The sequence below is a fragment of the Amblyomma mixtum genome, chromosome 2 (genome assembly GCF_055824585.1).
Source record: "Amblyomma mixtum isolate Tamu chromosome 2, ASM5582458v1, whole genome shotgun sequence".
In the NCBI taxonomy this organism is placed as follows: domain Eukaryota; kingdom Metazoa; phylum Arthropoda; class Arachnida; order Ixodida; family Ixodidae; genus Amblyomma; species Amblyomma mixtum.
This window is the reverse complement of record NC_143013.1, coordinates 185,756,985-185,901,163: the sequence shown is the minus strand read 5'-3', so window position 1 is coordinate 185,901,163 and position 144,179 is coordinate 185,756,985. Positions and strand designations below refer to the sequence as shown.

At 47.0% G+C, this 144,179-nt stretch overlaps 1 protein-coding gene across 1 annotated transcript; it reads right to left on the bottom strand.

Moving 5' to 3' along the window:
- Positions 1-56,403: 56,403 nt before the first annotated feature.
- Positions 56,404-129,793, bottom strand: LOC149361824 (uncharacterized). Its single transcript, XM_089568163.1, has 5 exons — positions 129,605-129,793; positions 68,731-68,888; positions 66,464-66,537; positions 65,548-65,631; positions 56,404-56,537 (listed from the first exon to the last, which is right to left on the bottom strand). The coding sequence occupies exons 1-5, from the start codon at positions 129,791-129,793 to the stop codon at positions 56,404-56,406; spliced, it is 639 nt and encodes a 212-aa protein (XP_089424289.1).
- Positions 129,794-144,179: the final 14,386 nt, after the last annotated feature.

Here is a 144,179-nt window from a genome sequence, read left to right as displayed (position 1 = left end):
AGCTTGCGCTTTCATACATTGCATCTGTGTATGGTGACTCCCAGCATGTTTTTGTGGACGGATCCGCCACCAACCACCTCCTCAGCTGCAGCGGTGATAGTGCTAGGAAATGCCTTATGCCACCGTTTCAGGCTAATGCATAAAACGTCATCTACGGCAACCGAATTGGCAGCCAAATGGGGTGGAGGCCGTCCGTTATACTGGTCACGAGTCAGCGCACCAATGGACTATATTCTGCGACTCGAGATCGGCATTGCAGGTCATACAAGCTTGTTAAATCAAGGACATGCGAGCAGCTGGTTCAACAGATTTTGTTTTTTTTTTTTTACACGAGGGTTTCCACCGAGGCCATACCATAAAGCTTCAGTGGATACCGAGCCATTGCGGCATAGCGGGAAACGGTCGTGCTGATGCCGAGGCTCGGTTGGCACATGATGATGGGGCTTTCATTGAAATAGCTTTTTTGCAGGTCTGACATTGGAGCCCTTCTCGCCCTGTTAATGCAAGCCGCAATGCAGTTGCACTCCAACGATTCCAGTCATCGACAGTACCGCGTCTCTAAGCTTGACTCCGGCTCGCGATTTCATCTGCCATCCGGGGAAATGCGACCTCATGGGACTTTATTCCATCGGTTACGGCTTAGCGTTGCAGGCAGTCTAGCGCATCATGGCTACGTGGCAGGGGATATACGTCCTTGCGCGTGATCTTGTTAAGGCGGCGGTAGTCTACACAGAAACGGATGGAGCCGTCTTTCTTTTTGACAAGCCCAACTGGCGAAGCCCAAGGACTGCTTGAGGGCTGGATGACGCCGCTCTTGAGCATTTGGTCGACTTGATCTTCAATGACTTGGCGCTCGGTTGTCGACACACGATAGGGGCGCTGCCGTAGAGGAGCGTGGGCACCTGTGTCGATGCGATGTGTGACAGTCGAGGTTTGGCCAAGGGAGCTTTGATGGCAGTCGAAGGAGGCGCCGAACTGGTGGAGCAAGTGGAGAAGCTGCGTGCGCTGCGGAGGAGGAAGATCTGCGTCGATGGAGCGGAGAAACAGTTTTGTAGAGGAAGGAGTGGGCGTAGAAGATGGTGGGCTGAGCGCAGTGAGATTGATGTACGATGCGTCGTCAGTGTCCTCACGGGTTATAATAGACGCGATGGGTTGGACACTGCCGACACATTCGCCACGGCGCAAAGCACTAGGGCAGGAGAACGGGTTACAGACCCACAGTACGGATAGGCCAGCAGAAATAGTCAGTACGGCGTAAGGCAGGGGAAGACACTTCCGGTGGAGAAAAGTATGAGCGGGCGTGAAACGTACAGTGTCATCACGGAGAGAGTCAAAACAGAGGCGCACAAGAACGGAAGAGCACGGGGGCAGGTCGATGTCTTCGGCGACGAGTGCTTTAATACATGGCGACGAGAGAGCAGCGTCCGGCAGCGATTGGGGCAAGGCAGAGAATCCGACTTCAGCGCGAGCGCAATCTATGACCGCAGCATGACGAGACAGGAAATCCCAGCCCAAAATAACACCGTGGGAACAAAACGGCAGGACGACGCACTCGAACGTATATAAGACGTCCTGAATCAAAACTCGTGCTGTGCAAGCTGCTCACGGCTTGATGTACTGAGCGCTGGCCGTGCGCAGCGAGAGACCGGCAATTGGCGTCTTAACTTTCTTCAAGCGGCTACAAAGTTGTGCGTCTATTACTGAAATTGCGGCGCCAGTGTCGACAGGGGCCATGACAGAAATTCCTTCGACCGAAACGTCAATAAGGTTCGCAGGTGACAGCTGAGGTCTTTGGTAGTTCAACGGGGACGCAGTTCTTGCCTCAGGAACTGCGGCATCTAGTTTTCCTCTTGAGAATTATAAGGGCGACGACGCATCGGAGAGATGGAGCGGCGTCGCGGCGAAGGGGAACGGCGATCGGTAAGTGGTGTGCGGTCGGGGGAGAACGGACTAGTCGACGGACGGGGCTTAGCAGACGCAGAGTACTGACGCGCTGGAGGCCAGTACCCGACCGGCGATGCCGAGACTGCGAGACGGCGACGACCATAGCGGGCTACATGCTCAGGCAATCCGCAGGTGTAGCAAATAGGCCGGCTATCCGTCGTGCGCCAGGGATCTCGGCCTCGTGGAGAGGGTCGCATATAAGGTTCCGGCGCTGGTACGGGCACTGACACTGTAGGGTACGTAGGCGGCTGAGTTTGAGCAACGACCTCGGCGTAAGTTAGTGGACGGGCGACAGGCTTTGGGACGAAGTTGGCATAACTCAGAGGGGTGGCGACAGGTGTGGGAACGGAGTCAGCGTACGTCGGCGGAGCAGCGACATGTGATGGTGAATGGGCGGACGGAAGCGCCTCAGCAACCTGGTCTCGAATAGCACATTGTAGAGCCGGGGCCGAATATGGTGGCGACCGCTGAGGGCTAGGCAAAAGAGAAAGCTGACGGGCCACCTCCTCACGCACAAAGTCTTTGACTTGCTGCTGCAGAGAGGAGTTATCAGCTGTGGGTGTCAGTCCAGCAAGTGACTCTACATGAGCTGAGTGCTGACGAGTCAGGACCCGCTGCTTCTGCAGCTCCTCGAAGCTCTGGAACAGCGTGATGACTTCTGAAACGGTGCGCAAGTCCCGCGCTAGCAGCATTTGAAAGGCGTCATCATCAATACCTTTCAGGATCTGCTTTATCTTGTCAGCTTCCGGCATGCTGACGTTCACTCGGTTGCAGAGGGCGATCACATCTTCTATGTAGCTAGTGAAGCTTTCGCCGACCTGCTGCGACCGTTCACGCAAGCGCTGTTCGGCGCGGAGTTGTCTGACGGCTGGGCGACCAAACACTTCAGGAAACTTCGTCTTCAAGGCCGACCAAGTTCCAACGTCCCCTTCATGGTTGCGGTGCCATAAATTGGCGACACCGGTAAGATAAAAAATGACATTGTTGAGCTTAGTCTCGTCGTTCCATTTGTTATAGAGGCTCACACGTTCGTAAGACGCGATTCAATCTTCCACGTCGTGTTCATCTGTTCCGCTGAAGACAGCCAGGGTCTTGAATACAGGGTCTTGAATATTTGGGGGCCGGGTTTTAGAAAATTCCTATGTAAGATCTACCGCCCCATTCCAGCTGAAATAACGTTCACAAAGTAGAAAAATATGGTCTACGTTATCTGAAAAGTGATTCAACATCGGTACTTGCCTACATTTTCCGGAATGCACGGAAAACTGCTCTCGGCGGCGTGCACAATTTTCGCAGAAGCGAGTCGAGAAGCTACGTTGACATGGTGCGCAATCTGTCGAGCGGCGAGGCAACCGCCCTCTCCGGCAAGGTCGTTGGCGCGCTTGTTTCGAAGGTGCAGATCGTCTGCTCGTTGAAAATAATGCCACAAGGAAGCGTCACCGCTTCTCTTACTAAAAATCTTAGTGGAAATGCTACATCACCAGCATTAGAAACAATAATAAATGTTAACTCGTCGCTTGCTCTTCCGCTATGATTCCGGTGCCGTCTGCTTGCGACTGTTGGTCTGTTCTGACGACTCTTGTTCTGCTCTCATCCCGAGGGAAGATCGAGCGTTTTTGTGTGTTCCGCCTATAACGCATTGTGTGCTGCAAAGATATGCGTTCTTTTTCAGCGATAGAAAAGGCGGCAGCTGTGGCGTGGCTTCTTGAATCCTGGTAAGTTCGCTGCGTGCGCACGAAATTCAAGGTAAAATTTCGCCGTCGTCCTCCCTCTGAAAGGTCACTGCTAAAATGGAAGAAAATGTTCGAAGAAAGAGGCTGTCTCAGAAAGAAAGAAAGAAGTGATAAAGGGGGAACACATCGCATCATTGCAGATGCTCTTGAGGGCGCATTTTGGTCGGACCCGCAGATGTCCTTTACGCGCGCTGCGCTGTTGTTCGGAGTGAGCCTGTCAGCGGTAAGTCGCGCGATGAAACGCAAGGGCTTCTATCCGTACAAAATGCAAACTGTGCAAGCGCTCTCAGATGACAACAGAGACCGTCGGCTTGGATTCTGCCACTCGGAACAGCAATGAATAACTCAAGACCGGGGTCATCTCAACTTTTTATTATTCACTGATGACGCCATTTTTCACATGGATGGAAATATCAACAAACAGAAGACACGGTTTGGGCAAAAAACAATCCTCGTTTCTTTTCCACGAATGAGAAGACCCCCCATATAATGCTTTTGTGTGTATTCTGGCGCGAGGGGCTCGTTTGGCCTTTTTATATTGAGGACACCGTCACTGCCGAATCATATTTAGAAATGCTGCAGCAGAAGATTCTGCCACAGCTGGTAGAAATACATATTCAGAAGGAGATCTGCATATTTCAGCAGGACGGAGCTCCTGCTCATTACGCCAGAAGTGTCCGCAGCTGGCTGGATGCAACATTCCCTAACATGAGGATGGGTCGAGGCTCGTCCAACATGCCATGGTCGCCACGTTCGCCTGACCTAACTCCATGGGATCTTTTTAATGGGGCTATCTAAAAAGCCGCGTGTACAGCCGAGGCCGACTTCACCGTTGTTCTGAGCTTAAGCAGCGAATTGAGGCTGCTCGTGCAGAAATCATGGAGCGCATGACGGCATCTGTCTTCAAAGAATATGAAAAAAGATTGCAAAGGTGTATAAACACCGCCGGAGGACACTTTGATGTATAAATCACAGCAAGCACTTCGACATCAACGCCTGTGTACTGTTCGATGTAAGTGCGTGTTACAGTCTCGGGTGTTTCCTCTACGATCTCTTTCAAAGCCCATGAGCAGCTTGCGGACGTTAAACCACAGAAAATGATCAACCAGATTGTACCAGAAATTGACGGCACCAGAATCATAGATATATATATATATATATATATATATATATATATATATATATATATATATATATATATAAGTGAAGGGGTATGAGGGGCTCGTTATAAATATGAGAGAAGCCAACAGCCGCACAAACCAAGGGACACAGAGCATTTTTTAAATTTATTTATTTGTTTTGTTCTGTTGTTCGATTTAGAATATTACTGAATATGTTCAACATATTCAGTAATATTCTAAAGTGAACAACAGCACAAAACAAATAAATAAATTAAAAAAATCCCCTGTGTCCCTTGGTTTCGGAGGCTGTTGGCTTCTCTCATATATATATATATATATATAGTAGATGCAGCAGGTCTTATCGTTCAATGGGCCAGGAAGACTTGTAGAAGAAGGGGTCACAACTTTCCGATTCTCTTCATTTAATACCGACAGTTTCGAACGGAGGACCGTCCTTCATCAGCCTGATGAAGGGCGGTCCTCCGTTCTTAACTGTTGGTATTAAAGGAAGATAATCGCATAGTTGTGACCCCTTCTTCTACATATGTGTGTGTGCATATATATATATATATATATATATATATATATATATATATATATATATATATATATATATATATATATATATATATAGCGAAGTATACGCTTCGTTAAAGGAAACATATTTATATATTTATTCAACTCGACGTTTCGATCGAAGACCGATCTTCTTCAGGAGTGATTTTACATTGTTAATGGATCCCCTTTTATATATATATATATATATATATATATATATATATATATATATATATATATATATATATATATATATATATATATCTGTGTGTGTGTGTGTGTGTGTGTGTGGCGCGGATGAACACTGTTAAGGTTAGGTTATTTGTAAACATAAATACCCCCGAAAGCAGAAGGTTTGACAGCCGTCGCCGTAGCTCAGAGGTAGAGCACCGGACGCGTAATTCGGAGGTCGTGGGTTCGGATCCCACTGGCGCATGCGGTTGTTCTTTCTTGAGCTTTTCTAATCAATTAGCTTTAAGCGATAACATATTCAGTAATATTGTAAATTGATCAACACCACAAAATAAATAAAATAAATTAAAAATCCACCGTGTACCTTGATTTCTGTGGCTGTTGGCTTCTCTTAATACATATATATATATATATATATATATATATATATATGTTGCGAAAGCGTGAAGTACTAGACTGCTTATAAGAATATATAGCGAAGTATACGCTTCGTTAAAGGAAACATATTTATTCAACTCGACGTTTCGATCGGAAGACCGACCTTCTTCAGGAGTGATTTTACATTGTGAAGGCATCCCCTTTTATAGGGCTGGGCACAGAACAGGAAAGTGGGAAACACAAAGCACATATCAGAAAAATACACATAAAAATTATTAGAGGCAGTGCGACCCACACACACATACACCAAAAAAAAAAGAGTGCGAGGAACAGGTACTCAGTCAGAAAATACAACATCCAGATGCGGCCTCTGCTTTGTTAAGCCCAACAGGCTTGCTTATTGACAGTCGTGTCCAGCTGGGAGGTGCTCGACAGGTGCGTGGCCGTGCAACAACATTCGTAGAAAAATGCGAAAACTTGTTCCTTCTCCTGGCCGCGAGAGCAAAAAAATAAAATATGACCCTCCAACAGAGAGAGCAGACAACAGAAAAAAAAGAAGAAAAAAAAAGAAGAAAAAAAAGGAAAATGAACAGAGCAAGGAAGAAACCACGAAAAAAAAAAGTGAAATAGGTAAAAGAAAACCTTTAAAGTAGTGCTTTTTCTTCGCACCCAGCTATAGTGCACCCACCCCTGGTTGAGGGGAAGTATTCGAAGGAATGTAAAAAAAGAAAAAAAATATAAGAAAAAAATATATAAAAAAATGTGAGCTTACATAGTAAAATTAAAAAGAGAAAAAAAAAGAGAAATTGTGCGGCATTCGCGTGACCACAAGGTGAGCACACCCGGGGGGGGAAACGGCACAGGTGTGGCACAGGTGTGGCATGCAGAAAGGGGTATGACCTCAGACGACTTAGTCAGTGTTGCTTTGTTTAATTTCGTAGGCCCCTGACCTCGGAAGAGAGGTGAGGGTGCCGTAAGTTTCATTAATGCCATTTTGCACTGTGTTAAATTTAAAAATAAAATATGATTCTCGTTGCTCGCGCTCACGGGTGTTTTTGAAGCCACTCTGTAGTATTGTTACTTTAAGTTTGTCAAACTCGTGACCTTTCTCGCGGAGGTGTTTCGAAAGAGGGAGGTTGGGGAGGGATTGGGTATGTGAGCTGTGGTTATTAAATCTGAAACGGAAGGAATTGTCTGTTTGGCCTATGTATTGCATTCGACAGTCGCCACACTCGAGCATGTAAACCACGTTGCTGGAATCGCAATTCAGGTCTTCCCGGATAGAATGCTTGAAATTTGAATGGGTGCTTTTAGCCAGTGCCGTGGTTTCCATGTGTTTGCAGACTTGACATCGGCTTTTTTTGCATGGTGTGCAACCTACAGCTCTCGGTTTATTGACTGTCGAATGGACAACATGATTTTGCAGATTTTTTGGTCTCCTATATGTTACTTGGGGGACCGTTGTGAAAATATTTGAAAGACGGTCACTCTGTTCGATGATATTAAAGTGTTTTTTTAGGATGTAAGCTCACATTTTTTTATATATTTTTTTCTTATATTTTTTCTTTTTTTTTACATTCCTTCGAATACTTCCCCTCAACCAGGGGTGGGTGCACTATAGCTGGGTGCGAAGAAAAAGCACTACTTTAAAGGTTTTCTTTTACCTATTTCACTTTTTTTTTCGTGGTTTCTTCCTTGCTCTGTTCATTTTCCTTTTTTCTCTTCTTTTTTTTCTTCTTTTTTTTCTGTTGTCTGCTCTCTCTGTTGGAGGGTCAAATTTTATTTTTTTGCTCTCGCGGCCAGGAGAAGGAACAAGTTTTCGCATTTTTCTACGAATGTTGTTGCACGGCCACGCACCTGTCGAGCACCTCCCAGCTGGACACGACTGTCAATAAGCAAGCCTGTGGTGCTTAACAAAGCAGAGGCCGCATCTGGACGTTGTATTTTCTGACTGAGTACCTGTTCCTCGCACTCTTTTTTTTTTGGTGTATGTGTGTGTGGGTCGCACTGCCTCTAATAATTTTTATGTGTATTTTTCTGCTATGTGCTTTGTGTTTCCCACTTTCCTGCTCTGCGCGAACTTGATTACTTTTGTATTTTGTAAATAGTGTACAAAGCTCTACCCTGTCCTTTCTCGCTGTCGCTCCCCTCTATACTTCTCCTCACTATCCTCTCCCTTTCCCTTTCGTTTCCGCCGGCTGCAGCTCGGGTGCTTAAGATATTAGATAGCAATTGCCGCGGCCGGCAACACTCTTTTGCTTCACTTTTTATTTTTTAAATAAACCACTACCACCACTACCACCCCGCCCCTATAAAAGGGGATGCCTTCACAATGTAAAATCACTCCTGAAGAAGGTCGGTCTTCCGATCGAAACGTCGAGTTGAATAAATATGTTTCCTTTAACGAAGCGTATACTTCGCTATATATATATATATATATATATATATATATATATATATATATATATATATATATATATATATATATATATATATATATATATATATATATATATATATATATATATATGACAGCGCATGGGCAAATTATGTTCAGACGTAGGAGTGTATAATTAGGTCGAGAAGAAAAGAACGAGCTCAAGCACTATTGTAATTTGTGGACGTACGCACCTGGCTGGCTTCTTCTCGTGAAAGGCAACACCTCAGCACTCTGCTGTAGGCGAAGTACATTTTGGGCGCTTGATTTTTGTCCTTAAATAAAGTTGATTAGTACACCTGCTATACTACTACTATACTAGAAGACTATATAGTGTTGGTCAACTACTACACTATACAATTACTATACTACACTAAACTGTATCTTTACTACAAGGGTACTACAGCAGCTACTAGAACCTACCGCACGCTGAAAAAACCGAATCGATTATTGGCTCGAAGTTATGTGGTTTTCGATGTGTGTGTGGCAAGTAACGAAAATACTGGAATTAGTTCTAGTCCAGTATAGGTGCAGAATTGTAGTCCCTGCATATTGGTCGACACTTGTCCGAGTGACCATGAGCGCTCACGTAAGAAGATGTCTCTAAGCATAGCCACTAATCAGAGAATCTACGCCGAGTAATCAACGATAGAGCAATGCCTTGCTCAGGATTAAGGCTTTGTTTTGCCAAAATTTCCGACTGATATATTTTGCAACCTTCTGACTGAACAATTCTTCCTCTTTCAAAAAAGATGATACACTTTGCTATTTGTGCCTCAAAGGTGCATTCTTAATCATATTTTTTTGGTGAAGTCGAGCGGAAGGGTCGTAGTTTTCAAAGGTATTGTTTAAACTTCCTTGTTCTGTAAACAGAAATCAATTTTCAGATCTTACAACCTTGCAGTACAGCATTTTTTTATCTTCTAGAAAATATATCACACTTTGGTATTCGCAACAAAAAGTGATTTCTTTTACGGTTTTTTCGTGGTTATTATCGTAATGGTGCAAAGAATCAACAGCAGGCACAGAAACACACGTTGATCCAAAATAACAACATCGCTGCGGAAATGATGCGCCTCCAATCTGGCTTCATTTAAAACACTCTAATACAAATAGTTCCACATCTCTCTTTCTCTCGAAGGAAGGATGAGTTAATCCCTGAATCTTGTAGGTCGGGTTATTCGGTGGCCACTTCTGGTTTGCAGGCGTGTCTGCTCTTTTTCGCGCTCATCGGCCCTGATCGTAGATTTTTGGTACAGTACTTGTTTCTTGATCCTCAGGGCCGCCCGCTCGTTAGTTGTAGACTGTTCCGCATCCCTGCAAGTCAACTGGGGACACCCTCTTGTTTGCTGGGGAACCAAGTGATAAGTGTTTCTGACGAGCTGCCTCGACATTGTCTCTGCCACAAACGACCTTGGATTTTCTGTTCCGTCCAAAAATAATCAATCCAGTTATGCCGTAATCCATGGCCCAAAAAGTGGCACCAGTGAACTGCTCCTTGCGGCTACTCACTCGGTGTCGCTGGTTGTATCCCTGTACCTGTTTTTGCTTCTCTTCTTTTTCTCTTCTTCGAAGGTCACTGTAGTTCGGCATGTTGAGGACCAGCTGGCAAGACAACGTGCGTAATGTATTGCGTAGCTGCGGTCTCATTTGCAGTGTAGCTGGACTGAATCAGCAGAGGCCTGCGGATCAGGGTCTTTGCGAGGTCAGGGTCTTCGAGGTCAGTGTCTTCAGCCTTCTGTAAGATGTCCTTTACAACTTGCGCCATTCGTTCGACCTCCATTACTTTTCAGGTACTGCGGAGTTTTTATGATGTGAAGAATCCCCTATTTCGTTTTGAATTTTTCGGAACCCTGCGATATGAATTGCAATCCGTTGTCCGAACTGAAGAGCTGTGGTATTCTGCGGCGGAAAAACTGAAACTTAAGGGGTCACAATCACTTCTGATGTTGTTTGCTGCAGCAGATACAGACGTTGACGTACCTTCCGTAGCAGTCTACTACCGTAAGGTGGTGCCTCCCGTTCAACTGGAACAGATGAGCTGCCAATTGTTGCCACGGGTAATCTAGCAGCTCCGACACCATTAAGAGTTTCACTTTCGGGTGAGCCCCTGGGTGCACTTTGCGCAGCTGGCAAGCACTTATATCAAGCTGCTCAGTCCCAGCCAGAAGGAACATTTTGACTTGTTGTCTACACATCGACTGCGCTAGGTGCTCCGCATGGCAGCACCGGTTCAGTGCGAAAAACAGAGCGGGGAGACGGGGCACACGAAAACAAAGACGCAAGACAAGGGCTGATTGTCTACTGCTTGTCCTTCTAAGCTTTTATTTCCAGAAAAAAAAACACAACAAATACTAAATGTAAAAAGAAGAAACCCGTTGCTACTGATCATACCCGGCGGTGAACAACGCCACATCACTATGGCTGAGGAGTGCTTGATAGATGTATTTTTCTAATACAAGGGTGATTTCTTTATCACTTAGTAAAAATGCATGGTTCACTAACGCAACCGCCTGTGTTATGATGAACATAGAAAGTTTCTCAAATTTCACGCGAGCACTAGATATTTGTTTGCCGAGGATGATGGTGTTAGAAAAAAGAGGAGTGCATGCGCCTTTCCTCTAATGAGGGGCATGGTTGGATGAAGAATCATTAGAGTGCAATTACAGTTCTGCCTTAGATGTCGGCAAGACGGGACGACGCATAGATGTCCCTCTGAATTACACTCAAATATAAGTAAATGACCTATTGATTAGGAAAAAACGCCTAACTGTCCTGTGCGCTTGCACCACGGTGATGTGTTGTGTTGCTCGCCTCCATGTATTAAGCACTGCTTTTCTTCGTTATACATTTGGTGTTTGTTGTGTTTTGTGTGGAGAGGAAAGCTTAAGGACCGCTTATTCCAATAAAAATCACTTGCGAGTAGCCCTTGTGTTGAGCCTTTGTTTCCGTGTGTCCCGTCTTCTTGGGCTTGCTGTTTTTCTTAATATTCATTACTGGCTGTCCCTTGAATGCCTTTCCTTGCTGTATGTCCCAGTTCCATTCCGCGTACTTGCGCAGCAGTTCGCTGGGAGGCATCAGCTTCTCTGAAAGTTTGGATATAAACCATCCAACTGTAATTATAACGCCTTTATTACAGTCACATAAGGTATATGACACCGAAGACCGGAAGTAAAAGCTGTCATAAATGATGGCTTGAAAGGCCCGCAGGCCCCCAAGCACCAGACAGCGGGGCAGTGGCACTGTTTATTTAAAAATAAAAATACGATACAATACACAACACACACTGATCAATGAAATTCCACTCGGAGATCCGACATGGAATTAGTATGTTAAAGGCAGGACACACTGACGAAGCAAGTTCACTGAAACGATTAAATTTACAACAATGCATAGTCAGTTATAATTAACTCACCCAAGATAAAAGAAACTGATTTTGTAGTGTTTATAGAGCATGTGTTGTGCGGTATGTTTTTACATTTTAACGTTTATTGTAACGGGTTACATGGCTGGGGGCGTTGTTTCGTAGGTTCGCTAACTGTCTCGTAAATGTACCGCCATTCTTTTGTATCCTGCTCATAAAGCTTACGTAATTGATAGCCACATAACGTCATGATAATCGTCACGCTGTATTTAAAAAACAATTTACACAAGTGGAAACGGCAACGTACATTTTCTAATGCGCGCAAAAGCTCTTTTTGCAGCATGTGGACCTTTTCTACATTTTCCTATCTTGCAGACGCCCAGATTAGCAGACATTAGCTTAACTTGGAGAACAACAGGCGTTATAAATTACCAGCAAAAGCATTCGTGGGACAACATTGCAAATGCGATATGTGAGGCCCATAACTTCAGGGAGGTTTGCGACGAGATGGTAGATATAGTGAACCCAGGTTAGTTTCATAAAAATAACTCCTAAAATTTTAGTACTAATGTAAGGTGCGGTTTATTTGGGGAAGCTTCGGAACGAACGCAGGGCCAACAGCAGTCCGAGATCAGCCACTCCAGCTAGGAACGTGCACTAGGCGGTGGCCATTCAGCTGGCGCGTATGGCCAGCTTCTTACAATGGCCCCCGGGCAGAAGAGGAGCCACCCTGGCAGCTTAAAAGACGCGCAAGAGAGCGGGTCGTAGCACGTCTTGAGGCGCCGAGTATGGACTGTCTTGCGGCCGCGGCGTCTGAGATGAGGAGGCGACGTGAGTTGCTATAAATGTAGTTGACAGGAGCTCTTTGCTTAAAGTTACAATGGCGGCCTGATATTTAGTGAGACATTTCTGGAAGAGGCCCGGAGTATGCGGAGGTATCCACAGCCAAACAAGAGAGCCGGGCGGAAAATGGTAGGCAAGTTGATCTTCATCCTGAGAGGTTTTTTAAGGGACTGGGTAGCTGTCATGAGCAACCGGGCGATTTGGCGGTGATTTTCGGCGTACTACGCGGCTGGGGAAACAACTGTGCACTCAGACGTGTCAGGGTGGTAGGGGAGAACGGTATCTATGGGAAAGCAGTGATGCCGGCAAAAAAGAACCAAAGAAGGAGAAACCCTGCTGTGGACTGCGTAGCAGTATTGTATGCAAACGTAATATTGGTGAGAGCAGGTCCCAGTTCGTGTAGTTTGAACCGACGTACATAGCCAGCATGTCACCCAGAGAGTGGTTAAAGCGTTCAGTGAGGCTTTTCTCTGAGGGTGGTAAGCAGTGCAAGTCTTATGGATGATGTTGCGCAAGCAGAACACCGCTCTGATGACGTCAGGTAAGAAGATGCGGCCTCTGGCATTAGGGGGTTCATGAGGGGCACCGTGTCTAAGGATTAACTGACGCCGAAGAAAGGATGCCACATACTGGACTGTCGAAACAAGGAGCAGGCGCTGTCAGCGTATTACCTCGTAAGGTGATCAACGCCAACAATAGCCGTTACATCGTTTGCCAAAGGCATTATATGGGAGGAGCCCCTAGAAATCACTGCCAAAACGGTCGAAAAGGCGAGGCTGACAAGATAGCGGTTGTAACTCAGTAGCAGTACGGTTATTGGGTGTCTTGCAGTGTCGGCAGTCTAGGCACGAACGTACGTACTTCAGAACAAAGGTGGACATGTCATGCCAATATTATCAGTGGCGGAGGCGCGTGTATCTTGAACAGGCTCGCGTGACCGCATTGTAAGTCAGCGTGACAACATGAGGAGATGTAGGACAGCACGTGTTGATGATTGACAAGGAGTCATTTTCGTCCATCGGAAAGGTATACATAGTCGCATCGATGAGGTTATCTCACATCGCAAAATGTGAATCTTGACGGCGCAGGGCGCGGGATGGTGTAAACGGCGAGGGGCTGGAGAAAAAAGTCGAGAAGAGACCTAATCAAAAGAATCTTGAGCTGTTGAGCAGTTCAGAAGGCAAGCCACTCATGGTGGGAGACGGTGCTGGGACCTCGATTTTAGGGAGGCTGGCAATTTCAAGGGATAGCGGGGAGCGAAACACGGCTTCGGCGTCCTGATGCTTCCGGCCCAACCGGTAGACGATGCAGATGTGATATTCTTGGAGACGCAGCGCCCATCGTACCAGGCGGCTGGTAGGAGTTTTCTGTGAAGAAAGCCAACAAAGTGCATGATGATCCGTAGCTGCTTCGAAAGGACGGCCATCACATAAGGGCGACCTTGGCATATGCATACACAATGCCAGGGCATTCTTTTTAAGCCACAGAGCAGTGGTCTCAGCCTTGCTAAGTGTGCGGCCGGTATATGCTACTACATATTCATATAATAAGGATTTGCTCTAGGTGAGCACTGCACCGATAGCAATACCACTGACATTCGTCGGAGTTTAGTCGGGGCTGCTGGGTTGAAATGCCGCAAAATGGGTGGTGCCGTGAGGAGGTCACGAAAGGTATTGTAGGCGTTGTCTCATGCGTATGACCAAGCCATAAAATTATTGATGCCGAACAGATCAGTCAAAGAGGCAGCAACTGAAGAAAACTTGAGGATGAAACGCCTAAATTAAGAGCAGAACCCTGGGCAGCTGTGGAGACCTTTGTCATGAAATGCTTGGGAAATGCAGGCACACCACGAAGTTTATTAGGGTCGATGCGTTCACAATGCTTCCACACAACGTGACCTAAAGTTGCAAGTTCACTGGTAGCAAAAGTGCATTTTTTAAATTCAGCTGCAGGCTGTCGTTTGTGACCAATGAAAAAGCGTGTTTCAGGCGAAATAGATACATCTCAAAGTAGAGCGAAAAGATTACTGTATCGTCAGCGTAGCACACGCATTTGTTTCACTCGAGGTCACACATAGCTGTACCCATCATTCGCTCGAAAGTAGCAGAAGGCCGAAAGATATGACGGTTAATTCGTACAGGCCGTCGGGCGTCACAAACGCAGTTTTCGCACGATCTGCAGCCGCCATTGGGACCTGCCAATAACCAGAGCGCAAATCAAGCGCAGAAAATGCAGAAAATGCCCTGCCTTGTAGGCGGTCGAGATTCATCAATACGAGGCAAGAGGCAGACGTCTTTTCGCGTGATCTTATTAGAGTGATATACCACAGCGCGATCCACGCTCCGCTACTGTGAACCAGAACGCCCTGAAGCTGCCAGATGGCGCCATGTGCCAGTCACCTGCGTGCACGCCTGCCGCGTCAAGACCAATCAACGAGCACTCAGTGGTCACGTGTCACTGTGTCAGTGGTACACGCGGAAGCGGCTCACGGTTGCGGATCGCGGAAAGGCGAACGCAGCCATCCTTCTTTATGATGAGGACAACCGGGGAGTACCATGGTCTGTTGGAAGACTAAATAACTCCGCTTTCACGCATGATGTCCACTTGTTCTTCAATAACTCGTCGTTCAGTGGTGGGAACACAATATGGACGTTGTCGCAGAGGTGTATATGCACCGGTTTCCATGTTGTGCTCGACAATAGAAGTGCGCCCCAAAACGCGTTGATGGCAATCTAAGGAGGAGAAAAACTCCGCAAGGAGCGCAAGAAGCTCGGTTCCATGACTTGGTGGAAAAGTGGTGTGAACAGAGCGAAGGAATAGGTGGGTCGACATAGGGGCGGGTGCAGGAGAAGGAGAGCTGAGGGCGTCCATGTCATCCGGCGGCGATTCTGCAACAGAGTGGTGGTTGAGAACAGAATGAAAGAGCTGCAGTGTGCCGGCGTATTCGTCACGGTGCCGCGCGAGGGGGCTTGAAAACGGTTAGAGGCCCACAGTCCGGTGAGGCCGGCCGATACGGTGAGTAAGTCATAAGGCAGCGACAGACAGTGGCGGCACAGCAAAATATGAGACGACGTCAAGACAACACTTGCATCGCGAACAGAATCGCATGACCCGGCGACTGCGCCAGAGGCCGCAGAAACTTTGTTAGTGTCGTCTTTCATTGCAGCAGCTTTTTTAACGTCCGTCAGCCGCCGTCTGTAGCGACGCGTCGATGGAGACAAATCAAATTCTTGGATTTCGTGATGACATTGTTTCGCTCCTTCCATACCAAGGGATCGCCATTGATAATGCGCCTTGTACAACACGCACGCACCATAACACGCACCATAAGGGAAGAGATACTATACGCCCTATAGGGAAGAGATACTAAGCACAAATCGCCCGGCACCTTTTTATCGACCAACGAGAACAGGCTAACTCGATAGAGCCGGCAACTTTTGGGTGTTCCCTACAAGGTGACGCTTCGGTCTAGCAAAAAATATGGCACCCGAGAGAAGAAAACAAAAACAAACAAGCGTCTCAGAAAGGTCATAGGAGCAGCACGTTTTTGCGCAAATTGTTTTTCATGCTTTTGCTTCTGCCTCATCACCACCTCCCCTACTTTCCCTGGGCCCGTTAATAACAAAAAAAAACTGCCTATTCTTCGTTTTTCTGTCGACCTTTGTTCCTTGCCCGAAGGCACCCCTGTGTCTCCTCTCCTTTCCAGCGCCCTTCCCCAAAATGGCGAGAAGCTGCTCACTCTACAACCCCTACCAAACATTTTAAGCCACCCTTCCCCCCAGCCTCCCACTCGGCGCTTCCATAAAATGGCTATGAGTATCTGAATCTACTACTTTACTGTGTCCGGTCATTCCGCGTGGACGTCATGCAGATGTACTTGGGACAGGTGTTCCTGGGACAGGGATTTGGGACAGGGCTTTAGGACAGGTGTTTCTTCTCTCTGCGGTTGGGTTCATACAGCGTGAGGCGACGAGGAGAGCTGCGAGAACACGCGCTGACATTGGCTCGTCCTCGTTGATTTCGTGTAGTACAGTGTTTGCCAAATTTCCTCGTGTTTCCTTGATCAATCCACGATCGAAGATGACGTCATCCTAAGCGTGCAAGGATGATGGATCCCTATCGTCCCTGTCTCGGTGACATCCCGCACAAATCCCGGGCCGACCTCCATGGGCAGCCCGTGCAGTGGCCGCAATTCAAAGCCCCATTTGTGCTACTGGGGTCACTGCCCAATTGTTTCAGCCGGAAACCCACTTAGTCTAACGGTGATCTGACCACAGGTTATTTGGTCCTGATTTCCATAGAATATCTCCAAAGCGCTGCCCACCCGAAAGCCCCTGTTCCCAGTGACGCGGCTGTCCATCTAGTACATCAACCTATAATTAACAACGAAACACGAATATTAAAACCCGTAGCGAGTTCATCCACCGCCCTGCATTGCAAGAAATAGAACCAAGTGGCCATCGCGACATCAGCGCTAGCTGCATTGCTAATAGTGACTCTATCAATGTCAGCAATTTTACATAATATAAACATGAATTGATGTGCTACATAGCCACAGGTAGGAACACAAATAAACGTAAGACTGTTCCTGCGCTTCTAGATGTACCGCAAGTTGCGTGAAGTCATGTCCAATTACCTGGACATTTATGTTCCTACTAACAGGGGGAATTTCATGAGCTTTGCCGCATTCAGTACATAAGTCGGCTCAACATAACGAACATTAAAGGTTTAGAATCTTATTGCCGCCTTTCATTTAGCTGCGAGAGCGAAGGCGCTAATTCAATAGCAATCCTGAAAAAGACGGTGTCTGGCTGGAGCCTGTCTAATGAAAGTGGAAATCAAAACAAATATTTCCGTGACTGGGTTCCGAAGTTGCGGAAGCACGAAGAGATCAGCTTCGCTGGCTACTACACGAGATCACTATGATATCGCGGCAGCAGATCACTCCTCGTGTTAAACTGCAACACTCTCCCACTGTGCGTTGTATATCGTCGTCTTCATCAACTTCCATCTGCTCACAAAAGTGACGAGAGCAAAGGAAAGGTGCATAGGCTTCCATGGTCAGTGGACTCAATCGCGCTTAGAATTCCGTGGTGGTAGTGACTAAGAGGTGTGCGGTGTTTGCGTTTGCTTAGAGAATGTCTTGGCAGGAACGCGGCATTGGAGCAGTAAGCCGCATTTGTATTAACATAACGTTCATTAGCATTACCATTAAAAACGTTGTAGAAAATTGAAAATTGGTTTTCAGGAAAGGAAATTGCCGCAGTAACTGTCTCACGTATCTCGGTGAACAGCAGAACTGCGCAGTAAGAAAGTGATAAACAATGGAGTCAAAGAAGAAAGGATCAAAGAGGGGCCGTAGTGGAGGGCTGCGGAATAATTTTCACCACCTGAGGATCTTTAACGTGCACTGACATACTAGAACTTTGGTGTGCCCGACAGCTCTCAAACACTTGGACCCTTCTTTCTCGGGCAGCTGTCCGCACTGTGCGGAGAAGTCTTCGGACATCCACCGCATGGTATGGGCCTGCCCCTCCTCACCCCCCCCCCCCCCCTTCACCGCAACCCCACCCTTGAGGACTGGGTGACGACCATTCTCGGCTGCTGCAACCTACAGGCCCAAAAGGCCCTGGTTCAGCGCGCCTGGGCAGCTGCCGACGGCACTAGGGTCCCGTACTAGGGATCTCACGTAGTCTTTTTGAGGGCCGGCCGCTTAAGAGCCGGTCGAAACAAACTACTATACCAAACAAAATATTTCATCATCATCACCATCATCACTGACACGCACTGATGATCGCAGAGCACACGGGCGCCTTTTATCGTTTCGACTCCATCGAAACGCCGCCGCCCCTGTCGAGTTCGGACCTGGGTACTCGGGCTCAGCAGCAAAGTGCCCTAACCACTATGCCACCGCGGCGGGTCCGACAAATTTATATTCTTCTTTGATTTGATGAAATGAAATGCGCATGACTGGCTCCCTTGGTCAGTGGCCACCTCAATCGCGCTTGCAGGTACGTGGCGGCGGGGACCACCGGCAGAAAAACTGCTTTCGCACAATATTTTGTGCTTATCAGTGCTAAACCACGCTACCAGTTTTTTTCTTACCTTCTTTCTTGTCACTGTTGCGAACATTGGATGAAGATGCGCAGACTAGCAGTATGAATACTTTTTTGCGCTCCATATCAGTGGCTACTGAGGGAGCACGCCCACGTCTCTCTGTTGGCCCAACTCGTCAGACTGAAGAGCGCTACGGAAGTCAGCTCCTACTTTACCAGAGTCCTTGTATACGCAGTGATTGCGACCTTCATAGCTCATATACGAACAGCTGTCAATGACATGTCGGAGCAAACAAGGAGCTGGTGCACATATTAAGCTACCAGTTCCAATCTGTTCCATCTAGACAGCTGCGCTTCCTTAGCCGACAGTTCCCCTCCATTAATAGGTGAAAATTCCCCTCAGCAGTCGTAGCTGTCGAAAATGCAAAACCCGAATATTGCACCTGCACGCCAGCTGAATGCAAGGAATACAGTATGGAAGTAAAGCGAGTTTACCAAGCAAAAATAGCTTTTGCTCGTTTGTGTTCGATGGAACATCCGCTTCGAATGAAGAAGATTTTGAAATCAAAACCGGTATTCTCGTTAACTTTTGCTGAAAAAAAAAAGGCCACGAGGACATGCATACCGTTCGTAAAGAAATACATGCCACTGGTGTGAGGCGCCGGGCGCTTTTTATTATTTGATAATAATTACTGCTCGTTTTACTAAAGAGCAAGTCCTAGGATATCCTTTTCAAAAGCACCATTGTACGCCTGGCACCACCTGGGAGTACTTCACACCACTTCTTTTGATATTTTAAATTGGTTTCAAAAAGTAAATTGCACAAAGTCGAGACTCTAAAGAGGTGCAGGTTGATTGTCGCTTATCTTTCGGTCTCTGCAGACAAACTTATATATCACGAGATGCGGTATACAAAATAGCAAAAGTAATAATTGTGCAGCGCTTCTCAGTTGTATATAACAAGAATAAGAACAATCATCACTGGCACCTAGAAACAATACGACATAGCGAATGAATCACGAGTAACAAACTTTAAAAATATCGTGATAGTGAGTCAAACTGCAAGATAAGGGATGGTTACACAAGATGAATAAAAAGGTAAAATTAAAATGCCAATACCAAATAAACTTCCCGCAATTAAAGTACTTATCATTTTGTGATAACTGTACAATGAATGCTTGAAGCCACGAGTCAATACGGGAGGATATTTTAGTCGTTGACCACAAATGCTGCAGGCAAGGAACTATTATGCCAACTGTTTTATTAACAACTAACAAGCTTGAGAACAGCCCGCCGTTGGTGGCTCAGTGGTTTGGCGCTCGATGCTGACCTGAAAGACGCGGGTTCGATGCCGGCCGCGTCGGTCGAATTTCAATGGAGGCGAAATTCTAGAGACCCGTGTACTGTGCGATGTCAGTGCACGTTAAGGAATCCCAGGTAGTCGAAATTTCCGGAGCCCTTAACTACGGCGTCTCTCATAGCCTGAGTCGCTTTGGGACGTTAAACCCCAATAAACCAATAAGCCAATCAAGCTTGAGAACAAAGTGCTAATTAGGAAAGCTTCAAGGGGACAAGCTGTTCATCGAATAAACGAATTTTAAGGTCCATTCGGAAGTTTTGAAATTGTGGGCAGATATTGTGAGCAGTCATTCCTGAACATTTAAATGTTATATGGGTACTGTGAACGATATTAGGGAAATTCATGTTTTTGTTCACAAGATTGTCGTTCATTGAAGCACACCCCGTATTCTGGGTCATTTTTTTTTCATTCTTCTCTTTTAGGTGTCGCCTTAACGGGGAAGGCCTTCTAAAAGTCTGCCAATAGCTCGTTGTAATTTTCTTCCGCACGCTAATTTTAGTTCGCATTATTGCAGCTATATTTTTCATGGAGGCGTTCTTGATCCACCAGTTATTCTTGAAGATCTTTTCAAAGGCAGAATAAAATGTCCTATTGCTTTCTCAGAGCTCTCCTTTAATATCGCTCATTTCTTTTCAAAATAATACCCCTGCTACTCGGCCTTTTCAAATGTCTTCCAACAGAAATTCATTCGCCTCGACTGCCGAAAGAACGATGCTAGACGAATTTTTTGTAAAGACATCAGGTTGAGATCACATTCTAATCGCCAGAGCTCCGTGGAGACATTCGAGATTTTGGAATGCCTTCGAAATGCGAGCACAGCTTGTAACTACTAATCGCCATCGTCATCGCTCAGTACCGCCCACGCACGCGTCGCGCGACTGCTTCGGCTGCGTTTCTACTGATTTGGATATCGTCTGCTCTCTTTGTTGGGCTATGTGTTTAGCAAATTGCTCATGTACTCGCTAAATAAGTGCTTGAATATAATAGTACCTCCCAGAACACTTACCGTGTGAGTGCGAAATTTCCCCAGGAGTGCTCCGAGGTGGGCGACTGTACTCCAATACCCCTGTTTACGTCGTCAGTACTAACAGCTGGTGCTTGCTTGCATGACTTAAAATTCAATCTCCACTTTAGCCATATTAAACAATCTCTTGTCTTTTGTACCGGTTGTCTCCGAGCCTGTTTACGCAATGCGACAACCTGAACGAAGCGCCGATCCTGTCGAGCGCATAGGAAGCACGTGATAACCGGGATGTTGACATCGCGTAGAACCAGCGCTCCTCACAAATTGTCCTTACATTCTGCGACCTGACCACTATTGATTTTAAATAACTTCATTCAGAAGTATGCTTGGTAAGCACTTGCATTAAATGAAACGGCACAATTTTTTATTCAGAAGCGACGATGAGAACTGCTCGCGTTCTTCTCAGCGCCCACAAAGACACAGCAAAGACCTGGACGGACCAACTAGCCCCGAAACGCATATTGCGTAACAACTGCAGCTGGTCTTCCAAAGCTTTGCTCGGTAATCTGGGTCACACCGGCGCTTGCCGTTTATTGTGTGCGCGTCCACTTATATAAGCAGTCTGAAAAACAAACCCAGTCGTGGAGGGGCCCCTAAGAAGCTGCTGACCCCGTGTTAGGTTTTCCTGTCTCCGGTGGTCGGAGCCCGTTGCTTTTGCTGGGTGGTCGGGCATCCCGTGAGTAGGGCCGCACCATTGGGCAATCTCGATGCTCTCCCTGCCCTGGCCAGGCAGGCCAGAAATGGAATCGAGACAATCGAAGGATCTGAACAAAAAGACTCGCTGTCCCCATTCCCCTCCTATGTCCCAACTTCCCTTCAGCTACTTCCCAGGGGAGATCAGGGGAGTCTCCCCGGACCTGCTCCCCCGGCTGTGGGTCGCTATAGTAGCATTCCCTTACTGATTTCTTTCCACCTGTGGGTGGTAAAATTACAGTTGCCTACGGGCCCATTCGTTTATTTTGATTGGCTTAAACCCGCGATGCAGTAGTGGTGCGGGAGAGACCCATTTTCATATTCATATATTATGCCTCGATCTACTCTGTGTAAGCAGTAGTTGATTTCAGGTCACTGTTGTCAGAACTACTCTCTATGGTTATTCGTATTGGCTAAAACTTGGGGTCTCACTCTCAACAACCGCCGAAATCGCACACACGAACACAACGGATTCGCTAGGCCTACTCGTTGCGGAAGGTGGTTCCCGATCGTCGATTCAAATTATCAGTTTGACAAGCATTTATCGTTGGCGAGAGTTGAAGTGCGCAAACATGAAATGTAGCCGCTCATTTCATTTAATCTTAATACTTATATGGCAGAAAGGGAAAATATATTCCCACTTTCGCATCATCAACGCGGAGTTTTCAGCCGAAACACTCCCCATTGAAAATGAAGCTTTTATAGCATAGAAACGACCGAAAACAAATAAGCGCACCAAATTTTGAGTAATGAATTGCACAATGGCTTTTTCGTGCTTTTAGATTCACGCATAAAAATATTCGTCCAGTCAGTGAAAACAACTTGTTTATCAAAGATACACTTTATTCATACGGGCTTTTCGGACTGAAAATTTTGCAGGGATTTTATTAGCGCTGTGGCGTCTGCACTATTTAAGTAGTCAACCAACTTTTCTAAGTAGTTTTAAGGATGGGAATTTCTTGCTGCTGCTAGCTGCATGAATAACTTCGGCACGTATTGAATACATGCAGTCTAATATTTTTATGGCGCTTGTTCATTACAGCAGGGAAATAATATACAGCACTGGTTGTCAAAACCCACCTAACATCTCGTGCTAAGAGTAACGGCAACCGGTGGAAGTATCATGTCTAAATGAGAAAAAATCTTTGTCGATATACATCAGACATATTTATTGATGCTTGTGAAGTTACAGCACGTTTCGGAGTATGGTGCAAACACGGCAGAGGACACTTCAGGCATTATCTCCGCAGTTTTGGTAGATGTGATACTTGGGAGATGTGCCGCAAAGGATGGCGTATACGAATTCACAGCAAGTGTTGTTCGCTCCAAGCTTGCTGTCAGGCATCCAATAGCTGCAACCTCGTCCTGCGTACAATATGATATGGAGTAGAATTCCCGCCAGCACTGTTGCATCAAAAATTTAGCAAACAAATATAATAACAAGCAACAACTTTACATCTTCCTAAAATGTTTTCGGTAATTCATTTTTAGTCGCTCTATTGCTGCTGGGTCAAAGACTGTGGTCAGCCTGTATTTTCGTTCAAGCGAAGCGTGGCGAACACTAAATTATCTGACCATTTCATTTCGAAGGAGCCGATATGGTATTCTCTCTAAATCCAGTGGATAGCCGACCGAAGTGCGAATAAAACTTTGCTCCTTCCTTACACCAGACACTTTTTCCAACATCTACGGCAACGCTACGGTAACTTCGAGTGATTTTTTTTTTGCGCAATGGTATCACTAGAAAATCTTTTTGCCTGTAATCTACACACATAAAATCTGTGTTTAAGCATCACATACCATGACAGATATCACCCTCTAGCTTTATTCGGAAACTCGGGACGAAAACCTCGATTATGAGCAGAAAAATCCTGGTCTGTTACCCCTAAACTGCTTCCCCACTTCTAAAAATCTGTGCGCAAAGTTCCGTCCATATGTGCAGAGTAGAACACGAAACATTTTAGTACATGAAAGCGCTACTAGCGCCCGTCTAAAAACTTCCTGCAGACACTCTTTTCGTAGGGGGACCATGAAGTTCTAGAATAACTGATTTAGAGATGATGGAGGGACTAGGAAGTACTGCGGTTTCTTACTGGAAGTGCCGCTTTTCGTACTTACAGGTATATATTGGCAATGGTGCAGAGATCAAAGGGTTGAATTTTATTCAGCACCCAAGGAGTAAAACAGAATAACTATCTTTGAAGACATTCAAACAGGTATGCAATTAATATTGACAAAACTGGTTGAACAAGGCGAACAACTACACACATTACCTAATCTCAAAAGCACTACTCCCTAGCTAATGCAACATTTTTACTGCAAAAAAAAACGTATACCTTTGGGGCTTGTGCAAAAACCGAATTTCGGCCGCAGAAATCTCGAAAGTTAAAAAGCCTTAAAAGAAAAAATAATGTCAGGAATAACTTCGAAAACTGTGTTAAATATATTTTAGTTCGAAAATCATACGGCGGACTCGCGAAATATTCGTTCAATATTTCCCAATTTCCGTCCATTTGCCCCCGTTCAATTGCACTTTCACTCTATGCTCGAGTCCGAAACGCAGAGCAGAAATCAAGCAAGTCTCGCAAGGCCTGGTAAAAAATGATTATCGAGCCCAGATACTGCGCTTACAAAAGCAGCGCACCTATGCCCCGTCAGACCGAGAGGCGACACGCGCAAAAAAGCTAGCGCCTAAAACCTACGCCATGGTTGTGAGGGAAAAGCTTTCTCGATGTTTTTGTGACTATGACGCCCACGTCGTCCACGAACCTTCATACAAATATACAACGCCTCTTAAGGGTCAAGAAACCTATCGACACACCTGTCTACCCAGCGGATATCTGCAAGATACCCGGCCGTGATTATGACCCTGCCTACATAGTCCAAAGAGGAAAATTCATAGCAAGGATCAAGCAACACGAAAATGACATCCCCCAAGATAAAACTCACTCAAATGCTCTAGCTGAAGCTCATAAAGACACTGGCGATGCCATCGACTAGGACGCGGCACTTGTCATTCCCACAGCAAATTCATTGCCAAAACGCTTGCTCATGGAATCCATTACATTTAGTCAACACCAAATAAGATTAACCGGACACGAGGCAATCTCTGTTAAAACAAGCGAAACGTTAAAACAGTTTAAAAACTGCGAGCTGCAAAAGATGACTGCAAATTCTCATAAAACTAAGTGCAAAATTCAAGATAATCTACAGAACCTTCCTGAGGAAAAACGGCGAGGCTTGGAAATAGCTATGACTCTGCAGTTCCTGCTTTTAGCTGATTGGAACGCTCAGTAGCATCAAAGCTATTTCTTGCAACATTTCTCGTACTTGACGAGATGATTGCAAGCGTGAGTGATCAGCTAAGTTAATTAGACATGAAACTGATTGGCAAGGCGAACATAGCAGGACACACACCTTCATACTAAGTCAAAGGCAGTGAAAAAGCGTTCGTTTGTTATCGACTCCTTCTGTTTTCCTTGGGCTGCTCCTGAGCCATTATTAGCAAAATTGGCGATTCAGAGCACGATTCTCCTTAGAAATTCTAGTGCCATACTAGATGAAATCCAGGGTTTGATGGGCACAAGATTGGTCGCGAATGTTCATGGCGGGAATATATTGAGCAATCTTGTTAAAATATAAGGCGTGCAAAAGCAAACCAGTGATGTCAACAAGAGTGCGTGACAGCAAATGTACTGGTTGAACATATCTCCTCGGGTCACGGCACCGACTGGAATAGTGCGAATATAATAGGAAAACAAAAGAAAAAGACGGCAAGACTACTTGGAATCCCTTCCTCTTCAGACAACGGAACACGCTCTGTTGAAACGAAGGCAGTCAACCTTCGTTATAAAACTGCTGCTTATTCCACATCATGAAGCGCATATAATGAACCAACCCTTCCATCACTTCACTCTGAACAAGGCGGCCGTAGCGCAGTGGAGACGTCTTCTATTTTAATAACATTGTTCGGCGCACGAGACAACCACCGCTGAGCCGACACCACCACTGCGGCTACACCTGAGTATCCGTACCAGTTCAGCAATGGACAAAACATCTAGCTTGGAAAAGTTACACACCTCATTTGATTTTATTTGCTGGCGTCTGCCATAGCTGGCTTTGATTCATACATTTGGAATTTATTCACTTTTTATAACCTACCGCGCCTTAGACATAAGCATGTGTCCCAGTAAATTATATATGCCGGCAGTTTTAATGCGCCTTTTTTGCCCCGAAGCTCCAGAAAGTAATACTGCGCACCGCGGATATTGCGAAAAATGCAGCTGCAGGATACGCATTAACGTAGCATTTTTATTACTGCAAGATTTTACAATTACTCACTTAATCTATGCTTATTTTTGCTAATTACACATTTTCAATACTAACAATTTAGTGAAATCAACGACAAGCGCTATTCCGAACAGAAAACGCTGGATAAATTTTGATTACTTTCTTCCGTCTGCGATGAAAGACCTTGCTGCAGTATAATTTGTTAAAATTGCCTTGTATTTAGGAGGCAGCAGTGAACATTATGAAAGTGAATTAGACCTCTTATTATTCTGAGCGGCAGATGCTAGCGGTAAGTGATGCGTTTTATCAAAAGAACACCAGCATTCTCTTGCTGCAGTGACTTATTAAACAATATTTCTTTTAGGTAGTAACGAATAGAATTATTGCTTACCTGAGTTAATGTAGCTGTGACGGAAAATGTTGCAGTTCTCGCAATCAACGTATCCAGCAGTCAAGTTGAATTCGGTGCTGGTACCTTTGGGAAATATGAGAGTATTTATTTCCGTACAAAATCATTTGTATATTAAAACGTCTGTGTTAGTGCTCTCCACAATATTCCCAACAAATAGATATTCATGTCCAAGTCAGTGAGGCCTTTCAAAGCCAAACACAGGTATGCCTAAAGTTTTTCAGTGAAAATGGCCTCTGACTTTCATGCACTGAAGGACTTAATTCATCTCCAGAAGCCGTCGCAGTGGCTTAGTGATTTCGTGCTCAGTTGCTGACCCCAAAGACGCGGGTTCGATCTGGCCGCGGCGGTCGCATTTCGATGGAGGCGATATGCTGGAGGCCCGTGTACTATGTGATTTCAGTGCACTTAGAAGATCCGCATATGGTCAAATTTTTCCGGAGCATTCCACTGCGGTGTCCTCATAAGCTGAGCCCCTTTGGGGCGTTAAAGCCCACACAACTTAAACCAATCATCTTAAGTAAAATATGCATTCCTTTCTTCGGACAGTCACGCTGCGGTGGCAGAGGTATGTTGAGTTAAATCCCCCATACTCTACGTGCGCAATGAGGAGCGCCATGCCGGAGTGCTCCGTAATAATTTAGATAAACTAAGCTTCTTTATCGTGCACTGACCCTTCACAGCACACGGGCTTGTGTACAGTACACCTCCATCAACAGCCGAACACAAATCCATTGTGTCAGCAAGGCCGATGACTTTGATTCTTTGAGCACAGCCTTGGAGTTGTTTTGTTTGGGAATAGCATGCGATTCTGGACCTTTATTCCTTCTAAGATAGTACATTAATCCCTTTTTTGCGTTCTATTTGCAGAGGACACATTCTTAAATCAAGATCTCTTAATTCAATGTCCCGTATCTTTTCCAAACCAGCGCTATAATAATGTCGAGATGAACTATACTAAAAAGATTATCACTGTTTGAAACGTCTAGTAATGTGAACAAATGTGGAAACCCCTCCGATTGATTGAGTGCTTGGATTCTTAAATGACGTTTTAAAATCTCTTGTGGCTTCAAGTACATTGCTGTGCTCTGCAAGAAAGCAACGTGGAAGAATTGGCCGACCTGGCTGATAATCAGGTAACAGCGCAAGAAGTCAACACCAAAGGGCACTCAGAAAAGGGCACTACAAGTGCTGGCCTGGGTCTGAAATGTTTACATACAAATGCGCAACTGAGTGCAATGCCCAACATATAACCTTCAGCTACAGAGAAGGTTGGGCATGTTTGTTCCATTTTGTGGCTGCAATCTAAACTTGAATACGCCTATTTTGGAGTAAAAAGAAAGTGAGCTCTCTTCTAGCGCACGTTCGTTTGTAAAAGAGACTGCGCCAGAGGACAGCTTACGGCCTTATTTCTGTTTCATGGTTAGAGTGTCACATGAGTGTTTGGTTTGGTTTGGTTTGGTTTATTGGGGTTTAACGTCCCAAAGCAACTCAGGATATAAGGGACGCCGTAGTGGAGGGCTCCAGAAATTTCGACCACCTGGGGTTCTTTCACGTGCACTGACATCGCACAGTACACGAGCCTCTAGAATTTCTCCTTCATCGAAATTCAGCCGCCGCGGCCGGGATCGAACCCGCGTCTTTCGGGACAGCAGCCGAGTGCCGAAACCACTGAGCCACCGCGGCGGGCGGTCACATGAGTGTGATTAAGAAGCTAGAAGAAAAAGCCGGTTCATGGCAACACCCTTTCAGCAGCCCCATTCAAGCCGATGGGTCTCTTTATGCACATATTAAGCGAAATTTCTCGCAGGTTTTGGAACTCCTTCCCAGAAATTGCCGACGAACGCATATTTTTGAGCGGCAAGTTGTTCACGAATGCTAATTTTCCGCATGTCGTAATACTGCGCCGCAACAATCATCATTTCCTTAGATCCCTCGTCAGAACACTTGTACATTTCTGCTGTTTATTTTGAAAAACACACTGCCCTAGTTTTTAAGACAGTTTTAGCTAGTTCATGTGAGCGCAGAACAAACTTTATACGAAAAATTGTGCTAAGCGCTGAAAATATACACCATTCGTGTAATATGTTCAAACAGTATTTCCAATACTCAGCAGTAGTCTCCAAATTCACTGAGAAGTGCAAGAAAGCTGGCTTTGTTTTGTTTGCTTTTTCAATCGCACACTTACCACTAATAGTCTGGATGTTGACTACGTTGCTTACGTTGTAGCCAGGTGAAGACATCACTGTCATCTTGGCTTCTCTGGAGAAGAAAGTATCACACAGATTGCAAGCAAAGCTTGTATAATTTTTTTTTCACAACTAAATAGTTTACATCGCCTGTCTTACTAATTCCTGAGAGGTTATCTGACTAATATACAAGCTTAATTAATCTGCTTCTCACGTGCTACTGCAAGCAGTATTATTTACGGCAGTACGCTATCCCCATTGAATGTGGATTGGTTGACGCGTACATTACTGACGGAAATTGATATAACTGCTGAGAAAAGATATATACACATCCAACCGCGATGCGTGCTGTTCACGGATGGCTGACTAAGAAACGCTACAAAAATGACTTTTTCCTTCGTTGATGCTAATCGAGTGTAGACGTTAAACAGAAAGAAATAGTTTTTTAAATTAGAGTAGAAACGAAATAATATCAAAGCAAATAAGGCTAATCGCTGCTTTATTCATATTTGTGACCGATGCTAGATTTGTTTGATATGCGACCGCTCCGCAAACTGATTTCAACTTATTTACATTGTTTAGAATGTGCGGAGGACAGGTACCTTGCAGGCTTTTTCGCCGTTTGTCTCTGCAACATTCCTTTCAATTTCTAGTGGGCAAGAATCAACAAAAGCAGGAACTGCACGTTCTGCACGCAATACCTCCCGCTTAAAGGATGTTGCCCTATCTTTGGTTTTCTGCCCATCCGTTGCGCTACCATTGCCTAATTATGAGTTTTAAGGTCTCGAAATCCAACCACACCTGATGCAATAACGTTAACTGAAAAATTGCGCAATATTTTTTGATGTATGCTGTTCGCTCTTGGAAAGAGCATCTGACTCGCATGATGAGTGCACTTTAGGCACTGAGTGCATGAATTTGCTTTCATAAAAAACCAAGTTGGCACAGCAAATATTGAGACGCTGGAAAAGTCTATAGACCACACTGAAAGAGAATCGAACGCAGCGGCTTACACATTAACGTTGGGTGAATACCGGATTATTGCGCTGGTACCTCCATCCGTAAAAGGCCCTGTCTCCGTTGCCCGGATGCAGAGTCCGTCATCGCCGTAGTAGGGATCTGTGGGAAAGCTCCGGTAGAGCATGTACCATGTCTCGTTGAGTGGAAAACACTGCAGTAGATGTGGTGACCGTGTCATCTTAGGTACTGAGTATTTTTGATTGGTAGTCATTTCTGGGATTCCCGGAGTGCGCAAGCACCCATATCAGCTCCGCTTGGCGGCAGCCAACCTTTTAGCCCCAGGTTCTTTAAACCAGGCTCAGGTGGCCTCGGATCGGGGATTCACGAAGGAGCGCATGCACTCATTCAGCAAGCTGACGCAGGCCTACATAGCCTCGCGCCAGCTCCGCCCCCCGCCATACCCCTTCTTAGATAAAAAACACGCAACACTCAGGCGCAGACTACCGACATAGACTCTCCCTCACCCCTTACGCTAATCCACTGTCACCCATAGACAGATCATGGTCATCTCTCTTCTCTCAACCGTGTTTGCGCCCTGGTCCAGAATCCTTCGCTCTTCCCTCCACATCCTCTCCCTCTGCCGGCGAACCCTTCCCCGCGGGAACAAAAAAGCCTCAATACATTGCGAAGACTGGGAGACCCTGCTCCGCTCGGTGGACCCGGCCGTACAGACCATCGCCACCGGCCGGGCTGCCAGGATCTTAGCATAACCACTTCAGTGCAGTGCTATTGTGCAGGGACCCAGGGGCATGCCTTCAATTCATTTTATGATGAATTTTTGTTTCTCTCCCTGTCCGAAAAGGCTGACGTCGCAACAGGTGCCGCCAAACCCGTCTCGCCACCGCAGCGACGAGTGCGACGATGGCATCCATTATAGCGAGCAGGAAGAATTCCTGCCCCCCACGACTCTCCGTTTCCTCGTACAGCGTAATAGGCGTACCTGCATCTGGCACCACTTATGCGGTGACATTCGACCAAAATTGTGAAGCAACTGTTTCTCGTCCAGCAATCCGGGTGGTGTGGTACGATTACTCGTTGCGTATGGCATACATCGCTCTCTCAGATTGAAGACTAGCTCGCTACAGAGATTCGATCCGCCGACATATGTACCCGAACTTATACGCCTTTCCCCGTTTTTCGTTTCTCAGCTGTGACGCAATCGTTCGCCGTACCGCGTTCCGGCTTGTGTCATACAATTCCACGTAGCAGGTTGGAGGCTAGCTCGCGACAGTAATTCCAATTGTCGACATATAAACTTACGATGAGACAGACATTCATGCTTTCGCCTTCGCAGAACGTAAACAGTCCTCAGCGCCCTCCGTATTTTTTTTCATTCATTTAACCGTCAGTTTCTTTTAGTCACCATTACATACCCTTTTATGCCTGTAGAGAATAAATGTCGCATTAAAAAATTCGGCGCAGAAAAACCACTTCTGGCACCCGATTAACCACCGCCGCCGTTCGAAATGTAACAAATTGCGTAATGGCTGCATGTACTATGTCAGGATGAAAAGAGTCATTGCACTGGCAGTGGTGCATGCAACAGTTTAAAGATAACGCATGCGTTATTTGCTGATGAGAATGATTCCATATTTTATGGAGCGAAATGAGCTCGGTAAAGAGCAGCATGTCTACGGCGTCTGGTCTAAACAGCTTTAGGTGAATGATCTTTTTAGTCGGGAGGCTTAGGTGAAAGGCGAAAGATATTACACAGCCGGAACGTCCGCTAAAAGTGCACTCACACTGCTTACCAATAACAAAGCAAATCAACAGGCTGTAGTCACTCTGGGTTCAAGAACCGGCAGTGTGCTCCATCTGACGGAAGTGTCGAGGGACAGTAGAGACTCTGCATTGTTATTTGATAGCATTGTCAATGCAATAGGAAGTGAGGCACTTCAGAAGGCATATTGTGTGGGCAGTGGTGCAAGAGAAAGGTCTGTACGAATACTTCCTCATGAGGGACCGCAGCGCAGTTTCGCGGAAAAGGAGAGATTAGGAGCCAGGGTCAGTCAGTCAGTGGAGGTAATCTGCGAGTTTTCATAAGAAAAAATACCTACCTTTTCTTGCTTCTGGTACTTTTCGAGCGCAGGATCGTCGTCCAGTAAATGTTGGCCTGCAAAGCCTGGGCCGACAGTTGCGCACATGGAGATCGAAAGGACCACAAGAATACCATAATAATGGATTTAAGCTCTTCTTCAGAAAAATAGCTTATCGAATGGAAACTTTTGTGCCACAGATCTTGGCTTTTATACGTTGAGACAAGCTACGTTGAGACAAGCTTTTATACGTTGAGAGACAGGATACGTTGTATCGTGATTGTGGTAGCAACAAAATCTGAAAAATATTTTCGTCCACCTTTCGTTGTGTCTATCTGCAGCTGCACCGAGCCGGGAATTGACGTCATCTACATGTCCTTCTCCAAAGCCTGTAGTTTAAAAACTATCCTGCAATGCAGAAAACCAGGTGCTGCTGCTGTTTGGAACATTGTTTTTTTATCGCATTCTTTCTCATGCCACTGACGTTGTGGTACAACAAACGCGGTCTTGTTGCGCAGTTGCGAATACCCCTGAAGTGTCGGGATATTGAGCGAATGTTGCAAACTGCCTTACATGGCTACCGCTTTGTTGTCAATATGCGACTCGCACATTACTTAGCATTTTCTGAGCTCTACGCCTCGACTTGCTACATTCGCCAACATAATTTAGCGCGCTTTTACAAACTTGTTCTATTATCAAGCGCGGATTCCCTGTTGGTGCAAATGTTCAGGCCCAGGATAGAAAAATTATGCTCGGAAAACTTATGCTCCGAGTTTCTCAGTGAAGATTCGAAATGAAAATTACTTATGTCACTTGATAACATTCTTTGGGCGAGCGCTCTTATGAATTTTGAACTCTTTCTGTGTTGTCGTGTTGAAAAGACATGCAGATAAGCGCTACAGAAATTGTGACTTCAAAGATCGAAAGAAAACAACTCTTATCCCTTGAAATTTCTGAATATGATTTTTAAGAAAGTGACTGCAGCTACATTTAAAACGTGTGTCAGAAGAAGGAAGAATGTAGCGCTGTCCAGGTGCAACACATGGGCCCATGCGCATCGCACTCTTTTTTCATACAGCTCTATTCTTGAAGAAATTTCAACCACTTCGAAATGCAAGTTTAGCAACTAGAGAAAACTTTCCACAACGTGCCATTTGCCTCCTGAGACGAGACTTCAATTCATTGCTCCGAAGCTTTGATATCTTTCTTTTGTTTTCCCATTATCTTAGCTTTCCGCCACAATTATGAAGCCTTATCATTTTTCTTACAGCCACGACCATATTGCTCTGAAACAATGCTGCCCTAGCGCGATACCTTCTAGGGTTGGCGGTATTCTTCTGAAATCTCCAAACTACTTTTCTCGAAAGCCAGCATTCATTTTCAATTCCGAGCGCTTAGTGCGTTTACTCTTATTGCAACCACAGTGCTGCGTGTTTTTTGTGGGCACATTTCACCCAATGATTAGCCGTTGAATTATACGCCAGCTTGCATTTAACTCGTGTATGGTGCTGACCAAAAATGTTGGGACAATTGACCGAGGACAGAAGGGACGGAACGAAAACGCAATACTAAGAGATGGTTAAGCAGACAGTCTTGGCCTGCAAAAAAATTCACTCTTCTTTTCTGTGTCCGGACATTTCGTCCTTTTTAACGGCCACTGTACGGCTGCGTTATGCCTGCCCTCTCAGAAATTTGACACCCGGTGGAAGCGTGGACGTCTGGAGGGAATGAGACCTCAAAGCTCGCGCACAATTCCACCAGCAGACCAATTCACTACGATACAACGGGCTCTGACGTGACATGGAAAACAAGCCCTGTGATGGTGCATAGGAGTGGACTCAAGCTGTCCGTCGAGGCTAAAAACCTAATGCTCCCTTACTTCGAACCTAGTAAGACATTGCAACAACTCGAAGAACTCAGGTACGAAATCATTTCCGACGCAGCAACAACTCAATCGCTATGACGTGCCATGCCAGATGTCGAGCACATTGCCTGCCTAAAATGAAGTACACTCGACACCGAAGTTTTCTTTGCCTTTTGTTTCGTGTGTACTTAGTTTCACTTTCCGATATAAATGCAGAAATGAATTCCAATGCTTCCCATTGCTTTCCTTGTATGCATTTTTTCCCTGTTGCTTTATAGTTCTTCTAGTCGGTAACACAACTGCTTCAGACTCAACCTTTTCGACAGGTGGCAAAGATATTTGAGACAAGGAAGTTTTTTCAAAACTCTCGTTTTCAGCAGGAGTGTTGCCTTGCTAATGCAGAAATACATTTTTCTGCCTTCGTCTCATATTTATGATGGTTTATGGTTTATGGGGTTTAACGTCCCAAAGCGACTAAGGCTATGAGAGACGCCGTAGTGGAGGGCTCCGGAAATTTCGGCAATCTGGGGTTCTTTCACGTGCACTGACATCGCACAGTACACGCGCCTCTAGAATTTCTCCTCCAAAGAAATTCGACCGCCGCAGCCGGGATCGAACCCGCGTCTTTCGGGTCAGCAGCTGAGCACCATAACCACTGAGCCACCGCGAGTTCGAACAAAGTTACCTGTTTCTGTGGCCAGAGAAATAGTTGCCATCACATGAGACGCGCGTTAATAAGACGCCGCCAGATGATTCAAAACACCTGTGTAACACACAGTGCGCATCTGTGTAGAGCTTATAAGTAGTTAAAATGAAATAGGCAAAAGCAGTGCATCATAAAGTGAGTGCACGGCATATTTTCGCGACTTACACAACGAAGAGTAAGGATGATGATGAAATAACTTTATTTATTTGCACTCTTGAAGAAATCCGAGGGCGATGAAGACTTGACTATTGACCGCCGTCATCTTCCTTCCCTTTCAACAGGCTGGCATTCCTTGGAATTGAGCGGTGTCCAGTGCCAGATGGGTGACTTTTTTTTGGTCTTCCTCTTTTTGGCTGACCATCAGAGCCTCCCGGGACTCTATATAACTCTCTGGTTCGTTTTAGCTAGGCCATGTCCACACCATGTGGATAATGTCTGCAGTTTCATTGGAATATTTACACCTCGGGTCATGGATCGCTGGATGCCACGTGCTTAGTGCTAGTGGATTGGGGAAAACCCTCACCGCTAACGTTCACCATATGCCCTCTTCCTTTTTCCTGAAGCCTTTGCCTGCTCGAAATAGTGTCTGTCTTCGTAACATGTAATGACTAAGAATGTCTTGGTACTTGTTCAGCTCCTTGTCCGTCTGAAGGAGCTCTCTGTTCGACGAGATCGCACGGGGATCCCCGCGTGTTAGTCTTCGGGCCAATGCTTGCGCGGTCTCGTTTCCTCGCAGGCCCTCGTGGGCCGAAGTCCACAACAGGTTGACTAGCTCGGCCATTGTCGGGCCGGCAGCCAGAATTTTGACTCCTAAGGCAGATACCCTGCCTGCGTTGTAGTTTCGGATAGCCGATTTGGAATTGATTGTAATCACCGTGATATTCTGTTGCGTTAGGGCCAGCGCAATGGCTACCACCTAAGCCGCTGTAGCGTTCCTCTGTCGGATGCTGCAGCACGAGACTCGGCCCCAGGGCTCATGGCTGCTAGGGCTACAAAACCCGTTCTGCGTCCGTATTTCCCCGCGTGCATATAAACCACGTTTTGTCTGTTGGCTATTTTTTCTGTAAATCTTTCGCTCTGGCCTTTCGTCTGCCATCATGGTGTACCGGGCGCATGTTCCTTGCGAGTGATGGGGTTCTGATGTTGTCCTTTATGTCTGTTGGGATACTCTCTATGTGTCTGAGCCTGGCTCGAGGTGCGAAGCCTAACATTTCTAGTATTTCTAGCCCCGATCGGCTGCGTAGGAGTCGTTGTTGTTGCTCTCTTCTGGTAGCCTCAATGAGCTGTCTAGTGTGTTTGAAATCTCTATGTTCAGAATCTTCTGGGTGGATCTGTACAGGGTGGTTTTGACGCCAGGAAATCAAGGATGCGTCGCTGGCGTGAAAGAAGGCCTCTTCCAACACTCCAGAAAGTAGAATCCAGGCCGCCGACTGCAAAAATAAATGCGCATGAGTATTCAGCGTCCGCACGCCATCACCGTCAGCGCCAAAGTGATATGGAATTTGCTTGTTCCTCACCGTGCCTTTTTCATTTTATAAAGTTGATGAATTGATGCGCGATAAAAAGTTCTTTTCGGTTTTTAATTGCAACGTACGCAGTGTTACCCAAAATGTCCCTACCCATTACCGAAAGTGTCCTGAATAATATTTGGGACCCCCTCCCCTCTTCTAACACGAGGCTGCTCGCTCTGTAACAATTTCTTCGTTTTCTCCCTTTTTTCAATTTTAGGGCTGCCCAGCGCCTTTGTCTGCGCTCGTGATATGCCGTTCTTGATTGCTTGGTTCGTTGGAAGGATAAAGAAATAAGCAGCATCGAACCCAGCGCCGAACACGTGCTGTATTACCGCCAATCCAGGAATTTGTTTCTGTTTTCCAGCCAAGCCGCAGTTGCGACAGCCAAATTAATGCCTTTGTATTTAATTTTTCTTGCCGAAGGCTGCATGTATGTATGTATGTATGTATGTATGTATGTATGTATGTATGTATGTATGTATGTATGTATGTATGTATGTATGTATGTATGTATGTATGTATGTATGTATGTATGTATGTATGTATGTATGTATGAATGTATGTATGTATGTATGTATGTATGTATGTATGCATGTATGTATGTATGTATGTATTTACGTATTATGTATCCAAGTATGTATGTATGTATGTATTTACATATTATGTATCCATGTATGTATATATGTATGCATGTGTATGTATGTAATGTATGTGCGCATGCAATTCTCTACGTATGTATGTATGTGTGTGTGTGTGTGTGTATGTATGTATGTATGTATGTATGTATGTATGTATGTATGTATGTATGTATGTATGTATGTATGTATGTATGTATGTATGTATGTATGTATGTATGTATGTATGTATGTATGTATGTATGTATGTATGTATGTATGTATGTATGTATGTATGTATGTATGTATGTATGTATGTATGTATGTATGTATGTATGTATGTATGTATGTATGTATGTATGTATGTATGTATGTATGTATGTATGTATGTATCAAGGCTGTAATTTCGCCGAAGGCTGCATGTATCTTAAAGCAACTGCACCGAATTCTATGACGTCATTTGTACGCATTCTGAGATTGGCCGAGCCTTTTATCTTCCATTGTTAGCCTTATTGTACATGCAAAAAACAGCCAAACCTGCACAGGGCAGAGTTTATTTGACTACTCAAAATACATACTTTCCTGAAGGTACAACTGATCCTAATGATAAATTTCAATGTGGTAATAGATACTGGAGCTGTGGTGTGCGGAATCTTGCTTGGAAGTGACCTAGCTGAAACGTTACCCAGCTCTTTTGCGTTTTCTTGCTAATCTCGCCATTAAATTCTCTGCAGCCTGAACTTATATCTCTCCAATATTTAGTGGACTTTAGGTCCAGGCTTGGAAAATGGCACTCAAAGCAGTACGTTTGTGCTTGAAGGTTTTCCGTCAGTTTGCGTTCCGACTTTCTTCCCTTGCTCTCCGCACTAGTGTATGCGTGTGATAAAGTGCCAATTTCATCTGAGATCTCTGTTGAGACTGTTGCACTACGATATTCTAAAGTCAGCATTTTCTGTGCCGTGCAGTCGCCTTACTACGTTTTGTCGCCGATTCAAGTCTTGCTCGGGGATGTTAGCCCCGCTTTGTCAGATGTGTTGTTAGAGCAGGGCCTGATCCAATGTTCGTTCAGGGCTACGACCTCCGTCGCCCAGCTCTAGTCTAGGCGCAAATTGTCTTTCTTGCCGCGGAGCCGCCACCTGTAAAACGAAGCGATCGCGTGGTTTGCCACGGCGCTTCTCCCGGAAAACCGCACACCCTTTCGCCTTCGACAGGCATTTTAAATGTTTGTAATTTTACTGAGCGCACGTGTTGCCTGTGCTCTGCCGCACATGCACAGTGAGCTGCCTCTGTGAAATCCAATCGTCAGAACGATGCTTCCACCCACAGCGCAATGGAAGTACAGTTGCGCTCAGGAAGGTAAATTTGAAAAGGTGCATGCGCGATTCGGAAGATAAAATTCCCATCTGGAAATGATTTCACAACGGAAAAATAATGAAGTGATAAAAGTCGAACTTAATTTTGGCTCCGCGTCACCAGGCATCAGTGGCCTTGCTACAGCATTCCATTTACGCATCCTGCTTTCTATTGCACAGAAAAACACCTTTTTCCTTACGATTCGAAAGCAACACTCCGACAACCAATGCCATACCTCAGATGGCCACCGTAGCTACGCTGACCTTGTTTCCATTGGTCGAAATGGTCCTGACGTCACGCTGCTCGAAATTCAAACGGGGCCAATTCTACTTTGGCTAGTAACCATGCAACCAATTAAAGAGATCATATGTGATGCTCCAAGTGAGACTGAGTTTAGTTAATTCCTTAATTAACCAATTAGCCTAATTAATCTTTCTAGTCAGACCAGATAAATAAATAAAACTGATTATGAAATTGGTCGAGTTGGGGAATCTAACCAGGGTATCCGGAGTGCGAAACCAGCACCCTAACCACTCCGCCATGCCAGCTCTTTTTTTCTTTATTTCCTGGTTTTCACACATAACATTCAACAAAAACAAACAATCAACAAACACACTAAACGTTATGTGCATACAAACGGCAGTGTCGTGGTCAGCCCTGCATGAATTTGGCTTTGTCAAATTAAAATTCACGCAAATAGAAGAGCGGCTCTAGTCTCGAGAGCCACTCCGTAGGCTCCGCAGCGGCTCTCTGGATGGCCAGAAACCAGTCTATGCTTTCCCGAAAGTAAGTTCGGGCAGGTCTTGCGCCTTTGTCACAATGGTATCCTGCCACTCTGGAGCACCATACACAGTGGAGGCCTATCAGCATTATTAAGAAAAACGGTACCCCATTCTCATTTTCTGCAGATAAGTACCAGATTCCGTACGGGATGTATTCCGCCATGCCAGCTCAATGGTTTGAAATAAACCAAGGCGCGTCTCTTCGTTCATTCCTATCTTCCTGTCTTCCCGTTACGGCGAAGTTCAGGTGTCCACCGAGATATGCGAGACAGATACATTTCCTTTCCTCAAAAACCAATTTACCGACGAGCAACGCGCAGAGCCGAACGGGCGATGCCGTTCTGTGGACTCCCTGGCAGCGCTGCTAGACGCTGTCGTGTTTCACTCTTACAGGCGAAGCTTAACGTCCTAACCACACATCAGTGACACAGGCACCAACAACGCGCTTAAGGCTTTCGCCTCGCCGCACTTTATGTCACCAAAGCGCCCCCCTGAATTTTTCATGATGACTGTTGTTCCGATTCCTTATTTCCTCCTTTACACATTTCGGTCCTGGCAGCTGCCTTTCATATAAAGGTCGAGAATAAGCTGCAGCATTGTCATTTTTTCCTCTCCGGTGCCAAAAGATGGAACTAACGTAGGACAGCGCCACAAAAGAATAGGCGGGAAAAGGACCGCTTTATAACAGAGCCAATGCGGCTATTGTTCACATATGGGCTGCAAAATTGAGAGCAGGTGTTGCTTCCAAGGAAACGAGCCATTTTGTTAGTGTGGCGTCTTAGCACAGAAATGGACAGCCTGAGTACGCATTTAGAGCTCTTCGATTATGTCAGCTGAGAGAGAGATAAACTCTTTAATGAAGAGCGGAGAATATAGCCGGCGTTTAAAAATCGCTGGCATGGTACTCTGCGTAGGGAGGGGAATTTGGGAGATAAAGACAGAAGGAGAGCAGAGTGGAAGAGGTAAAAAAAAAACGAAAATAAAATGCGGCCATGAAATGGGTACTAAGGATGCAATGGCGCGTATTGATGTAACCTATGGAATGATGGAGTGCATAGTCCCTCAAATGGGCTGACGAAGTTCACTGCATGAAGAATGCATGAAGGTAACGTGCAAGTGAATTTAAAGCTTATCGAGATGTCCAATGTCTTTTAAATATGTGAATAGAAAGTTCATTGCAAGTCTCTGTTGCCTAAGGCAGGCTAAGGGACCTAAAACTTTGTCCATTGTAAGGGGCACTGAGCAGAGCTTCTGCATGCAATGTTTATAGTACGCACGCTCGTTAGCATATGCAGGGCACTCAAGCAAGATATGCTCCACAGTTTCTATCACGGCACAGTTGTCACAGTGCGGACTGTCCATTTGTCTAAAACGGTATCGTAAGCCGTTTGTATATGTAGCATTCAGACGAAGTCGATGATAAAGTGTTTCCAGATGTCGAGGAATTCTGGGTGAGAGTCTTGATCGAAGATGTGGGTCCATTGAGTGAAGAAATTGGTACTGATGTGTGGGCAAACTCCAAAGCCGATACATTTCTTCGGAAGCAAAACTTTTGGCCATCTGGGACGGATCAGATTTCGTTAAAAAAGTTCTAATGTATCTCCGATGTTGTTGGCCCTTACGGGCCGCGTCATCTGCTTTTTCATTAGCCTGAGTGCCACAGTGAGCAGGTACCCACTGAAATGTTACGCAGTGGCCTGCGGCAATAGCTAAATGATGTAGATATCCAATGTCCAGGGGAACTGGCTGGTCATTCGTTTTCTTCAGCAGGTTGGCCAGGATCTGGAGAGATGCTTTCGAATCGGTGAAGATAACCCAACGGTCGGTGGTTCGGCGCAGGATGTAAGAAACAGCTTCCTTAATGCCGTGAAGCTCAGCTGTCGTAGAGGATGTCCTCAGCTGCAGCCGGTAAGAAAGGGCATGGCCTGTTGAAGGCACATAAAGGCCACATGAAGAGGTTTCTTTAGTAGTTGAACCATCGGTGAAGATATGGGTGTGCTGCCTATATTCCTCCGTTAAGTAGGCGAGAGTAGTTTGCAGAAGCGCTGCCTGTGGCATGCGGCTCTTTGCATTCACACCTGGAACAAACTTCTTCACCTTTAGATGAGAGAGTGTTCATGGAGGAAAGGCCAGAGGCAGTATCTGTGGCTGATTAATAGTAGGGATGGGCAGGAGCTGTACTGCCTGGCCAAAGCTAGAGTTGCTGTGAGTTAGGTGGACACGGTGCAGGAAGTGCTTCTTCCCTTGAAGAACATGGCGGAGATGGGTACCCATAGTTTCCTGGGCGGCAATCACCTCTAGTGGGAGACATCCTGCCTCCGCTACTGTTCCTGATGCAGAGGAACACTTTGGGAGGCCAAGGCATATTCGCAGGCAGTTGTTCCGTGCGGCAACGAGAGACTTATTGCTTGATGTAGATAATCTTTGAAACACTGGTAGACAGTAGCGCAAGGTTCCTTCAACGTAGGCTTTTTCAAGCAGAAGCATTGATCGGCAGTTGCTACCCCACCTTGTTCCCGCCATGAACCTAAACACTTGCGATGCTGCAGTGATCCTCTCGCGGAGTGTTTTTGATCTGAGGTGTCCATGACAGATTATAGTCGATTACAACACCCAGGAATCGCTGAGATCGTACATATGGTAGCGATCGTCCGCCTAGGAGCAGCGGATATCGGGTCATCGTTTTTCTTGTAAACGCCATTGCAACACTCTTTTCCGGCGAGAGACGAAGACCTCTGGAAGCCAGGTGCATCGAAATGTGCAATAGCGCTCTCTGTAGACGTTGCTGGGTAATATAGCGCGAGCGTGATGCGGTCCAGATGCAGATATCATCAGCATAAATTGTTATACGGACCCCTCGTGGAAGGTTTCTTCTTATGTGTATGCGGGCAATATTGAACAGGTGAGGGCTGAGCACCGCTCCCTGTGATACGCCTCTCTCTACTGCGTGAAAGCGTGTTGATCCGTTTGGAGTGGTCATAAAAATTTGCCGTTCTCTCAAATAATGCCCAATCCATTTGTATAGCTTTCCTCCAAGGCCAAGACTGGCAAAGGCGGCGAGAATTGCATGGTGAAAGACAGAGTCAAAGGCGGCCTTGATGTCTAGGAAAACGGCTGTCGGGATGTACCCAGCATGAAGGTACTCCTCAATTGATGAGACGAGGGAGATGATATTGTCAGTCGCAGACCTGTTTTGACGGAACCCGTTCATTTCTTGGGGGAACTCATTTCGGCTTTCTAGGCCATTTCGGGCTCCTAGGCTTTCTAGGAACTCATTTCGGCTCCATGAGCTTACCTACGCAGCTCAGTAGGGCAATGGGCCGGAATGATGCGTAGCTTGTTGGCTGCTTACAGGGTTTCAAAACAGGCACAATTTTCGCCAGCTTCCTTTCCGTGGGGACCTCAGCAGCCATCCAGGAAGAATTGTAATACTCCAGGAGTCGAAGACGGGAGGTGTGGGGTAGCTTTGCAATGGCTTCATAGGTCACCTTATCATGACCCGGAGACGTGTGTCTATTTGTCTCCGCGATAGCTGTGGATAGTTCTTCCATTGTGAAAGGCAGGTCTAACGCTGGCACTGCCACCTTTGGGATGCCTGATTGACCATTTGCGGAGAGTGTCGAATGCCCTGACCCTGCCGATAGTAGCCTGCAGTATTCTTCTGAGACTTCTTTTATAGATTTTTGTTCGTGAAGGGAGAGTGCAGCGAAGGGGTGGAGTTGTTGAGGTGGCGTGCGCATACCTCTAACTATCCGCCAAATATTGGTTACTGGTTGGCGCACATCCAGCGTAGAATAAAAGTCACGCCACTTTTGCCGACTGAGTTTATCCATATAGCGTCGAATGTGACGTTGTGCCTGTCGGCGTGCACGTAGGTCATCGAGGCTTTTTGTGCGCAGAGCTTTCCTTTCAGCTCGCCTGCGTATAGCGCAGAGCCTTTGAAATGTGTCATCATTTGAAGGTAGGCTATCATTTTTAGTTGTAATTTGTGTACTCGCTCTCAGGCACTACGCTATTGTCGATGCTAATTCCTCATTGCGAGTTGCCGCAGTAACTCCTCTCCTTACAGCGTCCTTGTATGCGTCCCAGTCTGTAGATTTTGTAAGGAATTTCTTTGGGTTCCTCTGCGCATGTATGTCAGCTGAACTGTGCTTAACCTGACAAGCCCCAATCATCACTTCGCAGAGGTTAACACATGAAGGTGCCAGCTATAAGCGACAAATAAAAAATGACGTTGTCTTGACCATTAACGTCAGAAACACCGCTATAAATCCTTTCTCTTATGTATCTCTCGGGTGCTGTATCTAGGCTTTGTTTTACTGCATCTATTTCACTGATGTTGCTAAACTAGTCCTAGGGCATCTTTCTACTGAAACTTAAATACAGTTCACTGCTGGTTAGATCAAAGAGCTTTGTTAAGGAGGTATCAGTGAGCCACAAGAGACGCTAGTAACGTGAGCAGGCATACTTGCTATGTGTCTTCTTTCTCACCTGGCCGATGTGCCACTTTGGAGTAGCGTAGATGCGGGAGATGGAGTGTAGGCGTGGTGCAACCATCGTTCTCATTATTTTGCGCAATGTGCAAAGAGGATTGCCAGCTTTTCTGCAATGCTTTCTTTCATGCATTAGAAAAGAGATACAATGAATTAACGAAAGCAGCAGTTCATACATGGAGCGCGGAAGAGTTCTGACGGCTTGCGATTGGACTACATATCGCGGAGGAGGAATGAAGTGCAACAGAGAGGACGTTTCCTTAGCAAACGCAGGGCTATAATTTGCTACCTCTACTGTCACACTGACCTCTTACTGAATCTAGGTGGCCTGAAGCATTGTCATTTGAAGATACCAATCACATTTATTGATACCTGTCAATATTCAGTATATCATGGTTGAGTATTCTCTTTATTCAACAAATCTCAGTTCTCATAGCATCGCACTTCACCCTCTTTTCGGTTTTTCGGTTTTTTTCACAGCGTTGGAACGTGTGATAGGTTCAGGAAGGAAGTAATGTAAAGAGTCATGTCTAGAGGTTGGTTGGTTGGTTTATGGGGTTTAACATCCCAAAGCAACTAAGGCTATGACAGACGCCGTAGTGGAGGGCTCCGGAAATTTCGACCACCTGGGGTTCTTTAACCTGCACTGACGTTTCACAGTGTCCCCTGGCACAGGATTCTTAACGGAAGCCACAGTTCAGTTCTTTCACAAACCGGTCAAGCTAAGGTGGGAGTCAGACACTGGAATGAATGAATGAAAAACTTGATTGTACTACAAGGGCTATTTCTCGAAGCATAGGTGGAGCCCTGAGTCCAGGGCCCCAGCGGCCTTTGCAGTCTTGCGAGCCCTGTCGATAAGCTTGAGCTGCTCTTCAGGCTTCGAGCTGGACAGCGCAGCCTCCCACTGCTCCGGTGTTGGTGTGTTGGCGCTGCCTTCATTTTCTGACAGGCCCATGTAACGTGGTAAAGCGTTGGGTGTTCACCGCATAGCGGGCATTTGTTGTCATAGGTGCTAGGATAGATTTTGCTGAGTAAACTGAGATTCGGCTATGTATTAGTCTGCAGTTGTCTCCAGGCAACCGACTGCTCTCTACTAAGGTATTTGTTGGGAGGAGGGTAGGTTCTCCGGAGGGCTTGTTGGTGTTCTAAGATGGCTCCATACCGTCTAGTGACTGCGTCCAGTTCCCCTTCGGTGCGCGCCTCCCGGTTGGCGTATGCTCGGGCGTTAGCGTCCGCACATTGGTTCCCTTTGACAGCCTCATGGCCTGGTGTCCACGTGATGAAGCATCTCGTAAAGGTGATTGTCCTCGCATTGAGTATGTGAATGGCTGCAGTGGATATGCGTCCACTGCTGTACTTTCTGCACGCCTCTTGCGAGTCTGTATTATGTGTGCATGGGGCTCGTCACTCTGCTGGGTGATGGCGAGTGCAATTGCTGCTTCCTCAGCCTCGAGGATGTTGTTGGTTTTTATCGAAGCGCAGTTGATTTCCCTGAGCTGGTGAACCACCACGCCGGCTACCAAGCCGTGTCGGTGTCTGTATGTTCTTGCGTCAACGTATAATACGTCTTTTGCCCTGGTGAAGTTTCTTTCGTGGAATTCGGATCTTGCCTTTCTTCTCGCCTTATGTATATCTGGATGCGTGTTTTTTTGGAATTTGACTGATCTCAATGATCCTCCTGATTTCATTTGGAACGCTCGCTGTGCTATTGAGTTCTTTCAGAGCTTCCCTCATGCCCAGCAACCGCAGCGTGTTTCTGCCTGTTTCGGACAGCATAAGTCTTGTTTTCTGCGCAAGAAGGTGGGCCTCGATATGTTCTTGTACTGTGTTATTTATGCCAAGTTTAAGGAATTTCTCCGTCGAAGTGTTGACCGGCAGTCCGAGACCGCATTTGTATGCTTTTCTAAGAATTGCCTCTAACTGCTCTTTTTCTTGCTCGAGCGGTGCTTGGTAGGGGACGCCGTATAAGATCCTACTGACCACGAGGGCCTGTACTAGCCTACATGTGTCTTCCTCCTTCATACCTCTTCTGTTGGAAATTATTGCAATCATCCTGGTGATCTGTGCTGTGGTATTTGCTAGCTGTCTGATCGTGTGATCAATACGACGGTTGCTTTGGATCCACATGCCGAGGATCCTAACTTTCGATACTTCCGGAATCTTCGTTTCCCCTATGTAGATATCTATGGAGTTTTGCAGATCATACCCTTTTCTGTAGACTCTGAGCACCTCGGATTTTTCAGGGGAGCATGCAAGTCCACAGTGTCGGGCGTATGTGTTGACCGTGTCTGCTGCTCGCTGAAGAAGCTCTTGTTTTTTTCCTAAGGATCCCCTTGTCGCCCAGAGTGTGATATCGTCTGCGTAGACGGCATGCTTGATTCCTTCAATTTCCTCGAGCGCCCTTGCAAAACTAATCATTGCAATGTTAAAAAGCATAGGTGATAGCACAGAGCCTTGCGGTGTCACTTTTTTCGGGGGTGTTGAAGGTGTCAGTCCTGATGCCTCCCTTTCCAATGGTAGCGGTTCTGTTAGTCAGAAAGGCTTTCACATATCTGAATATTCTCTGCCCGCAACCCAGTTTGCTGAGCCCCTCCAGCACAGCCCTGTGACTGACGTTGTCGAAGGCCGCTTCAAGATCGAGAAAGAGCAAGATGTTTTCTCCATATTTTGGGACGGTAGTGAGCACCTTCTCCTTGATCTGCCGGAGTACGTCTTGTGTTGATAGCTATTTTCGAAATTCAAACATATTGTGCGGCATGAGCTCGTTGTCCTCAAGGTGGGTCTGCAACCTGTGATGCACAACTCTCTCGTACACTTTTCCCAAGCATGATGTTAACGAAATGGGTCTAAGATTTTCCAGGTTTGGAGTCTTTCCGGACTTAGGAATCATTGCTATTTCCGCATGTCGCCAGTCGACCGGGAGGGCCCTTGTTCCCAGTGCTTATGGACGAATTCCGTGAATCTTTTAATTTAATTGCCGCCCAGATTCCTTATCATGGCATTGGTGATGCCATCTTTCCCTGGTGTTGTGGTCTTTGTGGAGGACATCACAGCATGTCTGACTACTTCTATGGTAAGGGGTTTGTCCAGAGCGGGATTCGCTTCGCCCGTGTATGCCAAGCTGCTGTCGGCGTGTGTTCAATTGCCGATATAACGCTGCTTGATGTCCTGTAGCATTTCCTCGTCAGTGCCTTGGAACTGGTGCGCGATCCTTTGGGTCGTCTTACGAGTTTCGGATTTTGTCGTGGTTGAGTCTATGAGAGCCCTTAGCAAGGTCCATGTCTTGGCCCAGCCTAGAGTCCCCTGCAGTTCGTTGCATTTTTGGTTCCAGTCGCGCCTCGAGAGCTCCGTCGCATATTCTTCGGCTTGTCTGGTGACCTCAGCTATCTTACGCTTGAGCCGCCTATTATGCTTCTGCCTTTTCCACCTTTTTAGTAGGCCCCGTCTGGCGTCCCACCGGTGTAAGAGACGTTTGTCCACCTCGGGTGTGTTGGTAGTGAGGGCGACCTTTCCGGTAAGTTTTTGCCAGTCTGTCTTGATTCTTGCGACCCAGCCTTTTATGTTGGTGATCTCAGCGTCTTCAGACTGTGCCCTGGATTTCCTATAGGCTTCCCAGCTTGTCAGTCTAGCGGAGCCATGTTGTCTCCTGATCGGGAGGGTTTCTATATGGATGCGCAAGATGCAGTGGTCACTGCCTAGAAGTTCGCCGTCGTTTTCCCATCTTATTTATTTATTTATTTCAATACCCTAAAGGCCCAATGCGGGCATTACATAGGGGGGAATTCATCAAAGAAAACAACAGATATACAACACAGAATACAAACGGCTGAAAACAGAAGTAAACAAGTTAAGAAGGCAGGTACAAGTTAATAAGAGGAACGAAAACAAAAAAAAAGAAAAGGCTAATATGAGGTATTTGAAAAAAATTCCCATGTAGCAAACCCCGCAAAAAATCAAGAAAAATCCCGGCTTCGAAAGTTACTAAACACAGCATCTAACATTTTGCGGAACGTTACGGCCAGCACACACACACACACTAGAGCAACCAAGAGAAAAAAACAACACATAAGAACTGAATCACACAGTGATGAAAAAAAAAGAAAAAAAAGAACGCACATCAACATGTGTTAGAATTTTCTAAATAGGACCAAAGAGCTGTTTGAAATGATGATGTTTCAGCGATAGTCGCAACGCTAGAAGGAAGCGAATTCCACTCTTCGATAGACAAGACCAATGGTGAGTATTTGTATCGTTCTGTCCGAGCGAAAATAGGTTTAATCTTCTGCGTGTGATCTACACGAGCCAATGTGTGCGGTGCCGGGAGAAGATGAGAGCTTGAAAATGGTGTGTTGCTGTGGTAGATAGTATGCAAAAAGGATAAACGGCTGAATTTTCTGCGCATGACCAGAGGCGAGAGATGGAGCGATAGTTTTCTGTGCTGTTACACTTTGATACCGAGAGTAACGGGAAAGGATGAAACGAGCAGCTTTGTTTTGAATAGATTCCAACATGTTGATAAGATAGACGGGATGAGGGTTCCAGATCACCGACGCGTATTCTATCGCAGGCCTGATCAGCATGTTGAATGCGTGTAGTTTTATGTCCTGGTTGGCTTGGTGCAGTCGGCGTTTAAGAAGACCAAGTTTTTTTAAGGCTTTGTTAGCGATTTGTTCAATATGAGTGCTCCAGGATAAATTAGAGTTAAAATTTACACCGAGGTATTTTACCGACGCTGCAGTTTCAATGGTAGTATTATTAACTGAGTAGGCATTAGGGCTCATGTTGGCAACGGAAGTAAACTTGAGGTGTTTAGTTTTAGCGTGCCTTACCCCTCTGACAAATGATAAGTCTGCACACGAATCTCGGTTGATGCTGTTCCCCACTCGCGTGGGTTGGGTGTGGTCAGTGATGAGGGTCAGCCTTCTACGATCAGCTTCCCTGGCTAGATCCATGCCTTTCTGGGTTTCCCGAACTTAGCCCAAGCTTTTATGCCAGGCATTAAAGTCCCCCAGGATAACGATACCGTTCTTGCCTGCTGCTTCTTCTGCCTTGCCTAGCAGGTAGCTGAAATTGGCTTTCCTCTGGCTTGGCGGGCTGTACACGTTAAGTAGGAAGGTGCTTTTTTGGCTTCTCTTTCGGGTAATGATTTCTTTAAGGACGTGGTCAATGTCCGTACCGTCGATGTTGTGTCTGATGGCGGTGACTGCTTTCGCAACCAGCGTGGCGACCTTGCTTTGCCCCTGCCCCTCGTAGACGGAGTACCCCGCGAAAGTGAGTGAGCAGCCGGTTTCCTGCAGGGAGATAATGTCTGGAGGAGAGGTGCAATTTGTGATGTGTTGTTTAAGAAGACCTTCCTTTCGGCGGATCCTACGGCAGTTCCACTGCCATATTTTGAGGGTTTCCAACTTGACCGAACGTTTACGGTTGCTCCCCATACTGAGATGGCCTGTTATAGGGTTTTCCTCTGGATTTCATGGCTGTGAATTGTACTAGACGTTCTCATTCCTTGCACGTCTCGTCTTGGATGTTCGAGATGAGGTCGCTAAGTTTAGCCAGTGTGTTAACAGCAACCATGACAGTTGTAAATTCCTGGCGCCCTATAGTTGTCGCCTGATATTCATCTGTTTGTGGGTCAGTGTTGTTCTGCCTTGTTCTTTGGGCCTTTAGTTCGTCTATCAGATCGTTTAGTTTCTGTCTCAGCTCAGCGTTTTCTGCCCTGGGCGTCTGAATTATTTGTCTGAGCTCTCGAACTTCCTCGTTAGGTTCCCCATTAGCGTTGTTAGCTATCTCTGTTCTGGTGTGTTAGTGTTCTTGGAGCAGTGGGAGAGGTGTTACTGTTTTTTGGAGCAGTGGGAGAGGTAAGGAAAAGATGCTCTTTCCAGCTCACCCTGGTTGCTTCTTCCTTTTTTGGTGTGGTCTTCTTCTGCTGCTGCTTCTTTTTGGTTTCCGGATCCTCCCGAGTCCGGGATGCCGATCTCGACTTTGATCGTGATCTGAATACCGATCTGGACTTTGATCTCGAACTGGAGTCCTCGCTGAACCAGCGTTTCCGGGCCCGGCCGCGTACGCCGTTGTCTCCGCCGCCTGGCTCCTCTTTTTTTCTCGTCCGTGGTCTCGGTTTCCTGACCCGACGCCGCCTAGGCTTAGCGCGGCGTTCTCCGCCTTCGATTTTCAAACGGGCAGGAAATGGCGAAACCTGGACTTACGGATGTATAGCGGGTATCCACGGATTTCGCTTGATCAGCAGAAAGCGATGGAGTACTTCATTTTCTACTGCGTTGAAGTTTGCCGGGTGAAATGAGGCGTCGAGGCAAAAGCACTTGCGAAAGGCGCTCTCTTCGTCTGGCCCCCTAGCGGCCAGACACTGGAAGAATCACGTGCGCAGGATGTTATTCGTTTGAAACTCTTTATACAAAACTGTTCAGTTTCCTTATTTTTTAGTCGTCGAGCCTAGGCACATTGTGGTGGAAACGCTGACACACGAACAGTGACATGGAAATTAGACATTGGCAGACAAAGTACTGGTGCGCAAAGCTTAGCGAAATTTACTTTTCTTAGTAAATAGGCCAGGGTGCTCGTTATATGTACATTATTTAACCTCGTAGAGGTTGCGACGATCCCCGCGTGCTCCTTGCTGATACGCAGATACTTTTTGTACAATTTTTGATGCCCGCTCATTTTACTGCTACAAGCTGGTTAACAAGGTTGTTGGTTATTGCCCTAACCTTGAAGTAGAATAACTTATTTCCGGAGCAGTGCCGCAGCTTTTTGTAGCTTTGGTTCGTTTTTAAATTCGTTTCCACCACCTGCGGTATGAGCCTTTCGTTAAAGTGGCAGATACGGCGCTCTTCGAGCTGCTGCAGTCCCCATATATTGATCAGCCAGCCTGTATTACTTCTTTTATTGGCTTGTATTAAGGAATTTTGATGCAAAGTGCATTTTCTTAAAATCATCCCTGAACTAAATGTTTTCAGTTTCGCTATCAAACAGCACTATCGCCAACCAAAAGGTTGTTGTTTAATATGAACACGAAGACGTTTCGGCTTCCGTACGGAAGCCTTGATCAAGGCTTCAAGGCTTCCGTATGGAAGCCGAAACGTATTCGTGTTCATATTAAACAACAACCTTTTGGTCGGCGTTCCTTCTATTGACTTCATGAATCTTCTTCCCGACCAGACGAGTTTTCGTCAAGCGTTAGATTTCAGCACTATCGCCATCGGCAAAAAACACTTTGAGAAGAAAGTGAACTTATTAAATCGCTTCATCAGGAGACTTTTCGAAGTCCACATTTATCTTTGTGCGCTATGTATGAGTGTCTTTATAAACGCTCTGTAATGTTCTATCAAACTACTTCGGTACGCAGTACAGTACGCTGCGTTCTCAAAACACATGGCAGTCCCAGACAGTTTTGTGAACATTCCTAACTGTACAGGCCGTCATTAAAAACACTGGAAAAATTTTCTGTCACAAAAACTTATTTCCTTTTAGCACTTCTGGAAACGGGCCTTGCTGTAACAATAGATATTGCGGAAGCAACCGCACAATTTTTGCTGTAATGCGCGGTCTCTTATGCTAGCCACAGAGCAAGTTCTGCTACTGCGAGAGGACAGTCAAAATTTATTCGCATCTTTGGTCCACCTCCATTCTGTTTCTGTTTTTTTTTTTCACTGGCCCTACGTTAAGAAATATTTGGAAGATGCAGTCATTTACGCTCTCCTTGTCTGGTTTTATGGGCTAAGTTACCTGCGTTATAGAGCAACTACTGAGTAAATTAGTCGTTTAAGTTGTGAGCCGCATTTGTTGCCTGCAGATGTTCTAACCTTGCGCCACGGACGTACGCGGTAGCAGCAACCTTACGATCAGCCTGAAAGTTTTTATGGCGCTTTCTTAGCCTGCAAATAGAAAACTCCCTGATCGCGAAAGAAGCAGACCTGTACGGCATTCAACGAAGGTCGGGATCGTCACCGCTGTCGGCCGCTCTCAATTTAAAGGTGGTGAAGAAGTTTTCAGAAAATCTGCGGAAAGCACGGTACGGCAATGTGGAAACGTCGTAGAAGTAGTTGGTCGCGGCTACTTACCTGCCACAGAAGTCTCGTCATATGCCGCGTCATAAACAAAGTGATAAGGTAGCATGCAGGTGAATTCAAGCGTGAAAAAAAAACAAGCATTAAAAATGGTTGCGCGATTTTCCTCCTCTCAGAGAAGCATCGACACGATACTAGCAATGAAAAGAAAGGAAGTCAAAATGAACGCTCGTTCAATGAAAAGTGTCATTAAGCATTACCTTCCTTCAACTGGTTGTATTGAACGCGGTTTTCTTATTTCCTACTTGCTCGATACGTTATGTTTAAGGCCTTGTCGGCTGTGTAGTGTTTCATGCAATGCGTGTCTCATGCTTCAGTGGATGCATTCAGTTCCGGTTTTGTGTTTCTTTTTAGACATTGCCCCACAGTGCTGCTGCTGTAAACCTATATCTGTACTTATGTTATTTTCGCTTAAGGCCCGGGGCCCCGTCAGGCAGAATTTATTTGCCTTTGGCTTCGGGCTTTCAGGTCAGGTCTTTCAGGATTTTAGTTCAGGGCGTTCAGGATTTCAGGTCAGCTTCGGGCTCCAGGGTTTTTGACAATCCGAAATAAAATTCAATTCAATTCAACCATACAAATTCAGCTATACCACCCATTAGCGTTCGAAACAAGTTCTAAGGTGCGTAACATTCGCCAGTCTTGGTCGCGCCCGTCATCGCTGGTATGTTCTTGTTCCGTCGGGCGTGAACAACTTCTTAGCCAAGGCCTTCATTTCGTATAAAAATCTTATGCGGGCAAAATTAGCGGAGGGAGAAACTTTTCACTGTATCCACGGTGGGAAATGGGCATCCATACGCACACACAGGTCACCTGACTTGTATTCCTTGTAGCGTCGGGCATAGGTGTGCTGGTGGTCTTTAATGCGTAGCCAGGCAAGGCTACGAGCTTCTTGCGAGCACTGCAAGTGGGCGAATACGTCCAGGTCTTATTCGTCGGTGGCGTTCGGCAGCAAGATTTCGAGCGTGGCTGCTGCTTCCTTGCGCAGGACGAGCCTAAATGCAGTGATCTGGATGGTCTCCTGCACTGCGGTTATGTAGGTGAAGAGAACGTTAGAGAGCATGGCATTTCCGATATCGTGTTTCGCGTTGACATATTTAGCGATGACATATTTAGCGATAACATATTTAGCGATGACATATTTAGCGATAACATATTTAGCGATAACGTTGACATATTTAGCGATAATGATCTTGTTGAAGCTCGTCGCAAGGCCATTTTTATACTGACTGTACACAGCTGCACCCCAGTAGCGTCATCGCCTTGCGTCATCGCCACCGCGAGCACTCATACCTAGTTCATGATAGGCACGTCTGGGGCTCCATGACGCAGGCTCATGTATTACACGAAGCATATTGCAGTTCCATATGGTATTCCATTCGACAGGGTTTTTGCTTCGGCAGAGCACGTCAGATAGTCGGTCAGCAGTATTATCCACTTGTTCGCGGTGAAGGAGCAGAGAAGGTCCATACTCATCTTCTGGAATGGCTTTGCTGATCATAGAATTGACTTCAGAACTCCTGCTGGCTGCACAAACCGCAAGACGTCGGTGGACCGTCGTCGTCAGCGATATTAGTCCTCAGTTGGGCGTGGAGTGGTCGTAGACCCGAAGTGCCGAGCTGTCAGTTCTTCGTGTGAAGCTTGCAGAATTTCGTCTAGAAGGCTACTAGAAAGGACCACAATATTTCTTTTAAGGTCCATGTTATGGGCAAAGTCCCTCTTCACGACCATCTGATTTCATAGCTAGAAAGCGGAAATCCAACGCTTGAACCCTGGACAGCATGACAAAACCAAATTTTTCGGGTACCGGACAGGCATTGTAGGTCGGGATCCGAGCGTTGCTGCTTCGCGATAGTCCTCCTACTGGCAGGCCCAGAGTACGAGTTATCATCGTCTATCAGAAGTGCATCCACAGATGTCGTGGCGGGGCATTCGGCGTCGGTGTGCTTGCATGCAGACTTGTAAACTACGGCTACGTCGAACTCTTTCAGTCATAACGTTCAGAGAGCGAGGCTGCATGAGGGATCTTTGAAGTTTCCAAGCCAGCATAACGCGTGATGATCGTTGAAAACCTTGATTTGCATTCAATGTAGGTATGGGCATAATTTTCATGTGTCCCATATTATCGCCGGGCGCATTTTTTCCTTCGTTTAATTGTTAACCTCTGCTATTGGCAGCGACCGGCTCACGCAAGCAATGAGTCGCCCTATTTCGCTGTTCCTTTCGATGAGCACGGCACCAAGGCCGAGCTGCTTGCGTCAGTCTGAATCTCTTTTTCGGCTTCATCAAAGTGAGCGAGGACTGGTGTTTCATGTAAACAGCTTGCAAGTTGAGGGCTTTGATTAGCTCTGATTTCCATCTGAACAGAACGTCGGGTTATTTAATAGTGTGTCATGTGATCAGGAAAACTAAATGAGTCCGTTAAAAACCTGCTTTAACATCGGCACACTCATAAAAGTCCTCCGACAATTTTCTTTTTGGCAGGGTGCGGGAGGCTTCCAATCGCGGCTGTTTTTCCTTCGTCGCACTCGACCTTTGCTGAAAACGTGGTCAGCAAAAGCAGCTGCAGGCAGCCGCAGCGGCGTCCTTCTTGGTTCAACGATGTTCACAATACTCCACTGCGTACAGTACTTGCTTCTGCTTCCTTAATAGTTCGTCGAAGCTCCTTGCGCCCACTAGGAGGTCGTGTAAGTAAACTAGACTGGATTTAAACTTCAGACCCGCTAACACCGCGTCCATGACCCACTGAGAAGCTGCAGGAGCGGAACAAAGTTGAAATGGCATCAGCTTAAAATCAAACAGGCCTTGTCGTGGGCCGTCTTTTTCTTTACCTCTATCTGCCAGTAAGGGTCGAAACAGGGAGGATAACGAAAAGGGCTCAACTTAAATTCAGGACCACACATCGAGCTATGGAAAGTATAATAATACTTGTAACGTTAATTAAGAAACAGGAAGAGGGCATAGTGAGCAAGAGAACAAATGGAGTTTAATGGCTTCCTAGTCAAAATCAAGGGGAACAAAAGCGCGAGGACACGGCATGTAATGCGAAGGTAAGATAGCCGATGGTCCTCAAGAGTAAGGGAAAGGATTGCAAGATAAGAAAAGCATGGCAAGCGGCGGCAGTGAGTTAGGTGGGCAGGTGCAACAATCGAAGTTTGCTGGGATAGGATGGCTGCAGCTAGCACAGAACCGGGTTATTGGAGAGAGATGGAAAAGGTATCTGCCCTGCAGTGGGCATAGTCAGGCTGATGATGATCTCTCCGTTACTGCTCTTGAAATACATCGACAAGAAGTACTCTGCGTTGCAGAGTCATTCAAAACGTTCACAGATTCACAACAACGATAATCCTTGCAAAACCAAGCGCACCATCGTTATTCAGCAAGCCAACCGGCGGCAGGCCATTGGCTCTTTGACGGCTTCACGAAATCGTACCGCAGCATTTCTTCGACTTGATGCTTCATGGCATAGCGTTCTCATTCTCACACTCTGTAGGGACTTTGATGGGCACGTTGTGGATATTTGTCAGTCACTACATGGTCTTTAGTTACTTGTGCCTGCCACAGCTTTTAAGAAACAAAAAAGCAGTATCTGTACACCATGTAAAGCCGATTATGTCATCCTGCCACTGCCTTGGCAACACTGGATTTATGTCGCAGAGGTGGCTCTGGTGCTTTCACTGCTAAAGTTGTCGACGATTCTTCGACGCCCAACGTACTCGTCGCCTCGGCTATTTCATTCAAGAACGCGACGGCCCGCCTGCTACGGTCTCGGAAGGCGGCTAGAAGCGTAACACGCCACTTGCAAGCGGTGACAGGTGGCTGTGAAGAGCTGAGCTCAAATTTTTCATTATAGACTACGATAACCGTCTGTCAGTTTATTCAAATATAATCATCTTTACTGCAACACGTTCTGGCGGTATACGGTAGAATGCAATGCACTCTTTGCTGCGCTTTAAAAGTGCACTAAGGAGGATTCTGAGCTCGTTTTTAACCTCGGGAACTGGACCTGCACGCTGCGAGCATTCTTAAAAACTGAAAATTATTTTTTGTGCGGCTGATTTTTCTGTTAAACAGAATTAAGCGTCCTGACTCCCACCGCTTTTTATTTTATTTTTTTGGACGCGCCTCCGAAAAAAGTAGGAGTCAGCCATAGCGTACAGTGCCTTTCAGCCAGTCGCATGGCAGCTTGCCGGTTTGCATCGGCGGAGTGATACGTAGCCATCGGCTAAAGCAAAAAGTCTAAGTTTGTTCTATTTCCTTTGGTCTAATTTGCGGTTATGTAGCCTGCGTCTGAAACTATTTAGTCATGTAAAAACAAAAAAAAAATAAAAGCGAAAGTGAAGCCGCTACACAACTAGATGAGGAACCCCACGCGTTGCCCGACTCCTCCTCTTTTCGGAGGCGAGTTAAAAAAATGGGCGGCAGACGAGCCGTTTAATCCGATTTGCTAGAGAAATCGGCCGCACAGGATAATAATTCAAAGTTTCTAAGAATGCTCGGAGCGTGTATATCGAGTTCCCGTCGTAAAACTACGATTTCACATTCCTCTTTGTACACCTTCAAGATACCAAACACACGTGACAAACCTGCCAATTCCTGAAAGATCTTTCGCATGCCTGATTTTGTGGCAGTTTTGCAACATCATTTGTCGGCCTACCGTGACTTCGTGCGTTTTTTTGAAACCGATAGCCTAAGATTCCTTCCATTTGCACCTTTATACCTCTTGTACCTGTTGTTTTGAGAAACTACCATTCCAGACACTAGATCGATGTCTCAGAATATAATGCGATTGTCAACTCGAAGTGTTCGAAAACCTCCCCGCGTGCAATTTCATCCCCAAAACAGGTGATTTGTAAGGTGTGAAATTACTCATGTTCGCTTCTTAGGTTTCACTAGCATCACTTTTCGTCAGTATTCTGTTCTCCTGTGTACAGTCTCCGTCACCCTTCTGTAAAGCGCGGAAACTATGGTCACGACGGAATGAAATCTGAAATTGCAAAACAGTCCATGATTTCCTGGTAAAATCCTTATGCCCAGCTTACTTGCAGGTCTACGTGTCGATGATTTCTTGGCAAAGTCATTGTGTCCATCTTACTTGCACGCCTACGTGTCTCTATTTTCGCGCAAGTTTTCCCTTAAAAGCTAGAAGCTACGAAGAGGTATGAATTTGTTTCTAGGGAGGTGTGCCGCTCGAGGGCTCTACACAAGGGTGAGGAAACCTGTGCAATACTCGTGTCGAGAAATCATTGCAGAATGACTAAACCAGCTTTATTTGGCGTCGAACAGAAACACTGCTACAGGATGTAATTACACGGTACACAATAAACCGTGCCACGAATGATGCGTATCTTACTAGGCATCATTATCGCAGTCCTTGTAGATTTGGTACTTGGGAGTTGTGCCGCAAAGCAGATCAAATATGAAGTCACAACAGGTGTTGTTGACCCCAAGCTTGCTCTCGGGCGCCCAGTAGCTGCATCCTTGTCCTGCGTGAAATCAGGTTAACGTTCTTGTTTAATTATTTACCGCCAGGTTCGTAGAATTAACAAGAGAGTGGATGAATGTTAACAATATGTAGAGCGCACTGAAATCGTTTGATAATGGTATCCTTCCGGGTCGTTAAAGAAAACCTACAAAAACAAAAGCCATTCGAAAATGCTTTATATGGTCTTGTAGATTTTGGGGAAGCATTAATTTAAAACATTCGATCTCAGTCATATGCGCAGTTCAGTATAGCACGCAAGGCGAGCATGTATCCTTAGAGATCGCGACGTGTCATCATTGGTTCAGGGTGCTTGTGGGTTTTACCTTTCTGGTACAGAGCTACGCAGCCATGGTATATAGATAAATTTAACGTTGTCGCACTTATTTTTTCTTCAAATATAGTATAACTTCTCAAGAAGGACGGAAGAGAGGTACGCTCACGGCTTTCGCGACATGCATGCGAATAGCTGAAGGAAGCCACCGTTTTTTCCATAAAATGCACAGTAATATTCTAATGGTTGTTATCTTGGGAGGCATCTCAGTAAGATAATCCTTGAGCAAATAATGTATGAGAGTATGTCAAAGAAATTTCGACGGCCTATTTCAGAGGCATCGTGTCGGTTGTGTCGTGCTGTATGCGCAAATAGACTCAACAATCTAGATTCCTCTTTTTCAGGGCGCTTTCCTTTTTCAGCTGGTCTGTGGCGCCTGTTCGGCATGGCTTGATATTGCGCAGGCCCGACATAAAACATCATCTTAATAGCCTAAACACAACAAAGGACCTCGCAGGAATTACGTGCTTTAGGAGTTAGGAGCTTCGCCCCATTAACTGCGCTTGAATTTGTGGATTGGGTTTGAATTCTTGCAGTGTTCGTCAAGTTAATTTGAAGTTTTACGCCGAGCCTTCAACGCGCGTGGTTGGAGTTAGCAGCAGTCTTCACTTTGGGTTTCATATGACAATCCCTACGTGCGGAAACAATCTAACGCGCCAAAGCTGCTCCAAGCTTCACTTCTGCAGCTGTTGCCCCGCCGCGGTGGATCAGTGGTTGCGGTGCTCGGCTGCTGAGCCGAAAGACGCGGGTTCGATCCCGGCCGCGGCGGCTGAATTTCTTGAAGGTGAAATTCGAGAGGCCCGTGTACTGTGCGATGTCAGTGCACGTTAAAAAACCCTAGGTGGTCGAAATTTCCGGAGCCCTCCACTACGGCGTCTCTCATAGCCTCAGTCGCTTTGGGACGTTAAACCCCGTAAACCAAACCAAACCCCTTCTGCAGCTGTTCAGTACCACAAGTGCTGCGGGAGGCAAATCGCCATGACGGACCTAAGTTGTGTGAGCACCGTTCCTTGGGGGAGCAATCTTCTATACTAACCACACTGACTCCCTTTATCCTGCTGTCTCCCCCCCCCCCCCGCTCCTACTCCGATCACCCATAAAAGTTGCCTATGAACCGGCAGGACAGTTACTCTCGTCTAAAGCTGCTCGCAATGGAAGCTGGCAAGTGTTGCCATGTGCTCGAGGCAAATGACTCCCTTACATGGTACGTGCGGTTGCAATAATAAATAGGTCATTGTAAATCGAAAGATGTTGCCCTCATGTATGTACTGCATTGTAGTTTTCAGAGCAAACGTTATTTAAGGGCATAAAATGAGGTTTCGCCTTGTTTTCTATTTTTTCTGCCATTTATTCTTGCTGTCTTTTTGATATGCATTTTGGCAATGCATTTCCGAAGTGTATGTATACTGGATGTGTTCTCAAGTTATTCTTATCCCATTTATAGTAATGAAGTGTAACGTAAGACATTGAGAGCTGTTGTTCCCGACGTGTATTGATGAATTTCCGCTGCAATATGCTACCGGATGAAAATGAAACCACCGACCCAACCTATATATATATAAAGAGGTCACTGTTATAATCGTTTCCAAAAGAACGTGAATAGGGTGGCAAATAGCTTAGTGAAGATAAAGGGAAGTAAACGTCACGCAAACGGGAGTTTATATATGCCAGGTGATACTTCAGATAGGAAACATGCGAAAATAATTAGCGCTTTTAGCGCTGTTGAAAATTGATATTCCTTAAGCGTTGCTTTTTTTTTCGGCAGCTTATCATATTTTAATGAAGTTTTTCATGTGCGCGGCGGTTTGCTGATCTCTCTTATGGCGTCTTAGTAAAACTCTTTTTTTTGTAAATTTTTTTTGCGAAAGGCACATTTTCCCTGCAAGGTCATCATGTGCAGACCGAACAAAATGACTGAAAAACAAGTGACAGTGAAATTAAAACATCCAACAACCAGTTCAGCTCAGATCTCCGAATTTCCTGTAGGGGAGCACTGGGAGCAGGAAAGAGGTTGAACGGCATATTTCGACCAATTTTAGTTTCCTAATCTGCGCGATGGAACAGGAAAAAAAAAGAGACGAAAAAGTAACAAGAAGGGTGCAGTAAAATTAACGAGTAGTCCACACGTGAACACGGCCGCATGAAGCGTGGGTCACTTTATATCGCGGGCAAGCAGAACACTTAATAAGAGGGGAATGTGTCTCGCAAGTCATCGGGGCTGATATCTGCCGAAAATCCTTTCCGATAATTATGATTTCCCGCGCACAATTATCACGGCTCTTGAGAGCCAATGTTCGCACCAAAACGTTTGCAGTCACGAACTGCCCGATCAATTCAGCGATCATAGAGACTGTTTCCACTGATGGGATTGTCGGCCATATATGCTTGGTAAGGTCGAAATTTGGGCGTTGCAGTAAGGATATGCCTAATATAAGGTGTAGCATCGGTCTTAGTTCGCTAAATTTCGTTGGAAGGGAGATTTGAGACGAATACCTAGTCTAGGTTTAGAAACTAAGTTCCCAGTCTCCAAACATGTCAGTTCTACAAAATCTGAACTTGAAAGAGCGGCAAAATAGAGCAAAAGCGGACAACATGTAGCGATGCCCCTCGAGAATTTCGTTAACTGCCCAGAACTGCTCGCTTCCCACGATTGGCTCATTGACCTCAGCGTGATGCACTGCTTTGAGGGAAAATAGCATCGTGGAGTTCAGTACAACTGCGGCAGTGCTGGGCAGTTAATAGAGAAAAGAGAGGAACACAAAGTCGGAGTAGCTTCACAATGGCAGGCAGTGATGGCGAAACAGGAATATGGGAAGAGTTGCATGCTTCGTAAAGTCAGCCTGCATGACTGCTTCGAACGCAGCAACATTTGAAGACCAAGAAAATCATATTGGCTCCTGCAGTCATTCTCATTTCCTTCGCAGCTTGAGGCTACCCTGACTTCGGGAGACGGCTGTAAAGCATGGTGTATCAATGTCGGCGGGCGGGCGGGCGGGCGGGCGCGCGGACGGACGGACGGATCGATAAGGCTGAACCTTTTGAGTCGAGCAGTGGCCCAAGCCACCTCCCCATGGCTCGTGAAATTTCACTATTTTTCTTGATTGTAGCCATCAGTCCGATTACGTTCGCTTGGTTACTTCTACCCGCCTAAAATTATTTTTCTTCACTGTCCTTAAACGTTAATGCTTTGAATATATTTGCCCCACTGCTTTCAACTGCAGTTGAAGCCCTTTACAGAAAAGTATGAAGTGTACAGCTGTTTCTCCTCCTCTCCACACGCACCGTATAACGTATCTGTCTCATAGTTCCTGACTCGATATGTCTTAGTGCACAAAAGCTCACGTCCTGGCCTCGAAGAACAAACAGCTTCCCCTAAAGTTATCGTAGATATTTTCTTTGGCAATCAACTGCTTAAGCATTCTGTATATTCCCAGGGCGATTTCGTCAGAGTCCCTGTTTTCCCCACATCCCTCTTTTTCTTTAACCTTTTGTTTAACCGATCATTCTTTATTTTGTCCCCCAAGTGCTGTCTAGATATTTTCTTGACAGCTTTCTAGTTCGGTTTCTCTATTTTGTGCCGACATTTCTCATGCACAATTAACTGAAAACTTTCCTAACTCATTGTTTTTCCCCCATTTCCCTCAATCACTCCTCAAATTCTATCTTACTACTAGGTTCCCTGCCCTCGTACGGCGCTCACCCCTATACACCCTGCGCCCCCTGATTTGATATAAAGCCATTATATCCAAAAGCAAGCGTCTCTACACCATGTTGTTTGATTTCTAACCCTGCCTGAACATCTGGTCTCATACACAGGACCATATTGCCGAAAGTCAGACTAGTAACCATCACCTCTTTCAAAATCCCTCTTACCACTTCGCAACTATTGCAATTCCAGAATGCTTATTTTTTATGACAGCTACATTCCTACCAGCTTTAGTAATTAAATATTTTTCATGCTCTGTCAGGTACTCAGCACTGTTATTTATCTGCATCGTAAGATACTTGTACTTATCCAATACCTCTAGCATGATCTTCTCTATTCTATCCTCGTCGCCCTCATTAAATGCCATGACTGCAGATTTTCCTAACTATAGTAGAAACCTAATCAGTCTCCCTTTGTACCGCAGATGTCTATTGCCACGTATCATTGTAGTGTTTGTTCGTTCACGCTCAAGGCTGCAGGAAAGCGTTGTTATCACTTTTGTTCGTGACGCGAGAAGCGACCGGACTAATCTCGATTGTTCACAGCCATGAACAGCTGCATCTACTTGTTTCTAGATTACTCTAGATGATCCCGACCTGTTATCTCGAAGTTTCCTTGCCGGCTTTAAATTGAACGATGCCGCGAGCGGCGGACGTTCGTAGTTCGACGATTGACAAGCACGCTTGTTACTTACGCCGCCACCGAGTGATTCAGTTATTTTGAGGGCGCAAGTCAGCCCAAATAAAGAGCTTCGTTTGCAAGTCTTTCTGGTGTCTTACTGACCGCTGGACTGCCGTCACTACAACGTGACATCTGGTGGAGGTGCTGGGTAGCCTTCCATGTACTGGACACCCCCAGCAAGTTGCGACGCCAGCCCTTCGAGTCATTCACCGGAGGACTTGACTCCAGTCTACCACGCAGCCTCTTGGAGCCTCCAGCCATGACTTACGCCGCAGCAGTGCGCCGTCCTGCACCTCGACGATGGCACCTAAGCCCCTATCGCCATTAGCCAGCTGCGCTGGAGCGCCGCCCTCTCGCCCCAACTCGCCCGTCCTACGAGCGTCGCACACGGCCTAGGAAATGCGACGAGTGGAGAACATCCGACCAGCGCCGCCAACTATGCTTCCACTGCGGAGAAGCCGGTGACATTCTCCGGTACTGCCCATACAGGAGAATGGGCATCCGAGGATTTTCTTACGACGCCCCACGACCCCGACCTGGCCTGCGACCAGCCGCAATCGAAGAGTTCTTGCGTCGGGAAGAATACTCATCGCCGAGCCGCCCATCTCGTTCTCCGTCGCCATCGTCACCGCGCTATGTATCTCCTAGCCGAGGCTACGCAGTGCGCGGACGCTCCCCCGGCCCCCGAAGGTTAAACTGAATAAAGCAGCCTCTGGAGGTGAGGTTGCTTCTGAGCGCAAGAACTAAGACCGTCCATCGACGGAAACACAAGACTATGCCTCAACTACGACGACGACCCCTACGACGACGGCCCCTACGACGACGGCCCCTACGACGACGACCACTACGACGACGACCACTACGACGACGACCCCTACGACGACGACCCCTACGACGACGACCCCTACGACAACTACGACCCCTACGACGACAGCTACGACGCCGACGACAACTACGACGACGACGACAACTAGGACGACGACGACGACAACTAGGACGACGACAACTAGGACGACGACGACGACAACTAGGACGACGACGACAACTACGACGACGACGACATAGCCAGACTTGAAAGCTTTTACCGCGGCCCTTAAACCTTATTACGAACGCTAAAGGACTCGAAGTTCGCATTCTCCGCGTTTATTTTCATTTTAAAGCATCGAGACGATGCTTCTTTGCGAGGGGGGTAATGCCACGTATCATTGTAGTGTTTGTTCGTTCACGCTCAAGGCTGCAGGAAAGCGTTGTTATCACTTTTGTTCGTGACGCGAGAAGCGACCGGACTAATCTCGATTGTTCACAGCCATGAACAGCTGCATCTACTTGTTTCTAGATTACTCTAGATGATCCCGACCTGTTATCTCGAAGTTTCCTTGCCGGCTTTAAATTGAACGATGCCGCGAGCGGCGGACGTTCGTAGTTCGACGATTGACAAGCACGCTTGTTACTTACGCCGCCACCGAGTGATTCAGTTATTTTGAGGGCGCAAGTCAGCCCAAATAAAGAGCTTCGTTTGCAAGTCTTTCTGGTGTCTTACTGACCGCTGGACTGCCGTCACTACAACGTGACACTATCATCTAGTGCAAATCTTCCTCTTTTTCAGCCATTACTAGTATATCATCCGCGTACATTAATACCGGTAATGAATGTTTAATCTATTCGCCTTGCTTGAAAAAAAAGGTTGGAGATAAAACCATTGGAGATACAACATGAGCAACAAAGGTAACAGAGGACATTCTTGCCTAAGCCCCCGCTGTATCTATACAGGATCTCACATTTTTTTTTTCATATGAAGAGCACTTCGTTACTTTTATCGATATCTTTTAAAAGTATATTTACTCCATCTTCCCCGTCCAATGTGCCCAGTATGTCCCATAAATCCTCTCAATAACAATATTGTAGGCTTCCTTGATATCCAGAAATGCTAGCCATAGGGGCTTGTGTTCCTTTTCAGGAATGTACATGGTCTGTTCTGAAAGTAGTAGGACTCATTTTTTTAAACAAAATTTGTTCAAGAGAATAGTACAAACGATTACAATTTTTCAAGGTAGCACCCTTCCGCACCTACTCACTGCTGCTAATGAGTTTTAGTTTTTGTACGCCTCCAGGAACACCTGGACCGGAATGCTGTTTAGCTCCCTCGTCACGGCCTGTTGAACCACCTCTACCGATCCGTGATGTTTCCCCTCGAGCGTCGATTTTATTCTCGGGAATAGAAAAAGTCTGGCAGGGCCAAGTCGAGGCTGTAGGGCGGCTGAGACAGCGTTGCCGCCTTGTGCGGGACAAAAAATCGGGGTCCTCATTCAGATGACGAAGAAGATCCTACCGGTTGGCCTTTTCCTCCTCTGACAACACTCCCGGCACCTACTTCGCGCACGCTTTCCTCATGGATAAGTTTTCTGTCACGATCCCAAAAACTTGGGTTTGAGGAATGCACAAGTCATCAGCAATCATTCTGATAGATCACTGTTAAGTAAATGTTTCCCTCGCTACACATTTTCGTTGGTCTTGCTGGTCGAAGGGCGTCTGAAGCGGTCGTCTTCCTCCACTCTTTCCTTACCTTCTCGGAAAAGCTTGAGCCTATCAAAAACACCTTATCTACCCATGGAAGCGTCACCGTAGGCCTCCTTAATCATGTTTTGAATCTATTTGCCCGTGTTACTAAGATTTACTCAAAATTTGATCGCGTATCGCTGATGCAGTAAACGCTCGACGATTCTGCGTGACGAGACGTTTCGACAGGGGTTCACAGTACAAGCGACCTCCTCTCTTCAACGCCAGAGAGCCGACTGCCGATTTTCCCCAGCATTCCTAATATCCCCCTGCAACGAACCTGCACGCGCAGACCACCTCTTGTCCGCCCGTTCGCCCAGGAAAAAACCAGTCCTACTACATTCAGAACAGACCATGTATATATACTGCGTCAATGTAAACAGATTGTCTCTAACCTCGTTTGTTTCCGGAACCCATTTTGCAGCTCCCCTAGCACCCCTTCGTTTTCCACCCATACATGCAGTCGGTCCTTTATAATCTGCATCACCCCACTGTAAACCACAGACATCACTGTTATGGGACGGTAGTTTTGTGTCATCTTTGTCCCCCTTTTCCTCATATATCATGTTCATTCTGCTTAATCACCTTCCATCGAGAGCTTTCCTATTGGTTATCATTTTTCTCACTACCTGTCTTAGTGTTTGCTTGGATTTTGGTCCTAGCTTCGTTATTAACATCGTCGGAATACCATCGGGTCTTGTCAGCGTGCTAATACGAACCTTCTTATCTGCCCTTTCCCGCACTCTTTGTCTAAGCGCTAGAACTGCAATGACTGTTCTATCCACCTTCGATAAATTATGTGTAACATTTCTTTGTTTGTTTGTTTTTTTATTTTGCCATCATCCTTGTTCCTATATATTCCATTCCTTCATCCCCTTCTAGCCGAATACCCTGATCTGTAACTCTAAACCATTGATCTTCCACGTCCGCTCTCGCTGTAAAGTTCGCATTGCCCAAATAGCCCCGTACTAAGCGCTCTGCTGCTAATTACTGTTCCAGAGACATTGAAATCCGAGATTTTCTCGTCTATCAGCTTTGTTTGAGCTCGGCTTGGCTTGGTCTGGTGGGTATGGTTTTGAAGGACAGGTGCATGATTTGAAATCGACTTAGGAGGCATAAATATCATCCATTTCAAAACTCGTTCCAGCTTTGGCCGGTGTCGGGATTCTGTCTCTGGCTGACAATATCTTCAAGCCGTTTTTCAAGAGCTAAGCGCGTTGAGATATCGCACATATAAAAATGTAGCCACATTTTCATCTTCTTGCTTACTCTGTGATAAATAGACTGATCATCGCGTTAGTTTCGGCGACATTAATTTTTTAATACCGTAGGAGGAATGAAGCTGAAGAGTACGAGTTCATATTCTGCGCTTTAGAGCCTTGAGTTCAGCTCTCGCTCATAAGAAAAACTTTAACTGAGATTTTCACTGTCACATGCGTCTGATAGACACCTTTAGCATACCGTGTACCATAATACCGGTACCGGTACCAGAGTACCGGGAGCCTGCGCCCAGCCAATGAGCATGCGCAAATCTCCTTGACGCCGCCAGATGGCGCCAGGCACCCGGCAGCTACGCGCGCGCCTGCAGCATCGGGACCAATCAGCGAGTGCTCACCGGCGGCAGGCGGGCTCCCGGTGCTCCGGTAACGGTAACGGTAATACGGTAGACGGTATGCTAAAGGTGTCTAATATCGCAGCCACCCGTTCGTTTACCAGCTGCTAGAATAAGCTTCTTACCTGAGTTTATGTAGCTGTGGCGGAAAATTTTGCAGTTCTCGCAGTCCCTGTATGCCACAGTCAGGTTGAAGGCGATGCTGGAATCTTTGAGAGAGAACCATTATATTAGGCACAAAAAACTTGATAGCAAAGTGCAACCAGCGCTTATCAGTGTGGCCTCTGTTGTGAAGGATTGATCCGTCGACTGAAGTTAAGCTTTCCAAAGCAAATAGAGGTTCGTTTTTTTCAACGAAAAAGTAGTTTTAGCTCCATACTTTCAAGAGAGCTTTTTCACAACTTGACAAAAATATTCTTTTCGGTCTTCTGGAGTGTCATGTTTTAGCCTTCGTGCACAAAACCTTCGCGCGTTCGACTCGCGTATACCAATCGAGCGCGCCAGTTTCTCACATACAGCGTCCTTAGCATAATGTAACATGTAGCAGAACTATAATGAAATGTAAGAAGCTGTTTCTCTCACCTCAAAGTGTGTGCGGAAAAGGCACCTCTTGATAATAACAGCTTGCTTAAGAGGCAATTGTGCATGAATGTCGAACAGTGCGCTTAGCATGCGAACTACAAAACGAAATCCCAGTAAAATGCGAGAACGGTGGTTCCTCCATGAAAGTAATCCGATGTTTAGTTCGAACTAGGACTTTGCCTCGACCCTAAAAGCACAATACTGGGCGAGCTATGTTGGCAGGATGTAGTACTGTTTTGTCGAACGTAGCAACCAACGGCTTATTTTTTGCCCAAAATGCGCGACCATGCCATTTGTTCTTTTAAATTATTTTTTTACGCAAAAAGAGACCCGTCGCCGCAACATGAACAGAGCATTGCTGCCAATAAGAAATTGTCTGAGAAGATCAATAAAAACACCTCAATTTGTTTACAGATAATAGAATGCTTTTTGTCCGTTTTGTCAGTTAGGTGGACTCACCTGTAGCACTCTGCACGTTGATTGTGTTTTTTACGTCATAGCCAGAGGAAGAAACAAGGGTCAGGATGACATCTCTGAAAACAAAAGTAATATTTGTCCACTGGCCTACGTAACCTATCATTTACATCGTCACTTTGTTTTCTAATATCTTGGAGCAATTACTTGACTCGAAAAGTAGCTCTTAGATTGTAGCTTTAACTGTATGCTTACAATCCGCAATAAATACTGCAGTGTTCTCACCCTTGCTGAATATGTTATTACTGAGATGTATGCAGCTGAAAGAAGTAATATTATTGTACAGAAGTGGATGCAAATGTCCTTTTCATAACTACACATAAAGCATTGTTCTCTGGTGAGCTCGGAGCAGATGCATGAAAAATTCATCTCTTCGGGGGCCCAAGCAGAGAAATTGGCAAATGAAGTAGAGCTATAAGAGTTTTACCTTGTATTTTAATTTCTTTATTTTTATTTACAAAATACTGCGGACACTGAGTCCAAGCAGGGTGGACGAACAAGTCAGTGAAACCGAAAAAAACGCAACACTTCAAAAAAAGAGAAACACAATGTAGCAAGAATTGGGCAAAACTCATGGGGGAATGGTTTCATTAGCCGATACCAATCTGTTATTGTGCGCGGAAATAACGAAAACTTGTAAGTGTCTGTTCTAGCGAATATAGGGTTTAGGGAACGGGGTTGTGCTGACGACTTTGTCTGGTTGGTGCCGGGGTCAAGTATGATGAGGGATCGAAACCAAGTTTGTTATGTAATAAGAGAGAAGTAAATTATAACCTAAGCTTTCTTCTGCGATGTTCAAATTGTTCAATTTTATTACTCTCCATTAAGGTGGTTGGGGAGTCAGTCAGTCCTTGCATATTTTTTTAAAAATAAACCTGACAGCCCTTCTCTGTATTTTTTCCAGATTTTTTATGCCAGTTTTAGTGTACGGGTCCCACACTATGCATGCATATTCTAGTTTAGGTGTAATTATTGAAGAATTACAAAGTAGCTTAATGTCAGAAGGTTTATGAAGTTTATGTCTTAAGCAGCACAATTTTCGAAATGCAGCAGAACAGATATTGTTCTGCTGCAGACTGACAGCTCGCTTCAAAAAAAAAAAAGAAAACGACGCACAGTGTAGGTCTGAGAGAAACATTCACAGTAGGAGAGAAATGTTTGAACATTTAGACAGAAAGGCAGAGGGGTCGCTAAGACTTTGCATGTTCCTTATGAGCACTCTCGCTTTAAAAAGTTCTTGCCAGGAGAATGTATTGAGGGTGCACTGACAAAAAACTGTTTTAAAATTATAAGGTTTGAGTTTAAAGGTACCCTGAAGGGGAATCTGAACGCATGTTTTTGCCGCAGGAACTTGATCTACACGTTCCCAGCATTCTTAGAAACATCGATTTATTGCCCTGTACGGCCAATTTCATAAATTAAATCGGATTAACGTCCGGCTCCCACTTTTTCTTTAATTACCCGCATACTGTGGGAGGAGTCGACCAACTCATGGAGTGCCTTTCAGACATTCGCGTGGCGACTTTGCTTTCGCTTTTATTTACTTTTTTAGTTGTCCGTGAATAAATAGGTCTAGTCAGAGGCTAGAAATCTCCAAATTAGGCCCACAGAAATAAAGATACACGTGGACTCTTTGCTTTCGCCAATCCCTACGTATCACTCCGCCGAGTGCAGAGCGGCAAGCCGCCAGTGGACTGGTTGAAAGTTTGATCGACTCCTCCCACCGTTTGCGGGGAATTCAACAAAGAAAGGCGGGAGCCCGGCGTTAATCCTATTTAAAATAGAGAAATCGACCGCACAGGGCAATAAAGCGAAGTTTCCAAGAACGCTCGGAATGTGCAGATCGAATTCCAGCATTAAAAATCCGAGTTCAGATTCCTCTTCAGGGCATCTTTAATAAACATCATCATTGTCGCCCGCTCCAACATGCGAAAAACGAAAATAACTGCTCGACATGGCTGTGAATTAACATCTTCAACTTCCACATGTATTCACGTGACAATCATTTCGCTTTTCTTAATATTTAAAGTGCTACCGCTTAAAAGTATTACAGAACGCTTCTGGTGGAAATTCAGCAGGTTTCAAATACAATTCATCGTGTCAAGTAGTTCGCGCAAATGTTGAGTGTTCTTTCCACGGGGCTTCGCTCATTACTTTCAGCGATCACAACACGTAAAAAAAAAAGAAGACTGTGACGCATGACACATTCCAGAACCAACATAAAAAAGAAGTCATTGCACACAGGTACTCACAATGTAACGTTGGGCGAAAACTGGGCTGTGGCTGTGGTGGAGCCGTTTGTATAGGGACCTGTTTCCGTGGTTCGGATACACGTGCCGTTGCCTCCGAAGTAGGGATCACTTTCAAAGTTTCGGTACACTTCGTACCACGTTTCGTTGAAAGGAAAACACTGCAGTGCGAAAGGAGAATGTTCTTACTGTGTGTATGACAATTCATCATAATCATATTTCGCCATGAGAATAACGCAAAGGACTTCACTAAGCAAGTGATGGGATAGGCGGGTCAGTTTCAAGATTCTCGAAGTGCCTCACGGACAGGGACGCGAGACCAATACGGAAGCGGCTCAGTTGCATGAAAATGTCGTTTTATCTTTTGAATTCACAAATTTATATGGCTTCAATTACGGAAGTAGTTTCTCATCTCCATATCTCTCACTACAGCCTTACGGCTACAAAGTAAAGCCAACCAGTTTTCTCAGACTCGTTGAAACTGGAACAGTTTTTTTTAATAGCCTTTGACATGTTAGAGAGAAAAGGAACACAGCGCAGCTCTTTAGGCAAGGACTAGAGGACGGACGAACACCGCCGTGCTGTGTTCGCCGCACTGCGTCAGTGCAGTGGTGCTAGTCCTTCCTCTAGTACTTCTCTAGAAAACTGCATTGTGTTCCGTTTTCCACTGCAATGAATCACCAACTGGTCTGGTCGGCCACGCTTGCTGCGACAGGAACCAGTGAGCAGCGCTTGAACGGGTAGACGTTGTATATGCTAACTAGGCTGACGAGGGCCGTGCAGTGCAACTTTAACAGTTACATATCGGTGTGTTTTCAAAATGTGGTGACTGCGCGGTCACTCGAACAGTGCATCAAGGTCTTGGAAACGAAAACAAGAGCATTGTTCTGCCCTTGTGATTCCATGAACGCAAGGCGCTTTCTTCCGGGGAGATAACGGCTTCAACCTCGAATGCTTTTTTATGTTATGTTCTTTACGTACACGTTCTACCCAGCTATTCGAATAATATGCCAGCCCAAATACCATTACACAGTGTTTTTCCAATGTGTAAAACACACAGGGTTCTCCGAAAGTGCGTCGCAGAGGATTTTAGCGTTTCGTATTCTCGTGCCCGAGCAATGAAGTGCAGCGCAAATCTTATAATTGATTGCACCAGTCGGTTCTAAAGAATCACAGAGCATGCAGCGTCACGCGAGACACTGTATTCAACGAACAGCGCTGCGTATCGTCACGTGTGCACTACTATTCATCTCGTGACTCGCGTGGCGTTGTACGCTTCGCGGTGGTTTTAACTGATGTTGCTTTTCAAGTGGGCATGTTTACACCCCTGTTTTCTTGGTAATTTTGGCTGTCTTATCTTCGTTACAAAGTAAATAAATATTTGATCAAAACAACAAATCGAAAGTTGAAATCTCGAAATCATTAGGCTATTTAAGACTAATGGCCACAAAAATTACCAAAAGTAAACTGAATTTCATCTTGAAATATAATAATATGTCCTATTGTCACTAGAATCATAGAGTTTACTCAAGTTAAGCTAGGCTGTGTACTTAATACATAACTGTGCGGCCACGTAAGCTCGATGACAGCATACTAGCTGCGGCAATAAATTCTTAATTTCAGGAAAGGCAGTTTGAGCGTTTTAAAAGCTGCACGTGTAAAGAGAAACAAGGAAAGTGCTCCTTAAGACAAGCTGTCTCTTGGCGGCGACTTCTGAATAATCTCCCTGTGCGTGGAGTCACACGGACAGAATTTATACAGTGGTTAGAACATAATATAGCAAGATCCCTGCTGAAAAAAGTTCTATGATGCAATAACCTCATAGATCATTCATCATAGAATATCATACAATCTGTATGACATGTCATACAATCTGTATGATATATCATACAATTCGTATGATATATCATACAGATTGTATGATATGTCATACTGATTGTATGATATTCTATGAGGAATGATCTATGAGGTTATTGCATCATAGAACTTTTTTTCAGCAGGGATGGACAGAATTTGCTCCCTAAATTCTAAAATAATTGAACCCATCTGGTGTGGCCTGGTTTTGCTTTCACCATCTATGGAGAACTTTGCGCTACCTCCGAGATTCGGACTGAAGTGGCGACACATATGCCTCAAAAAAGGTGTTGCAGTCTCAGAACTATGCCTATCTCCACTGCACGACAGAGGTTTCTCTCTCGCACTGACTTCCATTTAAGCCTCTACTGTGCCAGTTGCAGCCGCCCTAACCCGGAAAATCCCATAGTCTCACAAGCCTACGTGACTGTCCACCACTGCACGCTGCCTTTAATAATTTGTAATCTAATTTGTCACGATAGTTGACCATCCTCTCGCACCTAAATGCGCTACACGGCTTGCTCATGTCCATTGCCTCTTGCTTTAAGCTAGAATATGTGTAACTCCTCTTCGTTTCTTGCTGTGTTTCACTCAACTTGTGCGAAATTTAAAGAAGAGACTACGCCCTGTGCGAATATTTGACTTGTGCACGGTTTTAAGAACTGAACTTAAACAAGTGGACATATATTTAGGTATGCCTGGTTTTCTAATTAAAATAAAGTAGCTAACTTTCCTGTGGTAGCCTCTGGCACAAAATTTTCAGCGTAAAAACTCTATAGCGTGTTAACAGTGCTATTGTAACGTTGCAGTGACGGCAGTCCAGCGGTCAGGAAGACAGCAATAAGATTTGCAAACGAAGCTCTTTATTTGGGATGACTTTCTCCGGCAAAAGAACTAAACAGCACGGTAGCGGCGTAAGCAACCAGCGTCCTTGTCACTCGTCGAACTACGAATGCCCGCCGCTGGCGGCATAGGTCAATTTAAAGCCGGCAAGGAAACTTCGAGATAACAGGTCCAGATCATCTGCAGTAATCTGGAAAAACGTAGATGCAGATCTTCATGGCTGTGGTCAATCGAGACTAGATCGGTCGCTTCTCGCGTCACGAACAAAATAATAACACCCCTTCCCTGCGGCCTTGAGCGCTAACGAATGAATACGACAGTGACAGGTGGCATTACCCCCCTCCCAAAGAAGCGTCGCCTCGATGCTTCAGAAATGGAAATAAGCACGTGGAATGCAAACCTCGTGTCCTTTAGCGTTCGTGATATGGTTTAAGGCGTACGAGATGTACGACTTCCTGGCGTGTGCGTCGTTGCTGAGATGCTGTCGTGCCGTCGGGGATGACTTCATAAGCCAGGTCATCAATGCGACGGAGAACCCTGTACGGGCCAAGTAGCGTCACAGCAACTTTTCACTCAATCCACGGCGGCGAATTGGAGTCCATATCCAAACAAGATCACCCGGCTTGTAATGCGCGTCTCGTCGACGCAGATTATAGCGTCGCGCGTCGGTGTTCTGCTGGTCTTTATTGCGAAGCTGCGCAAGTCTTCGGGCTTCCTCGGCGAGATGAATGTAGGCGGCGACGTCGAGGGTGTCTTCTTCGGAAACGTGCGTGAACATTGCCCCGAGTGTTGTCGTGGGCTTCCTGCCGTATACAAGCTGGAATGCGGTAAACCTGGTTGTCCCCTGGACGGCAGTGCTATAGGCGAAGATCACGTAGGGCAGCATAGTCTCCCACGTCTTGCGCTCTGCGTCGCTGTATATAGAGAGCATGTCTGCGATGGTTTTGTTCAGACGCTCTGTGATTCCGTTGGTTTCCGGATAATAGGCAGTTGTCCTTCGATGGCTTGCCTGACTGTAGCGATGGCTTGCGTCAGCTCCGCTGTAAACGCCGTTCCTCTGCCTGTGATAAGCACTTCGGGGGCGCCGTGTCGCAGGAGAATTCGTTCGACAAAAAATTTTGCGACTTCTGTTGCGGTACAATCAGGCAAAGCTTTTGCTTCGGCGTAGCAGGTCATGTAGTCGTTGGCCACGATGCTTCAATTGTTACCTCATGATGAAGTCAGAAAGAGGCCGAGGAGGTCCATTCCTATTTGCTGAAAGGGCTTAGTCAGAGGTGGTAAGGGGTTCGGGAGTCCGGCTGGTCTAGTCGGAGGCGTTTTGCGTCGCTGACACTCATGGCACGTTTTCACGGAATGGGAAACGTCGGCAGCTAGCCGCGGCCAATAGTACTTCTCTTGGAGCGGTGCAACGTGCGAGCAATCCCGAGATGCCCCTTCTCCTCTATGGGCAGTACCGGAGAATGTGAGCGGCTTCGCCGCAGTGGAAGCATAGTACTGAAGACGCGTAGCTTGTTGGGCCAGTTGGTGCATGGTAGTGGAAAACCAGCGAAAAGGACGCATTCACAAGGAGGAGAAGTGCACAGGACAACGCTGGAAACACAACTGAAAATTCTTTACTTGGTGGATCACCAACATCAGAACAGGGCGCACATGCGCGAGAGCACCACAAACACTATCAAAACAGCAAACACAGAATAGATTAATCGAGCGAAGATTCCATGTGGCAACCTATGTCCCATTCATGAAATTGTACTCTTTTGCCGTGAACCTAACAGAGCTGTCGCTGACGCATTCAGTTCCTAACTGCTTGATTTTAAAACCTTCTAAGGTTTCCCGTTTCATCTGTGTTTTTCCGCGGCCGATGATTTTGATATTATGGAACAGAGGGGTGCAGTCTTTGCAGTGGTTGCAATGTCCTGGCAGATTTGCTGTGTTGCCTGTCTGCAGCGAAGTGCGGTGCTGCCTCATACGGTCGTTGACGCATTGACCTGTTTGACCTATGTAGGCCTTGCCACAGGACAGTGGGAGCGAGTGAAGAACATCGGTTGTGCATTTGGTCAACATGCTCTGGTGTTTGACATTACATTCCTGTCGTCGCTTTGTTCACGCATCTCAAAAATTAGCACAAAAAAGAAATGTAATGTCAAACACCCGAGCATGTTCACCAAATGCACAAGCGATGTTGTTTACTCGCTCCCACTGTCCTGTGGCAAGGCCTACATAGGTATAACAGGTCAATGCTTCAACGACCGTATGAGGCAGCACCGCACTTCGCTGCAGCCAGGCAACACAGCAAATCTGCCAAGACATTGCAACCACTGCGAAGACTGCACCCCTCTGTTCCATCATGTCAAAATCATCGGCCGTTGCAGAACACAGATAGAACGAGAAATCTTAGAAGCTTTTAAAATCAAGCAGTTAGGAACTGAATGCGTCAGCGACAGCTCTGTTAGGTTCACGGCAAAAGAGTACAATTTCATGATTGGGACGTAGGCTGCCACATGGAATCTTCGCTCGCTTAATAAATTTTGTGTTTGCTGTTTTGATAGCGTTTGTGGTGCTCTCGCGCATGTGCGCCCTTTTCTGATGTTGGCGATCCACCAAGTAAAGAGTTTTCAGTTGCGTTTCCAGCGTTGTCCTGTGTACTTCTCCTTTTTGTGAATGCGTCCTTTTCGCTGGTTTTCTACTACTGGAAGCACAGTGGTCGGCTCTGGTCGGGTGTTCTCCACTCGTCGCATTTCCTCGGCCGTGTGCGACGCTCGTAGGACGGGCGGGTTGGGGCGAGAGGGCGGCGGTCCAGCGACGCTGGCTGAGGGCGTTAGGGGCTTGGGTCCCATCGTCGAGGTGCAGGACGGCGCACTGCTGCAGCATAATCATGTCTGCAGGCTCCATAGGCTGTGTGGTTGTCGGCATCGCACCCAAGGCCAGTTGAAGTTCGCGCCGGGTGACGTCCGTGAGCGATATAAGCTGCGGCTGCGTTCCCGTTGGCAGCAATCGTCGGAGCTCTTTTCCCACAACTTCACGTATAACCTCCCGCAGGTGATCGTTGTTAGCGGTGTCCGGGCAGATTGCCCTCATGGGCGGTGAGGCCGAAGTTAGAGCCGTCGCTTTCTCCTCCCTCCCCCCCCCTTCCCCCCTTTAGATGCCACGTTCTTCCACACCCGTTTCTCTGGGAAGGAGCGCTGTGTGGAAGAAAGAGTTCCCATGGTAGCTGTCACCCACACTTCGCGCACTTTTAGTGGGAAGCTCCCAGACACCCTTAGCGCGTGTGGGGGTAGCGGTCTCGGACTCTAAGGAGATGCCCTCGACTCAGCGTGGCAAACTCAGCGGAGACCAGCCACCAAGTGACAAGAGGTTTTTGGGCGTTCGGTGCCCAGCTTTCGCTGGTCGCAAGCCAGAGAATGGGTCGGAGCCAAAGGTTCACAAACAAAAACAAAGTTTATACAGCAAAGAGACAATACAGAGGATTTCACAATCACTAGTACGGACACATACAAAATGATTAATAAAACATTGCAACTCGTGCAAAGTTAAACTCGAGAGAGAGAATACAATTCAGGCAATATTGCACCTTAAGTGCGCTAACACAAGAGAGAAAGGTAAACAACCAAAATACAATTTGTTCACCGGTCACTGCGGCAGTCCGACGACCAGAGTTCCACGACGATGCCGTCCCGCAGACTGGCGAACGTTGCCTCGTTGGTCCGATGCTGACCGGGTGGTGTTTTCCCGGGAGTCGAACGGGCACGCTTCGATGAAGCTTAAACGGCGGTCCGGACTGACTTGACAGCGGTCAACGTCCTTCTTTTATAGGCTCGCTTCCACGTCTGTTTGTTCTAGGCGCCAAAGTAGGCGCGCACATACACGCAGCAACTCCCGTGTAGTTTCCCTTCCTTTCCTTCGCCGGCCGCGCGTCCCCATTGGTCAGAGGTCGGGGGTCGCGTCTCGAAGTTTCGAGCGTATTCCGGCGTGGCGCCACCATGGCGGCGTCGCCGACGTCCGAGTGCAGAGGAGGGGGACATGTCTTAGCGCACGCAAGGCTTCCCCCTCTTCCCCCCGTCAGCTGTAGAAGCAACTCGGATGTTCTAGAGAAATCTTCGGCGTGGATGACTCATCCCCTCGGCGCACGCCGTGTCGGTGAGCGGTGGCGCTCCGCGGGGGTTTCCTCCTCTCCTGTTCGTCTCGTGCCGGCGAGACGCGTCTGCGCGGTGCTGTTTTTCTTTGTTTGCTTCAAAAATGCGCCGAATTTTGTGACAGTAGCCAGTGTGAACCTTGTGGCGTCGGTCACACAACGGCGAAATGCAGGTGTAGAAGCCCTAGTCCTAGCGCACTCAATAACGTTGCGAACATCATGCAGACAACAGAAATGTGGCTCCACAGCAAAGAGGAGCCGACATGTCGTGATTGATACATCTGGGTGTCATAATTATATTTGCAAATGTCGTAATTCGGGTGAATAATGCGACAGCTCTTCGGCACCTTTTCTTACTGACGGTCTAGTCTTCCTTAAAAAATGCACGCATCACGAATATGACCAGCGGTTTTGTAACGAGAGCTACATTGTCCTTATTATCGCCGTTTCGCTGTGGCCTGTGGCCACACCGCGAGCTGAGCCGTTGACTCGCAACCACCGCTTGCCGGGCCATCTGGGGTGACATGCAGTGAAATACTAATGCCTGCAGGTGTTTGTATTTCTCTTTTAATACAATTGAGCACAAATATTGTCTCTAAAGAGCAATAGGCGCATTAAAATTTCAAATCTTTCATCTGCACACCACTCGCGCACTTCAAATAAGACTGCTCACAACTGTGCTAGTGCACAGCATTATAAAAAGTGTCACTTTATATTCTTGCATGGTTTTGTTTGCCAGGTTAGGTTCGCTGTTGTTATGGCACTTAGGTGACAGTCACCATTCCTTGTAGACGTATCCGAGAGCGATTTTTTTACGCGTGAACAGAACTGTGGTAAAGGCTGTTGTTCCGTCTGGATGGAACATTATCTCGCTACAGCCTTGCATGAAATACATTTTGAAGGCTGACACAGCATGCTCCTTTCAGAGGAAAACATTTTTTGAGACGTGCACGCTATTTGCGAAAATGAGGTCCTAAAAATATTGAGCCGTTAACGGTACATAAACGAGTGCTTGCATATGACAATCGGATGAAATACATGCAAAAAAAAAACGCAAATAATGAAAACGCATTTCACAGAACGTTTCCGAAGTGGTGTGTAAAACACATCTACAGATACACATACTTCTGAAAACTACAATTAGTAGTTTTATTACAAATGCAAACATCCAGAGTATATCAGTCGACAGCCACTCGTGATTGTCGCAGTCACTGAGAAGGCCAAAGGTGATTACGATGAGCTTCATCAGCATTATCGTAGCGCTTGACGTTATAGAGGAATGCCTTCTAAAAAAAGATTCAAGGCCTCACCACCTATTTGGATCTGCAAGCCTCCTTAGCGTCAGACAAAACAATTCAGGGCCTGAAACAGTCGACTTTTCTGCAGTTGTGAGGCGCTGCGGAATGAGCAGAGCTGTACAGAGAACTCATAGTAGTCTGCTTTAGAAACGCGGACCTGCTGTCTGAAGAGCGTGGGGTCCACGCCGCCGATGTATAAGGGCGAGCAGTACCGAACAAGCTCGCCATCGTGGTACATCTGTGCATACGCTTGCATACCAAGACGCTGAGCAGCTCCCGTTCTCCAGTTTATGATGCCATCAGTTTCTTTCCATGATAAGAAGAAAATCACTCGGAGTCTGTAGAGAATACTTCCTCGAGGCATGGCTACAGTTGGTGAAATGGTCTCAACTGCTCCAGGGGCTCTGACTGCTCAAGCCCTCAGAGTCTCAGGTGGCTAGGTAGTGCACTGTGCATGCAGCACCCTACGGCACGTATGCTAAGGCTGGCGATTGGATGTTTTCAGCCGCGATCAAGCTAGTTCTCTCATTTCGCGGTTCATGACGCTAGGAAACATGGAAGAAAACGTCTAGATGCATTCCGCACATCCACTTGAGAGACGCGACGCCATGACTATGGTACGTCCAACTAAAAGTGTCGGGGTTGCCCAGTTTACAGTGTACGCAATGCAGTGAATATGCTTTCAACCAACAAAAAGTTTCTGATGTATGAATTTATCCTGAATGAATCGAATTCATTCTAAAGTTTTAGAATACTTTTCAATAATTGGCGCGAAGCTCAATAGGGACGACGCAGTTTATTTTGGTGACTGTTTTAAAAGTAGAGCGCACTCCGGCACCTCACAGCATGCTGTCGCGATCGGTCTTCTCAGAAAGAAGGGTTCAGCACCGCGACACGGTCCACTCGTTTGATGGCATTCGCATATGTGGTCTTCAAGACTGAGTTAAGCAAGAGACTTCTGCCAAGTTTAGCAAGACCTGCCAATATGCCCGGCGTCGGAGGCCTTCAATTGGGATTCGACATTAGTTTCTATGTTCTCGTCTCAGGTAGTAAAAAGCAATTTTTCTCTCCATATTACATGAAGGACACAAAGTTACTATAAAGAATTCATCTAGCCTGTCTCCTAGTCGGCACCAATATAGCGTTTTTCCGACATCTACAGCTGTAATTTTATGATTTCCAGAGTCCCGGTTTGTGCTTCCCTGTTCCGCCTCATATATTAGCTTTCTATGAATATTCACAAAAGTACTAAATCATTACACCCACATTCGATTCATACTCGATTCGGTGGGAAACCTAGACTTTTTGTATTCAAATCGCTCTCGTACACTCCTAACAAACAGTGATTCAAATCCTTCCGATTACAAGCAAACAGCCGCACTAGCATAGCAAGAAACGTATAGAAAGGCATAAGCCAAAAGCAGTTGCTGGCAAGGGCGCAAATATTATTCAGGCAACTACTCAGTGTGGACGAAAAGGTTCTGTCACGGTTTTGAGGTACCGCCTAGGGTCGTAGTCGGTGACGAAAACAATTGCTAGCTCTGGGCCTACACGGTGCAGGCATCTGAAACGACAACTACTCCGTGAGCCCCAAAAAACCTGGACGTTCCCAAACCACAACACTCTGCTGCCTGTGATAGTAGCTTGTCTTTTTAACTCTTCTCCCAGGGCTCCGACGTCGTTACTCCTAGCTAACTTCCAAGTAAACGACCGCCACAAGCTCGGCGTGGAATTACCGGCTTGCTTACGTAATTAAGTAGATATGGAGGTCGTGGTCATGAGACCAAGGGGCTGCGAGGTCAGGAGCTGGGAGGTCGTTGCCCTTGGCCCAGCCTCCAGCAACCATCTGTAGAAAACTCATTTCTATGTAGAGGCGCCTTAATCTAATCACGAATCCTGGTAGGACGCTGCTGACAGCTGAATAATGGTGATTAAAACCTGTATTAGTACTTGCCCAAACTGCAAGAAAAAAAAGGACTAAATAAGACACGCGAACCACATGGACTAGCGTAGACTTGAAACTTTATTTCATAAATACGGACAGGTGGCTTTTATGGCATGGTTATCTCACTCAGCAGACGCCTCGCGGTTGTTCCGAACTGCGACTGTTGACAACGGGTCGTCTCAGTAGACATTAGCTGATAGACTCGCAAGTGAATAACGAAACAAAAATCAGGGGCGTTTTAGCTCGGGCCTGATCACGAATTACCGTGCGCTACCAAGGTTAGCCCTTGTTTTGCATGCTGCATACGACTTTCTAGGATTCTTTCTAATTTAAAATGGCTTACCTTGGTTCATCTACCATACTATGCAAGTTTGTGTTTTATTTCATCATTTTTGACTTGTACTGCCGTGTAATCAGTCATTTTCTACATTCATACATCCCAGCGAGCCCTCATACCACTCCTGGAGAAATGATGCAGCTGTTAAGCGACGCGCCAGTGCCCTGCAGTGAAAGGTACTACCATTGGGGGGGGGGGGAGGGGGGCTTCTGAGACCCAGGCTGCTCTTCCCGAGGAACTTGTCACGCCAAATTGTTATTTAAACTGCAACCTTTCACGACGTGCAATTTCCTCACAATCTGCCAACGAATTATGAGCAAGTCGCGGTTCAAGCGCCTTGCCCCTATCTATACAGCCGACTCTCCACGATCGTTACAGACCACCATTCTTTGTACTGGTTGTCCTCCTTAAAACACCTGTCTGGGCGGCTCGGGTGCTGGATTCTCCACCTCCAAGAGTTTGATTGATTTTAGTCACATACAAAACAGGTAAACAACGTAAAGACGCCGACACCCTTTTTCGTTGTCCGCTCACTTCGCTGTCACCCAAAACCCCGTCGCCTCTTTAGTGACCAGGCCGTCCTGAGCATACACCGCATCATGCAGTGACAACCACCTCCATTGATTCCATCTCTCCAATCTTGCCCAAAGAACTGGTCTCCACTCCGCAGTCCAATACTTACTGCCGAACGCTCATCGACCACCTCACCGGTGCTACACAGCCTCCGAATGCTCGCCTGCGCCACCAGCTCACCAACTTCACCATACAGAATGGCACGCTTCTCCGGTACACCTGCAATCCTCTTGACCCCTCCTGTGTTCCGGTCGTTTCCCACTCCCTCCACCGTCACCTGTTGCAATCATTCCATGATGATCCGACTGCTGGTCACTTGGGTTTCTAGAAGACCAACGATCGTTTTAAAAGCTGCTATTTCTGGCCGGGACTTTCGCCAGCGCTGAAAAATACGTCACTTCCTGTGTTTCCTGTCAACACCGTAAATGGTCAACGTCTGCTCCTGCGGGCCTTCTCGAACCCCTTCCCTGCCGATTCACCCCGTTTGAAGTTTTCGGCATCAGCCTTTACGGGCTTCTGCCGTTAACATCGGCGAGCAATCGCTGGTTTATCACCGCTGTGGACCATCAGACCAGATAAGCAGAAACGGCTGCTCTTCCTTCAGGCTCCACTAGAGAGATAGCCTATTTTTTTCTGCGCGCTATTCTTCAAGTTCTTCATGCCCCGACTACCACCAACAAAACAACACTCGCTTTTCACCCCCAAAGCAAAGGCCTCACAGAACGCTTCTACTGGACCCTTCAAACATGCTTCACACCTACATTCAACCTAAACATACCAACTTGGATTCCCTGCTACCATTTGTTACCTTTGCTTAAATTACTGCGCTACAACGAACAACTCGTCACTCACCCTTTTTCCTTATTCATGGCCGGACCCCTATGTCCGGCCATCATGGAGGCCACAAAGGCGCCGTCATGGAGGCGCCTTTGTTTTCTGTTCCTCTCCCCTCTTCAGAATTCACTTACTGCCTCGCCCAATTCCCTGAACTAGCGGGATTGAACACAGCAGGTTCACAGGCCTCCTGCAAACTCCGCTATGACCTTACCCGCCATGCAGTTGCTTTTTCGCCTGGTGATGAGGTTCTGCTCTGGACTCCCGTGTGCACTCCAGGGTTACGTGAAAAATTTGTGAGCCGCTATGTTGGTCCCTATACAATGCTTGCACAAACGTCCCCCGTCAACTATCGTGTCGCTCCCCCTTCACCTGTTACGGACCGTCACTGTCATGGCATCGAGATCGGCCACGTGTCACGTCTCATCATCTCCCATCGCCGTCTTTGTCGCGTCCGCCATTCCTGCCGTTGGCAATAAAGCCCGCTCCGGGCGTTCCAAATCTCTCAATAGCATTACATCCACCGATAGTCAATCTCTTCATATCACATCTCTTCCCCAGATACGGCTGCCATGAAAATGTTAGCTCCTTTATCTCCTTTCCAGCCCCTCAACAACTTCCTTAGAGCTTCGCACAATGAACGGGTCATTCCTGCTATTCTCTTACATTGCTTCAGGACGAAGTTTCCGAGCGTGCGTTGCCAGTTCTTGTCTGACACCTAGACTGAAGGCTGTTGTGTGCGTTTTTCCTGCGAAAGGCACCTGAATACTCCTATTGTCCTACTCTTGCAAGGCCTTTGTCAACACAAACAGCTTCATGGTCTTTAATAGCTTGACTGTGCTACGTCTTTTTTTACGGTAATGATCCACAGGTTCGCAGTTCCTGGGCATTGCTTCTAGCATCATCTTTAGAACAGACCTTGCGGTACGCCGACAAAGCATTTTGCTCTACTTCGCATAAAAGAAATATGCCACAATGGGGAAACTAAAGGAAATATGTCAAAATAAGGAAACTAATACCTGTACGGCTAAGTGAGCTTTCACGATTCAGTTGGGTTCGACAGAGGCAGTTTCTTAAAGCTTTTAAACTTTTATCTCAAGTCGAAACCTATGAACTACAGTCGACGTTACCATATTTCGGAAACAAGCATATGTGTTGGATTGTGCATAGGTTTGATGTTAACGCAATGACAACAACGAAGTCCTACGGGTGTCACGACACGACTTTTTATGTCGCGACAGGACATCTGGATATCCCTAGAAGATGCCTAAATCATCTGGGGCACCTCATACACATCACTATGGCCAGGATTTCTTTCTCCTACGGAGATCCGTAGCATGCCTATGGGGATCTACAGAGGACTCGGTCGGACTGTCCTGGCTATGGTTTATTTTGCTCTTGAACAGGTATAGCAAAGTGCTAAAGCAGCTCACAGACATGTTTCCGCAGCTAAAAATTTATTGGACAGCTCTCATATCACACCCGCAGCCAAGATTCACGCGACGCGGACAGTCTTCAAAACCCTGTCAAGTCATCAACAATGTGGATCAATTCAACTTTCATGTTACGTGGGCTCCACCACAACCACTGAACACCGAGAAGGGAACACGAACACATGTCCTGCGCTGCCTCCTTAGTCATCGTTGCTTCTACTAGAGCCTACGTGACTTTAAACCAACTAGCTCAGCTTCATTTTTGATGTATGCCTTCAGCAGTGCTAGTTGCCGCCTGTACTCAACCTGCAGCTTCTCAATCAAACCTTTCCAGGCTCTACGACGATGTCGGACACCCCGACCCCAGCTAACCAAACTGTTCCCACCACTTTCATCTGTTCCGGTCCATACGTCAGCGCGACCCTGCGATCTTCAGCGGCACGGACGATACCGACGTAGAAGACTGGCTTGGCTCGTACGAACGCGTCAGTACTTACAACAAATGAAATGACATCGTCAAGCTCACGAACGTCATCTTCTATTTGACCGACGGTGCCATCTTGTGGTCCTGCAACCACGGAGCTTATTTTCCTACTTGGGTGGCTCTCAAAACCAGCCTCAACGACGTCTTTAGCCACCCAGCTGTCTGAAACCTTCATGTCGAACAACGGCTGCGTAGTTGTGCCCAGCAGAGCGGCGAGAACTCAACAAGCTAAATCGAAGATGTCGTTGACTTGTGCAAGCGGCTTAATCCATCCAAGAGCGAGGCTGAAAAACTATCAATACATTACTGAAGCTATTCAGGACGACGCGTTTCAAATGTTAGTGTCTGAAAATCCTCAAACCGTCTGCGACATCTCATCTTTCTGTCAGAACTAATGCTAACGAGCTCCGCAAAGAACGTTATGTCGCCAGCCGTACCATTTGCACGGACGACACCCTTTAGAGCTTCTGTGTAGGCGGTCTTATAACCCACGATTAGCCGACCCTTTTTCAGCACATCCAGTAGTTTGTGTGTAAGTAGGTCATCGGTAATTTAACGCTGGTTACCTGGAAACCCGTCTCCACACCGTCGCTGTCGCCTTCTATTCAGCGTGTCATCCACGAGCAGGTTGCTGAGGTCCTGCCACCCTCTGGTCACTGCTCCGCTGACACATGCTGAAGCTCTCGTCTGGCCACGACCTCAGCCGGTTGTTCCTGGCACTGCGCACCCTCAGCAGCAGCTCACCCCTGCACTGCCACGCACTCACCATCCTCTGCCTCGCACCGGTCCCCACCCTAAGAATACGTGGCACACTCAAGATAACCACCCGATATGCTATGACTGCGGTCTAGCTAGTTATGTGGCCCGTTGGTGCCGCACACGCGGATCCCATCCTCACGACTACGGGCGCTCGCCAACAACATTCCACTGCCCTCCGCACCTGTCTCTTCTCCTCTGGCTCAGGATCTCCTCTCTGACTCCTACAACCGTAACCATCACTCGCCGTCTCCTGGACGCCGTCCACTCTCTCCTATGCGCCACCAGTCACCACCGCTTCAAGCGTAAAACTAGGCGCCACAGTTCCGGACGAAAGACCTGCGGCGTCAACCACCCTATCAAGCCATATTACCGCTTTGGCGACCGGCAGCTATCCTACGCCATGTCGTGTCAAAGGATGGCGTACTCCCGGACGCTGTCAAGGTCCGCGCAGTGGCAGATTTCCCTAAGCCCTCATGCGGGAAAGAATTCTCAAGCTTTCTTGGACTTTGCTCCTACTTTGGCCGGTTCGTCAAGAATTTTGCTGCCATTATCACCCCATTGACACAACTTCGCACCAGCAGCCACGACTGGTCAGCCTGGTCTCCTGCATGCGACCAAGCTTTTGCAGCGCTGCACCATCTTCTCACCTCCACTCCCATCTGGCGCCGTTTCGGCCATTTCGCCCCTACACAACTCTGCATGGACGCCTGCAACACCGCTCTCGGTGCCGTTCTTGCTCAGCGGAATCCTGTTTTCAATGATTCCGTGATTGCTTACGCAAGCTGTGCACTCACAAAAGCGGAGACTAATTATTCAGTCACAAAAAAAAGAATGTTTGACGATTATTTGGACGATCACAAAATTTCGTCCTTTCTTATATGGGCGCCCGTTCGATGTCATTACAGATCACCATGCCCTTTGCTGGCTGTCGTCCCTTAAAGACCCGTCTGTTCGCCTGGCTCGTTGGGCTCTCCGTTTACAAGAATACGACATTCGGGTCATTTACCGTTCCGGACGTAAACACTCCGATGCCGACGCTCTCTCGCGCTCCCCTGTTACCTCTGATTCTGACCCACCATCTATTTCCGGCTTCAGACCTTCTCTTGACAGTATTGATATGGCTTCTGAGCAGCACAAGGATCCGTGAATTACTTCTCTTCTGGATTTCTTAGCCAACCGCTCAGCGCGCCTCCCTTCTAGAGCACTCCGTCGTCAAGCTCATCATTTTGTAACGCGGGACCAGCTGCTGTACCGTCGGAACTACCTCCTCGATTTTTTATTTACTTTTTATTTATTTATAGATACTCCGATCTTGTACAGATCATAGCAGGGTGGGACAAAACAAAATACAGGATATAAACACACACAAATTCATAACATTTGCAGGCATTTTTCAAACAGCAGTAAAGAATTTTGATCAACAGTCTCGCTATTAAGTTTGTTCCAATCAGTAATTGTCCTCGGAAAAAAAAGAATATTTAAAGCAGTTATTTCGCGCGTTCAAAGGGGTTATTGTTAGTGCATGCCTTTGTCTCGTGTTATAACCTGAGGAGTAAGAAAAATAATTAGAGGTATCAACTTTATAATGTCCTTTTATAAGCTGGAAGAAAAACTAAAATCGACAAATACGATTGCGCTCAACGACGGGGGGTAACCCACTTCGCCTCAGGAGCTCACTTACAGATTCCTCTCCTCTAACATGTCAGGCCAACTGGCCGAAAGCTTCCCCTTGTCACTTACAGATGCACAGTCATATGGGTTAAAACCAAATCTAGCTACTTTATGCATTATTCGCTCTAATTTCTGAATGTTTGTTAACGTGAAAGGGTCCCAAATGATTACGGCATATTCTAGTAACGGACGGATGAAGGAATTGTACGCCAATAGACGAACACTAGGTGGGGATGACTTTAGGGAGCGCCTCAAAAAAAATAGTTTCCGCATTGAGTTTGCTACTACAGCGTCTATGTGTTTTGACCACGAAAGGTTGTTCGTAATCCATAGGCCCAAATATTTATACTCTGTTACTTCTAATAATGATATGCAGTTAGTACCGTACACAAAATGAAGAGGCATTTTCTTGTTTGTAATTTTCATGAAGACTGTTTTTTTCAAAATTAACGCACATCTGCCACTTGCCATCTGCCATTTGGCAGCAAACGGCTGCTCGTGATTTCAAGGCATCTCCGCTCCGCCATTTGTGCCAGTTATCACGACGACCCGCCATGCGCTCGTGCCGGTCTGCTGAAAACAATTACCCGCCTGCGTCTTTATTATTATTGGTAGGGCATGTTCGTCCACCAGTACGTACGCTCTTGCCTGGATTGTGAGCGTTGCAAGAACCCACCACTGCACTCACCTGCTCCTCTGCGACCTTTACCGTGTCCCGGCCGGCCATTCGACCGTGTTGGAATTGACCTTTACGGCCCTCTACCCAGCACTTCCGCAGGGAACCGCTGGATCATTGTCGCCATTGATCACCTCACGCGCTATGCGGCAAGTGCCCCGTTACCAGCTGCGACAGCCTCCGACGTTGCCGAGTTTATACTTCCGAACATCATTCTTCGTCACAGCACGCCTGGGGAATTGCTCAGAGGTCGTGCTCGCGTCTTCTGGTGCGGCGTCGTAGAAACCCTTCTTCGGGAGTGTCATATCGTTCACCGCACGAGGTCTTCGTACCACCCGCAGACGAGCGGAGTGACCGAGCGATTCAACCAGACCTTCGGCGACAGGATGGCCGATTACATTTCTTCCAATCACTTCAACTGGAACCGTATTCCACCTTTCGCTACCTACGCTTACAACTCTGCAACGCAAGCCAGTACTGGTTTCTACTCGTATTTTCTTCTCTACAGCCGTGAGACTTCCTCCATCATGGATACCTTACTTCCTTACTGTTCAGATTCCTCCGAATCTAGAACCATCTCTCACGCCACTGCTCATTCCGAAGCATGCCGTCAACTGGCCCGTTCCTTTACTTCTCACGACCAGCACCGTCAAAAAAGCGCCGGCGCCGCTTCTGCCGGTCTGCCGCCGGCGGTCTTATCTTCCTGAATCCTTGGTTTGGCTTTGGGTGCCCTCCTACAGCTCAGGGCAGTCTACAAAATCGCTCCGCAAATACCAAGGCCCCTATCACGTTTTTCAGTAAACCACCCTAGTTTATTATCTCATTGAACCCCTCACGCCTTCGCCTGATCATCGCCGTCACGGCCGTGAAGTTGTCCACCTATAGACTGCCTCGAGCTTTACGACGACCCAGCTATCGTTTCGTGCCCTTAGGCCGCCAGAATGGCGCCTTTTCCACCGGAGTATTGTCAGAAAGAGAGTTGGGGTTTGATGCCCCGGCGGCCAAAGGATAGAACGGAAAAGACGAAGCTGACGAAGCTCAGTTTTGCGCGCATGAATGGTGGACTACTGAGATCAACTATGCTAACAAAGATTGCGGCCGTCCACATTTATTCTGGTGATAAAACCTTGTAGAATGCTACAAAAGTCATCTGTCAATAAGGAAAGGAAATACGAAAATCCACTACACCATCCAGCTGATGAGCAGCAATATTCGACTAAAATCTAAAAGAAGTGCTTCATGTTAACCATACAGAAGTGGAACAAAGTAATTTGTAAACCTTGTATGTACCTTGCATACAATAAAAATCACGTAATTTGCACTCATTGTACCCTAGTGACAAGAACTCGCAGAAAAATACAGCATACGAAAATTTCAACTCGTGAAAGCTTGCAGCATGTTCAGCATTGCAAACCTTGCTTCTGCCTTGCACAGTCTAGACATTGCATAATCCACACACATTATATCCTACAGTTACTGCAGATCCCAGAAATGCAAACATAAGGAAATGCCGACTGAATGCTTTAAAAGCTTGCAGCATGTTCTGCGTGCTGAAATGGAACCAAGTTCATTTCAAACCTTGCCCATGCGTTGTAAACTAGAAATTTCATAATATGCCCAGATAATAACTACACAACTTCCAGTAACAAAACATATACTGCAAGAAATATCGACTAGTAAAAGCTTGCAGCCTCTTCAGCTAAAAAAGCAGAACAAAGCTTTTGCAAACCTTGCTTGAGACTTGCATGGACTAGAAATCACATCATGTGCACATATTGTAACCTATATACACTATAGATTGCAGAAAAATGCGCTCCGTTGAAAAAATTTCGCCTGAATTTAATAGAATCTTACACAATGTTAAGCATACAGCCTTTGAACAGTTTTTTGCAAATGATGCTTGTGCTTTGCAGAGTAGATGTTTACATAATATTCCAGATGAAACCCCATCGAGAGCATTGAACTTTGCCTACCATGAACGGAACTAGAAAGATGAAGACAGAGGACGTGTCCGTGGCGTGGAGTGGTGGAAATCCACCTGGTACCGCAGGGAAGCCCCCAAGATGGGTGGCAGAAGCACATCTTATGCTTTAGCCAAGAAAAAGACCATACATCGTAATTCCTGTTATCGTTTCAGCGGTCTTCATTGAAAAATTTTTATCAATACAGTCATTATTGAGAAACTATCGCCAAAAGTAGTTTTATGGGCCGATTTCAAATACGTCATTCATTTACCATAAAAGATAATGTTATCTCTCTAGCTCTAAAGTGTTAAGCGTGAAGCTGGCAGATTGACTTAAGACAAATACAAATTTGATACTAGTGCTACAAAATAATTACGAACATCGGGTGCTTCTAAAATCATTAGACGCTTTTCGTTTGTCTAAAATTTTACTACAGGAGAATTAATTTTACATGTCTTCGTCAGCCCCTCTGCGGTGACTCAGTGGTTACGGCGCTCGGCTGCTGACCCGAAAGACGCGGGTTCGATCCCGGCCGCGGCGGCCGAATTTCAATGAAGGCGAAATTTTAGAGGCTCGTGTGTTGTGCGATGTCAGTGCACGTTAAAGAGCCCCAGCTGGCCGAAATTTCCGGAGACCTTCACTACGGCGTCCCTCATAGCCTGAATTGCTTCGGGACGTTAAACCCCAATAAACCAAACCAAACCTGCCTTCGTCACGCCTCTCGTTACGACAACTCGACACAGACTTAACATTCCACTAGCTACAAATCTCTCATTAACGCCTATAGATCTCGTTCTTGTGCAAATTTTCTTCGGGTCAAACCCATCCAAGAGTCTTGGAGAATTCCTGACGTTCAGGGTGCAGAAATAGAATAAAGATTGCTGCGACTGCGTTTCGAACCCCCCGCGGCGCGAACAGATCGGCTGCACTGCACTAGAGCACTATGCTATCGCCGCAACCGATCACGCCTCGTTTTAAACTGCAACTCCCTCTCTCGCTGCGCGTTGCACATAGTCACATTTATCAACTTTCATCTACGGCGCGAACAGATCAGATCAGCTTAAACTCGATCAGAGCTTAACCTGAGTCTCAATATCGTCGCCAAGGCGCCGACAACCCAGCAAAGCAAAACCGTGAGCCAACCATGCTACCCACATGCTTCCGCACGTCTACTCGGTTTAACTACCTTAAAACCTTACCGCTTTTTTTAAAACATCGACAGGATTAAAATTCGATTTCGCCTGTCACCTCGGGTTAAAGGATTTCTAAGGATTTTCAGTGTGATATTTCTCAATTTTAATCGTTTTTCATCGTAATTGTGCGTTTCTTTTCTATATACTTTGCATCAATGCACTTTGCACTGATGCATGTCTCAATCTTGGTTCCATGAAGATGACACTACATGTTTTATGTATCATTCTCCGTCTGGTTTGAACTTACGTAATGTGGTATTTTTCTCTTTGTATATGCGTTCCTGCCTGGCTAACAATACAGCTTACATTATACCACAATACGTAAATATTATATAAAAGCGTGCAGTTAGTTAAATACATCTTTACGGTTAGATTCCTTCACTAAATAATGAACACGTGATAAACCAAGTATGATGGATGTATATTTTTTATGATAAAGTGCGCAAGCGCATACTGACAGGTGAATAAGACATACGAGTTTATTTTCGTTCCAAGCGCACGTATTTCCCGATAAGCCCTCTCCGGGTACAGTGCCATGAGTGCAGGACACGTACTAGTTGGGTAAACCTCTACATCGATAACTTATCCACTTGTGCCTCCAGGAAAGGCCCTGTACCCGAAAGGCTGATAATTCAACGCGTTAAAACACGCCGTAGGGTTGACTTTGTTTTGCACGCAGCTCCGTATCATAGCTCCGAGAGGCGTCTAACTCCGTCAGGCCCATGTTCGGTGCCTGCTAGAAGCATTGCCTTGTTATCGTAGCCGATAAAACAGAGATAAGGGCTTCACGGCAGCTGCTGTGGCACTGATCTCAGCAACAGGGTGACATTGAAGGACAGCGCGAGCGAAGCGAGCTTCAAGGAATACGCCGTACTTTGAGACGACCCCGAGTTTCTTGCGTGAACTGCCTGATCAGACCGTTAAAATTTGGTGTCATAAAAGGAACGTACGTAGGATGCGAATGCGGCTGAAGTGGGCTGTCAGAAAAAAACTTGCAAGCCTAATCACCTCATAGGTGTGCATATCCCACGGTCTGTATAGATGGGATAATGACATTCACGTCGAAATCAAGAGGAAGAGATGATCTTCGGCAGGGAATGTAATCCGAAAGCAAAATAACATATGGTCCCTAAGAGTAACAGACCGGATTCCAAGGAAAGAGAAACGGAGCAGGGTGCGGCAGAAAGTTAGGTGGGCAGATGAGATTAAGAACTTTGCGGAGATAGGCTGGCAGCAGCAGCCGCAGGACACATGGATGCGGTCTTCCATGGATTAGAATTGGATATCTGCATGTACTATATCTAAGGCGTCATTATCTATGGCAAAATCTTTCAAGAGTGCAATGAAAGCTTCCGCATCGTTCTCAACAGCATCGGCAAGGCTGGACTCGTCTTAACTTCTAGAGAGCAAAACACGTTACTGCCCACAAATATAGGAGGCACCCCTACCTTCCCAACTCAACTACGCAACGAAAGACTAGACTAGTTTCATCAATTTGCTCGTAACAGTGCCTTAGAATGTTCAACGGTTGCCTCACAATTATTGCCAAAAGCTATAGCATTGATCTTCTAAGAGACTTAGCTACTCGCTGCGAGCCAAGGAAATACTTTAAAAGCAAGACTTTTCAATGTGTTGGTAGGTTAGCCAATTCCCATTAATATCTACACAACAGTATCTTACAATATTCTGCATTTGCCTCATTAACAGCAGTGATTATCAAGAAAGCTGCACATCATTTGCGGCGCCATGCATCTAAACAGCCCCGAGGTGATCGAGCCCTCATCTAGCTGATCGCAATTGATCTAGCACCCAGCGAAAGTTTTAACCTCCTTATGCTTAGGTAAAGGCAGAGCCAGCAACAAGCTGGTTCCACGCTGCAAAGAGCTCATTTCATGATTAGGATTAATTAGTCTCGGCATTTCAGCAGCTTCCAAGGGCAAGGAGAAAGTGAAACAACAACATTCATCAACGGAACAATAAATTTCAAAAATATTGGGTGTGAGCTTACCCCACTCGTGGTGGCGGTGAAAAATTGTATCTTTGCTTAGAGTGACTGGGAGACCGCTTCTCCTGGGCTGGCTCATCAGTGCAAGACTCCGGCAGTTTCCGCTATCCTGCGGGCCAGCGCGATAGTGGCCCGGGCAGGGGTAATGGGGTCTGCGCACTCCTACATGAAGTGGTGCAGAGCGGTTTGGCCGCTGTTGTATGACGGGCACTGAGAAAAGTATTTTGTGAAGAAGATGCTGTACTTTGGTGGAGGCTCGAGAAGAAGCTTGTCTAGACCTGGCGCTATGCTGTGGTGCCCACTATTAATAGTGAGAACGGGGGGGGGGGGAGGGGTATGGAAACGTGAAGTGGTGCAGAGCGGGGTGGCCGCGGTTGTATGACGGGCACTGAGAAAAGTATTTTGTGAAGAAGATGCTGTGCTTTGGTGGAGGCTCGGAAGAAGCTTGTCTAGACCTGGCGCTACGCTGTGGTGCCCGCTCTTGATAGTGGTAAGGGGGTGTGGTGGAAACGAAGTGGGGCAGAGCGGGTTGGCCGCGGTTGTATGACGGGCACTGAGAAAAGTATTTTGTGAAGAAGATGCTGTGCTTTGGTGGAGGCTCGGAAGAAGCTTGTCTAGACCTGGCGCTACGCTGTGGTGCCCGCTCTTGATAGTGATAAGGGGGTGTGGTGGAAACGTGAAGTGGGGCAGAGCGGGTTGGCCGCGGTTGTATGACGGGCACTGAGAAAAGTATTTTGTGAAGAAGATGGTGTGCTTTGGTGGAGGCTCGGAAGAAGCTTGTCTAGACATGGCGCTACGCTGTGGTGCCCGCTCTTGATAGTGATAAGGGGGTGTGGTGGAAACGTGAAGTGGGGCAGAGCGGGTTAGCCGCGGTTCTATGACGGACACTGAGAAAAGTATTTTGTGAAGAAGATGCTGTGCTTTGGTGGAGGCTCGGAAGAAGCTTGTCTAGACATGGCGCTACGCTGTGGTGCCCGCTCTTGATTCTGATAAGGGTGTGTGGTGGAAACGTGAAGTGGGGCAGAGCAGGTTAGCCGCGGTTCTATGACGGACACTGAGAAAAGTATTTTGTGAAGAAGATGCTGTGCTTTGATGGAGGCTCGGAAGAAGCTTGTCTAGACATGGCGCTACGCTGTGGTGCCCGCTCTTGATTGTGATAAGGGGGTGTGGTGGAAACGTGAAGTGGGGCAGAGCAGGTTAGCCGCGGTTCTATGACGGACACTGAGAAAAGTATTTTGTGAAGAAGATGCTGTGCTTTGATGGAGGCTCGGAAGAAGCTTGTCTAGACATGGCGCTACGCTGTGGTGCCCGCTCTTGATTGTGATAAGGGGGTGTGGTGGAAACGTGAAGTGGGGCAGAGCGGGTTAGCCGCGGTTCTATGACGGGCACTGAGAAAAGTATTTTGTGAACAAGATGCTGTGCTTTGGTGGAGGCTCGGAAGAAGCTTGTCTAGACCTGGCGCTACGCTGTGGTGCCCGCTCTTGATAGTGATAAGGGGGTGTGGTGGAAACGTGAAGTGGGGCAGAGCGGGTTAGCCGCGGTTCTATGACGGACACTGAGAAAAGTATTTTGTGAAGAAGATGCTGTGCTTTGGTGGAGGCTCGGAAGAAGTTTGTCTAGACCTGGCGCTACGCTGTGGTGCCCGCTCTTGATAGTGATAAGGGGGTGTGGTGGAGACGTGAAGTGGGGCAGAGCGGGTTAGCCGCGGTTCTATGACGGGCACTGAGAAAAGTATTTTGTGAAGAAGATGCTGTGCTTTGGTGGAGGCTCGGAAGAAGTTTGTCTAGACCTGGCGCTACGCTGTGGTGCCCGCTCTTGATAGTGATAAGGGGGTGTGGTGGAAACGTGAAGTGGGGCAGAGCGGGTTAGCCGCGGTTCTATGACGGACACTGAGAAAAGTATTTTGTGAAGAAGATGCTGTGCTTTGGTGGAGGCTCGGAAGAAGCTTGTCTAGACCTGGCGCTACGCTGTGGTGCCCGCTCTTGATTGTGATAAGGGGGTGTGGTGGAAACGTGAAGTGGGGCAGAGCGGGTTAGCCGCGGTTCTATGACGGGCACTGAGAAAAGTATTTTGTGAACAAGATGCTGTGCTTTGGTGGAGGCTCGGAAGAAGCTTGTCTAGACCTGGCGCTACGCTGTGGTGCCCGCTCTTGATAGTGATAAGGGGGTGTGGTGGAAACGTGAAGTGGGGCAGAGCGGGTTAGCCGCGTTTCTGTGACGGACACTGAGAAAAGTATTTTGTGAAGAAGATGCTGTGCTTTGGTGGAGGCTCGGAAGAAGCTTGTCTAGACCTGGCGCTACGCTGTGGTGCCCGCTCTCTATAGTGATAAGGGGGTGTGGTGGAAACGTGAAGTGGGGCAGAGCGGGTTGGCCGCGGTTGTATGACGGGCACTGAGAAAAGTATTTTGTGAAGAAAGATGCTGTGCTTTGGTGGAGGCTCGGAAGAAGCTTGTCTAGACCTGGCGCTACGCTGTGGTGCCCGCTCTTGATAGTGATAAGGGGGTGTGGTGGAAACGTGAAGTGGGGCAGAGCGGGTTAGCCGCGGTTCTATGACGGGCACTGAGAAAAGTATTTTGTGAAGAAGATGCTGTGCTTTGGTGGAGGCTCGGAAGAAGCTTGTCTAGACCTGGCGCTACGCTGTGGTGCCCGCTCTTGATAGTGATAAGGGGGTGTGGTGGAAACGTGAAGTGGAACAGAGCGGGTTAGCCGCGGTTGTATGACGGGCACCGAGAAAAGTATTTTGTGAAGATGTTGTACTTTGGAGGAGGCTTGGGAAGAAGCTTGTCTGGACCTGGCGCTACGCTGTGGTGCCCACTCCTGATAGTGATGGGTGGGGTGGTGAAAGCTTTCTTGATTTCAGTTCATAGTATTTGAGGATGTGAGAGTATATGTGTGGTTCTGCCGGTAGTAAGTCGTGGAAGTGCGACCGCCAGTCCTGGTGCTAAGCCTGTAAGTTCAAGGGCGGGCGCTTGTGCACACTCGTTGAAGAAAGGCGCCTGTGGCCTGGAGCCCAGACTTTTCGTACCCTTGAAAACCTGCTGGGATCAGAGAGTTTCTTCAGCATGTTTTGCGCATGGGAAGTGAGTAGGCGGGGTGCATTTTCCCGACAGCCAGCCTGGCAGTCGATGACGACGAGTATTGAGCTCGCGTCATGTGGGCTTAACGAGGAATCTGAACTCATATTTTCAGAAGTGCAAGATGCCAGGCTAGTTGGTATTTCGTAATGAAATAACACAGCGCAAGTAACGGGACGAAACACGTGTTTTTTTTTTTTTGCTCCTCGCGTTTTGTCCCGTTCCTTGCGCTGTTTTATTTCATTATACTCATCTTTTCACCGCGGGAACACGATCTACACGTTCCCAGCATTCTTTGAAAATCTGAATTATTGTCCTGTGCGGCCGATTTTCCTCATTTAAACCTGATTAAACGTCCCGGTTCTCATCTTTTTTTGAACTCATCGCAGATGGTAGGAGGAGTCAACCAACCTTTCAGCCAGGCCCGTGGCGGCTCGCCACTCTGCCATCGGCGGGGTGATATGTAGCGAGCGGCAAAAGCAGAGATTTATTTATTTATTTATTTATTTGTTTGTTTATTTATTTATTTGTGATACCCTCACCGTACAGAGAACATTTCAGAGGGGAAGGGCAGTTGATAACAAGAAAAATAAACAAAGCACAATTCATACAAAACTATAGAACAACTGAGGCAGGATAAAAAGAAGTGAGCAAAATTAACACGCAGCAGATTAATAAAATAGTTTAAGAACAATACTAGTACGTGGAGAACACAACACTACAATAAAATACAAAAGCGATCATTATGTAATCAGAGTGGTAAGTATTCTTCTAAATTGAGTTGAATCAGTGATGCTAGTTAACGATGCGGGTAGGGAATTCCATTCTTTAGAGGTTAGCGGAAAATATGATTGCGCACATGTCACTGTGTTGCAATGAGGCACTGTGACCTTGTGTTGATGATCACGACGGTGAGAAATGAACGGTGCTGGTTGAATCCATCGAGAGCGAAGTTGAAAATTGGAGTAGAAAATGTTATGGAATAGGCAGATGCGGAAGTGCTTACCGCGGGTAGCTAGGGGCAGAAGGTTTAAAGACCTTTTCATTTGGGTGACGCTACATGTACGATGGTAATTGCCTAAAATGAATCTAGTTGCACGATTCTGGACAGTTTCCAGAGCCTGTGTCAGTGAGACCTGTCCAGGGTCCCATATGGATGAAGCGTATTCCATTTGCGGTCGTACGTAGGTCGTGTATAATAATGATTTTAACGAAGATGGAGCAAGTGTAAAATTTCTTCGAAGATAACCAAGCGTTTTGTTTGCTTTAGATGCTATATATTCTATATGAAGTTTCCAGGACAGGGTGTTAGTTAAATGTATGCCAAGATACCGGCACGACCTTACGCTTTCAAGCGGATGACTGTGAAGAAAATAAGGAGGACAAGTAGTATTTGAACGTGAAACTCTCATAGATTTACGTTTTTTAATATTTAGTTCCATTTTCCAATTATGACATCAGTCTAGTATGTTATTAAGATCGACCTGGAGAGAGCGAATATCGGAATCGTTAGTTATTTTACGGTAAATCACGCAGTCGTCGACAAACAAACAAATCCTAGAGTTAACAGTAGCAGGCAGATCATTAGTATAAATCAGGAACAGTAAAGGGCCAAGGACAGATCCTTGAGGAACCCCAGAAACAACTGGCACGGTAGAATAATTAGTGTCATTAGCATGCACAAACTGAAGGAGAGAAAAAGAAACGCGCGAATCAAGTTCAGAACAGAAGGGTCAATATTTAGAATGCTTAGTTTATATAGAAGTAATGAATGGTTAACTTTATCGAATGCCTTAGCGAAATTGAGAAATATGCAGTCTGTGGAAAACGCGGAGTCTAAGTAGAAGTGCAGATCATTAGTAAAGGAAAGTAATTGAGTTTCACAGGAGAAACCTTTCCGAAAGCCATGCTGAGTCAGAGAAAAGAAGCTATTATCTTCAAGAAAATTAACAAGGTGAGTGAAAATTATATGTTCCATTATTTTGCACGGTATTGATGTGAGAGAAATGGGTCGATAGTTAGACGGGTTCTGTTTGTCACCGGCTTTATGTACAGGTATGACCTTAGCAGTTTTCCAGTCCTCGGGTAGTACGCCATCATGGTACGACTGTGAGATTATCCTTTCGAAAATGATAGAGGTTTATTCAACAGTATTCTGAAGAAATTTTCTATTAATGTCATCGATTCCGCTAGAAGATGTTTGTTTCAAATTATTAATGATCGGTATAATGCCATGAGAGTCAAACACAATTGTATCCATACAGTAGTAGTTACACGATTGGAGTTTGGGATGGTGGCGATCAACGGATGAGGAAGAAAATGACTGGACAAAAGAGTCATTTAGTTAAGTGGCACAAAGATGGTCCCGAATGGGATTTCCAGTTGCTGAAAGTAATGACACTTTGTCGTTAGTTCTAGGTTTTATTATGCTCCAGAAGCGTTTAGGATTAGACTTTAAGATGTTCGGGAGGGTTACATTTAAAAAAAGAACATTTAGTAGTCTTTAGTGCACGGGAATAGGCTAAGGCAGCTGATTTATATGCAGTCCATCGCTCAGGTTTTAATGAATACCTAGGAATTCGAAAAAGTCTTATTTTTGTTAGAAAGGCGGTTTAAAAATCGATTATACCATGGAGCTTGGTTATTCGAGTAGACGCGCCGAAGAGGAATATGTCGGTTAATCAATTCAGATACCTTATTTCGGAACATGCATCAGTTAGTTTCCACCGAGCGCTCGAGGTAATTAGGTAATAATATGTCTAGAAAAGAGCTCAGTTCATCATTAATAGCAAGAACATTAGCCTTGTTGTAGTCTCTAATATTTTTGGAGCGGTTTGATGTAGGTGCGTGTTCAAGATTTAACGTAAAATGTAATACATCGTGGTCGCTCAGGCCAGGCATATGTATTACAGGTGACGTGCAATCTTCTGCAGTCGTTAATACAAGATCTAGAAGAGAAGATGAATTTTGAGTAACACGTGTGGGTGAAGTGACGATTTGTGTCAAGCCAAAGTCTGCGCAGATGATGATAAATTGGTTAGTTTCTGCGCTCGGTGGGTTAGAAAAAGGGAACGTGTGTGACCAGATAATGTTGGGATAGTTGAAGTCCCGCAAAAGTAGAATTTGTGCGCTGGGATATCGAACAGTGATTCGATTCAGGCTGTCATGCAAGCTATCACAGAATGATATATCGCTGGAAGGGGAGCGATAGCGAACGCCGATTATCACTTTTCTGAAACCTAAATTCACGCAGCACCACACAGATTCAATAGGGTTGAAAATTGGGCGAATTGGTACGAATTCATACTGGTGTGGCACCACAGGGACAGGGACAGAGACAGAGTGACAACAACACAAGAAACAATTGATATGCAGTGACAATCAAACTGCTCGTCAATTGCGAGCAAAACACCACCACCTGTTCTTTGAGTGCGGTCAATGCGGTAGACAACATATTTTTTTATCGCAATGAAAATTCTGAATTGGATATTTTGCTGCTGAGCCACGTTTCTGTTAATGCAATAACATCTGCTTTGAGGTCGTTAATCAAGGTGCATAATTCATCCTTCTTACGAAAAATACTTCGAATGTTAGTATAACAAATACAAAATTCTGATTTCGATGATGTGGCATCTCTTCCCCTCGCGCATTCCTATTTCTTATCTTTATCGGGCAGTAATTGGCGTCAAGAACGAAGAAATCTAGGTGATGCAGAAGCAGTCATCGGTGCAGTATTCGAAGATGCGATTTCAAAAACAATGTCATCTACTTCATTATAACTGTAACATTTTCCATTGACATGCAGTTTCTTATACCCAAGTTTATATGGTTTATGCAGGCCTTTACCGTATTCTCTTAGCTTTTTTTTAATGTTGCGTGTGGCAACGCATAAGTCCTCACTTAGAGCAAAGCCAGTGTTTTTTAACTTGGTACATTTTGCGAAAACTGATTCTCTGTGCTTATAGGTAGCAAATTTGACAATAACCGGCCTTGTTTTTCCTTCGACAAACCGACCGATCCTGTGCGCACGTAAAATGCTTTCACTTGTTAAGCTGAGGTTTAGTTTATCGGCAATGACCCCTAAAACTTTCTCTTCAGAATCAGCATACGTTTCACTTTCATCGTCTTTTATTCCGTGAAAAAGCAGATTGTCGCGTCGAGAACGGTCGTCTGCGTCGTCTAATCGGTGGCGCATTGCGCAGGCTTCCAGTTCAAGACGGTTAACTTTATCGCTTAGCTCATTAAAATCGGCCTGCCAATGCTGAAGCATTGAAGTCTGGCCTTCAACAACGTCTAACCGGGTCTTTATGTCGGAAATAGCTTGAAAAGCGATTCTCTGCTGGTCTTTCAGTTCAGTCACCGTCTCGGCTACCGATTTTTGCACTGTTTCCATCCTGATTGAGCGCTCGCTTAAATCTCTGAGTGTATTAAGAATTTCCGCAAGAGCCTGTTTGTCAGGACCAGGATTGCACTCTACGTCCCCACACAAAAGCAATAAAAGTAAACAGAAAGGCTCAAACAAGGCTCCAGGGCATGGAAGCACGACTATAAAGGCATCATCAGACTTAAAGCAGTGGTAAGGTAGTTTGAACTGGTAACTGACCTGCATGACGAAGAAGAGCGTGCGTGAGCCTCCCATTCTTTCGGTGCTTCCATGCCCTATGAGCGGCGACTGCGCAGCACATGCTTTTATATGGTGCACAGTGGCGACTGTCGATGATCCTGCGGCTGCGATAGACTGTGGCAGGACGTGATGAGGCAGGAAATGTTGAAGCTGTTCATGGCGGCAAGTTGTCGACCAGTCGCATCCTGGTGGAGCGGCAATACTGGATGCCCCTGAAGCAGAGGCGATGATGGCGAGCGCGCTCAAAGGATGCACTTGGCCATGGTCCACCCAGGCGGCAGCCGGAAAGAAGAGCAACTGCATCACGAAGAAGAGCGTGCGTGAGCCTCCCATTCTTTCGGTGCTTCCATGCCTATAGCTCCAATCGTATTTATATTTCCGTGCGCCTACTTTTCAGCTTTGCAGTCTCTGACTGGGTCTATCTATTCAGGGAAACCTAAAAAAAAAATTCGAAAGCGAAGCCGCCACGTGACTGCCTGAAAGGCACTCCACGCGTTAGTTGATTCCTCCTACCGCCTGCGGCGAGTTCAAAAAAAGGTGGGAGACGGGTCGTTTAATCCGACTTAAATTCTGGAAATCGGCCGCACAAGTCAAGATTTCGAAGTTTCTAAGGGGGGCTCTGAACGTGTAGATTGAGTTCCCACGGTAAAAAGACGAGCTCAGATTCCTCTTTAGTGCACCTTTAATACGGCCGTTGTTGCTGTGAGGGGTCAGCGGTATGTGGATAAGCTCTAGCGAATTGACACCATGACACAATGGAGAACGAGTTTAAGAACGTTTTTTACGTTCTTGATGGTTGCTTCATTGTTTAGTGTTAAGTGACGAGAGTGCAGACTCCTGCTTTTGGCCGCAGCGTGTATTAATATGATAGCATGTGGGCTGTCATGCAGGTTCTTGCTTTAAGCAGAGATATTCTGCTATTGTTCAATTTCCTGATAATGCCATCAAGGTCACGTGAACCCAGTTGACCAATCAGAAAGCACCCTAAATTTTCAATTCCCTGATAGGTACACTCTTTTTCACGTCATCACAACCTGCCAAAGGTGGAAGGCGACAACCTGCCCAACAGGTTGCGCGCAAACAGCCCACCAATGCAAAATTCAATGCAGCGGCAACCAGAACACCATAGTGCTAGAAATGAGCGCGACGCGAGTTCGGTAAGGGCAACCTGGGTCCCATAAGCTCCACCCGTGGCATTTTCGAAACAGCCACCTGCCCAGCAGTGGCGCATCGCTTGACCACTGCGCTTGTAGGGATACGGGCCTTTCCGTGATTTATGGTTGCGATCGATAGGGTCGTACACCATCAATACCGTGTGACCACATCTGGAACAACCATACGGCACCGCCAAATTCAATAATCTGAGGAGCACCAAAATCTGGATGTTGGCCCACATCCGAAAATTTCAAAGGACTCCAAAAATATGAAATCATTCCGCCCCATAAACATCCAGGGGTGTTGGATTTGTATAATCCCATATGATAATCCAACTGAAGGTACCCGAAGGTGATGACTCATGAATACCTTCTAAAGGCACAGTAACCGACTTCAACCGTTTTTTCCTGCAAAATCGCAGGAACTTAGGCACTCAATGTGGACAGGCAACCTAAATTCAATCGTTTTTTTCTGTTTACGAATGCGGTTAAAAAGGCCTCCAAGATTCTATTAAAATGTCACCACGTCCATGCTGCTGTCCTTTCCGGCCTTATCCGAATGTTCAGAAAAGGCTGTCAGTTTTTTATTTAAGTGGTATAACAGAGGCAACGGAGATACAGAGAGGGCTCACTTCACTTTCCCCACATCGTATTCATATCTCGAGTTGTTTGACACCTTCATTAGGTCGCCGCAATTGAAGTCGCTTAGCGACAATTTAAAAATGTATCAACCTTCACTTTCCTCACATCGTATTCATATCTCGGGTTGTTTGACACCTTCATTACGTCGCTACAATTGAAGTCGCTTAGCGACCATTTAAAAATGTATCAACCTTCACTTTCCTCACATCGTATTCATATCTCGGGTTGTTTGACACCTTCATTAGGTCGGCGCAATTGAAGTCGCTTAGCGACAATTTAAAAATGTATCAACCTTCACTTTCCTCACATCGTATTCATATCTCGGGTTGTTTGACACCTTCATTACGTCGACGCGATTGAAGTCGCTTAGCGACCATTTAAAAATGTATCAACCTTCACTTTCCTCACATCGTATTCATATCTCGGGTTGTTTGACACCTTCATTACGTCGGCGCAATTGAAGTCGCTTAGCGACCATTTAAAAATGTATCAACCTTCACTTTCCTCACATTGTATTCATATCTCGGGTTGTTTGACACCTTCATTACGTCGCTGCAATTGAAGTCGCTTAGCGACCATTTAAAATTGTATCAACCTTCACTTTCCTCACATCGTATTCATATCTCGGGTTGTTTGACACCTTCATTACGTCGCCGCGATTGAAGTCGCTTAGTGACCATTTAAAAATATATCAACCTGTATGTCTACCAAGCTACGAGAAACTAGAGGTTTCGCTTTTATGCCGCGTTATGATTTATTCAAATACACTTTTCTCTAGCACAGTGCAGGAACTTGCAGATCCCTGCCTGGTCTTACTTGTGCTGGGGCTTTGATAGAAGTTTGAAGCGATAGCATTGAGTGTCGCATCAAGGGGAAAACTTAGCCTCGTCGTTGTCATCTTCGGAAGCGGCAGCGTGAGCGAAAAATGACCAGAGTAGCGGGTGGTCCGCCGGTCACCTAGTTCATGTCACCTTGCGACATGATAACAACCTGCCAACAGTGGTAGGTGACAACGCGTCCATCGTAATATGAGTAAACAGGCCACCGCGGCAGGTGGCAGTAATATAACTAACGTTCGCTAGACGTTACTCGGGAAGAGCAACCTAAGTCATATAAGTTACACTGCTGGCTGTGTTTGAAGCAGCTACCTGCCACGGCAGCGGCGTATAGCTTAACCGCTGCACCACAGCGCCAGGAATGGTATGAAGAATCCAAGAGATCTATGAATGTAAAGTAAAGAATGACCGATTCCTCACTTACAAGCATTTACCCACTAACGCTATCTCGTGATACCCTCAGGGCGGAGGAGCTTAAGTGTCCACCACATTTTTTTTTATTTTCTGATGTGTAGCTTATACATTTTAAACTCGCGTATCCTTCTGCTCTCATACTAACTCCTACGCTATTCCTTGCAACCATTTTTTCATCTCCTCTTGCCATATCGTAATGCGGGGCTGTCCTATGTATTAATAAACTGAGGCGTTACGCCTCAGGGCGAACGAAGTTAAATAGAGGGAACAGCGATGATAGAAATGGCTGATAGCCGCAAGAAGGGGCGCTTACACGAGAGAAATTCTGCCTAACATAGAAGTTACTGAAATTAATAACAGGAGGGTGCCTGAACTGCAGAAGCGTGAATATTCAGCCAATGGATAAAAACAGAAAGGAAACAAACCTTGTGATTAGCTTCGCCAACACTTCGAAAGGGGATCCACTTTCCATTATTCAGTGTGTCTCACATCTAAGCAGGCGTGTGCATGCACGTGCTAGTAGTGCGTGCAGGTCGAACACGCCGTTAAGCGACCAGGAGAACTCTCTACCGACTTTTTTTTTTAAATACAATTGCTTACCCTCAGGGTAGAGCAAGTGATGCGCGCTAGCTGGTTCTCAAAATATGAGCACGATTATCACGCCACGCATGACTCCACTACCACGCAACTGCCGCTGAACAAACGCAGATGACCGCAGCAGCCTGTGGGAGCTTAGACAGGTACACCCCTCGTCAAAAAGATACAGACCAAGGGGTTTGCTTGTGAGGCGTGCAGTCAGCCTCGTTATGCATTCTCGGCGACCATAATCTCTCGAAAGAGGAATGGCTATGCGTCCTTAATTTTCGCAACCTTTGGACTGTTAGACGTGCTCGGGGGCCCCACTAAACAGCTTAGAAGCAAACCCCTCGGGCTGTATACTTTTGACGGGGGCTGTCAGTAGCTGAGGGCGCATGCATTCTGCATAATGGTATGGTGTGAGAGTGACGACGGCCGAAGCAGAGCCAGTGACCGTTATTATAACGGGAAGTGCTCTAAAAACAGCGGAGGGACGTGGACTACATAGGGCATCAAGCATGTAAGAGATTTCTCTGGACACATGAAACATAGATCGTTAATGAGTAAATAAATGTACATATAAATGTTCGGTCCTGTTTGAAGAACCTATCTGTCTCGTTTTTCTTTGGGGTGTTTCACAAAGCTGCTGCAAATTCGTTCAGCACGTGGAACGATGCAGGTCCTGTTCGCCACCATTCACATGTGTTTTTTTGTACACTGTTAATAAAAATCACACGTCTGGCTTTCATAAACGTTCATGAGCTGGATAGGATAGCATACGATGCAGTAGGGGAGTGGAGAATGCGTATCACCTGCATTGCACGATAACGACACGAGGCTTTCCGCAACTGCTGAGCCTAAAGATTCCTGCGCTCGGAATGGGCAACCACCACACGTGGTGGGCTCATCAGGGTCCAATATTAAAGTGTCCCTACATATACAGCGCACTCCGCTATGTGTCAGTGAGACACAGACACTGTTACGTCTCGCCTTCGTCGTGGGGAAGACAACGACATGGCAGCAGCGAAACGCCGACAAACCCCGAGACGCGCGTTGGGTGAGCGCCTGGATTGCCACGGAAGCCGCGTCCGTCTGCCCGGTTGAGCGAGCGTTTCCCGTACACCGAGTGTGAACGCGCGTTCGAAATGCGAGCGAACGCCGCTCATGGACATTCCGGCGTCTGCGCTACGTGGATGGCATCGTTCCCCTCTCCCAGCGCGTGACGACGGCGTGATCTCTCGGGAGTGAGTGAGTGCGTGTGTGTCTGTGATTGGTGCCAGTGAGAACTTCCTTCCCCTGCAAGCCTGGCCCACATCTAGGAACCCTAGGGAAGGGAACTCTTAAAAACCCCGGCAGCAGCACGGCCGAAGACCTCTTTGTCTTTGAATGATCTCCTGATGAGCTGTCGTGATGCAGCGTTCCTGCAGCTCACTTGCAAATATGAAAATTGCTGTATAAAGTCCTCTTTCATTGTCTTTTTCCAGCAGCCTCGTCTCAGACGTCCCTCAATTCTCTCTCCCGCACACGACCATGCTACCTCGTCTGTAACAAACTGGGGGCAGCGGTGGGGTGCTGCTACCTCATCCTTAACAAACTGGTGGCAGCGGTGGGGTGCTGCTACCTCGTCTGTAAAGGCCGATTCACACGACGGACCGTTCGCCCGCGGCCCGCGCACTACGTGTGCATGCGTCAGCACTTTCAGGGGCGCGCTGTCGGCCGCCATCCATCCATGCAGCCAGCGCGCCTCTCAAAGTGCTGACGTATGCACACGTAGTGCGCGGGCCGCAGGCGAACGGTCCGTCGTGTGAATCGGCCTTAACAAACTGGTGGCAGCAGTGGGATGCTGCTACCTCGTCTGTAAAGGCCGTTTCACACGATGGACCGTTCGCCCGCGGCCCGCGCACTACGTGTGCATGCGTCAGCACTTTCAGGGGCGCGCTGTCGGCCGCCATCCATCCATGCATCCAGCGCGCCTCTCAAAGTGCTGACGTATGCACACGTAGTGCGCGGGCCCCAGGCGAACGGTCCGTCGTGTGAATCGGCCTTAACAAACTGGTGGCAGCAGTGGGATGCTGCTACCTCGTCTGTAAAGGCCGATTCACACGATGGACCGTTCGCCCGCGGCCCGCGCACTACGTGTGCATGCGTCAGCACTTTCAGGGGCGCGCTGTCGGCCGCCATCCATCCATGCATCCAGCGCGCCTCTCAAAGTGCTGACGTATGCACACGTAGTGCGCGGGCCGCAGGCGAACGGTCCGTCGTGTGAATCGGCCTTAACAAACTGGTGGCAGCGGTGGGATACTGCTACCTCGTCCTTAACAAACTGGTTGGCAGCGGTGGGACGCGAAACATCGGACGCCAGCGGAGAGTTGCGGACAACGGGACGCTGAGCAGCAGAACGGCGAGTCGGGGGCAGTGCAACGAGCCCTGTGTGTTGACTGGTTGCCTGCAGCGGACCGACTGCGCTGGATTCTTGGCTGCGAGGTTTGGTGAGTGCGGGACTTTCTTCTGCTGAGTTTTGCCAGGCTTTTGTTAGTGTCAGGAACAAAGCTGGTAATTGGGTTGTCGTTGCTGCTGGGTTAGTTGCAGCAAGACAATAGCGGGCAGTAGAGAAGCAGCACTCGGAGCAGCCATGGATTTGAACACGCTGCGCAAACCAAAGTTACTGGAGCTTGCGAAAGAGTTGGGTCTGGAGGTATCAGACAAACTCAGAAAACCAGAACTGCTGAAGGCTATTCTTGCGTTGGAGGCTGAAGAGGACGAGCTTGCGGAATGCCTTGAGACCATTGAGGAGAGGGAATTGGCAAAAAGAGAACAAGAGGAACTTGAACGTAAAGAAAAACGAGAGAAAGAGGAACTTGAACGTACAGAAAAACAAGAGAAAGAGGAACTTGAACGTAAAGAAAAACGAGAGAAAGAGGAACTTGAACGTAAAGAAAAACAAGAGAAAGAGGAACTTGAACGTAAAGAAAAACAAGAGAAAGAGGAACTTGAACGTAAAGAAAAACAAGAAAAAGAGGAACGCGAGCGTCAATACGCTTTGAAATGAAGCGTCTCGACATGGAGATGGAACGCGAAAGAAAGCTGCGGGAACAGGAATACGAAAGAGAGATGCGGGAACTCACGCGTGAACTTAACGCGATCAGAGGAATGAGTGTGTGATCTCGTTTAAGTGTTCCTAGAAAAGACGAAAATTTCAGAGCTTTTCTAGAAAATTTTGAAAGAATTTGCATGGAGGAGCAGCTAGACGAGGATATTGGCCAATTGTGTTGATGGGATTCCTCCCATGTGAACCTTGTAATGTCTGGGCGAGGTTGTCTGACGAGGATGCCCACAACTATGCGATAACCAAAAGTGCGCTCCTCCGATACTTTCAAATTCCCGCGGAGGCAGATTTGGAAAGCCAAATTGACGGTGGTAAGCTACACCGCGAGAGTGTCAGGAACCGAGTTAGGAGCTCTGCGCAGTCGCCGGATGACACGAATGCTGTGCAGAAGTGGCGGCATAGGACAGGTTTGGTCCAGGAAAGAAAGGCCACTTCGGCAGCGAGGACCGAGGAGTTCGGTCAAGAATCTAGCGAAGAGTGCAGATCCACAAGCCGTGAGAGCTCGGGGGATAATGTATGCACTGCTAGAAATAAGGAAAGGGGCAATGCGTTGGTTTTGAGCCCAGAGAAGCATGCACTTTCCGGGAAGGAGGCTGATTGCTGCGATCGAGAAGGTAGTACCCAGGACAATCACGCTACGTTAGCCGAACAGCCTCTCATAGTTCAAGTTCCGGGCAAGAGCGTTAGGGTAGTAGGATCGATTAGCAAGCCTCAGGAGAGCAAGTTATGCTCAGCAGGAGGTAAAGTGCTGTCGGGACAGCTGGCTACTGCGACCTGCGGTGACTCACCGAAAGCACGAGCCGATAATTCGAACTTAAGGGGGAAATACGGCTGGTGCTGCGTCAGCGAGAAGATGCGGAGGGTGAGGACATCGCGAGAAAGGGAGGCGCGCAGGGCCGTTCTGCGAAGGCAGTTTTAGGAAAGCGGCCGCGCTCAGAGAGAGCCAAGCCAAGGGGTAGACCGCGGAAAAAGGACGAAGGACGGGCCCAAAACATTGCAGGGGTTAAGGCCGGTCAACAACGTAATCGTCGGATACTGCCACCGCGGTACTCCAGACGCGACAGGCGCCGAAAAAGGGCCAAGCTGACTAGGCGTTTACAGACACCGCGAAAGCCACCTGATCCATTGTGGGGACGCTGCGGTAGCAGGACGCGTATAACTCGCAGCGGGCCACAGAGGAGCACGCACAGCTACCGCACGAAAGAACGCCGCAGAACGCGCTCCAGACGAAGGACACTGTTGAATCGAGAAAGGAGTTCTCATAGGCGTTTCTTTCATACGCGACCGTCATCCCCTCGCATTCAAATGTTCAGACGCTACTCGGGTGTTGAAGACGCGCGGCCGGGGTGCGGAACAAATCAATGTCGCGTGGCGTCTGGGGCTCGCAGGTTTCAAAGCGGAGTTAAGCCCTTCGATTTTTGTGAATTGTCGGCCGCTAAAGCCACAGTTGGGGTGGTATTCTCCCGGTGTCGCGTTTTGCGACATGTCGCAGTCGCACTTCGCTGATTGGCTCGAGCCGCGGTGACGGCGGCGTGACAACACGGATCCGCCTTCCTGCTACGTCGTCGTGACGTCGCCCCAATTTACTACGCTTAGTCGAACAACGGAATGCGCTGAAGCGATTCGCGCGGGCGACGGGCTACCGTAAGCGTACGAACGCAATCGGCAGTTGCGGCTTTTGCGCCCTTGGCGTGAAAACATGGCGACGTCCTTTCAAGCGAGAGCCGCCCGCTACAGCCAATTCAGCAGTCCTTGCGATTCCGGTCGGCATGTTTACCGGCAACTACTGGTGTTGTTACTTTTCGCTATGACTTACCTTGCTTCGACGATAAAGTTTAAGCAGCAATTCAGCCTAGTTTTTTAGATACGCTCTCGATTCTGGAGTGCGCAAGCCTAATGGCACCTCCAGCTACACTGCTACCGTCTGCAACTGCCCGAAACGCAGCCGAAACCTAGCACAACCGTCCGGAACGAAAGAAAAATAGATTTGGAGCTTTTTCGCGGTGTTTTATAGACTTAAATGAAGTAAAGCGAGTTTATATTAAATTTTCAAATGTTTTTTTGAACATTAGACGTCATGTGATGGCAAATATTCTTGCTATAAAAGATACGAAACTACTGCTGCTAGTGAATCAGCAGTGGTAAATTGTCGCTTCTCGGAGTGAATGAATGCACCGCAGACGAAAGTGCCGGCGGCTTTTTCCGTTTCTTCGAGCATCTGTAAGCACCTTTTTAGGCCCCGCCCATATGCGACATGTCGCAAAAGGCGACACCGGCAGAATACCACCCTTGGTGTGCGACCGCGCAGGGCGCGGTTGAAGAATAGGCGACCCCTTTGAGCCGCGGCGCGGCTCGTTAGCAGCGGATTCCGAGGATGTCTCTGCTATTTGCTTTTTCTTTTTTTAAACTATTCCTGCTGACAAAAAGTTTTGCAGAAAAAAAAAGCAGTTTTGAGCAGGAATAGGTTTCCGACGCGTTGTTTGCATTGAAAGCGTTTCTTTTGACAAAGATTGTTTCGAAAAATGCACTAGTGGTGCCCATGTGTAGCAGCGTCCGTTAAAACGCGAAGTGCTAGCCGGACGGGCCATTTAGGCCACTAGCATAAGCGCCTGGAGTCGCTTGATTTTTAAGGCGGAAGCCTTTAATGCCTCATCGTTGTAAGCAGAAGTTGTCGACAGAAAATGTCACGCTTTTCAGTTGGTCGAAACGGTCGTGACGTCACAGTGCGCGAATTTCAAAGGGGGCCAATTGCACTTTGGCTGCTAACCATGCAACCAATTAAAGGGATCGTATAATGATGCTCCAAGTTAGTGGGACTTACTTAACCAATTAGCCTTTCTAGTCAGACCAGATAAACAAATAAAACAGAGTAGGAAATTTTCCGAGCTTGAGAATCGAACCCCGGTCTCCGGAGTGCGAGACGAGCACGCTACCACTTCGCCATGCCAGCTCGATGATTTGGAATGAACAAAGGTGCGACTAGCGACGGCGGTGTCTTCGTTCACTCCCATCTTCCTCCCTTCCCGTTACGGCGAGGTTTAGGTGTACATCGAGATATGAGAGACAGATACATTTCCTTTCTTCAAAAAACCATTTTCAAAGGCGCGTGTACTGAATACGGTGTCTTCGTTCACTCTAATATCCCTCCCTTCTTCCCGTGAGGTTCAGGTGTCCACCGAGATACGCGTGACAAATTCATTAGAGAGTTTTAGTACAGCGTTAGCGTGATAGCGGACCTAAGGGAAATTACATTAGCGTGCCGCAAGCAACTTATCCCCTCAGAGAGTTTTAGTATAGCGCTTTGAAAACGCTAAACGCCATCTGCTTGACATGGATGCCAACGGTCCTTCTAAAATGGTTGACATTGCCGCTAACTTGCCAAAGTACAATATTTCCGAGTTTTTCAAACGAATTATTAGTGCAGCGTTCATTTTCGTCTGCAAAATGACCCCGAAATTGAAATAAAATGAAATGAAAATGTAAAATAGTGGCGCCATCTAGTAACGGCAATGTTAACTACAAGCCGTTGGAGCAAGAAAATTTGCCATCACATGACGTCTAATGTTCAAAAACTTGAGGAAAATTTAATATAAACTCTCTTTACATAATTCAAGTCCATAAAACACCGCGAAAAACCTCCAAATCTATTTTTGTCTCGTTCCAAACGTTTTTGCTAGGTTTCTGCTGAGTTTCGGGCCGTTGCAGACGGTAGCAGTGCAGCTTGAGGTTCCATTAGGCTTGCGCGCTCCAGAATCGAGAGCGTATCTCAAAAACTGGGCTGAATTGCAGCTTAAACTTTATCGTGGAAGCAAGGTAAGTCATAGCGGAAAGCAAAAACACCAGTAGTTGCCGGTAAACATGCCGACCGAAATCGCAAGAGCTGCTGAATCGGTTGAAGCGGGCGGCTGTCGCTTGAAAGGACGCCGCCATGTTTCCACGCTAAGGCCGCAAAAGCCGCAACGCTAAATTCTGAAAATGCCTGCGTACGCTAACGCTATTTCCCCGTTAGCGTTGTGCGCATGCGCACTCTGGACCCGCTATTCCGCTATGCACGCAATTACGCAAAGCCCGCAATACTAAAACTCTCTATTTCCTTTCCTCAAAAAACCATTTTCGAAGGCGCGTGTACTGAATACCGTGTCTTCGTTCACTCTCACGTCCCTCCCTTCTTCGGATGAGGTTCAGGTGCCACCGAGATATGCGAGACAGATTCATTTCCTTTCCTCAAAAACAAATTTGCCGATGAGCACGGCCATGTTCCGCCACGGCTTGACTAGCAACCCAAACCGCAGCCTCATGGACGAGTTCAGGCGTCTAAACGAGCATCGCTTGACTACAATCACCCAGCGGTGCAATGCGATCATGGAAGCATCACAGCTTCCACTAGCTTGTGTGAATGTACGTTCACTGTCGCTACACGGTCAAGACGTCGCACATGACCATGTCTTGGCTCGGTGCAAGGTTCTCTGTCTAACTGAAACATGGATGAATCCCTTGGTGGCACCAGTTGAGATCAAAGGCTTTCACTACGTTACAGGAGCAAGTCGTGCTTCCAACCAAGCAGCGGGAGTTGCCATTTACGCGCACCCAGACGTCAACCTAACACCGCTACAGTTTCACGACTTGCACTTTGATGTGGGGAAAGTGTGCGGGGTCAAGCTCGAAAGTGGACTTAACGTGGTGTGCGTCTACTTGTCACCTCACATATCCCAACGGGCTGGCCATGAATTCATGGGACGAGTGCTACCAAGCTGGTTCCAGTTTGGCCCAATGATAGTGGTAGGAGACTTCAACCAGCATGCCAGAACGCATCAAGACTTCCTAGATGGAATGCAGAAATCTCTGGGTCTGCACTTGTCTACTCCACGGGACAAAGCTACCACCAAGTACGGAAGCTGCTTGGATTTGGTCTTCAGAACCCACCCCAGCGTCAAAGATCTAGACTACATATCACTCCACTTCAGTGACCACAAGGCGGTAGTAGTCGACGTAGACCCGATCAAACATAAAGAATTCACCGGGCATGAGCCATCTGCGGTGCGGAAATCTCCCACGACCTAAACTTTGAGGAAGTTGTGGATACAGCCGAAGTCGAAGAAGCAGATAAAGAGACGCATTAGGGGAGAAGTGAAACGCACCTCTGAAAGTGTGTAGTTTTAATGCGCAGTTAAAGTATACAGCCAAATAAAACACTAGTCAATAACAAACAGTCTCTCAGTCAATGCCTAACAGTGCTCCAGGAAAGGCTTCCGCCTTGAAGCAGTTTAGTGCGCCAAAATGCCCCCTGAACTTTTTTTTGGAATTTGGGTAATTAAGGTGACTTTGGCTTCGATGTTGAGCGAATCTTTGCGGGGATATGCAAGGTGACGGCAGTATGCTGCTATGCAGAATGAAATGTTGTGGTCATTACGAATCGGAATACATCACAAAAAGGGGAGTCTCAAAGGTAATGCCGATAGCTTAAATTGAGGTCCCTAGCGCAAGAGTCAGCATCATAGTTGCAGTTTACTGGTGGTTTTTCTTCCTGATGTAGGATTTTGAACCAATTGGTTTTATTTATTGTTTTAAATTGAGATGCGCTTTGTGGTGTAATGTGCCGATTTGTGGGCATTTTCTCAGTGCTGCGGAACTACTCCCAGGGATTAATTGGCTTTGTAAGAGGGAAAGAGCCTGGCATCGCTTAGTGGGGATTGTGTCGTGCTTGCTGACTGAGCGGTTGGGTTTTCGGCGTGGTTCTAACGCTAGCGGAGCACGAGTCACTTTGCAGTGCCCTTTGGGAACCTGCACATGTGAAGGCAGACTTCGGGGTGCGCTGAGCTCCAGAACCGCCGAGAGACAACTGACTCCGGTTGAGACCAGCCTCAAGCGACCTCCCTCCGGACAGCGGATGCTGTCCCCTGTCCATCGGGATCTCCTTCCCCCGGCGGGGCAGTCTGTTACGTCTCGCCTTTGTCGTGGGGAAGACAACGACATGGCAGCAGCGAAACGCCGACAAACCCCGAGACGCGCGTTGGGTGAGCGCCTGGATTGCCACGGAAGCCGCGTCCGTCTGCCCGGTTGAGCGAGCGTTTCCCGTACACCGAGTGTGAACGCGCGTTCGAAATGCGCGCGAACGCCGCTCATGGACATTCCGGCGTCTGCGCTACGTGGATGGCATCGTTCCCCTCTCCCAGCGCGTGACGACGGCGTGATCTCTCGGGAGTGAGTGAGTGCGTGTGTGTCTGTGATTGGTGCCAGTGAGAACTTCCCTTCCCCTGCAGGCCCGGCCCCCATCTAGGGACCCTAGGGAAGGGAACTCTTAAAAACGCCGGCAGCGGCACGGCCGAAGAGCTCTTTGTCTTTGAATGATCTGCTGATGAGCTGTCGTGATGCAGCGTTCCTGCAGCTCACTTGCAAATATGAAAATTGCTGTATAAAGTCCTCTTTCATTGTCTTTTTCCAGCAGCCTCGTCTCAGACGTCCCTCAATTCTCTCTCCCGCACACGACCATGCTGCCTCGTCTGTAACAAACTGGTGGCAGCGGTGGGGTGCTGCTACCTCATCCTTAACAAACTAGTGGCAGCGGTGGGGTGCTGCTACCTCGTCCTTAACAAACTGGTGGCAGCGGTGGGATGCTGCTACCTCGTCTGTAACAAACTGGTGGCAGCGGTGGGATGCTGCTACCTCGTCCTTAACAACACTGAGAAGTCACAATACCACAGCGCCCATTGCACATGGAAGTACGCGTGCGCACAAAAAACGGCCGCATACTCGATATTCTTCTCAGAGGAGCCGGAGAAACCAAAGTTCAGTATATCTAACTGGTCTCGTGGAGTCCCTGTTGAACACCTGTGAGCACTAGATACAGGCTTTCGCCGCTGCTTGACCACGGGTATGCGGCAGTATGAAGTGGTTGAAGTTATTCCTAGGTTTGCAAGAGTGACCCCTTCTTTCTTAGGCGTGCCCGAGCTGGTGCCGATTTGCACCAGGAGCATGAATATATCCGGAACGTGAAGACCATGCAGGACAGCGTCGTGGGGGCCTACGTAATAGAAAATATTCCGAGGTTCTAACAGCGTCAATTCAAACACGAATAGCACCCCTGAGTCGCGAATACAAGCGCAATACAAGCGAATACAAGCCACTGCCGAAGACCAAAAAGGGACATCGGTTGATACTTCCAACACAGAGGTCTCATTGCCTTAGAAAAAAAATAAATCACTCTAATATTCATTCTTCATCAAGATAAATCACCTAATTTCTCTGTTTGACCCCGCCGCGGTGGCTCAGTGGTTACGGCGCTCGGCTGCTGGCCCGAAATACGCGCGTTCGATCCCGGCCGCGGCAGCCGAATTGCGATGAAGGCGAAATTCTAGAGGCTCGTGTACTGTGCGATGTCAGTGCACGTTAGAAAACCCCACGTGGTCGAAATTTCCGGAGCCCTTCACTACGGCGTCCCGCATAGTCTGAGTTGCTTTGGGACGTTAAAGCGCAATAAATCAATAAGCCAAATAATTTCTCAGTTCACCTCTGAAGCGACTTCTTCATTTTCACCTGACGCTGCCGTATATGTTAAACCTAAGACGTCACATGCATATTGTTCAAACTACGCTCAAGTTACATAAATAAGCCCTTTACGCGAGAGATTGCTTCAGAGTAGGCCACGTACTTTCTAGGAATATCCTTATCTGAACAACTTCGACCACTACGAGAGCAACCCTGTACATGAACGTCAGTGTGATGAGTGTCTCGGCGAGAGTAAACAAGACTTGCATGCTGCCCCTTCGGTCAATTCCGTTTTGCTATCTTGGATGTGGGCGTTGTTGTCTCTTTTCAGAGCCGGCGCTCGGGGCTTGATAGTTGCATTGCCTTATACGGGCCACCTGCAACCATGAGAGAGGGCTTTGTAGTGGCCGCTAAGGCAATCAGCGCTGGAACTAGGCCAATACATGTGATAGCCCTCAGAAGCCGCCTTCATGGAGCGCACGTGATATTCAGAACACCTGATCATACAATGATGGAGCGCTATAGAAGGCCCACACGAAAAAAGCGACCAAAATGCTTTCTAAAGCAAAAGGACTTCTTAGCACCTATGCTCCTTGGCCACGAGACACGCTTCAGTCAAGATATCCGAATAACTTGCGATCACCAGCGGTCGCGCAAAGTGCGCAGCGATCTCAGTACGCAAATACTTTCATATATTGACTCAACTGCCGCATAATGTCCGGAAAGAGAACCGAACCTGTGACATGCTTACTACAGTAAAGGAAGTTCTTTCCTCGGAACTGTGAAAACACGAGTAGCTTATGTGGGACTCCCATTTCAACTGAGGTAGCAGAGAGGTTTTGCAGCGCCTATGGCATCACTGTCTTCCTAATGTCAAGTTTTAACGGGAAACTGAAAGGGGCAAATAATGGACTCACACGGAACAAACCACAAGCGCTGCGATTGCAGAGGAAAGTATTTGGGCACTAAAAGCTTACTTTCAGCAAGTTAGATCAAGTTTCTTGTAAACGTTGTGCAAAAGAACAACCAATGACGACACAGAACTAGACGAAACTAGCTATAAGTACAATACCCGCGGCGACCTCTTCCCCAGTAAAGTTAGCGCCGGCCTCGTCTAGCTATGTATCTTACTGTTCTTTTTTTCGCTCTGTTTACGAGTGTTTAGGCATAATGTAACAGATTGGAAGAAGGCATTTCATAGCGTTCTTCTCCTTCAGAAATGTTAAGAATCAATTGGGCATATCGGTTGATTGGCTGTCGCCTTCAGTAGGACTCAAACTCCACACCTCCCACATACAAAGTGCATGCTCTTTGACTGAGCCGTAGTCGCGAACAGCCAGCGATTCAGACCTATCACGGCACCAGGGGTATTGTAGGTTTGTAGGAGCTTTGTAGGACGAAAGGTCTCAAATATTTTGGAACTTCAGTCCGTACGCTAGCGTAGCTAACAAACAGGACGCGACAACCAAGGTAGTGAATTCGCCAGTGAATAATTTACTTTAAGAGCACGAAGAGTACAGGCGCTAGAGCTGTAAGAAGGGCATACAGAGAAACAGAACACACCCACCAGAATAAAGAAACTGGAATAGAACAGGGGAGGCCAAACTAGGAAGAAGGGTGAGAGAAAAAGACAGCCTTAAGAAGGATAATGGTAATAACAGGCTAGTTTTCTGTACGGAGAAAAGCTGACTCTGATTAGTTATGGACACGCTGCGTGACAACTTTCGCAGATCTGTTGAATGGCTTTCAATTGCTGAATGCACTGTGAGTGAATAGTAATGAAACAGAGGCTCCTAGGAAACTTTCACCGAAAGTTTTTCTCTCTGTGGTCTTCCTTGTCCATTCGTCTCTTCGTTATTTTCACAGCGCTAATCATCCTTGCAATGCCTTGATTTGTTTTGGCACCGGTTCATCTTTTCATGATAAATAAGGCAGTGTATGCGGCAGGCGTGCAACTTCCTCGAGTTAATTTTTTATGTAAAATAAAGTCACTGACCCCCCCTCTCGTGCAGCGATGTTGATATACTTGGTGGTTTTTGGAACGTAGAATATTTAAAAGAAAGGAAGCATGGTTTAGATTCATTTTAGTTCAATAATGGCTGCGTTTGGGCGAGTTGGTTAGACATGTTAAACCTGGAAAGCGCAATAAAAACAACGGACAACAGAAAAGACAGACACACGAGCGCTTTTGTCTGTCTTTTCTGTTGTCCGTTGTTTTTATTGCGCTTTCCAGGTTCATTTTAGTCTTGGGGCTATATTGTGGGCTACGGCGAGTACCAGGTGAGAGGCAGAATGCTTCAATTAGTCGCTAACTGACTAAATGCGTTATAAACCTTCCTAATTTTTTCCCTGGTGGTGTGCTTTGTTTGCAGAATTGCCGATCGTCCTCCAAACAGTCTGGGCACAGAAAAATTTTATAAACAAATTTTAGCGCGCGATGCGAGGCCAAAAAACGTCTTCGAGGTATGGGGCTTCACACTGCATCTAAGCGGCAATGAGCGCTTCTGACATCGATCGCTCTGCCCTGCCCTTTGCATAACACTTTGGGCGTTACCTGGGGCCTAGAATAACCGATAATGTCTGCCTTCTTCGGTTAGCTCTGGGGCCTCGCGATTTCGCGCCGTGTCACATCTTAATGCGCACTGTCATTGCGATTGCAATCCGTCCTCAAGATTACTGCCTGGTCACTGTCGTCTTTTAGAGCACCCGAAAACAAAGACAAACATCATTTTCAAGAGCTGAGTGCGTGACGTGAACAGCTGCTTTTGCATTGGGAAAGCACCTCTGAGGTATAATCTGACTTGACGCCCTGGTTGGAAAGCCTTGAGCGTGAAGCCCCTGTGTGATAAACGTTACTACAAGCTGCGGTTTTGCAACAGCTCTACGTCCAATTAGACTTTCTTTTCTGTTCAAGGCCTTATTTTCCTTACGGCCAAAAAAAATATGAAATATTTCGATAATTCAGGTTTCACCCGTGCTAAGAGACTACATGGAGTCCATAGTGACCCTATAGGATCTCACTGCTAGCTTGTTGACAGCGCGTGCAAAGTTCAGTGCCTGATAAATTTTCCTACTGAAATAATATTTGTTAATCGCTTGCTACAGTCAACTGGCCCGTTTTAAAACCTACTTAGAGCAGTGTCACTTAAGTCATCAGCCACCGAAAGCAAGAAGCATAGGGGTTACTTTTTATTTTTTTTTATCATATTGGTGGTGTTAACCCGAGATCAATAGTGTAAATATTCAATCACTAAAAGATAATTGATAATAAAGAACAAGAAAAAGCAGCCACGCCGCGAGTAGGATCCGAGCCCACCACCTCCGAACTTCGGGTCTGCTTCTGTACCAACTGAGCTACGGTGACGCCTGTCCAAGCTTGTGCTTTCCGGGGTACTTATGTGTAGTGCAACCGAAGCTTGAAAGTGTCCACCAGCGCCATCCTCGATCTTAGCGCCGCACGTAGTACGTCCTGTAGACCCTCGCAGAAGCCTCAGTCAGCTTCTGTCGGCCTGATCTCTGTACTCACATGTATTGCTCGACGCTCTTCAACACTCCAGGCCCAATTACTGTTAGTTAACGCATTCAAAAGGCGAACAAGAGCTCAGTGATGATATCCTAAGAGTGCCAAGAAACCAGTAGAGAATATTGCAGATGCACTTCAAAGAGATCACTAAGTAAATAAATGGACACATAAGAGAGCATTATATACCCATAGGCCACAGCCCAGTGCGATAAATAGGTGTATAGTGGCCCGCAAGAAATATTACAACATGCCAAATGTATAATGTGCTCCAAATAGGACCTTTACAATTGGCTGAAAAGTATTGTTTGAATTATGATTGCTTCTTTTTTTTTTGTGAAATCACTTCATTCATACAGGTTGGACGGAGCCTAATATGACATTGGTTGATATGAATGTATTTGTCATGAGAGGTCATACACCAGAATTTCTTCGAAAAACTGAAACTTTAGGCGAAAACGACTAAGTATATAAACCGAAATTCTATGAAATATATGGATATTGCTTTTTTTGGATCTTCGCCAATCGAGTAGTGTTTGGTATTTGCAATAGCAAGTAAACTGGACTTTTCAGAGATCGTACTGAATTGCTTCTTTTTGCTGTGCATTCTTCACCAGGTGTGCGAAAGAGATCTCGAAGACCACTGTTACCAGAAACAATACGCCATGATGACGAAATAGAGGCAGAATAATAGAAGTGCGAAGGTTAATTAGCAGCCTTGAAGGTGATGTGTGAGACTATTTTTCAAGGATGCCTAGCATATTTATCCAAACAGTCAGCATAAAAGGAAGGTCCAGAAGAAAAACAGGCAAAATGTGAGCTTGAAACTTCGACAGATCTATTACTCGATGTATACGTTTGAGCAAGAAAAGAAGGATGAAAATGTAAGCCACTTTTACGGCCTTCTTACCTCAATGCAGCGCATACAAGCGTCAAACTTTTGTAAAAGACTGGACAGAAGCAAAGGTATAATGTTTCTCAGCCTCGTTGGGCACTGTTTCTCTAAACTTTAGGACATCATTACTATAACGTCTGGCCTCTCTGACTGCGGCATTCAAATGCACTAAAATTACAAGAATATCATGCGAGCAAAGTCCTCAACTAGTGAACTAGTGAAGGCTTACAAGCCTTCAGGAGCATACGATCAACACAGCAGCAGATGATACTCCAAGGGTAGCAAGTTTGAGGCAATCATGGCGCAAATTGGCCCCCTTCTCAAGGCTACTTTTTTAGCTGTACCACTTTCAGTCTCATTATTTGCTGAGAGGCTTGTCGCCTAGCATAGCTAATGTCCACATTAGTTTTCAGTTTTTAAATCTCAGAAAATGAAATTACCCTGAGTGCTGTGATCTAGAATATTTCGCCTATATGTACGAGTTATGTAAATTGCAAGCTTTTCGAAAGCGCATTATTTTGATGCGCAATTTGTTGGAGCGCAGCGCATGGTGCAATTACATTTTCGAAGTTATAAAAATTCATATGGGTATTACTTACGAACTGCTACATGCCAGTTTGAAAATAAGGAGACCAGAATTAACAATTTGCTCGATATTAGTTAACCAGCTTACAAGGACGTCTAAGCTGTATTCTGTATTCTAAGCTGTAAGCTGTATGCCGAAAAATCCCGGCTCAAACTCAAAAAGCCTATTTTTAAAATGGCAGAATATCTCAGATGAAACGCCCAGTATAAGCAAATGTTTGCCAGTGAACGTTGGTTCGTCTTCTGTTCCTCTGACCAACATGGTGTGGCAACGTACCTTCCAGCTCAGGTGTACACAAAACTGCGCAAAATTCTCTGAACAAAATTCAAAGAAAGCATTGAGGACAACAGTTTGCTGCAGCAGTCACTGAAGGACAGAGTAAAAGATCACCTCGCTCTTCAGGCTAACTTTAATACGCAGAAAAAGTACATAACGCGTGTCAAACACCGCATACAAAGCGACAATGGGAACTGAATATTTTAAATACTGAAAGGTCAGACTACTGAAATAAGGTGCAACCTCAGGTTTACTCGGGTACATACTTTGCGGTCGAACAGCTCGTTATAATATCGCGTTACTCACGAGAGCTAGTATTCGTTATTTCACGCTACTAATGATAGTCATACATAAATGACCGCTATTCAGATACCAGCCGCGCATCAAGTTACCTAACGCTGTTCATAGCGACATCAGTACAGGCACTCCGAGAGATAATGAAGTAATTTATAGCGCAAAGGTGTAAATAGGCCTGACGGATAAATCATTGATTTCGGCTTTTACAGTGCGCCCTTAAATAGCAGCTGCATAAGTGCAAAGCTGACGCAACTAATGCACCAGCGTAGCTTTTTTCGAAACTAATGGCTGGCCTTGCAAACATTTGTCGTGCTATGTGCCGCTTTTGTCGGTGCTTCTAAAGACGGCTCGTATGCTGATTGAAATCATATTTTTGTTACAAAATTAAGCAGCTCTTCACACAGGACTGCCCATAGAGCATCGCTAAACTCTGCCTTTTCATGTGAACTTCGCCAACAGTCCAGTGACCGGATTATTAATAGAATGCAAAACTCGCCCGTGCATTGAAATTTTGCTACATTCTAAAAACTGCAGGAGGAAAATCGTGCACAGCACTTCACAGCGGCACGTTTAGTAGCCCGAAGTGCTACCATGACATCATCCCCCAATCATTCCCGTTTTAGCTCGCTTATAGTGAACAATGAAATCACTTCCAGTCCACCCCTTTACCCCTCTTCGAGTGGCCCAAAAGTCTCTTTACCTTTAATGACTTGTAATCAACGCCACACAGAATTACCCTGACGACAACATTCAACCACAGCATATTGTCTAACATGTGCGCTTTCAAAAATAGAAGAAATTGTTTTCTTTGATATTTCTGTGAGCCGCCGAGTGTCTCTCGATTAAGCTAAACTGAGGTTAACTTCACCGAATTTTTTTTCTGCTTTCTCTCTGCGGCCTTTTTTTTCGGTAGCAATGACTCATTATTCCTGCGAAAAAAGCGCTTGAAAATTTTGCCGACCCTAGTTTCCACCTTGGGACGTCTACAGTTTTAAGCGAATGACCCTGTAGCGTAGCCTCCGGCACCAACGCTTAAAAAGGAGAAGCGTCGACGTATCCAACTTATTTGCGAAATCAGCGGCTGATGAGGAAAATCCAGCTTAATTAATTGTAAGACATTTTATTCGCCGGGAAGAGCTTGGTAAGAGGTCGCGTTAAGTGGTCGAGAGTACGCAGCCCTCGACGACTTTGTCAGCCCACTCCACCGCCAAAACTTGCGTTCCGGGGTTAGAGCTAGCCAGCACGGTCTCCCACCGATCGAGAAAAGGAGCGGTAACTAGATCACCCGGAGGTGGCTCTATTTTGCAGTGCCACAGGATGTGATCGTAGGTGGCTCGTTGGCCACAGTGTTTACAGTTTGGGTTGTAAAGATCTGGATAAATGTGCGCGAGGAGTGATGCGGTGCGTATCGATCTCCTCTGTAGACGACGCCACGTAACCTCTTGTTCTTTAGTCAGGCTTTTGTCCGGAGAGGGGAAAATTCTCCTCTCTAGTTTAAAATGATTGGTGAGATCATGATATGTGATCATGGAGTCCTTCGTGAAATTCAGGGAGTCAGACTCATCCACTGCCCAGTCAACGAAACCTCGGGCTTTATGTGGGCTGCTTCGTTCCCCGGATTCCCCAAATGGGCTGGGACCCATATCAATTCGGAATAATTTGGTGAAAATTTGGTTGCCTTAAGGATTCTAAGGGAGGTGTTTCTAATTCGCCCTTTTGCGAAATTATTGATACCCGTTCTGGAATCGCTGAGGATGATGCTCTCTTGGGTATGCGCTAGGGCGAGGGCTATAGCAGCCTCTTCTGCCGTTTCAGATGATTTCGTTTTGTTGCCGAGATGATGTGGTCACCATTCTCGTTCACAGCCACAACTGAAAAGGCATTGGTATGTTTGTATAATGCCGCATCTACATAAACTGTGCCAGTGCACTGTCCGTATTTATTATGTAAGGCTTTGGCTCATGCTTGTCTTCTACCCTCATGGTGCAAGGGGTGCATGTTTATGGGGAGTGGTTTGATTAGTTGGCCCGTCCTATAGTCGCGGGGTAAGTCTACATTAGCATCTTTAGTCGTAAGTTGAAAGTCAATTCCGAGCCTGGTAAGAATACTCTTGCCAGTTCTGGAATTGGCTAATCTCACTGTTTGAGCCATTAAATGGGCTTCTTTCAGTTCATTGTAGGTGTTATGTATTCCTAACCTCATAAGCCTTCCGGTTGAGGCATTTAGTGGGAGTCCTAACGCAGCCTTATAGGCCTGCCGTATCATGCTAATCAATTTGTCCTTTCCTGCTTTCGCAAATTTGAGATAAGGGGTGGCATAGAGTATCCTGCTTAGCGCAAAGGCCTGCACTAGTCGGCATAAATCTCTTTCCCTCACCCTTTGTCTGCGATTAGCTATGCGGCGGATTACTCGCGCCGTCGCTTCTACCGTGCGTTTTAGCTTAGTGAGTGTGTCAGTATTCTTTCCATTTGTTTGTAAATACTGTTGCGGGAAAGAATATATTTACAGATATTTACAAATAGACAAGAACAGCTGCGAGCGGCACCGAGAACATAGTCCGGACTTCGTTGTCGTCTTCTACTCTTGACACTCGTGCCATCGCTCTTTGTCGTCGTCGTCTACCCGCATCAGGACCCACGGCTGCTGAAACGCCGTCTCGGCGTTAGGGCGGTGACGTATGAGCGTCGTGATAAGGTTTAAGGCGACAGACGCGGACGATGTCGGTGGTGGCGCCAGATGACGATGGCGAGGTTTCAAGGGAAGCACAATTTCATAGTTCACGTCGGTAACACGGCGCACGACACGGTAGGGGCCACGGTAGTGCGAAAGGAGCTTCTCGGAGCGACCGACGCTGCGAGAGGGCGTCCAGAGAAGGACGAGTGATCCTGGGGTATATTCGACGGCCTGGTGACGGCGGTCGTAGGCTGACTTCTGGGAAACTTGAGAGGCTTGGAGCCTCCTACGTGCTATTTGGCGCGCCAGCCTGGCCTGGGAGATGGCGTCCCGAGCGTAAGCAGTGGTGGGGGCTGAAGAAGGTGGCATGAGTGTGTCCAAAGGCAAGGTGGGATGCCTACCAAACAAAAGGTAGAAAGGAGAATAGCCTGTTCTGTCATGAAGGGAAGAGTTATATGCAAATGTCACATAAGGCAAGGCTGCGTCCCAATCTCGGTGGTCTGGCGATACGTACATGGCTAGCATGTCGGTGAGCGTGCGGTTGAACCTTTCCGTAAGCCCATTGGTTTGTGGGTGGTAAGCTGTCGCGAGCTGGCGTTGCGTGTCACACGAACGAAGAATGTCGTGAACTACTCTAGATAGAAAATAACGACCGCGGTCGGTGACCAGTTGACGAGGGGCGCCGTGGTGAAGGATGACGTCTTGCAGAAGAAAATCGGCGACATCGGTAGCGCAGCTGGACGGCAAAGCACGCGTGATGGCGTACCGAGTCGTATAATCAGTTGCGACAGCGATCCACTTGTTGCCGGAGAGGGACGTCGGAAAAGGGCCAAGAAGGTCGAGGCCAACACGGTGAAAAGGTTCCGGAGGTATGTCGATGGGTTGCAGAAGACCGGCAGGCAAAGTGGAGGGCCTTTTCCGACGTTGACACAGGTCGCAAGCGGCCACGTAACGCTTGACGGAACGATAGAAACCAGGCCAAAGGAAGCGATGCCGCACCCGAGCGTACGTGCGGGGCACGCCAAGGTGACCGGCTGTCGGCAGATCGTGCAGTTCTTCAAGGACATAAGAGCGTAAACGTTGGGGTATCACGAGCAGGAGCGGAGGGCCATCGGAGCGTAGGTTTCGGCGATACAAAATGCCGTTCTGGAGCACATAAAGGATCAGAGACGGAGATCGGTTTGCAGAACGGATGCCATCAAAGATAGGACGTAAAGATGAGTCGTGGCGCTATTCGTTGGCAATATCGGCAAGATCGGAGATAGCTAAGAGGCAGGGCAGGGTCTCAGCGTCCTCTAGGTCAGGTGGTTCCAGAAGGTATCGGGATAAACAGTCAGCGTCCTGGTGATGGCGCCCTGACTTGTACACGACGGAGTATGAGTATTCTTGGAGGCGCAATTCCCAGCGACCAAGGCGACCGGTGGGATCTTTTAGTGAAGACAGCCAACAGAGAGCGTGGTGATCAGTGACAACAGCGAATGAACGGCCGAACAGGTAGGGTCTGAATTTAGCTACTGCCCAGACAAGGGCAAGACACTCGCGGTCAGTAATGGTGCAATTTTGCTCTGCGGCTGAAAGTAGGCGGCTGGCATAAGCGATGACTCGATCTTGACCCTGTTGATGTTGGGCTAGGACGGCGCCGATGCCATATCCGGAGGCGTCCGTGCGAACCTCTGTGGGAGACGACGGGTCGAAATGCGCTAAGATGGGCGGAGTGGTCAGCAAATGGACGAGGGATGAAAATGAGTTCTCTTGAGCAGGGCCCCAGGTAAAGGGGGTGTCGTTCTTCAGAAGATCAATGAGGGGACGAGCGATGCCGGCGAAGTCTTTGATAAAACGGCGAAAAAACGAGCACAAGCCGACAAAGATGCGCACATCTTTCGACGACCTTGGAAGCGGAAAGTCCTTCACAGCTTGAATTTTGATGGGATCTGGGCGTACACCAGAAGCGTCAACGAGGTGTCCGAGAATAGTGAGTTGGCGACGACCGAACTTGCATTTCGATGAGTTCAGCTGAAGTCCAGCGTTACGAAACACTGTCAGGATATTGGAGAGGCGCTCGAGGTGCGTGGCAAAAGTAGGCGAGAAAACCACAACATCGTCTAGGTAACAGAGGCAAGTGGACCATTTAAAGCCACGAAGAAGGGAGTCCATCATTCGTTCGAAGGTAGCCGGGGCGTTACATAGGCCGAACGGCATGACTTTAAACTGGTATAAATCATCAGGCGTCACGAAGGCGGTCTTCTCGCGGTCCTTTTCATCAAATGCAATTTGCCAGTACCCCGATCGAAGATCAATTGAAGAGAAATATTTGGCGCCGTGGAGGCAATCTAATGCATCATCGATCCTTGGGAGCGGATATGCGTCTTTTTTTGTGATGCGGTTGAGGTGCCGATAATCAACGCAGAAGCGCCAGCTGCCGTCCTTCTTTTTCACCAGGACGACTGGTGAAGCCCAAGGACTTGACGAGGGCTCCATGATGTCTTTTGCGAGCATCTTGTCCACCTCTTGATTTATGACGGTGCGTTCGGCGCTGGACACTCCGTACGGACGTCTGCGGAGAGGAGCGGAATCACCGGTGTTTATGTGATGCGTCACCACAGAGGTCCGAGCCAAAACACGGCTATCAAAGTCGAAGATGTCGCGGAAAGATGATAAGAGGCACCTAAGATCGCGAGCTTGCATCGGCGGTAGGTCAGAAGCGATCATGCCGGCGTAGTCGTCCGTTGGGTTCACTGCTGATGGGGCCGCAGGCAGCCGGCATTGCTGCGTGGAAGGTAAGCAGCTGTCCACCACTGATATCACACATTCGGCAGCAGGGCACAGCGTGGCGAGTGAGATGCCTTGCGGGAGCGGTTGGATGGATGAACCAAAGTTCAGGACCGGAAGGTACGCTCGGTTGGCCGACATTCTAAATACAATGTGTGGAAGCGCAATGCTGCGCGTCAGGGCGACGTCAAGTTCCGGAGTGACTACGTAGTGACCATGAGGTACAGGGGGAACAGATGAGAAAGAAATGTAAGTTGCGGCTTGAGGCGGCAGACGCACAAAGTCGACAGCACAAAGACGGTGTATAACTGAGGACGGCGACTCAGCAGAAAGAGGAAGGTCAAGCTGAACAACATCAGTGGCGCAGTCAATGAGGGCTGAATGCTCAGACAGGAAGTCGAGGCCAAGAATGACTTCATGAGGGCACTGGTCCAGAACAGAGAACAGAACGGATGTATGGCGGCCGGATATGGTCACACGGGCTGTGCATAGTCCAACAACATGAGGCGTTCCGCCGTCGGCAACGCGGAGAACGGCTTTGGGTGCAGGGGTCAGTACTTTTCGGAGGCGGCGTCGTAGGGCTGAACTCATGACGGATACGTGCGCGCCTGTATCGATCAGGGCTCGCACAGGCACTCCATCGACATGAATGGCGAGCAAATTAGGTGTGCGCGAAGGGCTAATCGAGGATGTTGGGACTGGGGCTGTACTGCAGCATCACCTCCAGACACTGCAGCGTCTAGTTTTCCGCTTGCGAGCGTCCGTAGGGGCCCGGAGAGGAGCGACGGCGTTGGGGCGAACGAGGCTGTCGACGCAAGGGGAACGGGGAGCGGCTGGAGCGGGGAGTTCTGGGCGCTGGGGCGCTGGATTTTCTGGGGGCGCTGGAGTTTCCCGGTGTCGCAGGTCTTCACATGAAGAAGTCGCAGCCATGTTGGGGAGGCGTGTGTACGGCTGGCTAATACGCTCGCTTTTGGCTTCCTCGAAGCGTCGACATTCCTTAATAATTCCGTCGACTGTAGTGCAGTTCTTGTATACGAGCAAGTTGAAGGCATCGTCGGCGATTCCCTTCAACACGTGGCCGACTTTGTCAGACTCGGGCATGTTGGCGTCAACTTTGTGACAGAGGGCCAGCACATCTTGAATGTAGGACACATAGGACTCCGTAGATGTTTGAGCTCGGGATGGTGGTGGTGGAAAACATTTATGTACAGGTATAATACAGGAGGTTATGCATGAGCTGACCCAGAGGGGGCCAGCCCTTACAAATACTAGGTGGAGGTCCCTAGTTCGGGACCCCAGTGGCATCGGCCGCCGCCCAGGCTCGCGCGACCAAGGCCCGCTGGGCCTGCAGGTCAGAGCAGCCGAGCAGGGTCGCCTCCCAGTCCTCCCGGGTTGGGTTGGGGTGAGGGGGGATAGCAGGGTTGGAGGGGCAGGCCCACACCATGTGGTAGATGTCCGAAGACTTCTCCGCACAGTGCGGACAGCTGCCCGAGAAAGAAGGGTCGAAGTGTTTCAGAGCTGCCGGGCACAGCAAAGTATTAGTATACAGGCGGAGCAGAAGCCGCTCCTCCGCCTTTGACAGACCTTTACACGGGCGGGGATAAAGACCATGGCCAGATTGATAGAGTAAAACGATGTCTTTGAAGGTGTAAGCTGGAATAAATTCGAGTTCCTGATCGTCAGGGTCGGAGGGGAATGTCCGGTGAGAGAGCGCGCGGGCGGCGGCGTCAGCTGCCTCATTTCCCTCAAGGCCCATGTGAGCGGGAGCCCGAACGATACGCCGGTGCGCGGGGTCACCGGTGTAGACGCTGTTTTGAAGAATGCGGTAGGCTGGATACGGTACCCAGCCCTGCTCGACGTTCCGACATGCCCCTCGCGAGTCGGAAATAACTATTTTTGAATTGGAATCAGATGCAGCCAACGCAATGGCGACCTCCTCCGCGTGTGTAATGTCACGGGCTCGGAAAGTAAGGCCGTTCACTGTTTTGGATTGGTGGACGACTGCGGCTGTGTACCATCCCCCATGGTGGGGGCCTGAGGCATCCACGTAGAATACGCCGGGTTTCGATCCATAGTGGCGGGCCAGGGCTTCCGCCCGCGCCAGGCGCCGGCCATTATGGTCCTCACGGTTCATGTTCGCGGGAAGAGGGCGCACGTGGAGGGCGCATCTCCACTGGGATGGAATACGTACGCGCTCTTCCATGAGAGTGGTATGTTGGATGTGTAGCCGGGCAAGGAGGCGGCGACCCGACGATGTATTCGAGAGACGTGTGTATTGGTTAGTCAAGTGGGCTTCCCGGAGCTCCCGAAATGTGTTCACCATGCCTAGGCCCAGGAGGCGCTTGTTGGAGGTGGTCACGGGGAGGCCTAGAGCCAGCTCGGGACGCGAGGTCCTTCTTAGCGGCAAGCGTTCGGCCGAGCGGCCGTCCAAACAATTCGCGGAGTTTCTCTTTGCACACGTCCCAGCTGGTCAGATGGTCTTCGTGCGTCTCATACCAGACCCGGGCGGTGTCTTTTAGATAGAATATTACATTTGCGAGCATAAGGGTCGGATCCCAGCGGTTGTAGGTACTCACTCGCTCGTACATGTTGATCCAGTCGTCGACGTCAGTGTTGTCGGTACCAGAAAATGTCCCAGGGTCACGAGGGGGAGAAAGAACGAGTGACGTCATGGCCGGGGCTGAGGTTTGCTGGGCGGCGTCTTGGGTCATGATGAGTGAAGGCAACTGGCGGCCGCTGCGGAGCTCCGTCGTCGGTAGACGTAGGGGAAATCCGCACCTCCACCAAATATGTTGCGGGAAAGAATATATTTACAGATATTTACAAATAGACAAGAACAGCTGCGAGCGGCACCGAGAACACAGTCCGGACTTCGTTGTCGTCTTCTACTCTAGCCACTCGTGCCATCGCTCTTTGTCGTCGTCGTCTACCCGCATCAATACAACCCCAGTATTCTCATGGATTGTACCTCTTTGACAGATCGTCAATTAATATAGACGTTTATTTGCGGGTGGGAAGTCGTGGTACGCCTACCTCTTTGTTTACGACGGATCACGAAGAGTTGAGATTTTTGCTCAGAACAAGTTAGGCCGGATTCCCATGCGCATGCCTCAATGATGTCCACTGCTGCTTGGAGTGTGTCTTCCAAGTTGCTCGAGCAACATTCTTCTTTTTAAATAAAAGTTTTCTCTCCCTCTCTATGTAGCCTTCGCATCCTTTGGTTACCCAAAGTGTGATGTCATCTGCATAGAACGTGTGATGTAGGTCTCGTATTTGTGCCAGTTTGGGGGGTATTTTGATGAGGGAGAGGTTAAAAAGGAAAGCGGACAGGACAGAGCCCTGTGGCGTTCCTTTACTTCCTAGTGTGATTGTGGCAGACTCTATTGTTGCGACCGTTATCACTGCTGTTCTGTTAGTAAGGAAGGATCGGATGTATTTGTACGTCTTTTCTCCGGGGTTGATTTCTGACAAGTTTGTCAAAATGGATTTGTGGGTGACGTTGTCGAAAGCTTTAATAAGGTCTAAACCCAATATTGCTTTCGCTCCTGTTCCCTCGTCAGCTTCAATTATGTCCTTGTTAAGCTGCAAGAGTATGTCCTGGGAAGATAGTTGGGCCCTGAATCCTAACATTGTTTCAGGTAGGAGGTTCATGTCCTCCGCATAGTTCTGGAGCCTGTAGCCTCTTCTTGCTTTTAAAAGCTCCGCTCTCTGTGATACCAGCTTCTTCGTCATTAAAATGCCGTAATCTTCCTATTCAGCCGAAATTCAATTTATCCTCACTGTTCTTTTTCGGTATGCTTCGTTCTTGGGCCTTTGTTTTGAATCTCGTCGCATAGAAAGTACCTTCCAACGGACACAGCTCCACTGAACTGGAGCACAAAACGAAGTCTTCAAGCCAGTTTCTCTGTGATTTTTGTAAATTGCCTCACAGCGTACGAAGAACAAATGAGGAGGTGGGGCACGCGGCTTCTCTTGTTTCTTCAGAGGTAACTAGGCATCAGCAAAGCTAAAATCTTGTTTGCTAAGCATAGAGTGGCACAAGTCGACACCTGCGGATCCGGCTGTATTAAATAATTTTTAAGCCCCCTTTGGGTGCCGCTGTATGCAAATCATTACTAAATTACCACATCCGTTCGTTTCGCATGCATCCGCATCCACAACGTTCGGCTAAAGTTGTGGCATACAAGTTTACCGCATACGAGAAAGATTTAAAAGAACAGAAGCTCTCGCGCCCCAACTTCTAACAAGGGACAAATTTTGTTTGTAGGTAATGATACTGACCCCGTTTTGTTCTGCAAACGATGCCAGAGTAGTTCTTTTAGTAAATGAATCCGGCTTGTTCAAACTCAGATCATAAATCTACTATTGAGACAATTTTTGTGCACTATAAGGAGCGAGATGGGTCCTCGGTCGTTCCTGCCAAAGCAGGAACCAGTTCTTTCGCTATTAGTAATTTACAAAACCTTATAACTGATGCATATTGGCAGCATTTCTCTCCAATTACTGACTCTTTGAGGCTAACAAAGACCTAGAAATCGGGTGGACAGCAGAGCAGAGAAGCTCGGCTAATGGACAAGCTTCGGAAATTTGGCGAAAGAACATGCCTACGGAATGCGGAAAAGAGGAGCAACTGAAGGCGATTTAAATAAGCACATTTGCTGCCGTGCTTTCAGGGGCTTAGGGCCCTCGGCTACTGAGCCGGAGATCTCGAGTTTTAACCAGACCGCGGCAGCGGCGCTTCGATAGAGGCGAAACGCAAATGCGCTCGTGTCCTGTTCGATGCCAGTGGTGGTGGTGGTAAAACTTTATTTCCCACAGTAGGGGTCCTGAAGGACACTCGCTAGGCACGTTAAAAATTTCTAGGTGGTCGAAATTATTGCGGACTACAGCACCTCTTTCTCTGTTTCTTCTTTCATTCCCATCTTCTTCCCTTCCATTACGGCGTGGTTTGGGTGCCCACCGACGTGTGAGACACTTACTGCGCCAGTTCCTTTCCTCAAAAACCAATTTTTTTAAGTGATGATAATAACGATGATGATGTTCCATGTTTTCTTTAAATGCACTACTCGCATCTTTTTGTTCTGAACGCCGGGAGCGAAATTAAAGAGACACTGAGGATTATCCTATACAGTCTTTGCTCTGTAAAAGTTCATCCTATGTTGCCTTCACTGTGTTGCCTTCACTGTGTTGCTTTCAGACCTGTAGCAAAGAGAAAAAAAATCATTTACTCCGGACAAAACTGCTCTTAAAAAATTCTCTGCTACTTTCAAATTCATGACGTCTAAACTCCACCTGAACTTCCATGTCCTTTAAAGTCCTTTCTTTGACCTCCCTCTTGGCTTTTCCTTGCTGAGTACGACTTTCGTCAATAGAGCATTGGGCAAATGTATGCAGCTGAAACTGGCGGTAGAAAATAACTTTTTCTGCATTTTTCACAAACACAGTAACTTTTCCAATGCAAGTTCTCAGAACCTTTCACCTCAAAATATTATGCTGGCAATTGCTTATGTAAAATTCATAACTACATTCTTGATGGCATATTCTGTGTCAATTCACAAAGCTAATAACGATATTAGATTTCACTCACTGAACAAAAGCACTGGCGGTAACAAAGTTATTGCGTGCCCATACGGGCCACCATCTTTTGCTTTGTAGGAAATCAGACAGAATAAAAAAAACTGTGTCTGTTTGCGTGCTTTAATAGCTGATATGTGCTAAACAGGCTAGCCTACTTCTTTTCATACATAAGGCAACTGTCATTCTTGCTTAATCCGGTAGTGATCTGGAATGCAGGAAACTCATCTTGTTCCCCGTCAACACAAACCTTACGCGCCAGCGTTCTCAACTCTTCGCACCACCATCGACCAGCAGCTATCCTTTTCATTACACCAACTCTTTCAGCTTTCGCAGTCACTAAAACACAAAACGGTAGTCAGCAGTAGGCGCAAACTTCGACGGAAAGCCAAAGTGCTCCCATGTGCCACAGTCCCTCACAGTCCAGGGCCGCCGCCGGAATGGGAGTGTCCGTCAGGCGGTACAGCAGTTTGGCAACACCGCCAGTCACGATGGTCCGCTTTGGCTGCAACGCCGGCACGATGTATACACGGCTTCTGGCTGGGCAAGTCGGGTGGTGTATCATGAACTCGAGACGGCCCCGAGACCGCCACCTTTCCATATCTCTCCACGAGTCGGAGCAAAGCTGCCCATGGAACAACAGCACGACGCGCCCGTCCCGAGTCCCGCAACGCACAGACAAAGACACGTTGAGGCCGCATGCTCTTGACACCGGGCTGTACACCTCTTCGACGTAGTTGCCCGAGTAGTAGTAGACTCGACTGACCCTGAGGGCTAGACGATCTGGCGTCCACGTCACCCGTAATGAGGGTCCAGCTTCGGCGAAAGAGCGAAGGTTGTTACGACGTAAATCAGTGCAGAGGCCGTCACGTTGCCTTGAGTTTACTAATAAGACACCGGAAGGAAGGGTAAGCTGTGGATCGCGGCTTGTATCACTAAAACACCGTTCTTGTTCGGGAATGTGGTTTTCTGCATTACACTAGACACTTTGCGCACTGACCACTGCAGATTCCGCGCGAGGCACATCCGACGACTGTTGACAGCGCAGACATAAATGACAGCATTCGTGAGCCCGCTCACTGGTTGGTGGCAATGAGAGCACACGCCGCTCTATTAGGGCCAGTGCGAGGATAGCCAAAATGAGCAGTTCCTCGGCTCTCGCCGTCCTGTCTAGAGCCTGAACCGTTGCGTCAATAGGGGCCGTTAAACTTGTGCCCTCCTGCGGCTGTCGGTTCATCACAGTCCGCGTCACCCGTGGTACAGGTTCGGCGTTGTCTCTTTCGTTTGTAGTTGTGCGGGCGATGAAATGTAGAAGTCGCCTCGTCGGCATAGGACAGAACGGCAGCGCGCAAGCGATAAGGTCATGCACGTCGAAGGCCCCTGCTTTCGCGGCCAGCCGCGTGCTGGCGACGGGACATCGAAAAGACAACTTCCCTTTGCCGGCATTTTGCATGATCTGTTGCACGCCGTCTTGATCCGCACCAGAAATGCTCCTCTTCGATTTCATAGACGAGGTGGAACTATCCGTGATTATCCCCGATACTCCGCTGCGGTAGCTTGTGTGTGACCTACTTCGCAAGTTGATGAACTGAAACGCTGAAGGTCCTCCTCGGGGACGCCTCCATCGACTCTGACTCTGAAACGCTAACACCTAGGAGCTGGCTCTGCTTACACAAGACAGTCCAGGAGCTGAAGCTCGGTGAATCGTGTGAGTTCTTTTAGATGCCGTCGCTGACTGAGATTTCACGTGCGATCCTGCATTGCTCACGCCACTGCTGCGAAAGACAGAGATAACGCTACCGTGGTAAAGAACTGATAATGCCTTTGGCCGCGGAAGCGTCCCATTATCGAAGTGGCTATCTAACCACTTACGCTTATCCTAAAGCATTGGAGCGAGGCCTGTTTGTAGTCGGACAATTTTCCTTTTGAGCTGAACTCAGTAAGCTGATTATGTCATCCCTCCGACATTTTTAGTTGCTATTCGTCAGCGTGCCGGTTCGTTAGCACTGATTAAGCGTGTTGATGCGTCGTTGCGGTTTTCACTATACTGCACAGCAGGGACGAGATTCGTTTTAGTAGCCTTTACTTTCAGGGGTATGGTCGGTTGTACTCGAAGACTAGTTCGAGCTTCAGTAGTCTCTCAACGTGCCATATTTCGCCATTCAGGACATTCACTAGCCCCACTTTCGTAATAGCACGTTAGGATGGCCTCGTTATTTCAATGAAAACTGTTGGCGGTGAGCTTTAGTAAATGGGTGGCGTGCCATTTCAGTATCTCCTTGCAGACACTTTGATTCTTGCTATATGTGATTGATAGCAAGCATGGACCTAGAGGCTTCTTTGATACTCGCCATAGGTAAGATGAGCTTATTTCAATACTGGTGCGTACTACCACAATTCCCAATGCTGTTTCAAGGTGCCGCGGTGGCTAAGTGATTATGGCGCTGTTAAATTTAATCTTGCTGTTAAATTTGCGAGAAGCTTTCTGTTGGTAACCAAAGCTATATCTTGCTGTCAAACCTTCATTCAAACACAACGTAATGTTTCGCTACACCGTGCTCTGTTGGTAATAAACACCAATTACTATAGTGTGGTCAGAGTTAATACTACAAAAGTTGGAACAGGAAATCGGTTCTTGCAAAAGAAACCAATTCGTTATTCTGCAAATATGATTATTCGTCATCGGCCGAAGCAACACGTAAGATTGGCTTATTGGGGCTTAACGTCCCAAAGGGATTCAGGCTATTGAGACGCCGTAGTAAAGAGCTCCGGAAATTTCGACCACCTGAGGTTCGTTAACGTGCACTCACATCGCACAGTACACATGCGTCTAGCATTTCGCTTCCATCGAAATTAGGCCGCCGCGGCCGGGATCGAACCAGCGTGTTTTGGGCCAGCAGCCGAGCGCCGTAACCACTGACCCACCGCGGCGTGTCGCATATCGTAAGTAATAATTGATATAAAGTATTTTTATGTGAAGCCCCTCGATAATACTTTCTTATATCCCGTCTAATGCACTTTTATGTTTCCTGGCAGCAAGTACCTGCTACCTTTGGTTTACCTTTGGTTAACAACAGTATATTACAATCATTGCAGCGCACATTACTGAATGCTCTTTTCAATATAGAACATTTGCTTTCACACTTAAGACAATAAACACATTTTGTAAGCTAGCAATAAAAATTTCGTGATCCTATAAATTAGGAATGTTTCAGGTGTCAATGCGATTTTCTTTAGCTGTGACTAAGGTATGTTTATGCATTTGGATTCATATTTGCTAGCGCTTAGTGAACACACGGGACAAGAACACAAATACACAGGACAGACGCTAGTCTTCAACTGCCGTTTATTCGAAAAACAATCAATATATAACATCTCAAAACAGCTGAACTCACACATGCGCAGCAGCAACGCCACGCCTCACGAACATCATTTCTTTTTAGAGCGCAGCTCTTTGGCGTCCGTTCCTGGGTTTCGGGTCGTCGTCGGCGTCGGCGTCGGCCTCGTAACCAGCTCCGCCCCCAATGTCACGCTTTTCAATTGGTCGAAATGCTCGTGACGTCACAGTGCGCGAATTTCAAATGGGGCCAATTGTACTTTGGCTAGTAACCATGCAACCAATCAAAGGGATCGTATAGTGATGCTGCAACTAAGTTGTACTGAGTTTAGTTAATTGCTTAATTAATCAATTAGCCTAATTAATATAGAGGAGAATGAAGAGGTCAGAAGAAAAGAAAAGAAAGACGCGCGCCGCAGCGACAACAGCGTCCGCGGAAGGAGACGCTGCTGAAAAAAGAAGATAAGTACGAAGCCGCGTTCCCTCCACCACCACGCACTTCCCCACTCAGTAAGACGTTGCTCGTTTCATATACGTTGTGTCGAACATCCTAGACAGTTCCAACAATTGACAGGTTAATGACAGAACACGATGGATAGAAATACAATAATATAAATATGAAATAGCCTAATTAACCTTTCTAGTTAGACCGCATAAATCAATAAAACCGAGAACGAAATTGGTCGAGTTGGGGAATCGAACCAGGGTCTCCGGAGTGCGATACGAGCACGCTAGCCACTCCGTAATGCCAGCTGAATGGTTTGGAATGAACAAAGGCGCGTCTAGCTAATACGGCGTCTTCGTTCACTCCCATCTTCCCCCTTTCCCTTACGGCGAGGTGCAGGTGTCCACCCAGATATGCGAGAGAGATACATTTCCTTTCCTCAAAAAATAATTTTACCGTCCAGCAAGGCGTACAGCCGAATTGGCGATGGCGTTCTTTGGACTCCCTGGCAGCGTTGCAAGACGCTGTCGCGTTCCACTCTTACAGGCGAAGCTTAACATGTTAACCACACATCAGTAACACACGCAGACAGCCAGTGGACGCGTCATTCGCTGGCAGCACTTGATTCATCATTCACAACCACATTCGTGACAGAATGATGTACTAAGGCTGTCGCCTTGCACCACTTTAATCGCCAAAGTGACTCCTAATTTTAGAGCGCAGCTCTTTGGCGTCCGTTTCTGGGTTTCGCGTCGTCGTCGGCGTCGGCCTCATAACCAGCTCCGCCCCCCTTTCATCCCCCCAGCGCTAGCAGCGACCGACTGATAACGACCGACTGATACCGCTGGATGCCGCTGACGCCGCTAGAGAGTCAAGATAACGTGACTGCATAGAACACCGTCGCCGCCATGCAGAAAGAGGAGGAAAGGGTCCCCCCCCCCCCCCCCCCTGTTCTTGTGTGGCGGATAGGGTGCTCTTCAGTTGCCGACGCGCCGGTTATTTCACGTAGGCCCCGGCACGTCGACGAATACGTGACCACCTTTCCACGGCTAGACCTGGCTCTTAGCGCTGCGGAAGCGAGGGTATCCTATTGTTTGTGTCGGCATCGGCGGCGTTGTCCCTGAAACCAACTCCGCAGCTGGGGTTGACTCACTATCGAAAAGGTGAAACAGCTTATTTGCTGCGCTCAAATTTCGCATTAGGAAGTAACGTAATCGTCGGTAATTTTTTTTTGGACAGAATAACAGACGCCGTGCTGACGCATTTGGAACCTTCACTCTCAATGCACACAGCTTCAAAAATTTCACGTTCCGCTTGTGTTTTCATTGTACCTAGAATGATTGTTTCTGGAAAGATTGGTGTGCAAGGTACAGGGTCAGGGTCGCCAGGGTACCGTTCGATAAAACAGCGTTTGCAGTGCGCAGCGAGATTCCCCCCCGCCGATATGGATTCCGTTGCCAAACGGTGCTCTCTCAGTCGTTCATTTCTGCATCTTCCTGATTGCCCAATATACGCCTTGCCACAAGTGAGCGGGATTTTGTAGACAACACCAACTTTGCATGGAACGAACTTCTTTTGGTGCTTCGTAGTGCACAGTGGCTTTCTGACCTCGCCGTTCACGAGCGGGCACAAGCGCACAAGTTTCTTCGGGGCAGTCAATACAAGATCGACGCCACACTTCTTCGCCACCTTTTTTAGGCGGTGCGACATATTGTGCACATACGGCATAGCCACAAGTTGAGTGCGTCGTTGGGGATCTTCACGGTTTTGTTGCCTCCCAGATCTCACTTCCTTCAGCAGCTTTTCTGCAACAGATGTAAGAGTTTCATCCGGAAACCCGGCGTTCTCTAGGCGAAGCTTCTGCAGTGTCACACTTTCAGTGATGCAATGCTCGCACGACTTATGGAGAGCAGCGCGGAAGGCATTCATGGCAATACCCCTTTTAACAAGTTTAGAGTGCGCCGATTGATAACTGAGAATTTCGTTTTTTGTTCTCGGCTGATACATCCAACAAACGCGTGCTTTTTCAAACCTAATGCATATATCAAGGAACTGTAGCCTATCGTCGTTTGGGATTTCTGTTGTAAAGGTTAGACCAAAGCTACAAGAATTAAAAACATCGAGCACATTTTTCACCACATCATCCGGTTCGTCAGACTGAGTTAGATTCATTACTACAAGGTAGTCGTCAACATATCTAAAAATGCGTTTAACTTTGTCAGTGTTGATCCGCGCGTGAATGCGTTGGTCAATGTATGCTAAAAAGACAGAACTAAGAACGGGGGCGATGCAGGACCCAATGCATATGCCATCCTTCAGTACATATTCTGCACCTTCATGTTTTATGACAGTCGACGACAGGTAAAATGAAACAAGGTTTAAAAAGCTTTCAATTGACATGCCAATAGAATTCTGAAATGACAATGGGGTTCACTTTTCAATACAGTCACGCAACGCAATGATGATTTCCCCCTGCGGCATCGAGTAAAAAAGGTCTTTTACATCTACTGAAAAGGCAAAATTAACTTGCGGAGCGTCTTCGTGGTTCTTAAAATAGTCTACTACCTCATTAGAATTACTAACCAGAAACGGGTCTTCAATTTTCAAGAGACTTATTTTCTCTTGCAAGAATCTAGAAAGAACGCTTTGCCACGACCCTTTCGCGGTTACAATTGTCCTCAGTGGCACACCCTCTTTATGTGTTTTCGCGGAGAAGAAAACGCTCAGTCCCGTTTCCTTACTGGCACCTATCTTTTTGCGCAAACTATCAAGTCCCTTCTCTTTACATAACCTGACGGCCTGTTTTTTCGCTTTCTGGCTGGTCACGATCGGGGCTACAAAGTTCTTAGTTAATGCCATTTTTACCTTGTCTTTGTACACACTGTCTGACATGACCACAAATCCTCCCTCCTTATCCGCAACTACTAGCTTCAGATTGTTAGTTCTCAAATACTGAATAGCATCTCTGACGGGTTCACTCACACTTTTCTGAGTTCCTTTTTACTTCATAAGGCATTAGAGGCCTTCAAAAATGCACCATCCCTTGTCATCGTCCTTTGCTTTGCTGGAAATTCTTCTTACTACTGACAGTTGCTCGACAGAAGTCATCTTTGGCTCCGTGCAGAACTTGGGACCGTTGTTTAGGACCTTTTTCACTTCCCTGGGTACCGACGTACCTAGGCACAACACTTGCCCTTGTTGGCGTCTCTTCCATTCACATAGTTCTGATACACATTTTCCCCAGAGGTGCTCTGTCTTAGTAGAAGCTTCACGGTTCCAAGACTTGAATATATCTTCTCTTGCTCCTGGGTATAGATCCTTTGTTGTCGCCTGCATTCGCAGAATACCTTGTAGGTGGCGTACTTGCCTCCACAGTTCCCCTCGCATGATCTTAATCCTAACCGCATGTCTTGTAGATGGTGTTGCCGGGTAAAAGAAGGAACAAACATCTGGAAGAATAAGCCGATTCTTGAGCGCGAAAGAACACATTCTTGCGCGGCACGTTGCTACTGCGATGTGGTTGATGAGTACAGGTGCGAAATTCAGAGGTAGGACAGGATGAAAGAAAGGGCCCATTGTACTAGAAATGACACTTATTAAGGAGGAACATGTTTATGCAACATGTTCTTTTCTGCTATCCCTTGTATAATTGCAGTATATGCTCTCTCTGTACAATACGTGTCTCTATTATTATTCTTACCATTAGTTCACAGCTAGCAGCTAGACATGCAAGATGTTTTATGGGATTTATGCAACTGATTTCTGATTTTATTACGACCTGGTATGATGTTGCTATGGCGTTGCTACGCTCTGTAAGCAGTCGCTTCGGTATTATCAAGCTGCTTATAGAAAGCTTTGAACACTGGAGGCCGTCCGAGTGCTCCTGGAAGAGTAAAAGAAATTAAATAAAATTTAACGAAATGCCCTGTATGGTCAGCCTCAGGAGGGGAATTCGTAAGTGTTCCGGTAAACAATGCGTAAGAGCAATAATAATACGAAACGAGATCAAGCTTGTGATTGCGGTAGCGCGAGCCAAACTACCACGCGGTTGCGGTTTGACGTGTCGGGATGCCTATAATTCAGCACGCCGCAGCACCGAGAGCAGTCCTATTTCCAAACGATAAGAACTGATTGCTATTACAACGCGCGTTATGGGGCTGACATTGGATGCACGCCCAAGCTCTGTGCTGTTTCCGGCCGTACTGTGCGATAAACACGGGACCGATGCCCTTATCTATCGATATGACAGTACTCATATAATGTCCCTATTTCTGCCATGGCTTGTCAGTCAGTCGCATAGCTGCCCTTCAGCTTGCCGTCATACAGCCGCTGAGGAAAACCCGGAAAACCGGAGTAACATGGTGACGCAGTTTCGATGGCAATCAGTGCGGGATCAATCTGCAACACGATTTCAGTGTAGGCATCGTCAGGTACAAAATATGCATTGACGACCTAACGATAAAGAAATTTTCTTTCAAGAATCTCTTTCCAAAACCACTAACCCAAGCATACAGATAGCGCCCAATCCTCATTGTAATTAATATCCGCCTGCTGATTTACTAACGATCAGTACCTCATTACATATCCATCTATGCCATCAAGGCTTAGAACATATAGATGGCAGTGGATTGTAGGATGTTAAGTGCATCGCCCTGAAGAAGACGAAGGGTAATAAACACAAACTGCTAAGCAATAATAAAAACATTTTGGACCCAGTATTACAATATTGCAGTATGCTACAGCGCTTCTAAATTGCAAGAATTTCTTAATCATGTGATACGGAAGGCGATTACAGTTTCTTCACAGTGCATGGGATGAATGAACTGGAAAGGGTTTTAGTGACGCATGGAATCACGCCAACCTTAGAGAGGTGGTCCAATTGCGGTGATATATATGAAGATGGTACTAGCAATTGACGGCGCAGCAACACATGGTGACAAATATTGTGTAAGAGACAACAATGGCTCTAATTGTGGCCAGCTGCCTGAATGTGTTAGAGCGCTTTTCTATTAGAATCATCGAAGTTAACAAGCGTGCTCGTAAACACGTTCACCTGTTTACTCAGTTCAGTTAACCCTGGTATTAAAATGCCGAAAAATCACTTTTCAGGAAAAAGCGTATATTCGAGCATTATTTATGGCCTTCGCTGAAACACGCTGAGTGTACCGGCAGGTTCAGTTATGTTTATTTTTAAATCTCTTAACTTTCTTTATCGCTTCCAATCTCGCAGGATAACAGGCAATAGTCCTTTGGTGCTAGGTAGTTGGTGAATGTTATTAATGTGCGTCCTAGCGCAGAGGGCTGGAACTTAAAACGCACAGCATATCGCAACTTTGTAGAATCGATCACACGTGATCACGTATCCTTGTGAACAGTAAATTAGTGTTGAACAGCATTACGCCACAGTATACCTCCCGCCTGGCCGCTTTTGTCGGTGACAGACAGCGCACATTGTTTAAAAAATGAGTATACAGTGAGAGCAGTGACGAAAGATGACCATCCTAACGCAATCCTTTCCCTGGCCCTACTGCCATTCCACTGGTTACAACTTGCCATGGAACCTGGGCTGTGGTCTTTGGCTGTTTGTCTATACTGTTCACAGGTAGGCCCTCTTATGCACAGTAACATGCAATGGTATAATAGCTATTCACTCTCTAGCAGGCACCGCTAATGAGCAAAGAGATGGTCATTATCGGTCTCGACTTTTTCTATTTATCGCATATGCACGCACTCGTACACATCTAGCGCTCTTCGGGTTCCGAAGTCATTGTCCTCATTTTAAAACGAAAGCTTTACTACTTGCACTTTTAGCCTTTGCCGCGGCGCGGCGGTGCCACCATTGACCTTGAATTGACCTCTGTGTGACGTCATGTGTGACATCACGCCGAAGAGAAGTGCGACCGACTCGCGCAGTCGCAAGCCGTGGCGGTGCCACCACCGGCGCCTAACTCCTGCGCTCTCCTCTAGGAGCGTAACAGGTGTTGTGACGTCACGCCGAAGAGAAGGGCGACCGACTCGCGCCGTCGCAAGCCGCCGCGATGCCACCACCGGCGCCTAACTCCTGCGCTCTCCGCTAGGAGCGCGATTGTGGCGTTACGCTGAAGAGATTAGGCTCGACTCACGTCGGTAGAAAGCAGTAGCTGTGCCAACCACCAGCGGCTTAACATTGCTTCGCGATCTCGCGCCGTCCGTGTGCAACGGCGGTGCACATGAACGGCGGCCTGGCTGGACTGGATTGTACTGGACTGGATTGGATTGGATTAGAATAGAATAGATTAGATTAGATTACATTAGATTACATTGTATTGGATTGGATTGTATAACAGATGCATCGCCACAAGTCTAACCACAAGCACCACCACCAGCTACACTACCAGCTGAACGATGGCGTAGGTACGGATATTGCTTTCGCAATTACCGGGCTTAACCAAGCTAAGCCACAGCGAATTTTTTTCTGCCCAAGCCTGAATGTGAAATTTCTTTGTGCAATCACCTGTATTCCTTTGTATTGGCTTTATATCCCTGGACTCCCTATTTTATATCGATTTATACTATGTCGCAAACTTCCTGACTCTCGCTTTACAATTGTTGATTTATTATTATAACGTTTCCTTTGCTTTCAACGAGAGCGAGAGAGAGAGAGCGAACCTTTAATAAACAAATATAGGGGATAAGCCGGCGTAAATTTACTTGTTCCTTGCTCAGATTTGTTAAAGGTCATCATATTAATTTTGTGCGCTCGTTTGTTGCAAGGTTTGAAATTTCCGTTTCATATGGTTGTTCACGGCTTTTAGGAAAGCTTTTCCGCGTAGGCTTCCTTTCTATCTTCCATCGTCGTTATAACACTTCACTACGTTACAAAAGCCACCTATACACCACCGCCCATTAGACAACCCGTCTACCCGTTGTGCAGCAATGTTTGCTGCTGGCCACAACATTACTGTTCTTCAAACTCCCACATCGCCATCTTCTCTCCGCCTGATAAAATCCGCCTGATAAGTGTCTCTACTGCCGCTCGTGGTGTCACCTCCCAGCCCCTTACAATCGTATTGACACGCGCGATGCGTATCGCGCAGTGAGGGACTGACTCACAAGTACTCTGGGTCCTGGGCTGAAGAGAAGTGAAGTGATAAAAATCCCGCCCTTCGGTCACTTTGAATAGATGCTCTAGCAAGGGTGGCAGCGGCGCGCTTATCGCCTTGGTGGGGTAAAGCTGACAAGGAATTTCGGTCAGGTAGCTTTTTTTCACGCTGAAGGCCTCCCCTTCTCTGCCTTTCCTTCTAGCGAGCTGTGGTATGAAGCAGATCTACCTCAGTAGGAGCGACGGTCGCGGGCGTTGTTCCTGGTGGTGATAGTGAACTTTTATTCCGCGACCAAAGAGCACCATGACACATGATATTTGCATTTGCTCAAGGTTGGGTCCAGGACCCATTTGCCAAACATTTGCCAAGTATTTCATCCTGAATAAGCAGAGAACCAGACCAGGGGAAGCTTGAACCCATTGTATCCCCGCTGGCTACCTGGCGGCACTTTAGATCATGGGGATCGGGCGTTGTTCCTGTTGTTGCTTTTGCAACTTAGCTTGTAGATGCAGTGGGTTACGCAGTTTCGTGCCAATGATGCGTGAGTTATCGGTTTTTTCTGCCTTCTTTTCGCTGCAGTGCCATCCTGAATGCATTCTTCTCTAACAGCAGAAGTGCGTCAGAAGTGAGAGTGAAGCTCTGTATCTTTAGTGCGCACCAGGCAGAAAGACACATAAGGCGCCCCGTTGGGAAAGAGCGTTCCCTTTTCTTCCTCGGCTCCTCACGCAGTGCGCTCCATAGTCGGGGAAAGTAAGCAATGAATTTGGCGACTTTCTCTCTCCGCCACAGCAACAGCTCCTTTAAACGGCCTTCCGCACCACCGTAGAAATAAAGTTGAACCATAGGAAGGAGCAAAATTGGTATTCTAGAGGACCCTTCAACGTCGAAACCAGTTGCTCAAATAATTATTTGAAAACAGCTTGTCGGCAACTTTTTCCTTGAAGGAACACTTATCTTGGGAATTTCTCCACATTAAACAGCGTCACGGTGTTATATGAGAGAAATCTCCACTTTTCACCCGCGACCTCATACAAGAGCGTTCCGTTTGGGCTAATGCTCTCAAGAATGTACTTTGCGAGCCAAGCTGAGCGTGCCACGACCTGATAGGCTAGCAGTGTATGCTGACAATCTCGCGCCATACAGAATAGCCAGAAAGGAGTACCCAACACCCCACAAATCCCTCAATAAGTTAGAAGAGAACACCCTTAGGAGACTACAAACCACCACATACCCAGCACCAGCTAGGTTACACCAGTAGTACCCTATACTATACTCTCCGCAGTGCCCACACTGTGGAGAGGTAGCTAACCTCTACCATATGGTGTGGGCATGCCAATTTAATCCCTTAGTTGACCCCATTCCAAACCCCTCCAAGGAGCAGTGGGAGGCTATTCTGCTCAGCGATGATCCTGACCGTCAGCACTGGCTGGTGTGGAGGGCCAGCGCAGCAGCAGCAGCCAGTGGACTACCGGACTAGGCGGCCCACCCACATGTTCTGATAATATTGAACAAATAAAGACGTTTTTAATCAATCAATTGCGAGCCAACATGAGCCATCTGCACCTTGAAGAGAGCTCCCCTCCAAAGATGAAGCATGGCAGCTACGCGCTAGAAGTTTCCTTTCCTTTTTGTCACGCCAGGGTGTCCTCATCGTTCTGCGCTGCTGCAGGATCGCAGCCCATTATGCACTAGAGAGCGCTATGCTGTACTGAAAAAAAGACCTAGAAGTCATCGGTTGTCTCCGTTTACATCTCGGCTCCACCATTTTTCTTGTCAGCGCAATTGCTTTGCTTTCTTCCGGGTAATAGTCGCGGACTGACCCTATAGACCAATGCGGAATTCTATAATGACGTCATCACAGTTGTACTGAGTGGTCGGTGTGCGGTATTCGAACTGCCCCCACGAAGTCGTATCTTTGTAATATCATGTCCCCCTCCACATGACCTCGATTTTCTTGACACAGCAACTCTGTCTCCGCTGAATGGGACTCTTATTGCTATCTCGTTAATACAGCTGCCACGTTCGTAGAGAAGAGCCCTATTCAAAGCTATAGCAAGCATTGCCAGAAACCAAGAAGCAGACAACGAATACCTGTAAGCTGCGTAGGCAGGAGAGATTCGAGAGATGCAACTTTTCTAGCTACGATTGCGAGTGTCTGAGGGCAGCAAGCAGCTTTCGATTTGAATTCTAACAAATCAGGCCAAACAATCGTCCTAGCTGACAGGAGAAACACAGAGATTCCCTGGCAATTTGCAGGCTTTGCGTAAGCTGAGGCCAGTTGTTCTTCGCATCGTGAACGCGGAATCCTACCAAATGATCGTGAGAGCAGCACTGAAAAAAGAAGGGGGTTTATAGAAGATTGACAAAACTTTTTATCTGATGCGCCGAATACGTGACAGCTAGTGGCTTCAGACAGCGCGCAAGTTAGATATAGAGTGGCAGCGTGGTTTGAACAGAACGCACGGAAGAATAAACAAATACGCAGAGTGAGCTTGCAGCCCCGAAAACTTTCAACCAAGCACTTGTGCCCAGGAAGTTACCGATGAAGATTTCGGTAAAACAACTGTCCGCACTGACGGCTGCTCTGTGGCTAACACACATGTACAAATAGCACTGGGCAAGTGACATTTGGCAATGAGAGCAAATTGTGACATGTGGCATAGAGAATTCCGTAATCTAATGTCTGAATAAAATACAGCAGCATCACGTCATCATCGCATCTATAAAGCTCACTACGTACGAAACCCTCTTCAGAAGCAGTTTTGAGTTCTCAGTAATCTGCAAGCAGCGCAATAGATATTTGGCATTTCCTATTTGCAATAGAAAGCATTATAGATTTCTCTACAATGAAAGCAGTGCCCAACGTTTAGAGGGATATGAACCATCTGTATACTTCAAATCACTGCCAAGTTCAGGCTGATCGCAGCGTTTCTTCAACACGAACACAAATAATTCTCATGCAGTATTTCACTCAGGTTACCCAAAGCAAAGCACAGTTATTCAGTTCCAATCCAGGTGCCATTAAATTAGCGTATTTCACTATGAAGCATGCGCTTTCACAAAAACTACCAATTGATCATCCGAAAGTCACATTTGATACCTTTCACGATTAAGTTATAAGACATCTAAATTTTATATGCACTCACTGACGACAGCATACCACAGCACGAAAGCGAATGTAACACTGTTGCATTGCGATGCCAGCGGAGCAGTTCTGACTTTGACACCTTTCTATGGAGCACAAGTTCTTCGCACGCTGTGCCCTCTTGGTCTCGAACCACACCGTCTTTCCGAAGGCAGAAGCGCCAAAACCGCATGAATGGAACTTTGGCTGTCATGGTAAAAAATAAAGCTCACACATGTAGCCGACGAGAACGCAACACTAAGGCAAGGTGTAATCGAGGACTTGAAATTAAAGCTGATAAAAGACGATCAGTCGCACGCAACAAAGCCACGAGGTGACGGGATACGCCGGTCACGGCCGGCAGCTAGCGGCAAGCAAGCCGCTGTATAGGCAAGGTGGATGGCTTAATAGCCGCTGCTCGCTGCTGTGAGGGAACGAAAACATAAGTATCTTCTTGCAAAAAAAGGTGTTTTACTTTGAAACTAAATCTATACAGCTAAAACATTTCTGACTGCAGTAATTAATGTACTGTTTTAAATGGTTACAAATCGCAAACACGTAACCATTTTTCTCTTAGTTGGGGTTGTCCGCGTACTTGATCCTGGCACTTCAGTTCCGCAGTCTCAACTTATGTCGCTGACGCTTGGTTCCAGACCGCATTCGAGCTCCTCCTTCGTGATCCATATGCAAATTGACCTTGCACTGCATAGCACGTAGGGAAGTACAAACTGTTTCGACGTGGTTGACAGAGCTTGAAGACGCACGTAGGACGTGCGTTGCGAAGTCAGTTTGGCGAGCATGTGTGGTCGCAGGCCGCTGAGGTGAGGGTACAGTGCAGAGCCAGCGATGAGAAGATGCTTGTGCTTGCTGTCACTTTCTCTTTACATAACATCTGATGGAAGAGAAAACGATCAGCACACGCAGCAACGACGCCAACAACACCGTCAAGCGCAAAAGCAGCAT

Bases quoted from the DNA above. Each gene is read 5' to 3' on its own strand.
- LOC149361824 (XM_089568163.1), bottom strand. From the start codon at position 129,793: ATGATACACCACCCGACTTGCCCAGCCAGAAGCCGTGTATACATCGTG. The intron at 68,889-129,604 runs GTTTGCGCCTAC...TTCGCACTGCAG, and splicing joins CACTTTGGCTTTCCGTCGAA to TGTTTTCCTTTCAACGAAAC. The intron at 56,538-65,547 runs GTAAGAAGCTTA...GATTTCACGCAG, and splicing joins CCACAGCTACATAAACTCAG to GACAAGGATGCAGCTACTGG.